General features: G+C 38.6%; 2 protein-coding genes across 2 annotated transcripts; one reads left to right on the top strand and one right to left on the bottom strand.

Moving 5' to 3' along the window:
• The first annotated feature begins 4,817 nt into the window (after positions 1–4,817).
• On the top strand, positions 4,818–26,491 carry bfsp1 (beaded filament structural protein 1). The gene is made up of 8 exons (XM_089117333.1): positions 4,818–5,185; positions 11,339–11,399; positions 13,404–13,499; positions 14,597–14,683; positions 20,005–20,112; positions 21,847–22,067; positions 23,875–23,966; positions 25,592–26,491. Exons 1-8 carry the CDS (start codon positions 4,818–4,820, stop codon positions 26,455–26,457), a joined length of 1,899 nt encoding a protein of 632 aa, XP_088973459.1. The 3' UTR covers positions 26,458–26,491.
• A 2,309-nt stretch (positions 26,492–28,800) lies between these two features.
• On the bottom strand, positions 28,801–98,526 carry pcsk2 (proprotein convertase subtilisin/kexin type 2). Its single transcript, XM_039690619.2, has 12 exons — positions 98,200–98,526; positions 89,025–89,129; positions 75,326–75,439; positions 74,858–74,966; positions 73,168–73,205; positions 64,425–64,501; positions 59,940–60,028; positions 55,170–55,345; positions 48,154–48,369; positions 42,840–42,940; positions 37,937–38,164; positions 28,801–29,996 (listed from the first exon to the last, which is right to left on the bottom strand). Exons 1-12 carry the CDS (start codon positions 98,371–98,373, stop codon positions 29,507–29,509), a joined length of 1,917 nt encoding a protein of 638 aa, XP_039546553.1. The 5' UTR covers positions 98,374–98,526; the 3' UTR covers positions 28,801–29,506.
• Positions 98,527–106,506: the final 7,980 nt, after the last annotated feature.

Genomic DNA, 106,506 nt, shown 5'->3' with positions numbered 1-106,506 from the left:
CTCACGTCCAAGACAATTGTCTCAGCGGGATCTGACGGTTAAAAATAATCCATTTCAAGCTGGCATTTCAAACTAACGTGGTCCCATCCTTCAATGACGAACCCTAGGATTCCTGACTGAGAAAGAACGCTTTAAGCCAAAATGGTTCTATAAGGAGAAATGTCTTAAATGATTGCATAATACTTTCACGTTTAATGTGTTATTTCAATATTTAATGTTTAAAAGCTGTTTAATTCATATTGCGTTGCTGATTTGTTCCTAGTTATCCACCAATGACTGAACAGTGTTCTGAAGTGTCTTCTTATCACTTTGTGAGTGTGTGCTCTACTGTGTAAAGCCATGCAGATTGTGGTTTACATGTGCAGTCTTGAGGATTGAGGTAGACTACATGACCCAAATGGCTGCGCTGTAACCCAGTGGGTGAGTGCTAGAATGTCAGCAGGCATTACGCTCACAGGGTCAGATCACAGATCACATCTTCAGAGGCTAACGTGAGCTACAGTACGCGGAGCAAATGGTAACCGAGAATGAAAGACGCAAAAAAGAGTTGCAGTTGTTGCTGGAATAACATTTTGGAATGAGTTTTGGATTTTACTGCCGTTGACACTAATGCTTTAAATATCAGGCCATTTAGGCACAGAATTTCAGTTTCATGGACTTTGTTTTTCACTTGTCATGCGTCTTTTCTTCTGATCAACCTCACTCATCAGCATCCATGGTGACCGTCATTATTAGTTTATCCGTGTCAGCTGTGTTAGATCAAAGGGGGGGTTGACTGCTTTTTTTCTTTGCATGATTGTGTTTATGGGGTGCAATATAACATGTATTCGTGGTTTTTCTTTTAAAAAAGTCTTATTTTTCATAAACTTCACCTTTATTGTCAGCCGCGCACTCTATCTGTCCTCGAACGAGCGGTTCACTTCCTGAGTCTATGAAACCGCTCCCTCAGAAACAGGCAGTGGGCTCAGATTGGTTCGTTTGGGCCGTGGGTGGTGATTGGCTAAACTGTCACGTTGTCCGGAAAGTTAACGCCCATTACCTTTACGGGCGAAACGTGCATGTCATGAGCTCCGGTCCAGATGCAAATAATGGTGTCGAACTGCAGTATCAGTGAGGCAGAAGCAGACCGAGAAGAGAGTCAAGCAAACTCACCACACACGGCTCTTACTAAACGCTTCTGAATGATAATTCGCTACATTTTTTTAACTTTATACACGTTTGTTTAACACAATAGCATCTGACTGGCAACAATAACTGACTGGCTACTAATGTTAAACACAAACAGAGTCGGCATTAGTTTACGTTCTTAATCAAATCGAAAATAACGTCATAAAGCATATATACATGAAAAATACGTTTAAAACATTAGTACTTATACAAAATTCAGGTCCATAATGATTGTACGCGTTTGTCGTAGACCCAAAATAGCATAACTAGTAGCCTAGTGGCTATAAAGCCAGCGCTGACATATGAAAAAACCTCTTGGGCTAATTCTGGCACGTTTACACTTGTTTGTTAATGTGCATTGACCCTGTAAAAAAATAAAATAAAATAAAATAAACACAAGGCTACATCTGGAATTACAATATACATGCAAATACATTTAAAATGATGAAGTCTTAGCCTACTTACAGGTTGTGGCCCAACAACTGCTGCCTGTGGTTTTAAAGTCGGAACTGCTTCATGTTTTAGTAACAGTTTCTTGTTGAATCCGGTGTTGAACTCGTGGAGATTCTGGAAGCTGTCAACCCCCCCTTTAATCATCTTGTTTGAGTTTGTGTATATATTGGTCACCTCATCCAGCACTCTTTTTCCGGTATCGTAAACAATTTAGTGTGTGTTTGAATTCTTTGTATGGATCGCTACCTGTTGGATAATTATAAGTAAAGTTACCCGTTTGAATCTTCATCTTCTGTGTCGTCTTCTGCATGCACCCGTTACAGCTTTAAGGTCCTTGCACACTGAGTCCGAAATGTTTTGTATTTGTCATTCGGTGGCTTTGAATTGTCAAAACACCTCTTAAAATGCTTGCTGCGTATACGAAAAACACCGAAAATGGAACCGATCCCAATTTTTTCCCAATATTTTGAATGGGACTCAAGCGGACTCAGGAATAAGTCCGAGGCCTAATATGTTCGAGTACGAGTCAATGACAAGGCCGAGACCATTAAAATATGGTCTCGAGACCGAGTCCGAGTCTCGAGTACACAACACTGGATCCTTCAAATGTTTGATAAATTGTAAATAATGGCTATGTCTGTATGTTAAGTTAATCATTCATTACTAGTGTGTTTGTGCTTTACTAATGCATTAAAACGAAGAGTTACCCTGAAGGCGACTGAGCTGTAGATATGTCCCCTCAATTATTCTTGTGGAGCTTTTAACAAAGTTGAAACTTTTTCGTTTTTAATTCCACTCTTGGAAACTACTGGGGGAAACGCATTTACTGTATATGGATTTTGTACATGAAGAGATGTATGTGCTATTCAGGCATTTAATGTTGCTCTGTGTGAATGCTCTGAATGTGTTTATTTACTCTTTGGAAAATGCTCTGTTCAGCTGTCTTTGCAAAGTTCTGCTCATCATTGTGAAAGCTAAATGCAGCAGACACAAGAATATTCCACATTGAGAAATATCAATTCCAAATGACAAAAAACCCAGTGAAGATTCTATAGCCAGGCACACACAACACACAAGAGAACGTACACAACTCTGTTCATTCGACACACTCATATCATACGTCATCCTCCCAGTTGCTTCTAGCCAGTCACGTCCCTCACAAAGTCAAAGGACAGTGTGTTCATTTAGAAAGAAGACTGCAAAGTGAAGGAGAGGGGAGCTCTGCCAGCTTCTGCTTTGAGCAATCACTTGAGGATGCTTTAGTGTGATAATAATCTATTATGACAGAGAGAAGCTTCATCTCCAATCAGAGCATGGCAGAGACCCCCAAAGCCCTGATGTGGATGACTCACCTTCACCTGAGCGGGGCCACAGACAGATCGCAGTGACCAGCTGATTACCTCCGAACGCTGGGTGAACAAGAAACTCTTAAAAAACACTTACACTAGTGGTCAAAAGTTTGGAATAATTATAATTTTTTTTCATAAATCCCGACCCGACAAGACCCATCCCACTAAATTTTAGATCTCGTTTCCAGAATCTCACATTTAAAGGGTTAGTTCACCCAAAAATTAAGTCATTAATTACTCACCCCCATGCTGTACCAACCCCGTAAGACCTTCGTTCGTCTTCGGAACACAAATGAAGATATTTTTGATTAAATTTGAGAGCTGTATAACTACCACATTGGCTCCTAAGGGACTGCCTCTTGATGGCCCAGAAAGTCAATGAGGAAAATGTTTAAATATCCCAAGTGACTACCGTGGCTCAACTATATGTTTATCAAGCGACGCGAATACTTTTTGTGCGAAAAAACAAACAAAAATAACGAGTTTATTCGACTATTTCTTTTCTTCCTTGTAGGCCAGAAACGAGACTTCCTTAGATTTCCACGACGCATGCGAGAATTGCGATCTGCTTACACCAGCTTACACTACTTCAGATCGCAATTCTCGCGCATGCGTCGTGGAAATCTAAGGAAGTCTCGTTTCTGGCCTACAAGGAAGAAAAGAAATAGTCGAATAAAGTCGTTATTTTTGTTTGTTTTTTCGCACAAAAAGTATTCGCGTCGCTTGATAAACATATAGTTGAGCCACGGTAGTCACTTGGGATATTTAAACATTTTCTTCATTGACTTTCAGGGCCGTCAAGAGGCAGTCCCTTAGGAGCCAATGTGGTAGTTATACAGCTCTCAAATTTAATCAAAAATATATTCATTTGTGCTCCGAAGACGAACGAAGGTCTTACGGGGTTGGTACAGCATGGGGGTGAGTAATTAATGACTTAATTTTCATTTTTGGGTGAACCTTTAAATTTCCCCTAAAGAAAGATAGCGATTACCAAATAAAAAATGTTTGCTTAGAAGAATTTTATTTGTTATTTTGGTCTTATCATGTTTATAAAAATATATAAATATTAAAAAAAATGTCACAGAGAAAAAAAAAAGTTAATTAAATGCGACATTTGTCACTTAAAATTATAAGCTAAAAATAGGAATAAACCAAAACTGTTGGCTTACTAGCAATACTGCAAAATAAATGTTCCTGCTGTAAAAGTTTGACATTTACATTTGAAGTGGTTCAAAACCTATCATTAAAGCTATACATGAATTTTGAACAATACCCATTCTTGCTTTGGGACAACTTTGATGTACTTTTTTGATCCACACACTTTAAATGTTGACTACTGTATAAAGTGTAGGCCACTGGGTCTTCTTGTTTCCATGCAATAAGACATCAATTTCATGAGGTTAATCAGCAGGTACACCAATGGACGTATTGACATGCTGGGTAATAAAGTATGCACCATTACCAGACTGTAGTTGAAATGTTTAGTTGTTTCGTGTGCCCTAAAACAGCAGGCCCTGCAGTTTTTCATTGTCAAACAGAGGGCTGTGGAATCATATCATTGTGATCACAGACTTCTGGAAACAAAAGCAGAGCTCAAAAGATCATTCAACACAGCAAAGCCCTCAACAATGATGGTGCTTTTGCTGGCCTTGTGCACACAGGACTCTTCTGGAAGAATCCATACGGCACACCATGTGAAACACCGGGATGAAAAGTCTTTTGGCTATTTGTCCCCGTGGCCCGAACGGGCAGAGTTTAGTCTAGCATGAGGCAGCAGAGGGTGAGCACCCTAGTTTTCACACACTAAAGGTGCTGAGGGGTAAAGCACTTAGGTGACGATCGCAAACGATGTTGAAGTCCAGCTACCGGCACGAGGTACGCAAGGAGAAGTACGAGCGCTCCGATGTGTACGACGAGCCCAGCAGCCCAGAGACGGAGTCGGCTCCGGCCGTCCCGGGATGGCAGAACCTGCAGGAGCTGAACAGCCGTTTCGCGCGTTACATCAACCGCGCGCGCATCCTGGAGCAACGCAACGCCGTGTTTCGCAAACAGCTGGAGACTCTGCAGCGCATGGAGGAGACGCCGGGGGTGGAGGAGACCTTCAGCGAGCAGATCAGCGTCAACAGGCAACGCATCCGAGAACTGCGGTCCGACCGAGCCAAGCTGGAGAGAGAGCTGAAAGATGCAGAGCGCACGCTGGACGAGTACAACAACAGGTTAGACAAACTCATGGAGGAAGATTGTGGTTGAAGACTTTTGATGACTGAGGCGAGGCGAGAATAATGCGAATACTGGATTTAAGATAAGAAAATTACGTTTTGTTCTTAATGTGAACAGGCCTTAACTCTGGTTTGTGTTGGTTTCAAATGCAATGTAGTGGTCAATGAAGAGATTCTCCCCCAACACACATAAGAAAAGTTGCACCAATCTCATTAGAGTGTTAGTAGAGTATTAGTAGACTGGTAGGGTTAGGGTTACAATAAGTTTGCATGTAGTTGCAAAGGTTCTTATAGTCAAGAGAATGTCCACTGGTCATTGACTACTACATTGTGAAAAATAAAACCGTAATTTTTACGGTAAAAAAACGGCAGCTGTGGTTGCCAGAACTTTACAGTTAAAAATAAGGTAGGAACGTTAATGGCTTTACAAACTTAACTTAAAATTTACAGTAACAAACCGTATTTTATTTTCTGATAAAATGTTGATTTAGCAACTTAATGACGTATTGATATCTGTTTTAGACAATTGTAATACATTGTAAACATTAAACACCATCATGGTAACACACCTGAAATAAAAATGCAATAAACATTAATTTAACAACATTAAATGTAACATAAACCCTAATGTGCATAACTGATTAGACGAAAAACAATAAAACTATGAGGAACTATAGTTATTTCAACAAAAACTCATATAATTGTGGAAATTTACGGAAATCAATTTACGGTTTTTCACTGTAAATTATACAATGATTTATTCTTTTTCACTTTCAAACCTGTAAATTTAACGGTATTTTACTGTAAAATTATATCACAGTTATTTACCGTGTATAGTACGGAAATTTCTGTTAACCAATTAACAGTTTTGCACTGCAGCATTTTTACAGTATTTTACCGTTAAAATCACGTTTTTTTTTACAGTGTACAGTACATTGCATTTGAAACCAACACAACCAAGATCGATAACTATAAAAGATAACTTTATTAGCGTGCACACCAACGCCCGATTTCGTGTTGTACATTGTAAGCGCATGCTGCAGTTTCGTCGTCTCTCTCTTTAAATGCTGGAGCTCTGATTGGCTGTCAATGTTTTTATCATTCATCAGCTGGACAAAAATCATTGTTAAAGTGATTCCAGTGATATCGTTCCTCTGTATCCTGGACTGTAGATTTTTAGATCTGTTTCTTTTTCGATATTGCTAACGTTTTTTTTTTCCTTTGTGTGAATGGGCCTTTATCGTGATTATTGACCAATGCAGATAATATCAAAATGACCAAATATCGAGATGCTGTTTAAGGGATATAAAAAATCAAAAACTATAGTCTATTCATGAAACTGATGCCAGAATACACTAAATGAGAAGTGTGTTATCAAATGACGTATACATGTGGTTACATCTAAATAAACTGATTTACTCAACTTTGCATGTTAAATAACTCTCATTAGAGTATCAGTAGACTGTCTGCTTAATATCTGCTAACTTTTTATTGTGATGCTCCAACAGACAATTCACTGACTCTAACATTGCAAATACATGACAACTTATTCTATCCCTAACCCTACCAGTCTACTAATACTCTACTAATACTCTAGTGAGAGTTAGTAGACCTGTAAGTGCAACGTTATTTGTAGTCAACTGAATGTGTTAAAGGGACCATCAAATTAAAGTGAAACCTAAATCTTAAATTGATTGTGTTTTCAGACCTTTGACTAAACAGTGTAATTCCACAACAATAGCCTACAGTAGATTATCAGTGTTGGGAGTAACGCATTACGAAAGTAATACATTACAGTAACATATTACTTTTTGCTAATATTACTAATCAATTACTCGTTACATGTTCAGTGAGGCTTGTATTACAGTTGTATTACAGTGTTTTGTCTGCTTTTAGTTCTTAAAGGCAACAGACTGTGTGAAAGTTTTAAAGCAGTCTTTTAGTGCCAGTTCAGAGCGGTCGCGTCTGGAACATTGTTTTTTCCTCATAAATGCGAACACGAAAACTAAAATAAAATGAATATTTTAAGTTCTATGGAGACTGGAGAGCCAACCCCTCCTCATCCGATTTGCGCAGTGTAATTAACAGAATTACAAAAAATCGATTTTGCCTCCTATTTTTTTGTCACGCATGAATGTGTCTTTTCCCTAATATTAAAAATAAAACATAGACTGATATTTGTCTGAGTCCTTTAAGGAAGTAGCCTATATACGTTTCAAAACATGTATTTTCTGAGAATTTTTATTTCAAGTTTTGACTGCAAATGTCATCATGTCCATAATGCTAGACTTCCCCAATTTTAAATAATTTATCCTCAACTAGTTTTGTGGTGTAGGTCTACGTATTTTATAATGTTAACTTCAAATAATACTAATAGCCTAATTTAAAGATAAGGCAGCAGTGGATCTGGACGGTAAGGAGAATAACGCTGGAGTTGGAAGAGGTTTGTCGCGATTCTGTAGGTTCGTGGATCTGAGTCGTGTGGCGAATCGCGATTTCGGTTTCATATTGCATATCGTTAAAGCCCCAAAGTTAAGTTCTACTTAGTTATTTTGGTGAAAGTAACTCAAAAGTAATACATGAGTAATGTAACGCATTACAATTCTGGGACAGTAATATTGTAAGGTAATGAATTACTTTTAAAAAACAGTAACAAGTAATACCTAATGTATTACAGTTTGGAAGTAACTTGCACAACACTGTAGATTATACAATATTAACAGAGAAGAGAAGAAAAGCTATTTAATCAAAAGAGCAGAAAACAGAGACTTAAATAATGATGCAGAAAAACAGATTTATTAAACGACTTTAACTCGAATGTTAAGTTCTGATTTCCAGCTTGTTAGTTTACTTGCTACTAAGTGCCCACTTTATATCAAGTATCTTTAACTACTATGTAGTAACATTTTAGTTGCACTTATTGGGCACATACATGTTTTTACATTGTACTTGCATTTAAAATACCTAATTAATTACATCTATAATTACTGTTGACTAGGGGTGTAACGGTACATGTATTCGTATTGAACCGTTTCGTTTCGAGGCTTCCGGTTCGGTACGCATACAAACCGAACGATTGCTTGGACCATTTTTCCTGCCGGCAAAATTCGTGCTGACGCGGCCAACACAACGTTGCGCAACATCAATGGCAAGCGTAATGAAAGCAGAACGAAACTGCGCTACTCATTATGTGCTTCACGGATCGTTTATCAGTTCGGACCAGAGTATGTGAGCGGAGTGGAGTGGGAGCGGAGCGAGGAGTGGAGCGGCATGATTTTGAATGGAGCGCGGAGCGGATTTTTTAAAAGTCGGAGCGTCGTGGTTTTCACTCGCTCCGAGCGCGCTCCACTACCGCTCTATCACGAGGACAATTCATGCCAGCGGCTCATTATAGAACTGCATTTTTAGTAAGGATTCACGTGTTAAACACATTACGCTAGCATGATACAGATGGATCACTCAAATCAGAAAAAAATGTGAGGGTTTGTTATGATGACGCCGATGGACATGAGTGGCTGCGGGAGGTTATAGTTATCAAGCCTGTACTGAATATGAGCGGGCACCACGATCTCATGAAAGTGCGAATCTATAGCACACATTTTATTTCTCGTGCCTATTATTATATGCCAAAAAATTGTTTGTGCGTGCAAATGACGCACACTAAACCCCTTGGTTAGGATGGGTGTGAAGTGCGTTCTTGCCATTAAGTGCGTATCGTAGGCTATGCCCACGAGAAATAAAATATAGATAGCCTACGCACTTTCATGAGATGGGGCGCTGGATCGGGCGGGGTGAAAGCACATTTTAAACAGGTAACACTTATTCACCAACGCAATCGCTTTCTCACTAATGCATTGCATTCAAACAAATGTAATCATACAGTCGGCTATCTGTCAGTATTTGATTTTAAATGAGCATGAATCTGTGAGAAATGTAGCGACCCGTAGGCCTAGATAAATAACTGATGAAAACGTAGTTATTTTCTTCTTTCCAAACAAAATGTGCTCTGCAAAAAGCAGCAATGATATTTAATTTATAATGCTGATAACCTGTAATAAGCATAGCATGTCATAGGAAAAGTTTGCACACTATCCAAATCCAATAAACAACATTGCAACTATTCTCCTAACGTTGTTTTTTTTATTTATTTACTATGCCTATGTATCTATTATGATGAGGAGACATTTTGTGAGATTTTAAAGCATACTTAAATACTTTATTCGGAATTTCCTTGGGGAGCGAACACGAAGCGGTGTTTCTGATATCAGTGAGCGAGGAGTGGAGCGGGAGCGGTAAATGGTGAACCCGGAGTGGAGCTGGAGCGGAGTGATTATATAATGCTTGGAGCGTGGAGGGGAAATTGTTGCCGCTCCACTCCGCTCACATACTCTGGTTCGGACCAGCAACATCTGTGCAGCGCGAGCCGATCTCGATCAAGTGACACTGTTACTACACAGCGCTAAGAGATCCGGTAAAGAAAACATTTGAATTCGCCACTGAGGTAATAACATCGCTGCGAGATCTAGTGAGAAGCGTTCACATTTCTCCGTTATTAACCGTAGATCTCTATTAGATCAAACAGCGCTGTCATGGAAACCAGGAGAAACATTGTGCCGTGAATGAACTAGTTTCGTCCACAGACCAGCAACATTCACCATGGATTTAATATAGTAACACTAACTGGAACCAGTTTGGCTGGAATGGTGAAATGCTTTCAAGTACTTCACACATCTTTTTCCAGCACTTCAAAATTAAAATATTATATAAATAAATATATATTTAAATGTTATTTTTAATGCACTCTCAGAAAAAAAAGGTACAAAAGCTGTCACTGGGGCTGTACCTTTTCAAAAGGTACACTTTTGTACCCAAAGGCTGCATATTGGTACCTTAGTGGTACATATTAGCACCTAAAATGGACATATTACCACCTGAAAAGGACATATTAGCTCATGACATTGACATATTAACACTTAAAATGTACATATTAGTACACTCTAAAAAATGCTGGGTTGTTTTAACCCAATTTTGGGTCAAATATGGACAAACCCGAAATGTTGGGTTAAAAATGTAATGTAAAAATTTAACCCAACGGCTGGGTTAGTCCATATTTGACCCAAAGTTGGGTTAAAACAACCCAGCATTTTTTAGAGTGTACCTTAAATGTACATATTACCACCTAAAATGGACATATTAGCTCATGAAATTGACATATTACCTCCTGAAATGGACATATTAGCACCTAAAATGTACATATTAACACTTAAATGTACATATTAACACTTAAATGTACATATTAACACTTAAAATGTACATATTAGCACCCAAAATGTACATATTAACACCTAAATGTACTTATTAGCTCATGAAATGGACAAAAGTTTACCTTTTGAAAAGGTACAGCCCCAGTGACAACTTTTGTTCCTTTTTTTTCTGAGTCTGTGATGACCAAAACATTATTTGTTCATCCTTCAAAGATGACCCCCATTTATAAACCTGAAAGTTTCAAGATCTAGGAAAACTCACACTCATTTAAAAATATTTTTTCTTTAAACAAATAGGAAATTTCTCTGGCATTTCTTTCTTTTTGCTGTATCGAAAACGTACCGAACCGTGACTTTAAAACCGAGGTACGTACCGAACCGTGATTTTTGTGTACCGTTACACCCCTACTGTTGACACCGTATCCCACCCATAAACCAACTTTCTTATCCCACCCACTTTCCGGCGGGAAAGTGACGTCAATGCATTCTCTCTATAGTGTTTTGTGATATAACAGCAACACAAGTACATTGCACATCTTTTTTTAATGTAAGAACATCATAAGACGCTTATAAATTATATTCTTCCTCAAAGGTGCTCAATGATTCAATAAGAAAACGTTCTTTCCTTACAGATCTATTAAAAAACCTGAAGTTTATTAATGAACTTTTTCACAGGTCAAGGGCGTAGTAAAGGATAATCAGTCATGTTTGAATGCTTCATAACACCCAAGAAACCTCTGAATTATTACCAAATGAAATGATATCAGGGTGCACAGGTCAAAGCAGATCAATAACTCTCTGCTTGGAGAGGGCCTTGACATGAAAACCGAGAACATGCACGACTGCCGGGATGAACTGTACTTGACACACTCTCTGTTGTCCACAGATACAGAAATGAATGTGAATACCAAGAGCAGCTGCGACACACACTGGAACAGCTCAGCAAGGTACAAACATACTGTGACCTGCAGTTTCTCTGGCCATTGTGTGAGGAATAATGTACATCCAGCCGATCGTTCTCTCAGAATAACCCCCGACAGGATGGGTAAGGGGCTTATTTTGAGATAACACACACACACACCTGAAGGGGGTTATTCTGAGATAACAACCGACTGGATGTACATATCCTGCTTGTTACACAAGTACTTGTAACTTGGTTTGTCCAATTATTTACTTGTAAATAATTGGACAAAAAAATATTTAACTAAGTTGAAATATTTTTTTAGGGGTTTAAACCAATGCTATCTCACGTCCAATTCATACGAATTCGTAAGAGTAGGTAAAATGAGACTGATTCATATGAATTTAGTATGAATTTACCCAGTGACGAGTTTTTAGCAAAAATCGAGTGTGGTCACACGAATTCATACGAATTAGCCACCTCGTAAAATTTGTACGAATTGCCGTGAGATCAGGTTGGTTTAAACGCAAAGCCTCCGCGGAGAGCAGCAAGTTCAAACTAGACAGACGTTTAAGAGATACGGTACACGCAGTCATAATACGTAAAGATATAATACGCATGATGCGGTGAATTCATAAGCAATAATCCACGAGAGATCATGCATCTCCACAGGCGAGGGCTGTCCGAAGGCTCGAGGTGAAGCGCAGTAAAATCTATCAAACACACACTTAAGTGACTTTATCTTTTTATGCAATGCTGTAAGTTTCACGACGCGCTTCGCTCAAGGCCAGAAACATATACGAGTTTTTGCAAATGTAAAGGCTTTTAGTTGTCTAAACTCAAATTTTTACAGTTTTTTTTGTAACACAATGCATTCTCAGCTGTAACAAATGTGCTATAGGAAACATTAGTTTCAGGTCAACTGACTGGAAGTTAATTAAAGTTAGTTAAACTGGAAGTTTTCCAAATATTTAACAGGATCTATTATGTCTTTTCCCATGTTCATCTTTCACTGTAAAAAAAAATATTTTCAAGGTTTGTTATCACAACATATTTTCTTTTGTCAAATCAACTTTATAATAATTTATTTAGTTGAGATAACTTATTATTTTGAGTTTCTGATGATTAAATTAATCGCCGTCATTTATTAACTCACTTTTTCCAGTTCAATCGACTTAAAATTTTAAGGCAACCCAGGTTACTTACTTTTTTTACGTTAAACCAACAATATTTTTTTAAAGTGTAGTAATCACAACATTTTTTCTTTTGTCAAATCAACTTAAATAATTTATTTAGTTCAGATAACATATAATTTTGAGTTTCTGATGATTAAATCATTCTCCTTCATTGTATTAAGTCACTTTTTCCAGTTCAATGAACTTAAAATTTTAAGGCAACCAGGTTACTTACTTTTGTAAGTTAAACCAACAATATTTTTTACAGTGTGTGTAATGTTGCTACTTGAAGCATGAACAATCTCTGAGTTCTTCTCTATGTCAGTGTTTCTGAACTCCTGAAACGCCTCCATTGTAGTCTTGAGTTTCTTCCGTGAGCGAACACGTCACAATATTCCTCATTATAATAATTCATGCGCATAATAAAGGGGCGGGGCCTGGTTGAGTTGGTAGTGTGTTAAACTGGCGCTTATGGAAAGGGGCGGGACATTTCCCAAACACACTCGAAGAGCTCGACCAATCACAACACACTGATCCAGCCGACCAATCAGAGCACATTGTGCTTTTCAGAAGGAGGGGCTTCAAAAAGACAGGAAGTAAACAGAGCGTTACTGACAGACTAGGAAGAGAGGAGCCGCAACAATGGATAATATGAGGAGAATAAACAACATTCGAGCGGGAAAACCTGTTCTAGTAGAGCCTGAAACACATCAAGACTTTGTAAAACAGTACAATATGGCCTCAATTTAACACACTGTTGAAAATCGGGGAGTGAGATGTCTTATGTTGTGAAGTGTTTCTGAGTAACTCCACCACTGAACAATGTTTTCCAGAGAAAGTCTCAATTATGAGTCCATTTTCTCTTGTGTTTGCAGGAAGCCGACACAGTGCTATTGAGGAACCTTGAGTATCAAATCCAGCTGCAGTTTCTGCAGGACGACGTCAACGCTACCAGAGAGAGGCACAAGAAGGTGGGAGGAAATAAAAGCCCTATTTCCACTTCTGTCTTTCAAGGAGCTTCTGGAAAGTTCTTCTGCGAAAGTTGAAAGTTGTTGAAAGAGTGTGTGTGCTGAGCTTACATTTGTTCTCTCAGAGAGCAGAATTTGCCATCTTTCAAATGTGATGTCAGCAGTGTTTTGCCGAGCCGTGGACTGACAGTCCATTGTGTGGCTGTGCTTTATGTTTAATCAGTCAGCGTCTGAACGCAAGAATATTCTCACCAACATTTGCATTATTTCAGAAACTATGACAGAACCCTATGACAGAATCACATGAACAGACGTATGACACAGCAGCCAGAATGCTGCGTTTAGTGATTGAATCAAGTCTCACTCATTATTGTTTAATATAAAAGCATTATTATGTAATAATACATACTTAATGCATGTCAATAAGCTGTCCAGTGACCCAAAATACACTCAAATCTCCACTGTCTTAACTAACAGTTCCGCAATTTTCATTGATACGTGAGAGGTATTTTGCCCAATAATTAGAAACTCTGTTTTTTCAGAATGAGGTAGTAGAAAATTACTAGTCGTCTAAATTTTTATTTCAGCTATGCATTCCCTTAATTTTGTGAATTGTTGCGTTTCATTGGGGCGTGAAGAAATATAGAGCTGATTATCGTCAGCTTCTCTTCTCTGATGATGTGGGCGGGGCAACCTGTCACTCACATGAGATCCACCAATAGCATTTAACCATCCAATCAATTCCCCACAGACAAAATCAAGCTCCGCCCACATTTTTTCTTGTTCGCACGGATATACGACACAATAGGGGAGGAAAAACTACCTCAGCTTCCTATTCAAGCCGACTAAACGTAGTTTTAAGTGAGAGATCCAGCGTAGTGTCATTGGAACCACTGAAGAATCATTTCTTTGCAGTTTTACAATCAAATCTAATTTGTACAGTAATCTACATATAATCATCAATTTTCTTTTTATAATTAAAGGGAAGCATTCTTTGCATCCTCTAATGCCCGTTTCTCTGTAATTAGTTTGACCTTTCACCAGTCTCACTCCTGATGTCCCCCTCCATTGATCCCTGTCCCGTGTGTCTTCCTCCACAGAACCTCGCTGAGATCCAAACGTATATGAACATCCTGCAGCAGATCAACCAGACGATCCCCCTGATGCCAGGCTCGTCAGTCTCAGAGGTGGGTGAGCTTGTGTCTCTCAGCGCCTCGGGCCTGTTCTGACTCTCGGGGGTCACAGAGCTGTGTGTCTGAGGGATCAGGATCCTGAGCGATCTTCCTTTATCACTGTTCTTCTGCGGGCGAGAGCATCTGAAGCACGCGATGACTGCTGAGGAAAGTCATTGTGTTCATTTTAGAGCCCACACTCGAAAAATGCTGGGTTGTTTGAACCCAACTTTGGGTCAAATATGGACAAACCCAAACAATGGGTTGAAAATATAATTAAAAAATGTAACCCAACGGCTGGGTTTGTCCATATTTGACAAACAGCTCCAGCTCTGTTTGTCCACAGCTCTGACAATTCAATGACTTGTGGTTGCTGAGCTGTTTTGCTTGTTTATAGTCTGACAGGTCAAAGTTTGATTGCAAAGTTGCACCGGCTCTTACTAATGGCAATAATAATGTCATAGCTTGCCGTAGCAAACATAAAGAATCAGCATTTAAGTGTTGAGCTAATGTCTTGTTCATTGTGGTAATGAGTGCTTGTGTGCAAATGTCATATTTCCTCGCTTTTTAAATGACGGACACAAGCATAAAAACTAATGGCTTTATAAGGACAAGTAAATCTGGATTCTGCAGGTTTATTGCTTAGGATTTAAAAAAATGTATAGTTATAAAAAGTGGACGTCGTTTACATGACAACTATCCACATCTATGTTCCTTCACATTTTTCGTTTAGAGACGACAGCTTTGTTCAAACGATCCCCGTTCACACGGATTCGAGAAAACGACTAACACTGTATTCTGCTGTCAGGCCAGGAGATGGCGACGTCTCTATCTAAACAAACACGTATACGCATGCTCATGATGCCACAGTTTTCAAAAATTCACGTTTTCGTGGATTATGCAGAGATGATCACGAGCTGCGTCTGAAAACGCGTACTGTGTGAGTAGGTACTATATTTAAATAAGAACGTACTTCACAACCGTTAGAAACGTACGTTCTATATAGTATGAATACGGGTAGTATGAATAAGTCTGGACGTACTACAAACGCCATGTTGTTGTCGTGTGACATACGCTGTCACAACAGTGCGAAAATTTAAAGAGCCCATTCCAGTGACTGCACCAACTTCGCGCTGTTTTTAGTTTTTATCTGCATTTTTACGTTGTCCGAGCCGACAATCAAGAGGAGGCGTCGGTCAGCTGCTCGCAGATCACCCCTTTTGGGGAATTTCTCAAATAACATTTATGTACCTAATAAATTTTACCTCATAAAACACACACACAACCCCTATGAACAGTGACAGATGATGATTTTTGGCAAGGAAAAAGCCATTTATTAATTTGCTTGCGATATTACCATTGATAAATAAACATGAATTAACCAATAGAGATACACATGTATCTCCTAGTTACAGCCATAGATATCTATATAAAGGCTAAATATCTCGTCCACGCTGCTTCCCAATGGAGGTCGACGTCTGCACCTGGCGGCCATCTTGTCACAGGCAGCTCGCTCACTCGTAACATTTTGTTAATGGTATATGTACTATTTAAATGACCATAACTTGCTCAATTTTCTACCGATTTTCAAAGGTTTGGTTTGTTATAATCGTCAGAGATGTAATTATGACACAGCATACTTATGAATAATAAGTGTGCAACACCCTACTCAGACAAAAGTTTCTTCTTTCCGGAGATATTTAGAGTGATCACACAGGTTCTTTTATTTTTGTGACCCTCGACTAATTTTGGGAACTTGTTTTAAACTCAACTAACATTAGTCGAACCTCTTACTGATTTGAAGCACAGAATTAAAACCCTCAATATGAGTATGTAACAACACTACTACCATGATTTAAATCACAAACCCAAAATAATGAAATTACTCTGTTCTTTCACTATAAACAACTACAAAGTTTATTAAAGGTCTGTTGAATATAGAATAAAAATAAAAAATATGCAAATACGAAGAATTTCAACTTCCCTAGAGTATCAAAACACTCTCCAAAATGTCACAAATTAAATCACTTCAATATTCCAAATGGCAAGTTGCCTATGTAGTTTGATTTTAATTACATAAATTAACCCTTCGAATCAACAAATGACAACGGGATCATCTTACTCAGATAAACCAAAATAGTCGTGGGCCCACACACACACACATTTTCACACAGTCTCGCGTGCACGTTTTCCCCCACATTGCAGGCCTGTAGCGTTGCTTGTGTGCGTTGTGGCCTTTAAAGCAAACTCAAAATTGGCCCCTTCATTCTAAAAGAGCAAACAATAAAATAAATAATACCTGTAAGTCCCAAAGCTGTCCGTTTTTGGCTCGGCAAACGATAGTCTCGCTCTCTGGGCTGCTCTCATGAAATGGTCTGTGGCTCCGCGTGTCCCAGGTAGCCAGAGGAACTCTGAAACTCACGGTGATTCAGAGCACTATAGTCATCATGCTTTAAAACGACTGTCTTTATAACGAGTTGCCTCAGAAACGCAGCGCTAAACTGCCGTCTCGTCCCAAGAGATCATATTTCATCACTCTCTCTCACCCATCGCGGCAAAATTGAAAGATGCTGTCTTCGTTTTGAAATCAACAAAACATTAGTTTTTTCACACCTTACTCCTAAACAGTAAAATAAATTAGTCACAAATCACTTACTAACGGTTAGTTAGTAAAACAAACACCATTTTGGCGAATCAATGAGTAGTATGAAGCTGCAGACTCGGAGACCTGCATCTACAGTCCCCCTGCACCCAGAGTCCCTCATTCTCAGACCCCTCGTTTTTCGAGACAGCGCCTCCTATCAAATTGTATCGGATAAACATGTGAAGAACATGTGAAGAACTTAAGCCAAAACATGAGTAGGCTATCTTCAATTTTATTTAGCGAATCGTAGCCTACTCGTTTGATTTATTTTTTAATAAAACTAATTTAGCTCATCGATACAACATATGAATAGTCCATTTAATATTTGTAAAGTTAGTTTGTAACAAGATTTGAGCCGTTAATGTATGTTTTTTCGCCCTCTTCCCCCTGAAAATATTTAGACAGCTTATTAGCCTTTAACCTTGGACTTTTTGTAGAAATGTCATATGCTGCAGTTTTTTTCACTGCCCATTCTGTGCCCCCATATATTTCAAACCCACAAAGTTGTCCAAAGATCAAAAACATCTCAAGGGACACTTCAACAGAGCAGTGCAACATGGTAACTATTTGCAAACATCTTTTTCTTTTTTTTCTTTTCTTTTTGAAACATCATAAGACATGTGCTATCGGTCATGTTGTAGGCTATTCCAGGGTAGCCTTCACCATACATCGATGGAGTTGCCCCTGCCGAATCCAGCAACATATCATTTTATGATTATGCAAAGCGACTAGTTATAAATGAGTTTTTTAATGCAATTGAAGACAAAAAGTAAAGTCACGAACACTGTTTTTTCTTCCTTTGTTCTTTACAGCAAGATAATGTTTAGGTGATCATTAAATAAAGTAGGAATTGTTTATTATTGGTGTTTTGTCTATTCTGATTTGTTTTGCTTCACATTCAAAATATCAAAAAAATAGATAGGCTATTGTAATGTTAGCATGGAAATATTAATTAGACCATTATAGGTTGAACTGAAAGAAAAATTGGAATTTGAATTAAAAAAAAATTGTAGCAATATAATATCACATACAATTTTTCAGAAGATAGTTCAATCTGTAATTGTATCCCTTTCATCAGTAAAAATGAGTTTTTTGGCACCTGCATTAGGGAACGCAAATATTTATTGGATAATTTATTTGGAGACCGTAATATTGCATCCTATTGTTTTTAATTGCATTTGGATAATCGTGCTCTGTACTGTGTGTGCGGGTGTTATTCGATCTTTTGAACAGCAGGAGGCGCTGTGTTCGAAAAACGAGGGGTCTGAGAATGCGGGACTCTCGGTGGGGGACTGTAGATGCAGGCTCCGAGTCTGCAGCTTCATAATATTGGAATCAATCCGATCTGGATTTTTTTTCTTTTTACCTCCTCACTCAGCCTGTCATTTTTTTTCTCGCAACCACCAATCACCATCACGAATAGCTCTCTAGGAGGTGGGCTTTAGAAATCCCTTATCCAATAACCAAAAGAAATGATCAAACATGCTTGTAAAAGCCACATTGTCCAGCAAGTACATTTCAACCAAACAAAATAACAAAACTGAATTTTAAAGAAACAGTCCACATATATTGATATCTGTGAATTACATCAACATAACATAAATAGTATGTACCATATTTAAACTACATTCAAATGCTCAACTTCACCTAGGTTAAATAAATAATCATCCAGATAATTATAGCCACGTTAATAACGTTTGTAAGAAACCAAAGCGTTTGTAAATCCGTCAAGATTTCAACGAGGTAAGAGTATTTGTGTTCGTGCTGACCACTCATCTTACATCAGCTTGCCTGTGACAAGATGGCCGCCGGTGATGACGATAGAAACTCCGCCTTAAGACATCTAGCCTTTATATAGATATCTGGTTACAACTGTTGAATAAACCAGTGTCAAGCATGTCAAGTCGCGCTTTGTTTACTTCCAACCGGAAGTCGCTTTTGACGCAAGGCCTCATGGGGCGTCGAAAACTTGTGGATAACAACAACTCCTCTCCCGTGGCATCATGGGATAGTAAAGTGTCCATCCTTTGCACACCTCAGAATAGTAGGTCATCCGTGTACTTTCGCCTACTGTTTTTCAAATTCTATGATTTCGGACATACTACTATGCTCGCGTACTGTTTTTCGCATACTATAGGGAAGTATTCGATTTCGGACGCAGCTACGGTCTCGTCTTCAAAAACCTGCTCTTTCAAAAAGTTTGCGTCTTCAGGCCACCGAAATGCCATTGTCGTGTAAATGTAAAGCTTAAAAAGCGTCCGTTTTTAGTTAGTTTAGTTTTAGTAAATAAACCCTAAGTTGACAGTTCAGACAGTTTTAAGAGCTGTTTAATAAGTTTTTTTAGCTGGTGGTACAGCCATTAATTAAACATGTTTAGGGAAAAAAATCTACCATTCCTTTAATACTGACTACATTTGTAAATAATTCAACTGTTTAAAATTTAGTATTACTAGTCAGTTTGTAAACCTTATTGATTTACCTTTTTCTTTTTAATGAATAATTGAATCCTCGTGTGGCAATTCTAGCGTTCTTCTCCCAGTAAAGACCTTCAGCGTCTCTTTTAGAAAAGTTTGTGTTGGGATTTGAAAGGTGTTCAGAGAGACACGAGTCGAAGTGAAAAATGCTGGATCAGATGACAGCACATTTTGATGATAAGTACAGTGTGTGAGCTGCTGTTTTCCCACAGGATCAGGAGCGTGTGATGGCTCAGAGGCGAGTGCCGGGTCTGAGGACTCAGATGGAGGAGTACAAGAGCGCCATCTGTCGACTGAAGGCCCAGAAGCAGCAGCTGCACACTGAGGTACCCGAGACTCTCCATCACACACAGGGGGAAACAGGACCTGGAAACACTTAAACAAAACTAAAAATTGCCTTAAATTTTAAGTTAAGAAATTCTAAGTTCAAACAAGCAGATTTTTATTTTGTACTCAATACATTTTATTTGTATGAGTATTTTATTTGTGCTGTAAAGTACACTACAGTTTCTGGAAATCGAAATACAGTAACTTGCTGGCAACCGTGCTGCCAGCTATGTACTGTAAAAATACAAGAACACCATTAACAGAAATTGTTTCAAAGATGCACACAGGAAATGACTCTAACGTGAATGATTGATTGATTCCTAGGTTTATTTTGTTATGAATAAACAAATGTGCTATCTATGAAGCAAAAACCTTACAATTAAAGTTAAAATGTAATAATGTTCAAGTTTTTGATCTAAAAAAAAGAAAAATGCACTCAGAAAAATGACTCTAATATGACCATGTTGGTTGATTAAAGTTGAAATGGTATACTGCTGAAAAGTTTTTGACCATGAGAAAAAGCTTATAGTGTAGACCAACACTTTGATAATTTGTTTCATGTTGGTACATCTTTGGGAAGTACACCGGTTTTGACCTGACGTCCATTGAAATGGACAAACAAAAACAAAAAAAATTACAATTAAAGTCAAACTTTTTTTTTAAAATATTATTTTCATTTGGTCTCATTTATACTTTCATATTTTTCAGAAATTTGAACATAACTCAGGTCTGAAATGTTTGCACTAAATCAACCACTTAACTTCACATTTTCATGTAATCTCAATGTTAATTGTTTATTAGTTTCAAATTTGTTAATATATTAACATTAGCATGGTATAGCATTTGCTGTAAGAGTGCAGTATTACATAACTTTTAACTAACTTCTCTCAAACCAAGCTCACACACCACTCGTCAATATGAACTCTCCTAAAACCAACATTAACAGAAATTATTGTACATTTTATAAACTATATACAAAATAAACTAGTACAAAAAATACATTATATTACACTTAGCATTTACTCTCCCTTTCGAGTGCCATGGGCAAAGCATGCTGGGAAACAGAAATCCAAGCCCAGTTTTAGTTAAACTTAAGTTTGTCTAAATTAAAATAATTTCATAAAACTCAAAACAATGAAACAGTTCAGTTTACTTAAAATACATCAGTTCGGTGAACTTAAAAGAAAAGGAAATTGTTCAAGTTTGTCCTACTCAAACCAATTCATTATTTGAGTGTTTACAGGGGGTTTACAATACTTACATTAGACAAAAATTATCAAATTAATGATGGACGGGATTTTAAACCCTTAAATTATTTATTTACTCAAACACGGGAGACTCTTTAAAGGGTTAGTTCAGCCAAAACATGGATAAATAAATTTGTCGTTGCAAACCCGTAAGACTTTGATTCATCTTCAAAACACAAATGAAGATATTTTAAAGAAATTTGATGAATCTCCATTAACAGCTGTGCAACTATCACTTTGACGCTTAAAAAAACTTAAATAGATCATAAACTAATCCATATGAAGGAAGAGTTTTAGTAAAAATATTCTGGAGAGACTCGATCTCGATCGCTTTATATGATGAACAGATTCAGTTTCATCACCTGTCGATCAATGCTATTAGTACTAAATATTAGTAAACTAGACAGTGTAACATTGAGCAGAAGTGTTTTTTCTGTTCATGAAAATGTTGTAAAGTGAGTGTTTTTCTATAATGTGTTTGCCTAGACCTCTGTGTTGGAGCAAACCATCAAGACGACCCAAGCGAGCTACGATGACGAGATCCAGCAGTACAACGATCGAATCGAGAGTCTCCGGAAGGAGATCGACGAGGCCGAGAGATCTCTGGAGAGCTACACCAGCCAGTGTTGGCAGCTGGCCATGTACCAGAGCTCTCTGGAGAACGAGCTCGAGCGCTACAAGAGAATCATCGAGAACGAGGACAGTCGGTGAGATGCGTCGTACACTACTCCAACCACATATCACACCAGATGCTGTCACATTCTTTTATTACGACAATCGCACTCTAAAAAATGCCGGGATAAAGGGATATTTCACCTCTGGAAAGATCAATGTGTATTTAAAATGGGTCATTTACTGTATGTAGAAGAAATGTTAATTTTTATTTTTTAAGTGGACCTTTCTAGACTGAGAAAAGCCATAAAAAGTATTTTTGACTTATGTGGATGAAAGACAACAACTCCCAGAATGCACTTGCTTAACTGCCCTAGGAGGCCACGCCTACCGGTAACAGAGCGCAGTAGTTAAACAACAAGTCTAGGCTACTAGTGAGTCTCCGTGATGAGTCTGCCCGAAAATATGTGTCGAGATCGCCCAAAATGTTCGGGATTGGGGTTTTGCGTTCTACCGTCGCCATTCATTATGTTTACTGTGGCGAGCGAGGGAACGGCGTGATTACCGATGAGCGACACATGCTGTGAGACGCACCCGTCTCGTATCTCTCACGGAAGAGCGGGGATTTTCTTAGCAATGTTAAAACGCACATCAACCGATCACTTGTTTTAGCGTTCATGTAAACACTACATTCAGATTCACCAATCAGAATGATTTGAACAATGAATGGCGACTGCAAAAAGCAAAATCTGAATCCCGGACATCGACGGCCGGACATGTTCGGGAAAAAGAGGATGGTAACCCCTACTACTCGGCTTTCTCCACAGAACAAGAGCCTGCTAGCTTAGCTTCCATGTGTTCATTCTGTGAGTGAGATCGCCCTCTATGGGCGGGTTGAGAACATGCGGGACAGACCCGACTACTGACTGTAGTCTTCAGCCTCTGGACACAAAATCTTTCCAGACAAAAAAATACATGAATCTCTCGTCTCAGGGGGATATGAAGGTAATTCGAAAATACTACAGGTTTTCTACTAATACAAAGCTTAATGCTAAATCCTGAAGTATCCCTTTAAAAACAACCCAAGTTGGGTTGAAAATGGACAAACCCAGCGAATGGGTTGTTTTATCTCAGCGGTTGGGTTTAACGTTTGTCCAAACTGATGGGTAGTTTTATTTAACTCAACTATTGTTTAAAAATGACTGTTTTGTTTTTTGTTTTTTTTCCAAATGAACCCGAAGTATGTTGAAAATTACAGTTTATTAATAGGTTTAATAAATGAACATTTATTAATACGTTTGATGATTAATAATTAAACAATAAACATGGATTTAAATGCTTATTAATAAATGTTCACCTTTTGATTATTATTTTTGCCTCTAATCTACTTTTGGTTCATTTTAAGCTAGTCATTTTTAAACAATTAGTTGGGTTAAAAAATTTACCTCAACCGCTGGGTTAAAACAACCAAATCACTAAGTTTGTCCATTTTTAACCCAACTTGGGTTGTTTTTGACGCAGCATTTTTCAGAGTGTAAGCACCAGTTTTTTTCATTACTGAACTGGCCAAAAAAAGTCACCATCATTGCATTTGTTGTACAAAAGAATGCAGCAAATAATGTGATTTTTATTTGGATCAGGGCCGTCTAGCTTCCACACAGTGGCAGTGTAACTACATCATCTTTTTACCCAATAATCACAGTGAGATTTTTTGTTGGGCAATTTCTTCATCTCTAATTAAAGCCTTCACAGACGTTTTAGCATAAATGTATTCCAGCATCATTCCTGAACACTCATGTTTGATGAGCTTTGCATATTTGTAATATCTGACAATGCTTTCTCTTGGAATCGTTCCTACAGTCAGTCTATACGGATGCTTAATTTTCTTTCTCCCTCTCGCAGATTGAATTCGGCAATCATCGGGACACCTATAACTCTGCTCACATCCAGAAATGAATACAGCCACAGTCCTAGCGTGAGCAGACAGGGAAGAGGTGAGAGTCTGCCGGGTGGTTATGTAACATGACTGCATCACTGTGATAGTCTTTGTGAACAGGCAGCAAATCAAGAGCTAGCAGCTGCTGGCCTGAAGGAAGGGTTACGCCCACTCAGCTGTCAATCAAACCCACTCTGTCTCCTCAGGCTCGTTGAGTACAGAAGCGTAATACAATTGCCTTCAAGATTCTTTGCATTGGCCCCGTTAACAATGATAAATGACAAGGACCTTTATGTTTGGGCACGAGTAACGGCTGTTTGTTAAGAGCCACAAGACGTTTATTAAGAAGAAAGGGAATGGTTTAGGTTACACTTTGCCCATGTGTTTGAACGTGTGATGTGTGTGTTTTGGGGCGAATCTTACTATGCAGTACATTTGTCGGCATTACGTCTTTTTATAGTTTAGAAAAGAGTACAATTTTTGATATTTAAAATCAAAATTTTATTTATTTTCATATTTAAAATTGTGATATTTTAAATGGAACTAACTTCACCCGTATTTACACTCAGATTTTTTTTGTAAAATTGTAGTGAGTGATTTTATATATATATGTGTGTGTGTGTATATATACTTTTTTTCACTCACTACAACTTTACAAATAATAAAAATAAAAGTGTAAATAGAGGTGGTTACCAGTGCCAGTTGTAAAATTCTATAATATAGTGTTCAATCAATTTTTAAAAAAATAGTCTAAAATGTTTTCTTTCTCTAATGACATTTTTCAAACATAAGACATTTTCATGTAAATATTGATAATAATCAATTCTAGGTTTTCCCTCGGTCCTCAAAATGACTTTCCATGCAGTAAGTTCCCTTTAGCTAGTCTTAGCCAGAGCTTCTCCGGCGGACGTGCGGTCTGGCCTCTACAGCTAAGTGAAGTGACCAATCACAGTTCAGTTGTGTTCAGCGTCATGTTTAGGGCTGGGTAAATGTCTGTACAGTAACACACTGGCGTTCTGTAACAGACTCAGGGTACTTTCGTGTTTACCTGCATATGCCGCAGATCAGCGAGGAACTTCACCCGATCTTCCATTATACAGTAGATGTGGGATGACTCAACTAATAAATTAAGATCACTTGTAAATCCAAAGGGTTAACCATGATATTAGCAGGGCTAAATGCATGTCTTAAGAAAAAATTGCTTTTCACTACTCCCATATTGTATGACTGCAGAAAAAAAAAGATATATGTTTTTGTTGAACATTGATGGAGCAACAGAATTGTGTGAAAATAAATCATAAAAGTGTTTAATTTTGGTTAAAAATCTTATAAATGTATAAGGTGGAAAGGTGGGCCTTTAAGCCCACAGACACACGGGGTAGAAGCATTGAAGGGGCAAAAGACCCAATTTGATATATGATATTTCCCATCTGAATCTAACCATGTCATGTCAACAAATGGAAAATTCAGCTGACTGTTTATTATCATGCAGCAGGGGCGTCTTTAACCCCAACTACCATACTTTTACATTATTGTTATTGAGCGTAAATTGCTTCAATTACCTTGGACAAAATTGAAAGTCATGCAAGACTATGAACAATCGTTCGAGAGTGTTTCATGCCTCAGCTTGGCCAGAGCTTATAAGACTGACCCTCAGATTGCACCAAAATCTGCTTTTTTCAGATATCAACCAAGCCATCCAAGTCATCACCAACGTAAAGCCTCGTCAGAAGTACTTGCCCAAAAAAGTGTTTAAAATGAAAGAGATCTCTTCCAAACAAGCTAGTGGACTTGAGAAGGCAGCAGGAGAAATTGTGGACGAAGAGAAAGAACAAGTGATGGAGGGGGCGAGAAGAGATGGGGAAGATGTGCCTGATGGCGCTCAGATCAGCAAGGCCTTCGACACGCTCTGCAACATCATTCGTGGTCGCATGAGACGGGGAAGGAGACCGGAGCCCATCGCGGACTTCTTCACCAAGGGACGCTACGTACTAGTGACCGGCGACTCCAACTACCTGGACCCGTGCTTCTGTTCGACCACCCCTTCTGCCAGTCACGTCTTTGTTACAATCGATGACGACAGGATGCCTTATTATCCTCACTGGAAAGGTGAACCTTCCCCTAGACCAGGCCCCCTTCCCGGACCAACACCCCTAAACCCTTCCACACCTTCGGACCCAGGAAAGGGAAAAGGCGACGGAGATAGGACGAAGGTTGGAAATGGTGAGCCTCATCCAAAGGAGAAGGAACCAGAACCGAGCCCCAGTGAGAAGAAAACCCCCAGCCCTTCTCCTCCAGGCCCAAGGCATCCCTCACCCCATCGTGGAGGCAAGCCCAAGATCCCGGCGGAGCCCTGCATCTTCCCACCCGTGCCATCGCACACCTCCATCCCCCCGGACTCTGTGAGTTATGAGAAGCTCGAGGTCATTGAGTCAGTGGAGAAGCTCTCGCCTGACAAGAAAGTCAAGGGCTATGAGGAGACAACCACGGTGGTGGAGACCATGATCGAGAAGACCAGTAGAAAGAAACATGCTGATAAATCTTCTTGAGCCACAGAAACATTTCCATTAAATCATTCTTGCCTCTGACCCTCTCCGGTATTGCCGTTGACGAGATTCCCAGTGCTGCTGTTAACTTCCTGAACCATTGCCTTTGGCCTTTACTGTCTGAAAACTTGGGAAGCTAAAACTGAATTGCCCCATCTCCCCCCTCACAAAAAAAATGATGAATAAAAGAAGCAGAGTTCACTTCAGAATTAAAATATACTGATAATTTACTCTTCCCACGTCATGTCTGTCTTTCTTCAGTCGAAAAGAAATGAAGGTTTTTGAGGAAAGCATTGCAGGATGTTTCTCCATATAATGTCTTCAATGGGGTCCAACAGGTCGAAGGGCTATTATTTGAAGTTTTACGGTATTCGTTTTGTTCATTTTACATTTTTATTGTAATATGAACAAAATATGAATTGGAAAGCATCCCAGGACTTATCCAAGTTAGCGTCGGTAAATTACGGAGTGCCACAAGGCTTTGTTTTAGGCCCTCTTCTATTTTCAATATACATGCCATACCTTGATAATATTATTAGAAAAAATGTTAGATAGAAAGATTTTGAGGAAAACATTGCAGGATGTTTCTTCATGTAGTGACTTCAATGGGGTCCAACGGGTCGAAGGTCCAGATGTGAGTTTCACTGCAGCTTCAAAGTTTCGACTCGATCCAGCCGAGGAATAAGAGTCTAATCAAGCCAAACATCGTCATTAAAAAAATTATATATACTTTTTAACCACAAATGCTGGTTTTGCACTAGCTCTGCGAAGCGCCACGCATGACGTATTCACGCGTGACATACGTAGGTGGAAGTACCGACCTAGTGTTTTCAAATCAAACTCGCAAAGACAAAGTCAAGAGCCCAAACTGCAATTTGGACTTTCAAAACGTTGATTCCCATCCCAGTCCACTATATGGAGAATGTTTTCCTCAAAAACACTTCATTTATTTTTGACTGAAGAAAGAAAAACATTAATATCTTGGATGACGTGGGGGTGAGTAAATTATCAGGAAATTTTAATGATGAAGTTAATACTTTAAGAAACATGACATGGAGAACCTTACTTGCCCGTTTCAATTGGATTCAAAGGCTCTATTCCAAAACGTTGTGAGCTGCCTTCTTACAGTATGCACCGCCTGGTATTGAACTTCACAAGTGACTGACTTGAACGCTCAACCTGCTGCGTTACTTTGTGCACAGAGGAATCTGTACTTACAAATTACGATACCTTAAAATGCAGCCTAGGCAGGTAGTTCCCCAAGTTCTGGACCAGAGCCGTAGAGCGACCCAATGAACATGTACTGTATCACCCTCTTTTACCCTTACTTGAATTCAAACTACAGCAAAGAGATTTATTTGCTATTATTCTGTTCAATTTAAGATGCTAGCATTGCCCATCGCAGTCTTGATGTGTATTAACTGCCCCAAAAAATAAACATTGAAACCAAAACTCTCAACATGTGTTGTCTATCAGTTGTCTAGGGTCTTTACATGGCACTTTCCCCGCCAGCTGTAGAAACCATTGGATTTTAAAGTGCAGTTTTACACAGAAAAGAATGAAATGTTTTGAGTGATCTCTGAGTGAGTAAGTGAGTGGAGGCGGGGCTCATTTGCATATTTATAGAACCGCTTATACTAAATGAGGCAAGGGTGTCGAGTTACATTCAAGAAATTTTAAGGCATGACGTAACCGGGTTCAGTTAGTTCTGCAGTCTATCTCTTTCACTCCTCTGCGTGAGCCAGTTGCAAAACGAAACTCATCCATTTTTCATTAAACTGACCTTGCGGGATACAGACGTGACCTCTGCATAATCTACTATCCAAGGTCCAGAGAGCAAGAGATGGAGAGAGAAAATACTGAAGTATCACATTCAGGATTCAAAAGAAAGCCACAATGCACCTTATTTTTTTAAAGTTGACATAATGCGTAGTGTTTTTCTGCGACTACAAATACATTGAAATAGCTACTGGCAACCAAAAACAGCCAACAGTTAGGATACTGAAATATATCACCTAGCAGAAGAATTGTTTATTCTGATTATTAACAATAACTTTATCTATTTATTTCACATTGCTTGAAATGGATACGCCATGTTTAAAGATTCGTTGTCAAACCACAAACCATAGTTTGGGAGACTCTTGCACCCCAGATCAACCAACCCAATGGGGAAATGATTGTCTTAATCACTCAGGTGCTTTAACAAACAGCTAAATAGATTTATTATATATAGACAATGCTATGAAATAAGCAGTATAATGACTCACATTCCATCTCTTCATAATAAAAACTAATCTTCTCCTCTCAAAATATATTTATATATTACAGAAAGAAATATCACTGCTCTGTTTGCAAGATACTAAACTTTAAGGAGAACCACACAAAATGATTTACAGTCACAAACTGTACAGCAGAGGTGTGGGACAGCGGGGTAAGCAAGAACATAATAAAGTGTACATATATTTGGTGTATATACATTTCTGGAAAGAGTTTAAAAAAAGTAAGTGGAATGTAATATTTTTTTTTCGGTGGGACGTACAGTGGTGGCAAAACACACATTTGGACACTCGAGTCACACTTTTTGAATGTCTTTGAGTTTGAATGTCACTTAAAACTTAAATATTAAACGAAATGATGCTGGAGGTTTTCTGAGATATTTTATTAAATGACTTTTAGGGTGTTGGGTTCGCTTGGTCTGGACCAAAAAGTTCACAAATGAACTACACTAACAGAGCAATCGCTCTGGAATTTGGTTTAATACAACCAAACATATGCCAATTCCCTACTATGAACTTTACGATTATCATTAGAAGCCTTAAAAATGTCTTTTTGTTAAGCGTTTTGCTTTTAAAATGTGCTTGTGGTGTCTTTCGTTGGTGTCAAATTTGGATTTTTCTAAGTGTGTCTTAAGTGTCCGAATAGTTTCCAGGGCCACTGTATCATTCAGAGAATACACTGTTAATATGAGAGACATTCATTGAATAATCACAAGAAAAAAGAGAAAGCCGAGAGAGGAATATATGCTAACACAGAGAGGACGTCATGCACATGGCTAGTTATTTTTACTCAAAAGGCTTTTCAAGCTTCTCTCCACAGCTTCGTCTAATTCCTCCTCCAGCTCTTCTTTTTTGGACATGGCCAGTTTGGACTGGTAGTCCCTCACCACTTGGTCTATGTAAGGAGCACTTTGTGTGCCGTGCAGCATGACGGTCCACTCTTTCAGCAGGCCGTTCTGCGGGGTTTCTCCCTGGAAGCCCACCTCCAGCCGCCAGGTTCCCCGGGGGTCCTCGCCCCACGTGTGTGTGGTCATGAAGGGCCACTTGTCGAAGCCCACCTTGGCGTCGTCGTCCCGGGGCCGGCGGCTCAGCAGGATGGACTTGGTGCCCATGGGTGAAGTCATGTTGACGTTGAGATCTCCGCGGCGGCTGGCGTTGACGGTGATGACGGCCTGAACGTGCTCCAGATAGCGGACGAAGTTGTCCTTTCCCTGGCAGGCATCGGTTGTGATGCTCAGCACCAGTTTGTTTCCCGACTGGATTTTACTGCACAAAGAAAGAGAGCGAGATGTTGTAAATAAAACTGACATTTAATACTGCTAGCAAGCCAGAGGCAAAAGGTTAAACAATTGTAAGCTATGATTAGGGTTGGGTATCGTTTGAATTTGAACGATTCTGATTCCGATTCCGATTCCTTGTTTCGATTCCGGTTCCCAACGATTCTCGATTCCGATTCTTTTAAGAGGCAGGGTCAAAAAAGTTTAGCTAACCTTGCTAACCAACGGTCTTTCTGAAGGAAATACTCCTTTTGTCACAAATTTTGCATTTTGCCGAGATTTCGTTATTTTTAGAAAAGTGAAGCCACACTTTGAATCGCTGACGTAAGCTACTCATGTTCGACTCGCGCGGTTATACCAACACTTCCGGTAGACGCTTCTTCGTTGGTGTTGTTCAGCGGTTTCTTCTTCCGCTCGGCGGACTGTGAATATCGAAACTAGGAATCGAAATTTGAACTTTTGAACGATTCCGGGAAAAACGAAAAGTTAGTCCCGGTTCCAATCGATACTCGATTCTCGATGCCCAACCCTAGCTATGATTGACGATGGGAGATACTGTCTAACTGGCTTGTTTACTGACAACAGATGATATTTTTTCAGGTGCACTATACGCTAATCACTTCTCTGGAACAATGGAGACACTCAGTACACATCATCCTTACTGATGAATATGTTTTGGGAGGAAAGGCCATGTGGAGAAGTTCTGCATAGAAGTAAGAGAGAAGTAAACGAATAGTTGAAATAAAGTCATTATTTTTGTTGTTTTCTGCGCACAAAAAGTGCTCTCGTCGTTTGATAAAGTTACGATTGAGCCACTGTAGTCTCTTGGACTATTTTAACAATGTCTTTAATAACTTTTCGAGGCCGGCAAGTTTCAACTCCTCAAGAAGCCTATGGACTAGTATGCAGGATTGATCCAGCTCTCAGATTTCATCAAAAATATCTTAAAGGGGACATACCATGCAAAATCCACTTTTGTAGCCCTTAAATGCATTTTGTTGTATATTTGGAGTGTTTATAAGTACAGAAAAGATGAAATTATTCTCTTCAGGTGCTTCGTTTATATCTTTATATTCTGTTTTGGTCATATTTTTCAACCTGTTCAGATTTTTCTGTTTTCTAAGACGTTTTTTGAACTACAACGTCACCGTATTTGCAGCGGAACTGACGAATAAGGACATCGACTACCGGCCCAACACTTTTATTATTTCTCGCTCCGATTTTGTAGTCCGAGCTCAATGATGCAGAAGTTACGAGAGGGCAAGTCAAAATGTTCGGTTGTTGGATGTACGTTAGTGACCTGAAGCACTTCAAGGATTCCCACTTCAACAACCTCCGCCAGTATACAGAAGGGTTTGCCGATTGACTTCGTCTGAACGAGAGGTAAATTCCTTCTATCTTTGGAGACGACGAACAGAGCATTTCGATAAGCTGTAAATATCGTTAATAAAAATAAAGTACTTTACTTTCTTAAAACACATGGTGGTCATGGTTTAGCAGTACATTTATCTTTCTTTGTTTTTGTTTTGAAGTAACGTTACACGTCTGCAGTATTATTGTTCTTGAGTTTCATCAATGCTCATTTATCTGCTTTTCTAAACGTATCATATTATCAATACAGATTGTTTGTGGTAAGATTAGACCGTAGTCATTTATCTTGTCTGTGTGCTCGTTTTAACAAGAGAAATAGTCGACTTTCACTAATAACACAAAACAGTTAACTCACATACCAATCTATCCATATGAAGAGGTTGTTCTGCAGGTTCGTCGTCGTCTTTATCAACTCGCTCGCTCTGGCTGGAATATGTAAGGCTTGATGGACAAGTCTTCTGTTGTTGACATTTTATCAACGTGTGAATAAAAATGTTCTTTGAAGGTATCGTATATAATCGTATATCTCTAATCAAACTACAATAATGGCCGAACGGGGGGAGTTGAACTGACCGTGAACTCATCGACCTGGAGAGCGGGCGGGGTGTGACGCATCTCCTTTTTATTTAAAGGGGCCGCTTTGAAACGGGTCGCTCACAGACGCACATCAGAAAAGGGGCTTGTGGAGCTATAATAATGAGGAATTCAGACCCAAGCATTGCAGTTATGTTTTATATAGACCACAACGGTATGATTTATATGTAAAAATGAATGATTTAAAAGCATGATATGTACCCTTTAATTTGTGCTCCGAAGATGAACGAAGGTCTTACGGGCTTGAACAACATGAGGGTGAGTAAATACTGACAGAATTTTCATTTTTGGGTGAAGTAACCCTTTAAGCAGAGTAAAAAATACTTCAGTCTAAATGAGTATTTAATGAAAAATGTAGGACTTGCTTTTCTTGCTATTATACAATAGAACTAATTATGCAATTACGTATGTGCTACATATTAGTTTAACTAATTGTGTTTTAAACATTTAAACTAAAACATTTTTCATTCATTAAGTGTCCAAAAACATTCATTCATCTCACATTGATTTTAAACCCTTCTGCAGACTTTCCCAATAAATCAGCGTAGAAGAAAAAGTCAGTAGATTTGCTGTTAGGTCACATTAATGTTCCCAGTGACATTTACAGAGTTCATACTCATTCAGCGACATTACCTAATAAACAAGAATGAATGTAAAGACGTCTCTGGCCATAATGGATAGGCATCAGGTTCAGACAACTGTGTTTTGCTCCAACTACAGAAATAATCACGATGTCTCGATTCGATACACGATACTGAACTAACGATACAATATTAACGTGATACTCCAAGATATATGATAAAAGGTTAACAAAAACATTCCTGTTGATTAAAATGCTAAATTATATTACATTGGTGCTGAAACCCAAAGCACACGACAATAGAGACACCAGAATAACAATATTCATGATTCTGAAGATGAAAATACACAATTATTGTAGACGAATATGCTTTCACTGTCACTGACTAGATATATTTATAATAATATTGGACACTTTTTACTGGTAACATCACACATCTGGCGTTATCAGGACATTATTATCCATTATCAGTGGTGGAATGTAACGAAGTACAAATACTTTGTTACTTTACTTAAGTAAATTTTTCATGTATCTTTACTTTACTTAAGTAGAATAAATAGTGCATACTTTTTACTTTTACTTCGTTACATTTTGCAGCAATTTTCTACTCCACTACATTTCTACAACTTCTGTTACATTTTCATTACATTTTCTGATCAGTTTTTCCCCTGCCAAAACGTACGTTTGTTGCACGTTTGTCTCACCAGTGACGTTTGGTTGCCATAGATACATCAACTAAATGCGTCTCGCACGCAGTGTGTTTATCGTGCAATTTATACGCGAAAATTTGATTTTACGTGCATAGGAAACACACCGTGTGTAATATATGTTTGGTTTGGTTAGGATTATGGCAAGCCAAGAGGTTCAGAATTACACCATAAATTAATCTCGTTTACTGCCAAAAATAGTTATTAATATATAGTAAGTATAAGCATGGTTTATATTGCCTAATTGCAAGCTTGTTTCAGCTTTTCCCATCATTATTGAACATCATTATAGGAGTATTAGGTTGAATGAGTTACAATTAAATGTTTTATTAATCATTAGAAAATAGTCATTAAGAGAATCAATTGTTATGCAAGTACTTTTACTTTTAATACTTAAAGTATATTTAAAATCAGGTACTTTTTACTTTTCCCTTAAGTGTGTTACTTCTATTTTTACTAAAGTAAATATTTATCTGGATATTTATACTTTTACTTAAGTACTGAGATTCAGTACTTCCTCCACCACTGTCCATTATAGTTTACTGTAATACTGCTGACACTAAAACTACATTTTTATTTTGGTATAGTGTCACTACACCACGATACTGATGCATTTTTGTATTGTGATATATTGTGACATGATGTGTTGTTACACCCCTAGTCTATTTAACGCACAGCTTCAGTTTTCATTTCATAAATGTACAGTTGTACCATCCTGAACTTCTGCCATTTCAAAACAAGCCGCAGAACTGGGCGCTGGAAAACAGTGATTATGTGTTCCTCTATTTTCAATGGCACAGCCTCATGATGCCAACAATTGGTTTGTCCAGATGATGTGTTTTCCCCTTTGTCGAGGCGCGAGCACAAAGGCCCGGCGCTGCCGACCGGCTGTGCTGATGATAACAGCGGAGGACTCGAGCGAGTGGCAGTAAAGTGGATGTAATGGCATTATCAGAGCCAGGTCTCCCAGTCTGGCCATTAGAGCGCTCAGATTAGTGGGAGTGTTTGTGTGCGCGTCAGTCTTTGAGAGGCTAGTGTTTCCCGGGAAACTAGTTGATAGAAATATCCAGAGGCCACACAAGGGTGCGGGTGTGTTCGGTGCATAAAGACGAGACAGCGCTTATTAAAGGAAACATGTAAGGAGATGTTAGCTCTGTGTGTTTGCGAAGACCTCTTTAGCACATCAGTCTCACACAGCTAACATCCAACGTGAAAACTTTCTTGTTAAAGGAGTTGTTGACTTTTAAAAACAACTTTTGCTGATAATTTACTCACCCCCATGTCATCCAAGATGTCCATGTCTTTCTTTCTTCAGTCGAAAAGAAATGAAGGTTTTTGATGAAAACATTCCAGGATTTTTCTCCATATAATGGACTTCAATGGGAACCAAACGGTTCAAGGTCCAAAAGTGCAAACTGTTCAAAGGGCTTTAAATGATTTCAGACGACGAATAAGAGTCTTATCAAGCGAAACGATCGCTCATTAAAAATAAATAACAAAGTTTAAGTTTTAATAAGCTCAAATGGTCGCCTTGCTCTGTTCTGTGATGCGCGTTCGTGACTCTCCTGTTCGAACTCGTTCATCAAAATGAATGAATCTTTTCCCGAGTCAACTCGTTCATTTAGTTCGTTGGATGAACCAAATGACACTCACACACACACACACACACACACACAAATCCCTCATGCCAGTGGAGCTCAGGGTAATTGTGTCTGTTACCATAGCATGCAACATCCAGCAATGAGTGTGAGAGGAGTGTGTGTGGAGTCAGGAGGGCTGACACATCCAATATGTTTTAACACATACACACACAGACATAAATATGAAGAACAGGATATGATGTCACAGGCTCACTCTAATTTTTGGAGTCCATAACTTTCCCTACGAAACTATCAGGCACAAGCTTTGAAGTTTGTATTCAAGGTCAATCTGATCGGTCAAACATCGTTTTGCAATATTCACATTTATTTACAGGTATGCATTTAAAAACACTTTTATCCAAAGCGAAAAAAATAGGGGGGGGGGGTGTATTAGTCAGAGAGCTAACATTATTTGTGATAAACTATCCTAGGTTTATTAGATAACTGCATTAAGGAGGAACGCCAGTGACAAGGAGACACTAAACTAAACTTGTTACTTCACTAAACTGGCTAAAGTGTGTTCTGATATTATTATGAAATGTTTGTCCTCAGGGTTTGAGATTAACACCACATAACTGCGGGTAACGATCAGCTCGCGGGTCAAATCACGAGCCAGTTTGGCATTACTTATTATCTTTACTCACTTTGCTTGAGTAAGACAAAACATCATGATAAGAGTCATTGTGGTATATTAAATACAGCGTATTGCGCAAAATCTGCTCATATCTGGCTTACTTAAACCCACGTCACTACACAACAAATAACGGCGCGCTTGTTAATTTGCATTGAAGCAACAGCGAAGATTACATTTTTTTGATGTTCTTTGTCCACAAACACATTTGTGGTGTAAAGGAAGAAAGAGGAAGAGAGAAGATGATGGATGACAGGATTTTGTTTGAATAAGAAAGGAATTTTTGAAATCGAAATGTTATAATATATATAAGCTGTGGCTTAAGCCTAGTTCACACTACATGATTTTAAAACGTCGGGCTGAACTGTGCGGTTCACACTACATCACTTGCTCTCAGTGAAATCAGGAGTGTTCAAGTTGTTAACTGTTCACACCACACAACACAACGTGATTGATCCACAACAGGAGGTAACTCACTACACGAGTTGACAACGCACTGCATAGAGATACAACCACGATCGGATGATAAGAGCAGATCATTTGTGACTCAATGAGAGCTGTTTCAGTACTATGCTACGGTCTGAATCATGAAAATAATCAAATAAATAACGAGTTGACAACTTTATCTTGTCTATAAACCACGTTTTGTCACGAAAAAACACGCAGTAAATAAATAAATATTGCGCCAATTATACCCAGCGAAGAAGAGAACACAACACGTGAATATGGACGTCAGTATAGTGCTGCACACTGTTTGCACGACGATCTTCTCTGAGGAAAAAAATGCAAAAAAAAAAAAAAAGAGAATATTTACCTGGTGTCCTCAACCCATGCGTTGCTATGATTGGCTGTACTCATGACATCACTGAGATTGAGTCGCGCGACTGCTCTGGATATCTAGCAGGCTAGATATTTTTCTGGGCTCGGCGAGGCGTCTGCGAGCGTTTTCGCTGCGTTGTTGGCTCTTTCATACTAACAGATTGGCAAGCGTTCTTTGTCCGCTAATCCCCCGCGATTTGCACGCGATAACACCCTGACCTGTCGGCGACTCAACGATTTGCAAATCGGGCTTAAAATCCTGTAGTGTGAACTTGGCATTAGGTAATAGATTTATTTCTTCTTTTTTCTCTCTCTTTTTTTTTTTTTTGGCTAGTAGACGTTCTGAATGGCTGGTAACGTAATGGTGCATTCACACCGGACGCGAATGCAAAGACACGTTACATGCGTAAAAAATACCTGTGGCGTGAATGAGGAGTAGAGGGCGGCACAGTAGACGCGAATACGCCTCGCGAATCGCGCGAATGGTGCGAATTGAGCGTCTGGCGTGTTACGCGCAAATGATTTAGTTAGTGCTATTTGTGCATTCACGCGTTTGACGCAAATTCGCGCCTGACGCCCGAGTTGAAAAAATCTGAACTTTGGCGAGGAGCCAATCAGGAGCCTAGCTGTTTGCTGCTGTCACGTGGTGAAGTGTCTGGATGCTTCAATAAATGATTTTGTAATATGAATAAATGCCTGGTGTGGTTCTAATGCACAACAAAGCAAATATTTTATCACTTAAAATTTTATTTCAATATACGAGACAAATGGTGAAACTCGCCAAACGGTTCGCCGGTTGACACAAATACGGCAACGATGATCCCCACGCCGCTGTTCTGCTCTCCAGAGCAAATACAGAGCGGTGACTCTCTCGATGAATGCTCGATCGACATAAAAAAGATGGCCGCCAACGGGTTTTGATTCTGACGCGCATTACGCGTAAATTTCGCTTCAAACTTTTGTTTTTACGCGCATCACGCAAATTAACACAAAGTGGTCAAGCATCAAACAAGACACGGTAGACGTGAATTTTATGCACTATTCACCATTCAATTTTATGCACTAAACTTTAATAGTCAAATTGTGAGTAAGTTCATTTCCTGTTTGTCCTTACAATCTTTTATCAAAATGTAGTAACTTGAGCCAACTTTGTGGCCTTTCGTTTTCGTCTGACGTCACAAGTCCCTTTAATTTTTCAACCATTTGGCTCAGTTCTGGTAATAAACGCATACCGATCACAATCCAGCCAATCCCCACCCTTCATTCTCCCGATCACTCGGAAATATCACTGTCCGCGCCCAGCAAACACAGAACGTTCCCCTAACGTTCCCGAATGGTCTGATGAGGATATTTTTTTGGGAACCAAACAAGAACGTTATAGGAACGTTCCATGTAGGTTATTTTTAGGTTCCATTTTTATAACGTAAGGAGAATGTTCCGGGAACGTTCCCTTAACCTTAAGGGAAAGTTCTAGGAACGTTCTGGGAACCAAAAGCTAACGTTCCCAGAACCTAAATTTGTTTGCTGGGCGATTGCTGGAGAACAATGTTTGCATGTCGTAGTTTCTGGTGTGTTTTCTGTACTCACTGTATCTCCTGCACGGATCCAGCCACGCAGTGAAATCGTTCGGGGACCGCCTTCCACTCGCGGGCGAGTTTGACCATTCCTCCGGCGTCTAACACACCGTATCCGAACAGATGGTTGAACTCCAGGCCCACGCCGTTCCTCCTCCACTGGTGCACCTCGTCATGCAGTTTATTCCTCTTAGACGTGAGCACTGTCAGATGCTGCAAGTCCCGCCAGGTCAAGTTCGGACTGCAGGAAAACACACACACACAAGAAGAAGAAGAAGTTTTATTTATACAGCACCTTTCTGCAACTCAAGGTCGCTTTCCATTGTATATTACAACACACCCAAGCACACATTGCAAACAAGTATATTTTATTACAACAGGAATACATTTTCTCATCCCTGCTGGATAATCTAACAAAACCTTCTCTGGTTGTAGTAAACATGGACTTGGAGGTCTTATAGTAGTCTTATATGTGCATCGGTTGCTGATTGGATGAGGAGGTGTGGGCGTGGCACTCATAAGTGTATGCAGATGAGCTTGCAGGGGCGGAGTTTAAGTGCACTAAATGATTGGAGAGAAGACTGATGTTTCATCACATCCAAGTATTACACTTTGATTGAACATTACTAAGTAAAAAAAGACGACCTTTAACACATGCATCGATGATGGTTCGGAATAAGATCTATAACATGCATTTAGAAATTATTAGTGTGAATTTTCATTTTAATGCTGATGTTAAAATAGAGGAAAACAAGTAACTTAGATCGAATTTTAACAATAATGCACGCATTAATGTTGTAATATTGTTGCAGTCTGGTCTGCATCTAGTTCCTGTGGCAATGGACTACTTTTTCTTAGCTGAACTCTTTTTTTTTATACCTGTGCATCCTGGTTAAAAAAACAACAACACCAAAATGTATTATTTCATATTAAGTATATACTTTAAATCCACTAAGATATTTATGGACTTACGGATATAAAATTATAATTAAACTTTATTTAGAGTGTTTCTTTATTGCACAATGCACATGTCCTAATATTACGGCAAAATGTGTTTTAATATCAGTATTAATAAGGATGGTTCTTTAAATACATAGTATTTAAAGTGTAGCATAAGTTTATTTGCAATAGTCCCACTTCAGCACAATCGAGTATACTTAAGTATATCTTTATTTGGACTTTGCATTACTTCTGCACAATTAAAGTGTATTTAAGTACGAAATGAGTTGTTCCAATTTAGCAGACTTCAAGCTTACGAGTTTAGTATACCAAAAGTACAATTGCAGGGAATTTTTATTAAGCACATAAATATGTAAATGTAGTATTCTTAGCACAAAATAAATGCATTGCAAATACACTTTAGTATTTTTTTTTTTTTTTTTTACTAAATACTAAAGTAGTAGCCTACTTAAAGTGTGTATTGTGAAACCTTGAAGCCTGACTGTATAAAACCCTTCAGCCATACTTCTTCAGGTTCGGCTCAGGTAAACAAACACATGCAAATGACCCTGCAGTTTACAATGCGTATTTGCCTCTGGCTGAACAAAGAGCCCTGCTCTTCTGCCGCCTACATCATTATTTAGCACTGAGCAAACACAAAGACTTTACACAGGGAAGGCCGTGTCAACAGTTATTAACACCAGTCCTACTGACATGTGTGAATGGAAGCAGAAATGATGTGGCGAAACTGACAAAGCTTTCTTAACCCAGTGTAATGAACCGGCCTTTATCACAATTGGTGTCCAAACTGAGTTCCCCTGTCGTGTGTGTTCCTGGACTTTTGTGTTATTTCATGTCTTGCTTTGCAGTTCTTGTAGGTTTAATGTTGATTACTCTCCCCAGGTGTGTCTCATTAGCCACGCCCTCTTGTTATTTTGTATGCTTGTCTGCCTGTGTGTGTATAGCCCTTTGTTTCCCCAGACAGCAAACTGACATTGAATCAACGTGGAAACGACGTCTCTCATGACATTGAAACAACGTTGATTTTGCTCATCGAATTAACGTCGAACCAACGTCAGACGCGGCATTCTTCAAAGCTAAATGAAAATCGAAAATTGGTTTGCTTTCATAACGTTGAAACAACGCGTTGATTTTCCGTTAGTTTTGAAAGAATGACGCGTCTGACGTTGGTTCAACGTTAATTCGATGAGCAAAACATTGTCAGATCAACGTTGTTTCGATGTCATATTTCCACGTTGATTCAATGTCAGTTTGCTATCTGGGTCACTTGTTCTCTATCAGTCATTGAATGGACATTCCCTGGTTGGTGTGTTTCACCTGGTTCTGTTTTCATGGGGATTTTAATAAATCGGCATTTGGATCCTCCTGCTTCTTTGCTTGTCTCAAATGTTAATGTCAAATATCTGTTTGGTTCCTAAAAAAAAATCACGCTCCTACTTTCCACAACTGGCCTTGACTCGGGCAAAAATCTGGGCAAAATGAGCTACATGCAGTATTAGTACCAAGCAAGGTATTTGATCTCTATAATTGTTGCAGTATGAGCCTAAGTTCCTTAGAGAGCCTAAGTTCGACCACCATGGGACCTTATTTCGGAAAAATATTGAATGGTAGTCAATGGCGAGAGACAACAAATATTTTGATCTGGTTTGAATTGTGCCCTGAGTTACAAACATGATGTTTGTCAATTTAAAAAATACATTTTAAAGTAAAGAAAGTCGCAGTTTGATGTAAAACTGTTGAGGTATAAGACTGTGAAAATACGTAATTACAAAGACTACAAACCCCAAAGGCGCACATTTTCTCTCAATGAATGAAGCTAACTTTACTGAGGCTGATGTCTGTCATTGTTTCTATAGTCTTACGTTATAATCGTAACGTTATGCCGTCATACCTGAGTGTTTTGTACCAGACTGCACACACACGAGCAGCGGATCTCGTTTCTCTTCCCGGGAGATGTAGTTCATAGAGCGATTTTCACATAAAACTAAATGTTACTCTTCTGTTTTATGACAAACTGCGTCGTTTTTGACTCTCAGAATTATATTTTAAATTGACAAACATCATATGTGTAATTGAGGGCACAGTTCAGACCGAATAAAAAGATAAGTTGTCTCTCGCCATTGACCACCATTCATATTTTTTCCGAAATAAGGTCCCATGAGCTGGAAGCGGAGGGGCGGGACTTAGGCTCTCTATATTCATTTTCGCAGCTCTATCTGTTCCTCCTGATCACTGAAGCTGCAGTTCCCTTTCTCTCTGATGGAAAAGAGCGAAGGGGCGTCGTCCATCTTTTTTTACAGTCTATGGTTAATACCTGTTCATGAGTGAGAGAAGACAGCCAACCCAGTGATACAAAAGCCAAGTCCTAAACCCTTCGAATGAGCCTGAAGCACCAGATACAGTCCAAATATGATGTGTTTCCTGGCATTCATTGAAAAATAGGGTAATTATTGGCTTGAACCAAAAGAGACTTTTCATTTCTTTTTGATGAGGCGATCAGCAATATTCATGCCAGCTCTTCATCAGGGTTAAGGGTTAAGAAATGAACAGTGATACTGGTGCCAGAGCCCAATCTCACACTGTACCACACATTTACGCTAAAGAAAAGCGGGGAGTATCTATGTCACGTTGCTCCGGCTACTTTATTTATTCTGTTTATTTCAAGTACATTTAACTTATAACAGCTTATTCTGACTAGGGTTGGCTATCGAGAATCGAGTATCGATTGGAACCGGGACTAACTTTTCATTTTTCCCGGAATCGTTCAAAAGTTAAAATTTCGATTCGATTCGAAAAAAAAAAAAAATTTCGATTCCTAGTTTCGATATTCACAGTCCGCCGAGCGGAAGAAGAAACCGCTGAACAACACCAACAAAGAAGCGTCTACCGGAAGTGTTGGCATAACCGCGCGAGTCGAACATGAGTAGCTTACGTCGGCGATCCAAAGTGTAGCTTCACTTTTCCAAAAATAACGAAATCTCGGCAAAATGCAAAATTTGTGACAAAAGGAGTATTTGTGACAGAAGGAGTATTTCCTTCAGAAAGACCGTTGGTTAGCAAGGTTAGCTAAACTTTTTTGACCCTGCCTCTTAAAAGAATCGGAATCGAGAATCGTTGGGAACCGGAATCGAAACAAGGAATCGGAATCGGAATCGTTCAAATTCGAACGATACCCAACCCTAATTCTGACTATCCATGTTTTCACTGTTTTACACATCTACTGAAAGAGTACACAATGTTCAGATCCAAAAAACAATTGAAGAAGAAGCAGAAACAAGCAATAGAAGCATTGCATATGCTCATGTAAGCTGACGTGAACGTCAAACACTCAAAAGCATATAAATCAAAACTCACCAACAATACTGAATGAGCAAACGACTGTGAAGCTGTTGATGGACTCGATCTACTCCAGAATCGCTCTGAATCAGTTTCAGATTTGGTTGTTTTTTAAAATAAAAATGACTCACATTCAAGTATTGATAAAAAGAATGAATGAAGCTAGAATACATCTTTTTTGTTTTTCGTTTAAAGTCTGTCAATTTTTTAAAACATCACCGGTGTGGAAAGAGTTCAAAATCCAATTTCTTTAGATGCAATACGTTTTCAAAATGAGTAGCAAGAGCCAACAAATAAACATTCTGCATCATGTTGCTTTACAGGCAGGTTATGCAATAACTCTCAATTTACTGGGAATGCAGGTTTAGCTATATGGCATCAGCACCATTTTGGCGTCGAAAGGGTATCAATCATGCATGAGGCGAGGCTTTCTAAACCCAGAGTTGTGCTTGTGTTGCCGCTCTGACACAAACCTTGTCAGCAGTAATCTACGATCTCAGCCGGAGTCCGCCAGCGCCGTGTGTACGTAAGCTGCCTTATTGTTTCATAAATCTTTCATAGGGGCTCACTAATCTCACTACTCATCAGAGCTGTATGCTGGAAAACAGAAGTGTACATACTTGGCCTCCAACGCCAAGGCAAACACTCCGGCAGCCTCAGGGGCGGCGGCAGATGTGCCCGAATGACGCAGTGTGCAGTTTCCGTACAGATCCGTGGTGGCCTGGAGACACACAGACAAAGAGAACGTCTTAATTAAACATTAGTGCCAAAGATATGCTAATTACACTTTAAAAAATGCTTTTGATATTCTAATTCAGTTGAATTTGAGGTTGCAAACAGGATGCACATTTGCAACATTTTTTTTTTTAATTATTATACTTTTTATAGAGGCTAAAGGACTCATTACGCAATTAATCGCAACAAATCGCGATTAATCGCATCCAAAATAAAAGTTTGTGTTAACATAATATATGTGTCCTGTGTATAATCATTTTTATATATAAATACACACACATGCATGTATAGGTATATGCATGAAAAATGTATGTTGTAAATAACATATAAAATATTCGTATTTAAATATAATGCTCTTATAGTCTTTTCAAGGTTCCTCTTCCCCCGCTGTACCTTTCACCCACCTAGATAAGGCCCTTACTGCTGTTTTAGTCTCTACTTAAAGGGATAGTTCACTTTGAAATTAATTTTTGGTATGTTTTATCTTACCTCAAGGGCATCCAAGATGTAGGCGTCTTTGTTTCCACAGTATTTTCAATTTTGACATTTTTCAGTCAAACCGTTGTTGTCTATCAGTCATACACTGGAGGCTAAGGGGGTCCACCAAAAAGCATGCACAGAGAAGTCAAAATTAAACATGATTTAATGACTCGTAAATGTCCTAAGACACGAAACGAACGTTTTTTGTGAGAAAACGAACAGTATTTATTTCGTTTTTACCTCGTGTAATCCAAGTGATCTGAATCAGTTGTGCAATGTCCAACTGAACCGAACTGAATCAGTTCAATGTTACGCCGGAAGTGATCGCTTGCGTGTGACGTCACTCAATATTTACACGGAGATTTCGGAAGTTTTACCTTTTACTAAACATATTTAGATATACCGAAATCGTCTTCCATTGCGGTTTCCCGTATATCTAAATATGTTTAGTGAAAGGTAAAACTTCCGAAATCTCTGTATAAACAAAGAGTGACGTAGACGCACAAGCGATCACTTCCAGACCGAAGCGCCCGTGCCGTCAGATCATTTTGTCATGGCTATGATTACAAAAGGTAAAACGATATAAATACTGTTTGTTTTCTTACACAAACCGCTCGTTTCGTGTCTTAGGCCATCAATGTGTACTTACATTTACGAGTCATTAAATCATGTTTAATTTTGACTTCTCTCTGCATGCTTTTTGGTGGACCCCCTTATTATCCTCCAGTGTATGACTGATAGACAACAACGGTTTGACTGAAAAATGTCAAAATTGAAAATACTGTGGAAACAAAGACACCTACATCTTGGATGCCCTTGAGGTAAGATAAAACATATCAAAAATTAATTTCAAAGTGAACTATCCCTTTAAGGACACAAACTGGTACTGAAATAAACTGGCCAAAACTGGCCGCACCGAAGGTCAGAGGTCCTGTCCCAAATGTTCCTGAAACATCACCCACAACCACAACCACGTACACATCTATATTTTACTCATTTAATGGGTTCAAAGGAAACACATGGTTCAGACTACCTAGTAATCTTCACTAATGATTAAAATTCCCACAACACTAAATAAAACAGGACCCAAAACTGACCCCTGAGGGACACCCTGACATTGAGGCTCTGTTAGAACACAAGTAGACAAATTGGGAACGATTTGAGAGATAAGATTGAAACCAGTTGAACACAGTTCCACAAATGTCCAATAATATGCTGTGACATATGGTATCAAATGCAGCGTTAAGCTCTAACAAAACCAAAATGCCACAAGCCCCAGAGTCAGACTAGACCCTGACTAGAGCGGTCTCTGTACTGTGTCCAGGTCTAAACCCGGATTGAAAAGATTCTAGTAGGCTATACGTACAAAGATGAGTACAGAGTTGGCCAACAACCACACGCTCAAGCACTTTTGCCAGGAAAGGTAAATTGGAGATGGGTCGAAAATTTGACATATCGGCGATATCACTCCCAGGCTTTTTAAGACCTGGTGTAATTTTTAAAGCAGAAGAGACATTCCCTGCATCGAGTGAAGCATTGACAATAGCAGTGATGTGGGGCGCGACGACAGGCAGACAGTTTTTCAAAACAGACCAAGTATTCAAGTAGTAGAATTCATTGACAAAACAAGTTTAGAAATAAAGTCCAAATCAACAGTACTGAAACTTGGGAGATTAGGTGGATGCACCTCAACAAACTCAACCTCACAGGCAATGGCGTTATAAATATTCTCAATTTTAGTTGAAAAATAATTGAGAAATGCATTACACTGCTCTGTGGTAGCACAGTTATATTACTCAGAGATTTAATTATTGACTGTTCGAAACAAAACTCTGGGATTTGAGATGAAACAGTTATTAGTTACTATCAAACATTAATCTATGAACTGCTACGCCTGATTTTTTATATTTCCGTTCCATCTGCCTGCCTAACGCCTTCATCCCAAACGGATAGCTGGAGCTGAAGGAAGGAGGACTACAGGGAACAGGAGGAAGTTGATGAAGGATCAGACATGGCAATGAAGATACTTTAGAGAATATTCAGGAAACAGGTACTGTAGGTAGCGTCTTTAAAACTAGACCAGACATTGAACTGGAGAACTCAATGTGCTTATATGTGGGTGTCGATGGAGGACTAATGACGTGCAGAGAATTCAGCTGACGGCCATCCTGGTTGGTTCCTGACATTGAGGTAATACACAGGAGGAAACAACCGTATTTGATGGATGGAAGTTTGTCCTTGTGACCAAGCAAACTATGAGCAAGCCTTAATAAAAGCAATGACATGAAAGGGTTTTCATGAAGGGAATTATTTTGTGCTTTGTTCTAGTTGACGTGGGTCTTATCTGTGTAAATATATTTGAATAAATACCATATTGTCTACGAAAAATGATTTTTCCTTTTTTAAGGAAAGTCGGGTATAACCTGAGATCACTGACATTGGAGGGACCAGCCACGAGGAAATGGATTAATAAACATAGCAAATTATGTTTTTTTTTTTAATGTAAAAATACAAAAAAGGGTCCAGGGGTAGGGTTAGTGTGTGTGTGTGTGTGTGTGATGGGTAGGTTTAGGGGTAGGGTTAATGTGAGGGGACCAAAAATACTGTTTGTACCCACAAAGAAACAGAGTTTTTAACATTTTAAACGCCTTTAACGGTTGCTGTCTGCCGCTTAGTTACACGCATCCCGTCACGGAAACTGATCTGTCAATCATCTTGTCAAATATAAAATCAAATAAAAAATATACATATTTAAAACTTTATAAATGAAAATATCTGACTTCCGGCAACGATCGACGTACGTTCGGTACGTTCACAGTCGATAGAAGTCGGCGTACGAGGTAGGACGTTAGCGTAATAAAACGTTGCGACGTCACAACGGATCCTACGCTACGTATGCCGACTTCCATCACACGTGAAGTTCGTGAACGTACCGAACGTACGTCGATCGTTGCTGGAAGTCAGATATTTTCATTTATAAAGTTTTAAATATGTATATTTTTACGACAATACCGCACGGATTACCCTCAGAAGGCCTTCGTTTATCCCACTGGAGCCGGATGGATTACTTTTGTGAATGTTGTATGCACATTTTTGGGACTCGAAGGAGCTGGACCCCATTTCTACACATTATATCCACTGAAGGGTCTAAGACATTTTCTAAAATAACTGAAAATGTGTTCATCTGAAACATGCATCTCGAACGGCTTGAGGGTGAGTAATACATGGGTTAAATATCATTTTTGGCCGAACTATCCCTTTAATGCTTTCCTGGTTGCGACGTCGCCAGCCCGTGACGTTCCGTCTCGCCATTGGACTAGTTGACACAGACGCAATGACGCAGAGGCGTTCCCAAAGCATCACAAGCCATGTTTCCATCGACACGTTTTTATCCGAATTAAGTGATATCGAATGAAAAATGCCTTATGGAAACAGTAAAATTCGATGAAATTTCATGAAAATCGACTCAAATGAAATACGTTCGGTCTCATCGGATTTTCTCTCGATCGATATACGGCTAATGCGATAAAAGCTGATGGAAACGTTATTTGCCGAATAAATAATGAATTGCGATTAAGTTTTATGCCCTTTTATGGTTGCAACACGTCAGAAGACGAGTTCATTTCCGGCCAGTCTGTTTGCGCACACATGGCGGATGTCAACAAAGACAGATGTAAGTGGACCAAGCAAAAAGATGCTTCAACCAAAGGGTTTCCGTGAACCACGATCTCCCAGAACGTTGTCGTTCCCACACCACAGTCGCCTCCGCTGTCGTCGGGCATACGTGCATCGGCATCATCATAGCGTCGCTGTTTTCTCAGGTTAGTTTTGCTTGTTTTTACGTGGCTTGGTTGAATTGTAATGTATAATGTGGTCTGTTATTTCTTGTTAACAGACTGCGGCGCTGCTAGTATAACACACCGTTGCCATATGGACGCAGTTCAGAGACGGAACAGACTATTTTCTTTAGCAGAAGCAATACTCGTTTTTAAATCAATAAACTCGTTTTTAAGTCAATATTTTGTGTCAATTTATTTATTTATTTATTTGGTTGATTTAAATGTAGGCTAATAAGCAGGATAATATATATAGCGAGCCGGTTGTTATAGCGAATACAACCCGTTCAACAACCGCCTCGCATACATTATCCCATACATATGTCGCTATCAGCTGGCACATAAGCATTATTAGCCTTCAACTTGTGAAATATTGATCATTTGTTGGTAGATGGCGCGATCCGTTTTGTCTAACAAAACTTTGTTCGCAAAAGTTTGCTTGAATGTTGTTCGATTCAGTGCGAAAATAAATGGAAACACCTTAAAATGTCTCAAATCAATTCGATATACCAATTTGATCGCAAAACAGCATGTGACGTCATTACGTACAGGTTTTTATTCGCTTTAAAGCCGTTGGATGGAAACGCACTTTCACCAGCTTTATCCGCATGAGTTTTTTAACCGAATTTCAGATAATTCGATTGACAAGTGGATGGAAACATGGCTACTGATGCAATTATGGTTACAGTCATAACCTGTTTCCATGTTTTATAGGGACTTTTCATAGACATAATGAATTTTATGCTGTTCAAACTGTATGTTCTTTCCACAAACCCCTAAACCTACCCATCACAGAAATAGTTTTTTGCCCTCATAATATAGGGTTTACCAGGACCACACACACACTCACAGACAAGTACTGTATACACGCACACACACTCACCACGCCAGCTTCAGGGTTTCGTTTACGGCCATTGCTGAAGGTGGAGGCTAGGGTGGAGGAGCAGCTTTCATCATAGAGTGCAGTGCGTCCATCGTTGATGGCCGAGTTAATGGAGATGGTCCACATGCTGGAGGCGTACCCATCGCAGTTACAGTCGTCATAGCTACCACCGTCTCCGGAGGCCCACACATAGATGCTGCCTTTCCCACCTCGGCCCTGTCGGACACGCAAAGCGGCACGATTAGCACTCGTACTCACGCCTGCTACTTCTCAATGAGGAGCGGTCGACTCTTTGATATTTTTCTGTAAGGGCCTTTGAGATTTACTCCGTTTATCATACAAATTACACTCACATAACCAAAAGTAATTCAACAGAGACATCAGAGAGGCGTTTCAAGACCTTTTAAAGACTACAAGCTCTGCTTTGAGTGTTGATGATTCAAGCAGAGGCATTGTGTTTACGCTTCTTGTCTGAACATATAATTTTAAATGCTTTTAGCTGAATGCAAGAGCGCTCTTTTCTGTAGGCTTTGGGTTTTATAGTGGCATGCACCTGACAGGAGGAAATTTGTACAGTGCAATTGTGATCTTAAAAGGTTGCTTGATTATTGTTATTTGGTTATTTTATCATGCCAGCACATTGATGACCGATTATGGTCCTTCGAGACATCTGGGCACGAGCCTCTTTGGAGTAAACAAATAAGAAAATAAGACGGTGTCTTTACATTCTGCAATCGCTACAGAATATTTCTGAATTATGACTTTATTTATTTTTTTTGATAATTGAGACTTTTGAAAAGGAATAATTTAGCTTCTGATAAGCCCAACTCTCTAGAGACTCATGCAATTGAGCCATTTCTCACACTCTCACGACACACCCCCGATTTCAACCTTGTCAACCCGGTCGTTCAAATGCCAGAAAGATGAGATTAACTATAGATCTAGCTGTTGAGCCACTCGTGATTGACTTGTTTTACCGCAAATTAGTTAAAATATCCAGTAATCTAGAGCAGTCATTCCCAAAGTCGGGGTCCCGACCCCCACGTGGGTCGCGGGAGATTTTGTCTGGGTCGCCAAGTCGAGCACTATTTTTCAGTGTGTTGTAGGCTACTCTCTAGATATGGGCTATTCAATTGGCGGCCCGCGGGCCAAGTGCGGCCCGCCAATCATCTCCATACGGCCGAGGGCACCCCAACCTCCCTCTCCTCCTATTTTCTGGTGGTGCCGCGCGGCTAAATTTGGTTAGATATGCGCGTGGACGCAGTGGCGCGTGCAGCTGGATGACTATACGCACGCACTGTGTGTGTACCATGAGCACTCCGACTGACCTGAGAGAAAAGTTTACAGTCCGAATATTTCAGCAGTTTTTATGTGTGTCCCGTATTTCTGTCGACTGAACCAGCGATAATAATCATTCGTTGGTTTGATTATTTCCTTTCCATGAATTGGCCATTGGCCAAACGCGCGTGCAAAACGGTCTGAAACGATTCGGATTTGTTCACCTGAAGCGGTTTCTCGGTAAGTAACAACAAATAGAGAACAAAATAGCGCTGGTTTCAGTCGTTTCACTAGTTTACTTTGAACTAGGCAGCACGGCCCAGTGGATAACGGAACGCAAAGCTTAAAGGAGTTGCGTTTACTCCCGGTCCCGGACACTATTATTAAACAACGTTGCGCGACATCCTTTAAGAAGCGTCGGACACGTACTCCTCTCTCTTACAAACCACACATCACTCAATGATTTTAACTAGTTTTAAATCGGATGAAACAGTCTTAACATTCCCAACACTACTGATGAGAAAAATAGAAGAAACATGAATAAAGTTAGAAGACTAAATGCCCTAATCACCCCCCTTACAAACATTTACCATGTAATAGCCTGAATGTAATAATTTACCATGGTTTGGGCATACATGTGGAATATTTATATTGAATGCTATGTTATAGTCATTTATATTGCCTTAGATTTATTAGGGGGGTAGAGGAATATGTATTTAATCGTGTGTGTAGTTTTTTTTTTTTTTTTTTTTGTGCCTGTTTAGGCATTTTTATGCAGTGGTAGTGAGCCATGCATGGTTACAAAGTCTCAGTGTCAGAATATTTTAATTTAAGCCTATAATAATTATTATAGTAAATTATGTACACTGTAACTATGAGAATATGAAAACAATGAGATGCCCTGTCAACTTTTCCTTTCTCATTTCACCTCTGCATATTGTCAACAACAGGTTAAACAAAAAAAGTGCTTTGTCAAATATCTGTATCTCTTTTAAATAGTTAACTGGAAGCTTAAAAAATGACCTTAAAAAATGGTCATACATATTTTGTTAATGCATAAATTCTCTTCGTGATATATGAACTATATGGGCCTAATGTTTTTTGGGTCACAAGGATTTATCGACTTTAAAATGTGGGTCGCCAGAAAAAAGTTTGGGAAACACTGATCTAGAGCTTGCGTGTATGCGAGACAGATGTTGAGGTCCTAACCGCGCACGGCGGCAGAGAGATAAGCGATCGAGAGACCTTGCGCGTGCAATCGACCCCCTCTCACACGCCAAGCTAAACTCAAAAGTTGGTAGCTCTGAGCCCAACGTGAAATGTGACTAATAAACATGTACTTTGCCGTATCTGCTAATATGAGAAATAAAGTCTCAACAGTGTAATACAATAAAGTCACAATTACACACCATACTTTTAATACATTGCAAGGGTGAAATCAATTTAGACATTTAGCATACTGCTTAGACGTTGATGAAGTCTAATTTGTTTTCACCTTTGCAATGAATTAAAATGTGGTGCGTAATTGTGGAGAGAAGCCGTTTTTAGAGCTGAGTAAGTGCTTCAGACCAATAACACGTGATTTCTTCAAAAACGTGCTTGGAATGACATTTCTGCAAAAGTTTCGTGACCTTTTGAAAGCTAAATGTTTAGTGAGTTCAGTTTTACCCAAAACAGATTAACTGGTTTTCTACAACGTTGGTTATTGTACATATCGCTGCAGTTTGGAAATGAAATGTCCGGTTTGCAATTGTAAAGAAAGTATCACCTATATTACTGTAAACCCTACCCTAAACTTAAAGGGTTAGTTCACCCAAAAATGAAAATTAAGTCATTATTTACTCACCCCCATGCTGTACCAACCCCGTAAGACCTTCGTTCGTCTTCGGAGCACAAATGAAGATATTTTTGATTAAATTTGAGAGCTGTATAACTACCACATTGACTCCTAAGGGACTGCCTCTTGACGGCCCAGAAAGTCAATGAAGAAAATGTTTAAATATCCCAAGTGACTACCGTGGCTCAACTATATGTTTATCAAGCGACGCGAATACTTTTTGTGCGAAAAAACAAACAAAAATAACGCGTTTATTCGACTATTTCTTTTCTTCCTTGTAGGCCAGAAACGAGATTTCCTTAGATTTCCACGACGCATGCGCGAGAATTGCGATCTGAAGTAGTGTAAAGCAGATCGCAATTCTCGCGCATGCGTCGTGGAAATCTTGTTTCTGGCCTACAAGGAAGAAAAGAAATAGTCGAATAAACGCGTTATTTTTGTTTGTTTTTTCGCACAAAAAGTATTCGCGTCGCTTGATAAACATATAGTTGAGCCACGGTAGTCACTTGGGATATTTAAACATTTTCTTCATTGACTTTCTGGGCCGTCAAGAGGCAGTCCTTTAGGAGCCAATGTGGTAGTTATACAGCTCTCAAATTTAATCAAAAATATCTTCATTTGTGTTCCGAAGACGAACGAAGGTCTTACGGGGTTGGTACAGCATGGGGGTGAGTAATTAATGACTTAATTTTCATTTTTGGGTGAACTAACCCTTTAACCGCTAGTGTTAACAAAAGCAAACATGAGATTAAAAAAAAAGCATTTTCTAAAGCAACCTTCTAACCAATAAGCCACACTGTAAAAAATATTTTCAAGATTTGTTATCACAACATATTTTCTTTTGTCAAATCAACTTTAGAATAATTTATTTAGTTGAGATAACTTATTATTTTGAGTTTCTGATGATTTAAATCAATCTCCTTCATTGTATTAACTCACTTTTTCCAGCTCAATCAACTTAAAATTTTAAGGCAACCCAGGTTACGTACTTTTTTTAAGTTAAACCAACAATATTTTTTTACAGTGTAGTAATCACAACATTTTTTCTTAATAATTTATTTAGTTCAGATAACATATAATTTTGAGCTTCTGATGATTAAATCATTCTCCTTCATTGTATTAACTCACTTTTTCCAGCTCAATGAACTTAAAATTTTAAGGCAACCAGGTTACTTACTTTTTTAAGTTAAACCAACAATATTTTTTGTAAATCTTAATACATTATATATAACACATAGCCTAATCAGCACCCAAGTGCATGCATAAAGCTTGTCACAGCGCACCTGCAAAGTAATGATTATGAATGTGTCGTGCAAAAACAGCAAGGAGACTCTCTGAACATTTTGATCATTTATTGATAATGTTTTCTGTGTTTTCAGCAGCAGAGATCAAGTGAATAATGGATTGCATCATCTGAGAATAGTTGTTTCCGGTACTAACCACAATTTTTGACCGTCAATCTGAAATGATTTTGTGGTAATCAAAATGCAGTTACTGATATTAAACCAGAGCATTACAACACCAGCATCAAAACCACAATGCTGAACAGTCTCTGGCATTTCATTAGCACTCTCTGTGCTATCCTACATAGAAATGAATGAAGTGTTTGCCGTCTGACCCTTAAAATGATTAAACGGTGTTCAATATTACTCCGGGGCTCAACCTCGGCCCTCTCTAACTGCACCGAGAACGCCTGCGGGACAGACCGAGTCTTCACCCATCACTGCTATTCTTGTCCAATCTGATTTCAATTGCAAAGGGCTGTTAAAAAACACAGGGAGATTACTCTGTGCGATGGCTCGTCTTGACAGATGGGTCACCCTCATAAATCCTGCTCAGCAGAGGAACGCTCAGCGACATTTATACCCATTAGCCGAGGCAATTTGTGAAGGCTCCAGTCACGGACAGGGGACACGCAGCTAAATGACATGTAGTGTGAAGCAACGAGACTCTGCAAGGCTGACAACTGACATACGGTGGGCCCTATATTAAGGATCTAAGCTCATGGTCTAAAGCAGTGTTGTAGTCGAGACCACCTCACTCGAGTCCGAGTCGAGACCGAGACCAGTGAGGGTTGATTACCTAATTTACTTTTATTTACTTAGAGAAATCCTTTTTTTTACTGAATTTACTTAGAGTTTAAAAAATATGACCAGTTTAGGGTAAAAAGGCCACATAGTAGGTGGTGTTAAAAGTAATTTTATTACAATTTGTCATGCGCAGTTGCGCACTAGAAAATCACCAATCACTGGGCGTGTCAATCAATTTAAAGAAATATTTTATTAACATACATTAATAATCATGAAAAATATTTTGAATTGAACACGAGTGGACTCAGGAATAAGTCCGAGTCCTAAAAAAAAATTTTTTCGAGTATGCACACGAGTCCATGACAAGACCAAGCCCATTAAAATATGGTCTCGAGACCGAGTCCGAGTACTACAACACTGGTCTAAAGCACACGGCGCAAGTGCACTTAGATCAGTCCGAATCCACTTTTGCTAGTTTAACAACGGGGAAAATGGTCGGCGTTCCCGGCGCATGATCTAAAGGGGTCCCTAATCTCTTAATGAGCAATGGGTGTGTGTTGTCTATATTCTCATAATGAGTAATGGGTGTGTTTTGTCTAATTTTACAAATTCTATTAGTTCGAGTTCTACAAGTTAATCTGGTTTTATATTGAAGCTAAATCTGAAAAATACACTAATATTTTCAGAACTATGCAATTATTTGCCATCTGGAAATGCCAAATGTTTAGTTATGTTAGTTAATCTGGTTTTATATTGAAGCAGAACCTCTAAATACACTGATATTTTCAGAAGTGTGCAATAATTGGTGTTGCAGTTGATCTGAAGTGGCAGAGCGACCAGATGACTCTGAACTCCAGGTTTTTATCTGATTGGACCAGATGTTACAATTCTGTTCCTGTCTAGCTTTTCTTCACTCGTTTCTCTCCACAGCGGCGGGCGATTCATGAGGGAATCCCGTTTGCTATGCTGCAAGAAAACTCAGTTACACTTTATTTTAAGGTGTCACTGTTACAATGTAATTATACACTAAATTACTGAGTAATATTAATTAACTGCACGTGATACTATAGGGTTAACGTAGGATTAGGATTAGGTTGAGGGTTAGTTGCATGTAATTAGGCATAATTTACTGTTATTACTGTAATTAATGTAACAAGGACACTGTAAAATAAAGTGTTACTGAAAGCTCTGGCTTTTAAAGCGATAGTTCACTTTGAAATTATTTTTCGTATGTTTTATCTTACCTCAAGGGCATCCAAGATGTAGGTGTCTTTGTTTCCACAAAAGTTTCAATTTTGATATTTTTAGGTCAAACCGTTCTTGTCTGTCAGTCATATAATGGAGGTCTATGGTCACCACCTCATAGAGCATGCACTGAGAAGTCCAGATTAAACATGATTTAATGACTCGTAAATGTAAGTACACATTGATGGCCTGAGACACGAAACGAGTGGTTTGTGTGAGAAAACTAACAGTATTTATATCGTTTTACCTCTTGTAAACACATCGGAGGGTGTGGATGCTTTGTGGCTGTGGTAATAAGAGGTAAAAGCAAGGTAAAAATAAATACTGTTCGTTTTCTCACACAAACCGCTCGTTTCATGTCTTAGGCCATCAATGTGTACTTACATTTACGAGTCATTAAATCATGTTTAATTTGGACTTCTCAGTGCATGCTCTTTGAGGTGGTGACCATAGACCTCCATTATATGACTGACAGACAACGGTTTGACCTAAAAATATCAAAATTGAAAATACTGCGGAAACAAAGGCACCTACATCTTGGATGCCCTTGAGTTAAGATAAAACACACCAAAAATGTATTTCAAAGTGAACTATCCCTTTAAACAGGCCTGCGTTTGCTCCGGTACCTTATTGACTCCGTCTGCCATGGCCTGCAGGGTGAGCTCGCGAGGACCGTCCACTGTTTTCCCATCATCCGTGGGACCCCAGCTGGCACTGTAGATGTCAATGACCTGAGGCATGTGGCTGATGGAAGACGCCTCAATGATGTCCGTCATGAAGGGCTGGTCCAGCATACGAATGCCTGCAAAAAATGGCAAGACTGAGAACATGGGAGCAGTAGGACGCTCTATTCATCATGATCATCATGGAGAGATAACTGGAGGGGGAGAGAGAGGGAGATTCACTGGTGAGATATGGAAGAAGAAGCGGAGGATAATAGCTTTGGTACTGCGTCAAGCACTTCATAAGTTTTAATCTTAACTTTGCCCCCCCTCTCTCTCTCTCTCTCTCTCTCTTCTGACAAACTTGCAGTAAAGAAGAAAATAAACTTCCCTGCTGCTCTAGCTGGTGAAATATCATGCAATGCTTGGCAAGTAAACGCCCTGATATACTCAAAGCAAAGTTCTTTTCATTCTTTACTAAAATGGTTAATTAGAAGTTTGTAAGGTGTTTGTGAACATCCCGAAGCATTCACAATGCGGAGAGTGATGTTGAGATGAATATGTAAAAATGTGTTGTGCTCTTTCCTCTCAATAATAGAATAAACACACAACAATAAGAAACCAGCGGTTCAGAAAGCATCTGATCATAGTGATGTGGAGTCACCTCACATTTAGATTTAAAGGGATACTGCACCTTTTTTTTTTTTTTTTTTTTTTGGAAATAGGCTCATTTTACCACTCCCCCAGAGTTAAACAGTCGGGTTTTACCGTTTTCAAATCCATTCAGCCGATTTTCTGATATTTAGAAGAATATCCGAATCAGTTTCTGGTCTCATTGACTTCCATAGTAGGAAAAAAATATACTATGGAAGTCAATGAGACCAGAGATGTATAGTAACAAAGAAGAACTACTTAAGTACTGTACTTAAGTACTAAAATGCTGTACCTGTACTCTACTAGAGTATTGTTTTTTTCTCATACTTCTACTTTTACTTCAGTGGATATTTTCGATGAATTTAATACTTTTACTTCGATATTTTTTGAATGTTCTGCTAGTTACTCGTTACAATTATAAACATTGTACGAATCATTCGTTGCAAGTTGGCTTTCATGCTGCCTAAATCACACCAGTTTTATAGGGTACTGGTATTGCTTGACACACACATTGACAACTAATGCAGGGGTTGTCCTAAAATGGCCGCCAAAGCAAATTTGTATTCCGCCAAAGCGCCTTATTTGATTGCTAGTTCAAACTTTTGACTGCTTTCTTTAATAATTGCATGACACAATACTTGTACTACTACTTTTAGTACTTAAGTAGTGAATTTTAAAATAAACTATTTGCAATACTTAAATACAAAAAATGTTGAATACTTTAGTACTTCTACTTAAGTGTGGAGCTTAAAGAGCACTTCAACCTTCTACTTAAGTCACTTTTTTAAAAGAGCACTTGTACTTTTACTCAAGTCCGGGTTTCTAGTACTTTATACATCTCTGAATGAGACCAGAAACAGTCTGGTTACTGATATTCTTCTAAATATCGAAAAATTGGCTGAATACATTTGAAAACGGTAAAACCCAACTGTTTAACTCTGGGGGAGTGGTAAAATGAGCCTATTTCCAAAAAAAGTGGAGTATCCCAGTTTAAAGCAGCAGCTTTACAGTATTAAACATAACAAACTGTGTCTCTGTCTCTTTGAGTTAGAATCACAGCTTCAGTTTGTGCTATAAAGCGGCTCTCCAGTGCGTTTGTGTTTTTACTCGCGTCTGACCTCGACGAAACAAATGAATCGGAGATTTTGTTAAAGAAGGCGGGGCCTCAGGGCCACACCCACCTATTATGTAAACGCCACGGTCTAATGGGAGTTCAAATGAGATTAGCAGCTGGACCAAACTTCTATGGAAAGTTCATTGAGGCAAACTGTTTCGAACTCCAAACGAACTTTGTTTTGTTCTGATTTTGTTCAAAATGACGTCACACCAGTTTAAAGTATATATCGGGACCTTAACGCTGGCCACCAGCATGATCTCTCTGGTGAATCTGCTTGACCGAGGCTAGTTAACTCTTTACACATCTCCTGAAAGAGGACAGAATCTCCTGATCAAAACACAGGAGAAGAAGCAGAAACAAGCGATACCATATGTAATCACATGCATGTGTAAATCATCAACATTAAACAGCATATGAATCAAAACTGCCTAAATGTGGACCCAAGACGAGCTGTAGGAGTGTGAAGCTTTGAGGTGTCGATGGACTTGATCTTCTCCATCTGTGTTTGATTAACACAGTCTCATCCCAAATCGTCATATAACTAACGTTTTGGGACGTATTTTGACCATACGTCAATATCCGCCTTTTTAGGGCCCCCTTAAACGTCGGTAGATGGCGATCCCGGGCCGTCATACAACTGACGCTTTACCTTTAACGTCAGTTAGGTGACGGGTTAGGTTTAGGGTTAAGTTTAGGTATGGGGTAGAGTTAGGATCCCATAACCTCATCTACCGACGTTTAAGGGGGCCCTAAAAAGGCGAATATTGACGTATGGTCAAAAGACGTCCCAAAACGTCAGTTATATGACGATTTGGGATGAGACCGGGTTGGTTTGATCATCGCTCTAAATCCCATCCGGATGCCAAAACCCCATTTTCTCAGCGTTTTGCTCAAAGTGTTGCCTTTTTTATGAAACTTATCAAGTGTTGATTAAAAAGGAATGCATGAAGCTTGAATAAAATGGGGTTTTGTTTAAAAACAGAGGCTCTGTTCTTTATTTTGATATATTGTATATTTCTAAAAATCCGAAATATTCTGGGGGTCATAAAAACTTTTGTGTTGAACAAACCTGGCAGTGGCTGGCAACTTTTGCCAAAACGCTGGTGGGGAAAGAGTTAAACAGTCTGAGATGGAGACCAACACTGCTGGCCAACTTATGCTGGTAACCAGCAGATCTTCAACAGGCCACACGAACAGCACCAAATCAAGCTTGTTACTGTACGTTTAAATATGCCTTTTCCTGTATATCCGCACAGGTTTAAGCCTGAAGCTCTGTATGAATACACTCTAAAAATACCACTACTGTGTATCATAAGACATCGAACACGTGAAACCTTTAATACTGACCTTTTCCTAAAAGGTGATTATAAAACATAGCAAGTGGTGAGACTAGAGACACTCGATGTGTGTGTGTGTCCTTTGTAAGGGACAAAAGCTAGACAAGATATTCACTGGCAATTAGTGACTCTCCTTTACTTTTGTGGCCTTTTGAAAAGAAAAAACGAATCAATGTGCTGCAGTGCGTAAATTATGTTTTTATTGATGCTGATGTTTGTGCCGAGGGGAAGGGTAAAAGTTATCGATACGATAAAGATGATTTTCCCGAAACAAAGGGATCATTCATCATAGTTATTCAAAGCCATTCATTATATTTATCGACTACACAGAACAAACCTGATAAGGAAAAAATGCGTAGAAATTATTTACATTGTCTTGAATCTTGATAGTATCCAAACATATTAATACGAATATTTTATCTGAATTTAATTGGCTTCTTGATTGTAATTTGAAACTCTATACACTTTAGCTCTATACAAATAAATGTCAATTGAATTGGGATGAATGTTCTTGGTACTTCAGTAGGGGTTTGACGAGACACTTAGCTCATGAGACGAGACAAGAGATTGGGTTCATGCACTCTCAGAAAAAAAGGTACAAAAGCTGTCACTGGGGCTGTACCTTTTCAAAAGGTACACTTTTGTACCCAAAGGCTGCATATTGGTACCTTAGTGGTACATATTAGGACCTAAAATGTACATATTAGCACCTAAAATATACATATTAGGACCTAAAATAGACATATTAGCTCCTGAAATGTACATATTAACACCTAAAATGTACATATTAGCACCTAAAATGGCGATTGGCATGGTTTTACTTCAGTTAGCCTAATAGCTGGTTTGATTTGCATTGAAAGATGATCTTATGGAAAGTACCCCATGCCAATCTCTCGGTGTGGTGGAAGGTGTGTGATGATGTGGGGATATTTTAATTTCAAAGGCCAAGGGAACTTTATCAGGATGCATATTATCCTGGATCCATCAAATAACTGGCTTTTAAAAATAAAAATCTGCCTGACTCTATGGGAATTTAACATAGGGGTGCCATGACTTATGCACCCTGTATTTTAAGGAAAAACATTTATTTATTTATTTATTTATGATACATTATTCATTCACAAAGAAAATTTGTGTCCTTAAAGGTTGGAGTTTTCCTCATTTTTCTAATTAAGGCATTAAGATCAATATCTAAAAGATGATTTTTTATTCCTCTTTTTAAGCAACTTTAGCATGGGGGTCAAAACTTATTCACACCACTGTAGTTGCATATTAATAAGAGTTAGTTGACATGTAATTGCAAAGTTACTTATAGTTACTCAGATAGAAAAAAAACTGACATTGAATCAACGTGGAAACATGACATCGAAACAACGTTGATCTGACACTGTTTTGCTTATTGAATTAACGTTGAACCAACGTCAGACGCGTCATTCTTCAAAACTAACGGAAAATCAACTTGAAATGCCAGATCAATGTTGTTTCGATGTCATGATTTCCACATTGATTCAATGTCAGTTTGCTGAATGGGTAGGAGAATGTCTTCTAAAGTGGAACTGTCTAAAGTAACCAGAGCTTTACATTTATTACGAGGTCATCACTGTAAACAACCTATCAGAAACGTACCTGCTACCTTGGAGTTGTAGGCCACGCCCACCCCACAGATGTTGTTGTTTGAAACCGCAGACACCTCACCAGCACACCTGGTTCCATGACTGAAAAAAACAACATTCAGAGATGTCTAGAGTTACATATTTTACAATGATTTATGTGATTTAACAATGAATCCAACATTTATTAAGTTATTCGCTAAAATTCGCTTATTTAGTTCAGCACACATTCAAATGTGTTGAATACGTATCTGGTACTAAACAACAATGTGTCAAGTTTGAATCTATGAATGAAAATTGAAAGAGCAGTCCAATAAATAACCATAATGCAATTCTGTTCATCACCCAAATAAACTGTATATTAAGATAAATTTAAGCCATTATTGACAGGATCTGTGGCTCTATAGTGAGCGCACGGCGATAGAGAATTAAAGAAAAACAATTTATTAGCAATAACACTGAACTGAACTGAACTGGTGGCGCATTGGATAAGACACATGCCTTTGGTGTGAGAGACCCGGGTTCGAATCCACTGTGAGACACCAATGTGTCCCTGAGCAAGGCACTTAACCCCTAGTTGCTCCAGAGGCGTTGGACCTCTGACATATATCGCAATTGTAAGTCTAGTAAGTATAGATTTCCTACTTGTTTAACGCTCTGGTGATGAGATAAACATGGACTATGTAGAGCTCACAGAGGGCGGAGTCTATGCTAATAGGGCGGAGTCTGTTAGTGCTCTTGGGCGGGGCCTAAGTATATGTGATGTCACTGCTAGAATCTGCAGCTTATTCTGAGACACTGCTTTGATTTATGGGATTTTTATCATTATAGGGTGGTTGTGTACACACACTGTGGCACATATTTATGTTCAAACACCAAGTGAATTTTGCATAATTGGTCCCTTTAAGTAAATGGAGTCATTGATGTTGAACCTTGCTCTACTTCAATATCAACCCATAAATGTACAAGACAAGCTTCTAGAACGGCGAATCCTCAGGAAGAGCCCGGCATGAGGCACAGCGATGGTTCCCTCCTCTCCTCCACTCAGACATCAGTGCTGCTATTTATATATATACGCGTCTGATGGTGATGCTGTGAGTCTGCAGCGCAGATGATATTACTCTGCTCTCACCGCACGCTGAACAACACAAGAGGATCTTCTCGACATCTATTAGATTGTGTCTGTCCTTGATGCGTACTGTAAAAAACATCAATTATGCCAAGGTTTAACTACTATCTTTCTGCAAAATATCCTATTCAGATTTGTACTATGAAATCAATGCAGGATATGACATTTTCTGTGTTAACTATGGACACCTAAATACTTTTGAAAACCGGCTAATCTGCGGATGGATCGGTTAGAAGAAAGCCTGTATAAGCTAGTTTTTACAAACGTGTTTATCAAGTCTTGCATCTTAAGTCTGGTCATAATTCAAGCAATGTTTTGGGTTTCAACACAGAAAATGAATAATGTTTTATAATCAACGATTATATTAGTATGGGTTCTCAATCAGAAAACCACATTTACTGTATATTAAAGTCCCACTGAAGTGTCAGCTTTGAATGATGCGTTGACATTATTTCCACTGAAACATGAAGCTAAGGCGGGACTTATTGAATGGCCCCGCCCCCTTTTCAAATAGCCAATAGCGTTTAGTTTCCCTCACAGACTGACAGCGCCATGGAAGTGAATCAAAGCACGGATGGATTCGATAATAGAAATGTGAATAAATTCTAGCCATTTCATTCTTAACCAACAAAGAGTTGGAACACACACTCCAACACATGTTGCTTCGGCCAGATGGTGTTTATAGCAGAGGGGGCGGGGCTTATAACCTTATAATAAGGTTTAATCAGTGTGTTGAAAATATCACATGGGTCTCTACAAGAGCAGAAGAGCTTGTGTTCGGGTGAATTAAAAAAAAAAGAGTAATTGTGACTCTTTTTCTTGGAATTGCAAGTTTCCATCTCACAGATCAGAGGATAAAAAGCAGCAATTGGGAAAAATAAATTCGTAATTGCAATGAAAAAAAGACAAAATTGCTAGTCTATGTTTTCCAATTTGAACTTTATTACTTGCAATTATGTATTTATATAGGCTACACCTTTCTGCAACTGCAACTTATAAAGTATGAATTGTGAAATTAAAAAGTCGCAATTATTATTTAGTTTTATTCCCTGGTGTAAACAAGCTTCCATATTTCCAGAAATCTGTTTCATAACCGTTTTGTCTTTCGCAAGAAGTGCAGAAATGACATGCAATATATCTGAGCCTCAATCTTTTGAGAAATTGAATCAATTAAGAAACTAATGAACAAAGAAAAAAATCATCTTTTGTGAATAAAGTGAGTCGACGAGTGCATTTTACTGCTAATGTAATGAAGTGTCATTAAATTAGGCTTTTTTAAAACATAAATGCTTGGAAGTTTAAGTGCTTTCTTAACGTTTGTGAACGCAAATGCTTTTAGCCGCCAGCTCACGTGTGTGTGTCGCTGCGTTGTGTGTGTGAGTGCACACAATTATGTTACACTGGACCGTATTGAATGGTGAGATTTGTGTTTCGTTCTTGTCCACTCACAACACCCTTCCTCACTTATTTGTTCTGGTTCATAATGCTCAGCAGAGAAGACGATCCAATGATTTACTCATACATTGATTGGAGTATTAAAACTACATTAATGATTGTTTATTGTAATGTAAAATCTATTGAGTGCCGAGTCATTGATCAGCCCCACTGGAGGTGGTTTTCCTCGTAATCTTCAGCTCAGGCATTGCTCGGAGAGGAGAAGGAAAGGCTCATCGCGTGTGTTAATGCAGCTGGGCTGAGAGCCGGTGAGAGATGGCTTAATGCGGTTACGTGTCAGGAAAATCAATACAGAGAGGCAAGGAGTCCTTCATCCAAACACTGCTAACAAACACAGTTGCAGGGCAATGCACTGCGGCATCAGCGAGTCCTCTATGTTGTGTAGTGTAGGCCACACGTCATTTGCTCTAAAGCAAAATTGACGGTAAAGGCATTTATAATGTTACGAAATTGATATATTTCAAATAAATCCTGATCTTTGAACTTTTATTCATCAAAGAATCCTGAGAAAAATTATCAATGTTTCCACAGAAATATAAAACTGTTTTCAACGTTGATAATAATCATAAAAATTTCTTGATCAGCAAATCATCTTAAGCCGTGTGTCCACCAAAGCGTTTTTCCACGCGCCTGGCGTATGTTTTCAATTGTTTTCAATGGGAGCGCCGCGTTTTTTAAACGGCATGAGCGTACCGAGGGGGCGCCCTGAGTGTTTTTTTAAATTTTTCGTTTTTTACTGGTCGCTGGGAGTTGAAAAATGTTCAACTTTGGATAAAACGTCACTTTTTACCCAGCCGTCCAATCACAGTGGAGGAGGGGCGGGGCTAAACCACACTGACCAACTGACACAACATTCAAACTGCTGCGGATATTCTGTATCATAGCAACGAAACGTCTCAACGGAAAAAACGCTGCGCTGCCAAAACGCTCTCAAGCGCCCAAAGCACGGCGTCTTCAGCAGAGCGTCTAGCGTTTTCAGCTGGCTAAAAACGCTTTGGTGGACACACGGCCTTAATAGAGTGATTACTGGAGGATCATGTCACACTGAAGACTGGAATAATGATGCTGAAAATTTGGACCAAAACAAACAGTATTGATGATGTAGAAATTAAAAAAAATATATCAGTGCAAAAAAGCTTCATATGTGACACATGAGTAAAAACACAAGACAGATAAAGATAACGTTATCCAACAGATGAGATTGGATGAGCCATACGCGTTTATATTTTGGGCGAACGTGAACTGAACGTACTGTCTGATGAACGTTACTGTGAACGCGTTCATTCTGGTGTCTGTGAACGCACGCTCTCTCAGTTTAACTTCGTACAATAGGGTGCCAGATTTCTATAGAGGCCTCCAGGCTAAAACACACGTAAACAGGCCCTATGTAGCGAAAAAACACCCAATCTGGCAACACCAGCTAGCAGTTGTCGCGCCGCGGCTGCCATCGACAAAGCAGCGCGCGAGGAGGTGTCGTATGATCATTTAAATGGATTTTATGCCGAGGTCGGTGAGGATGGGAAAAATCGTACATTTCTGTGCAGACTTTGCCCGTCGATAAAATAATTGTTGTCTGTGTTTGTATATGGGCTGTGGCAATAATAATAATAAAAAAAGAGCTCGCAACATATGGAAAAAAGAACTATAAATGAACTAGTTCATTTTAAAATGTGTGAACTGAAGTTTGAACTAGAAAGTGAACTTTCCCAACACTGAGCCACAATTTAAGCTAAAAAAATGATAAAAGAGATATTAAAATATAGACATGTAACATTAGATATTAATTAACACGACATTGCATTGATAAGCTTTGCATTGTGTCCAATCAGTATTTTCACATTTCTCCGGATCCACATCCGGCACATGTGGATTCTGACTCATTTAAACAAGACGTACACGTGAAAATATGCTCATTACCTGTTAAACCAGTCGTCCGTGTAGCGAGGGTAAGGGAATGGGTCGTTGCTACTGAAGTCAAAGCTGGCTTCTGCATTCTGAAACATCAACAAGAAATAGAGAATCTGTCATCAAGCTTTACAGACTTATGAATTGGTACCAATTATGTCAAAATAAACAATGAGCTTCATTTCAGTAATTAGTCATTCATTATTTAGAAACCATCTCTGGAATTGCCATTGCGCTCATCCCTGAGTGTGTCATGAGCTGCCCCTCATTAAGCGTTCCTCTAGCTGTTCCTTAATTAACCATCCAGCCAATCTCAGAGGTAATGTATTCGAACACTGCGGGAAACACGACCCAGACACCGGAATTATGTGAGGAACTTCATTCTGGTCTGACAAAAACTTGCAGGGACATGAGGAAGAAAGGGTCGGTGTGGGTGGCATGACCAAAATCTCAGATCGCTCATTTTGGTCAAAAAATGGTGTATATACACTCACCTGAAGGATTATTAGGAACACCATACTAATGCTGTGTTTGACCCCCTTTCGCCTTCAGAACTGCCTTATTTCTACGTGGCGCTGATTCAACAAGGTGCTGAAAGCATTCTTTAGAAATGTTGGCCCATATTGATAGGATAGCATCTTGCAGTTGATGGAGATTTGTGGGATGAAGCTCCCGTTCCACCACATCCCAAAGATGCTCTATTGGGTTGAGATCTGGGGACTGTGGCGGCCATTTTACTACAGTCAACTCATTGTAATGTTCAAGAAACCAATTTGAAATGATTTGAGCTTTGTGACACGGTGCATTATCCTGCTGGAAGAAGCCATCAGAGGATGGGGACATGGTGGGGATGGACATGGTCAGAAACAATGCTCAGGTAGGCCGTGGCATTTAAACGATGCCCAATTGGCACTAAGGGGCCTAAAGTGTGCCAAGAAAACATCCCGCACACCATTACACCACCACCACCAGCCTGCACAGTGGGAACAAGGCATGATGATCCATGTTCTCATTCTGTTTACGCCAAATTCTGACTCTACCATCTGAATGTCTCAACAGAAATCCAGACTCATCAGACCAGGCGACATTTTCCAGTCTTCAACTGTCCAATTTTGGTGAGCTCTTGCAAATTGTGGCCTCTTTTTCCTATTTGTAGTGGAGATGAGTGGTACCCGGTGGGGTCTTCTGCTGTTGTAGCCCATCCGCCTCAAGGTTGTGCGTGTTGTGGCTTCACAAATGCTTTGCTGCATACCTCGGTTGTAACGAGTGGTTATTTCAGTCAAAGTTGCTCTTCTATCAGCTTGAATCAGTCGGCCCATTCTCCTCTGACCTCTTGCATCAACAAGGCATTTTGGCCCACAGGACTGCCGAATACTGGATGTTTTTCCCTTTTCACACCATTCTTTGTAAACCCTAGAAATGTTTTTGTGTGAAAATCCCACTAACTGAGCAGATTGTGAAATACTCAGACCCAATATATACCCCAATATAAGCAATATATTTAAGCAATATCCCAAAATTCATTTAAAATATGTGGATGGAAAAATATCTAGTGTTACTGCCACTAAAGAACAAAAAGTCCAGTTTCTCGGAGTCTGCGCTCAGAGAAAGTAGAGCATGATAATGGACTCAGTCGACCCAGCACACACTGAGGGAACAACTGACACACCAGCCCTGTGCTTTACAGCAGTGTGTCTGTCCCATAATCCATCAGTGCAATCATGGAGATTCAGATTCTGACGTTCATGTCGGCCTTCACTTTAGCTCTCTCTTCTCTGCCCAGAGACTTCATTAATAGAGAGCAAGAGCAAAGCATCCAATCGCATCAGTGCTTCAAAACATCATCAGTAATAGTGATATTCTGAATGGCAATGTATTTATAATGTACATATACAGTATATCAGGGATGCACCATTCAAAAGGCAATAAAAAAATGGCTGTTACGGATAACCGATAATTCTTTATATTTTAAAGCCGATAACCGATATATTGGCCGGTAAATCTAAATTCAAATTTATTTTAATAATTTTTGAGAGCTTGAATACAAAAACAAAAGTCTCAACATTAAAAGCCCTGTCCCAAGCACACAATTTTAATGTTCTCATTATAATGTTATGTAGCCGATATGAAAGACTATTTTTTTAAGTAATTCCAATCATATTTCAAGCTATTCAAAACCATCATGATGAGCAGTGCGCATCTGAGTGTGTCAGCTGAAGGATATAATACATTATTTATGGTTTTAATATATCGACCAAATGTACTTATCGGGCCGATAATGATAACATAAAAAAATATATCGGCCACCATATCTGTATCGGCCGATATATTTTTTTATGTTATTTTATGTTAATCATGTTTTTATGTTTTTTTATGTTAAACTTGTGCATCCCTAATATATATATATATATATATATATATATATATGAAGAGTTCAGATGCAAAAGCCTCTAAATGCCATTTGAAATTTTCTTCTTTAATGATGATTTTTATCAAGCTTGTATATTTAAGTTCAGTAATTTCACTTAAATGGCAATGATAATTAACCTATTAATTGTTATTTAAGTGAAATTACTGAACTTAAAAATACAAGTTTGATAAAAATCATCATGAAAGAAGAAAATTTCAAATGGCATTTAGAGGCTTTTGCATCTGAACTCTTCATATATATATATATATATATATATATATATACAGTATATATATATATATATATATATATACATAATGTGTATAGGGCCAATCATGTATACGGCACTCAGTCGATCATTACTGCAAAATTATCCACGAAAAAGAAAGTCTTGCATCACTTTATAAAAGCTTTAAACCATGATAGACTATAGGCCCTGTTTCACAGACAGTTGTTTAGATTAAGCCAAGATTAGATTCAATTAGGACATTTAACTAGCTTTAATAAACATGCCTTAGAAAAAAAAAACATTACTGGCATGAATTTCGAGACAAAACATTAAGGGAATTAAGTGAAATCGAGGGTCTGTACAATAGGCCTCATGTTGCTTTGACATTGCTTATAGAGTTTATATTAAGTTTAGATTAAGATATTAAAGATTAAAATATTAAGTTTTGTTTTCAAAATATCTGCCAATGAGCTATTAACATAATTTTTGCATTGTACATAATTACATTAATGTTCACTAAATAGTTCCACTCATGCAATATCTGTGAGGTCAAAGTTTAGAAACGGCTCTGAAACCCCTGTGTGTGTATGACATCATTTTAATCACCATGGAAACCGAACACCATAGAGGAAAAGCGCGCTGAAAGATCCACATAAAGCGCAGCGAGTTGAGCCGCAGCTGAGCGTGATTCGCTCTGTTCTTTGGCAAGTCTCCATTTGGCTGCCGCCTGGAGACCGCAGTTAGCAAGCGATGAATTAAATCCAGTCCCCTGTCGGAAAAAATCCTTCAAACGATTATGCTAATTCACTCCTCATCCCACATTAGTCCTTATTAGGAAAATTATTCTCAATCTATTTTTAACCTCGTACCCTTCAGGCACACACACACACACACACACAAACAAACGTTTACATTCTGTATAGTTGTGTTGCTAATGGTGAGTAACAGGAAGGTCTGGGAGGAATTGATGCTAAATAAAACAGTGGCAGGGGAGGACATGGTGGATTACGCTTCAGCTGGGCCCGGTTGGAGACATCATCCTCCTCCGCAGTCAAAGCCAGGCTATTTTTGGGTTAAACTCATCTGTGGTGCACATCCACGGCTCCTGCGGCTCTCAGAGCTCAGCGGGTCTCAAAACAATAACGCCAGAGAAGCATTTGTGAAATATTCTGGTTCCCATTTAGACTCCATTAAAATGTCATTGATAGTTATTTCAGTGGTTTGGAAGAAGAACTCCGCCGAGCCACAGACCAGTCTCTTCGAGGTACCAAACATATGCCATTTAAAGAGTAACTAAACACTTAACCTACTTTTTTTAGTTAATGATCTGTAAGAATGGATCTTTATTAATACCAGTCATTGATTCGAGTAACTTTTTTGACATTTGTTTATAAAGTGTTTTATTTCTACAATAAATGGTGTAAAAACGTCTTAGTGCTGCCCTCTTCAGGTTGAACGGTGGCTACTGCAGTTGAATTTTCCTATTGGATGTTCCGCACTTCGTGACGTACGCAGGTTTCAGCTCACCACGCGAGCTACGCCCTTGGCAGTATAAAAACCATCTTGTGTCGTCAAAACCACTGTAGGGAGAATTGGGATTGTGAGTATTGAAAACGATCAGGATAGAGTGTTTTAGCATCTATTTCGTCCCCTCTATCTCTGCTGGGGTCTGCCCACTTTTTCAGCATTTTCAAATATTGCCAGTGGGTGGAGTCAGGCTCTGACCAGGGGTTTAGTTACCATTTAACGGCAGCTACAGAGAGGCACCTGTGGCCAAACCTGTAAGGGATCAGGGAAAAGGAGAAAGTTTTTCCTAATTGAAAAAGTTTTTCCTAAGTTTTTCCTGGCCTAATTGACAACACGGTCAACACCGCTGTTAATTGGTTTCAAGTGGCAGCGAAGCAATCTGATGCATTCCAGCAATTCGTCCCCCACCAGGTCGTCCAACTCACAGATACCTCTTCTGCCGAACTTCTCTCCTGTCCCTCCAGAAAAACGCGATTATGCGATCGCTGAATTCAATGCAAAATCAGCCAAAGTCCGCATATTTATGCGGGGGCCGCATTTATTCAAATATGCCGCACTTTCGTTCACATACTGTAAATTGCCGATTTCCGTGCAAAATATGCGGGGTTTGCATAATTTCATAATCCTCGCATTTTCATTGCAAAAAAACATGTATCTTAGGAGAAAGTTGAAAAATGTTGCGTTTGCTTCACACAAGAGCAGCCATTTCCCCCTGTTTCCATGGGAACGTTCCCAGACAGCAAACTGACATTGAATCAACGTGGAAACATGACATCGAAACAACGTTGATCTGACATTGTTTTGCTCATCGAATTAACGTTGAACCAACGTCACGCGGCATTCTTCAAAGCTAAATGAAAATCGAAAATTGGTTTGCTTTCATAGCATTGAAACAACGTTGATTTCAAGTTGATTTTCCGTTGACGCGTCTGACGTTGGTTCAATGTTAATTCGATGAGCAAAACAATGTCAGAACCACGTTGTTTCGATGTCATGTTTCCACGTTGATTCAATGTCAGTTTGCTATCTGGGTTATGAAGTGACGCAATTACGTGACGCCAGACAGACTCACGGAGGCGATTGACATCTCACAAATCGAACTCGTATAACTGTCTGTCACACGTTCTACCGTTCCTTAATAAACAACATAATATAAAAGAAGTAGCATCAAACAGAAATTACCCGCACACATGGGGTGTTCGAGGCGCACATATAACACTGCAGAGAGTTCAACAGGAGCGCGCAGCTCTTAAAGGGGCCACACCATATTTACACTCGTTACAGTCTGAAATAAAACAAGATGAGAAATTTGAAAAAGATGAGAATATTCCCAGCACTTTCTATGATGTAGTATGCTTGCTTATCAAAGGAGGTAATAAGAAATGACTCTTACATTAGCCTAGTGAGAACAGGATGTTGGGGAATCACCTGTTTTCTCTTTTTCATCAAACCGCAATTTTTGCAAGTTTCCTCAATCTTTGCAAATTCCTGCAATTTCATCGCATAAAATTGCATAAATATCCCGCATATTCCATCGCATTTTTAAAGAAAACGGGCTACGTAATCAATCAATTTTTGCCCGCAACAATCACAAAAAAAATTCTGCGTTTTTCTGGAAGGACTGAATACTAAAATTTTTCACAAATTTTTGGAAATTACCACCACAAAATCAGTAATTTTGATCGCAAAAATCACCAAAAAAAAAATCGTGAAATCCTGGAGGGACTGAATAGAATACGCCTACAGGATTCAGTTTAAATCTTATCCTCCTCATTTCCATGGCATGTTCCCCTCCAGGTGAAGCCAAAGCATATTCCATTGCCAGTGTTGTGTCTGAACGCGTTCATTGAACGATAGTCCATGAACTCGTTCATATTTTAGGCGAACGTGAACTGAACGTACTGTATTACCACCTGATGAACGTTACTGTGAACGTGTTCTGGTGTCTGTGAACGCACGCTCTCTCAGTTTAAAGGGATACTCCACCGTTTTTTCATATTAAACTATGTTATTCCCTTAACTAAGATGAGTTGATGCATAAATGTCAATCACTCTGGTGTGCGAGACACTTTGATCGCACGTAACTAGCCCAGTTCATTTAATATGGGCCAAGCAGAGAAGCGACCAAACACCTCCACGTTTTCCCTATTTAAAGGTGGAATGCCTAAGATTTTTGCATTAAAATATCCCAAAATCACAAGGCCAGTGTTATATATTTAGTTAAGATGATAACTTACAATATTCCAAATGTTTCAAACAATGTTTAAATCGCGAGAAAATTGAAATTTTAACCAAGGAAACGGGGCGTGTGAGCAGGGGTGAGCTGGGAGTCGCCAGTCAATCACGTCATATCCACGTTACCTCGGTTTCCGCTCGTACTGCGTGTAGTCCTGGACAAATGTGGAAGTTGTAGTTGTGCGTTAGCGTCTATCAAGCAACAAACGTCACCTTGTTTTGCGCATTTGTTATAGAATGGAGCACAATTACTCTTTAGTGATTGCACCTGGTTCTGTCGACAAAGACAAGTCTCATAAACGCAAACGTCAACGAACGGGTCAACCAAGCGACACAAGAAGAATTTGGGACAAGAGAAATAAAACCAGCTCAATATCGGTGTGGCATTTCCTAAATGGAGAGAACTTCGTGATCTTGCATGTGTTTTACTTGACAGGTGAGTAACACCTTGTTCTGTATTCAAATTTCATGTCAGTAAACGATACAAAACAATTAGTACTATTGTTAGAATGTCTTGTTGTCTATGCTTATGATGTGAAAAATCGTAAGTTCATATTCACCGCAAATACTTTTCGGAATGTGAACTGTTGGCTGTATCTTAGAAAACAACGTTTTTCTGAAAAGTGTTTCAACCGTCCCGGCTCTCCCCTAACATCTGTGATAACTAATTTACTTTTAAACCTTACTTTCTTGCGGTTATTTCAGTTTAATGAAAAACAACCATGTCATTAAACGCAACAGTTATAGAAATCGAACTTTACCTCATCCATGACAACTAATTTTCGATTCCCGTCTGACTGATTTATCCACGATGGAGTTGAAAACAACAGTTCCCATCATTCCGCGTTCCTCCGCGGCGTCATCAAACAAAGCCGTTGTTGTTGTTTTGAATGTAGCGCCCTCTAGCGGCGTAAAATCTTAGGTATTGTAGCTTTAAATGCAGTTACTCGAGCAGTGTAACTCGACCTAGGACGTATCGACTCCGGAGAGGGAGAGGGGGAAGAGTGAGGATATTACTACGCCGAGTCGAAGTGCTTCCAAGCACTTGCTGTGGTATTATGCCATACAATATAGTTATTTATTTATTTAACAGGGACCATACATTCAGACATAGTCACAATACAAAGCCTGTAACTGATGCGCAGCATATAGAGTTTATAGCTAATGCTAATTTACAACTCCTGTCCCTGGTTGGGCATTTCTAAATACATTATAAATAAATAAAAATAAATAAATAAATCCACTTTACCCACTTTAATCCACTTTATCCACTTTACACACTTAGAAAAGCGCAACCCCTTCAAGTAAAGTGTTACCAAAAGATCTAAAGTAAACTATCAATCAGACGACGATTCAGTGCAAAGGTTCTCATTGATCATTTAGAGGCCTTCAAAATGTGCTTATCAATTATGGCTTTTACAGGGTTAAGAATCGTTAAAGTCGAGTAATTCGTTCATGAATGCGTTTGTTGCTGCGTGCAACTAGTAAAGACAACACAAAAGGAAAATGCATTAACTATTTATAGACGTTGTTCTGTTTGATGGCACCGAATCATCGCATTCAATTCAAACCTGTAAACATGATAACTAGAACAGCCTTGACACTGCCGCTCACTGTAAGTGCAGGAAACACTGTGAGAGTATTTTAGCATGACTTCCTCCAGCCTTTTTTATCCACAGTCGTGCAGAAAACAGTGCTGAGATCTGCTGTGTGTATGCGAGTAAGGCACTGATGTATGATGTGCGGCAGCATTTCGTAATTGCCGAGGTGCAGCAAATCCCGTCTCAGCGGGGAAGAACTCGCCATTATCTGCATATTTAATTGCACACAGGATGCAAATGTGTCATCTGTCTGAAGAGAAGCAAGCCTTTCTTTGCAAACCTTTACACTGGGATCATTGCCATGCATTGGGTTTAGTCCACTGTCTACATGCTGTAGAGCTTCATATGCCGCATGAACATTAAACATTAATTAGGTTGAGAAATGGAAAACAACACAGAGGAGTTTGCGACCAAAGCTGCATATCAGCTAATAACATAATGTTTGTTGAGCATTCAATTAAAATGGTTTTCTATTGAATAACCAGTTCAGCGAAAGTACTTTAACGGTCATTAGTTAACATGAACTAACAATGAAAAATATTTCTTTAAAGCATTTATTAATCTTAATTTCAACATTAACTACTACATTGAAATCATAAGTTGTATCTTTTATTATGGACATGTCAAGCTGACATGAACTAACAATGTAAAGTAAAATTGAGGCATACTCTATATAGTAATGCAGTAAGTCTTTCAAGTATTTGCTATTTACTTAAAATGTTACATAAATATTAAATGGAAAAAGGTACTTACATAATTTGAGGCGAGATCTGGATGTAGATAATCAATACCTGCAAGGTGACGTCAAAATAATACTTTATTGGGCATTCAATCTTTACATGATGAAATTAGCTAACAATACTAAACATTATCAAGCCTCTATTGTGCTATTTTAAAGGTCCCTAATGTTGTAAACAGGTTTAAACACATCTAAGGTCAAAAACACTTTATTTAACTCATAATCTCCACTGCAGCTTCAGCTCTTTGTCTGAAACGCTTCGTTTGGAGATTCAGTCTCTCTAAGCCCCGCCTCTCTGAGAGCTGCTCTGCTCTGATTGGTCAGAGAGCAAACGCTCATTATCATATCTGAACCTCAGATCTTGATCACAGTGATACGAACAGTAACGATGGCGAGGGTTTTACCGTATCAATCTCATCAAAGTGGATTTGCTTCGTCAGCAGAAAACAGCGTCTTCTCGACACGAACCGAACTCTTCAGTCTCAGATACACTACAGTGTTTGAGGGCGGAGCTAAGAGATGCTGATCAGCCAATTAAGACCAGAGGCTGGCATTATGCAAATTAGTTACAAACCTACATAGGTTCATTCCGAAGTGATACTATGGCAAGCCGTTTTAGCTTTTATTCATTTCCAGGATATGAATTCTTGATATCACCAATTACATTTTTTGATATCAACAATTTAATTGCTGATATCTGTAATTGTATTTTCACTGTCCATAGGCTGCCATTCAAAATAAATAGTTGATATCAATAATTGATTTTTTACTAGTAGAAATATCATTTTTGATATCAATAATTGCATTGTTACTAATAAAAATGTGAATTCCTGATATCAACAATTAAATTGTCACTAGTTGAAATGTCTATTCTTGATATCAACAAATCAATTGGTACTAGTAAAAATGATAATTTTTGATATCGGAAAATATATTTCTGATATCAATTTTATTTCAGATATCTAAAATGACTTTCTTACTAGTAACAATCACATTCATGATATCATAAATTAACATTGTCACTAGTGAAAATTGAATTATTGATATCAAAAATTACCATTGTTAGTAGCAATTCAATTGTGGATATCAAGAATAGACATTTCAACTAGTAACAATTGAATTCTTGATATTAAAATACTAGTAATAATTGTATTTCTGATATGTGAAATTGAAGTAGTAAGAAATCAATTCTTGACATCAACAATTGGTTTTTAATGGCAGCCTATGGTGAAAATACAATTGTTGATATCAAGAATTCATATCCTGGAAATGAATAAAAGTTAAAACGGCTTGCCATAGTGAGACTGAATTACTGACGACTCGTTTGAGTTCAGAATCACTTCTTTCTTTTGGGAGACAAAAACTTTGATCTTAACTTAGCCCTTTTACACTCTCAAACTGCTTTATTACACACTGCATGAAAGGAAATATCCAATCAAGCATAATAGTGGCACTTTAATTCATAACTGGTCTATGTGAAGTCCAGTCAAATCACCGTAATTTATACAGCGCTTTTAACAATTTAGATTGTTTCACAGCAGCTTTACAGTGGAGATTACAGTAACAGCCGCTCTAGAATAAAGTTATTGTCCAGATAAAGTTAGTTTTGATTAGTTATGAACTTTAACTGAAAACAGAAAGCTTTTAATGCGTTCTGGCCACTGATTTGCACACAACAGTGTTTGCTGGACAGGCTTGGCTCACCGTCGTCCATGATGGCGATGGTCACTCCTTTGCCGGTGAAGCCCATGTTCCAGGCTTCTGCCACGTTCAGGTCCAGCCCCGGGGTCCCGTCCGCTTGGCCCGTGTTTATCTGATCAAACAATAGCGAAAGCGTCACGAGCCGAGCATCCAACGCACTGAACATTAGATGTCATGAGGAAGGAGACGTGGAAGGGAAAGTAAATGTCACACAGATATTACACTTGGCTGAAACCCTGCTGTGGACTGTTTATAACTGACAAACTTAATTAAAGAATGGGCAAAACCGACAGGGATGCCTGTCACGATAAGCCCTGGAGAAATAAAGAAGATGACGACGGCTCATGTTTACGGTGACGGCTAATGAGGAAAAGCGTTTAAATGAAGAGCAATTCCCGACTAATGCAATACAATCAGTTCCAATGCTGAAGGTCAAATAAAACGAAGACATTATGAACAATAATTACTTACAAGATACCACTGCTTGGTGAAAAGCGGGTCCGTCATGTTGACGTCAGAGTTGCTGATTTCTCTGTAGCCCCTCTTTTGACGGCCAAATCCCTCCTGAGGAAACACATTCTTCACCTGGAAGAGAAAAAAGCAACTTACATTGGATTTCAAGCTTCAGACTCACACTTCTATGCTTGATTATCGTATTACATCCAACAAATACTGTAGTTACATTCAACGTATTTTAAGGCAGGAAAACAAAACATTTAAAGTCCCTGTAAATCAAAATTAAGTTTGTCACACCACAGAAAACATTTGTTATCAGCCACCCAGCCAAATTTGAATGATAAAAAAGCCAGCAAATACATAAGCTACCAAAATCTTGAAAAAACGCTCTCAAACACGGTGACGCTGCCGACGGTGATATTAGGTGATACCAAGCGGGTAATCCATCAGCCGGAAGTTGAAGCCTCGCGGGAGCCGCCATTGTAGCCACCTGCTATAAGCATCCCACTGACTCCCATTCATTTTTGCGTCACTTTGACAGCGAATAACTTTACCTCTGAGGCGTCCAAAGACTTAATTTGTCCAGTATTTATTTGTAAAGAAACACGACAATGTATAACTTTGTATCTTACACTGTAAAAAATAACCGTGATTTTAACGGTAAAATACTGTAAAAATGCTACAGTGCAAAACTGTTAATTGGTAAACAGAAAGTTTCCGTACTATACTGTGATATAATTTTACAGTAAAATACTGTTAAATTTACAGTTTTTGAAAGTGAAAAAGAACAAATCATTGTATAATTTACAGTGAAAAACCGTAAATTGACATTCCCACAATTCCCTGTGTAACACTTCACATTTTATGCATTTTTGTTGAAATAACTATAGTTCCTCATACTGTAGTTTTATTGTTTTTTTCTAATCAGTTATGTACATTAGGGTTATATGTTACATTTAATGTTGTTAAATTAATGTTTATTGCATTTTTTTTTTATTTCATGTGTGTTACCATGATGGTGCTTAATGTTTGTGTGAATGACATTGATTGTGCAGCTTCTTTAATTAAGTATTGCTTTATACAAGTGTTCACTTGTGATGAGCTGTGATTGCTCATGTAACTCTCATCACTGCTGTGATGATTGTTGGTTGTCAGTGTATTACAATGGTCTAAAACAGATATCAATACATCAATAAGTTGGTAAATCCACATTTTATCAGAAAATAAATTACGGTTCATTACTGTAAATTTTAAGTTAAGTCTGTGAAACCATTAACTTTCCTACCGTATTTTTAACGGTAAAGTTCTGGCAACCACAGCTGCCGTTTTTTTACCGTAAAATTTACAGTTTATTTTTTACAGTGTACGTTATGGCCCCGTAGATGCCGTTTTTGTGAAAAATAGGCTAACGATTGCGTCATCACTTCGCAACTTTCTGTCGCACAATAGAAACATTACCGTATAGACAGGAGGCGAAACTCGCAGGCAATCTTTTACTGTTTATGAGGCAATCGGGGGGACATGGAGGCATAAAGTCGAGGGGAGAAGACTTTTACTGTCTGTGGGAGAGTCCATAAAAGCAACGGGAAAAAATATTTCAACAACGTTTTAACTTGGCACAGCTACTAGAAGATTTACAACTGTCAGACCGTAGTCACGCAGTCGCTCAGACATCAGACAGGAAGTGCAAAAAGCGGGCTTCAGTCTTCTCCGTTGAAATCAATGGGGTCGCTCCGTCCATTTCTTTTACTGTCAATGGGTGAAACTGCTTTCGGGACGGGAGGATGAAGGCTGAGGCGGGAGATAGTCGGTTCGGCTCCATTCACCAGTAACAGCGGATTATCAGTGAATCCCAGTTGTCTCTGACAACTATCCCGCGTAAAATGATCACTACAGAGGCGGTGATCCTCAGCTCTCCATCAAGGTTGGCTTTTCACAAAATGAATCCACCTTTTGTTGATGTGATCGTTTTTAGGAAATTTGAATAAATTTTTGTACATCCAGGTAGTAGCTTACGCATTTAGCTAGCTAGCAAACTGTAGGCTATAGTAACTAATAGTACTGTCTCGTGATTGAGCGGCGAACTGATGCGAATGTGCTCTATTGTTAGGGGAGGGGCCAGGTCATGAAGTAGGGGCGTGTCCACAAGCTCAGGGGCACCAGTGCATCATCAAGCCCTGTTTTAGCCCCAATGGTGAAAAACTGTTTGAAGGGATAATTAATTTTTGATGTTTTAGCTTACCTCAAGTGCATCCAAGATGTAGGTGATTTAATGACTCGTGAATGTAAGTACACACTGATGGCCTAAGACACGAAACGAGCGGTTTGTGTGAGAAAACGAACAGTATTGATATAGTTTTTACCTCTTGTTAACAGCTACATGCACTGATCTGAATCAGATGTCCAACTGAACCAAACTAAACCATGTCCAAACGTTACGCCGGAAGTGATCTCATGCACGTCACGCATTGTTTACACAGAGATTTCGAAATTTTACCTTTCACTAAACATATTTAGATATATCAAAATCGTCTTCCATTGCGATTTCCCGTATATCTAAATATGTTTAGTGAAAGGTAAAACTTCCGGAATCTCTGTGTAAACAATTTGTGACGTAGACGCGCATGAGATCACTTCCGGCGTAATGTCTGGAGACGGTTCAGTTCGGTTCAGTTGGACATCTGATTCAGATCAGTGCACGTAGCTGTTAACAAGAGGTTAAAACGAGTCATTAAATCATGTTTAATTTGGATTTCTCTGTGCATGCTCTTTGAGGTGGACCCCCTAAACCTGCATTATATGACTGACAGACAACAACGGTTTGACCGAAAAATGTCAAAATTGAAAATATTGTGGAAACAAAGACACCTAAATCTTGGATGCCCTTGAGGTAAGATAAAACATATCAAAAATTAATTTCAAAGTGAACTATCCCTTTAACGGTCTAACTCCACAATTCAGTACTTCACATTTCACAGTCTTTGAATATGTTTTAGCAATTACTAACATTTATAATGTGTTTAGAATTTTTTTTTTTTTGTGAATTGCCGGTTACACTTTATTTCGATAGTCACTTTAGACATTCTACTAACTATAAGTAACTTTTCAACTACATGACAACTTACTGTCATTAGAGTATTAGTAGACTGTAGTAGACTGTCAGTAGAGTGTTAGGTTAGGGTTAGGTGTTAGGGTTCAGGTTAGGAGAACAAGTTGACTTGTAGTTGCTAAGTTACTTATAGTCAGTAGAATATCTGTTGGGGGACCAACAAAATACTGTGTTAGAAGATATTAAGCAGACAGTCTACTAATAATGATTAGTTGAAATGTAGCGGCAAAGTTGAATGTCTAAAGTGGACTATCAAAATAAAGTGTTATCGAATTGCCTTTAAACATGTAATTTAGCTGAGTTTTAAGGGATAAAATTAGTGACAACTTTCAGCAAATTCGTTAAGTTGTATCTAAAGCTTCCCACATCCGAAACACAACATATGCTGGTGATCAGTCTTATCAGACATCAGAGCACAATATTCACAGCTCGAAGAGTTTCAAAGTGCAGGATTACTCATGGTCGGATCGCTGTCCTTTAAAGCATCACGCAGCAGAAACTTCACAGCGAGACCCTTCACCTCGACACAGCAGTACCCCCGAAGCCCATCGCTAGCAGAGCATGACGTCAGCCGGACCTCGCAGACAAAGAAACCCCCAATTACACCCTCACGTCTGCATGTGGAATAAAGACTGAACAGATGAAAGTCTGCGCTCGGCCTCAGAGAGCGCTTTGATGGCGGCTCACACAACACACACACACATACACCAGCATCAGATCAGCATTTCCCATTTCATGGTGAATTCTTAATTTGATCTCGGTTGTATCACCAAGTGTGAAAGCACACAGATTCGAGAACATTTGTGTGCTTAAAACACTGCATGACATATGACTTGTTTTCATGAGCAACTGAGATTCCCAATCTTATACAGCATAAGAGTCTATTATGAAATAGTTCTGGCAAATTGTGACTTTGCACCTTTACATCCATACATTTTTTATACCGAGACTAAAACGCAAATATTTAAAATAGGGATGCACCGATATTAAAATGTTGGCCGATAACCGATAATTCTTGAAATCCGATAACCGCTATACCATGTCGCAAACGTACAATTATAATGTTCTCATTACAATTTTATGTAACCGATATCACTGATATCTGCGGTGCACACGAACTGTTTTTTTCCAAAAGTGATTCCAATCATATTTCATGCAATTCCAACAGTGCACATCTTAAGTGCTTCAGATGAAGGAAATAATGCATTATTTATCGGCTTTAATATTTCGGCCAAATTTTCTTATCGGGCCGAAAATGTTAAACTTTTTGAATTATAATATATCGTCTGATATCGATACGGTGGCCGATATATCGCGCATCACTAATCAGTGGTGGAGGAAGTACTGAATCTCAGTACTTAAGTAAAAGTACAAATACCCAGATAAATATTTACTTTAGTAAAAGTAGAAGTAACACAATGACAACCATACTTAAGTAAAAAGTACTTTATTTTAAATGTACTTTAAGTATTAAAAGTAAAAGTACTTGCATAACAATTTATTCTCTTAATGTCTATTTTCTAATGATTAATAAAACATTTAATTGTAACTCATTCAACCTAATACTCCTATAATGATGTTCAATAATGATGGAAAAAATGTCACCATTTCTGAAACAAGCTTGCAATTAGGCAATATACACATCATGCTTATCCTTACTATATGTTAATAACTATGTTTGGCAGTAAACTAGATTAATTTATGGTGTAATTCTGAACCTCTTGGCTTGCCATAATCCTAACCAAACCAAACATATATTACACACGGTGTGTTTCCTATGCACGTAAAAACAAATTTTCGCATATGAGTTGCACGATAAACACACTGCGCGTGAGACGCATTTAGTGTGACCAGGTTGATATACTGTATCTATGGCAACCAAACGTCACTGGTGAGACAAACGTGCAACGAACGGACGGTCAGATTACGTTTTGGCAGGGGAAAAACTGATCAGAAAATGTAACGAAAATGTAACAGAAGTTGTAGAAATGTAGTGGAGTAGAAAGTATAATAATTGCTGCAAAATGTAACAAAGTAAAAGTAAAAAGTATGTACTATTTATTCTACTTAAGTAAAGTAAAGATACGTGAAAAATGTACTTAAGTAAAGTAACGAAGTATTTGTACTTCGTTACATTCCACCACTGTCACTAATTCAAAAGCACAAAGCTGTCTGCAAGGGTGTGAATATCTCACAGCATCGCTCATATTGATGGAGACCCATGAGAGGTCAGAGCTCTTTGACCCCACTGATCCACTGAGGCAGAAAATCAACACACACACTTCCCATTCAGAGTCCTTCAAATAAATTAAATCAGACAACATATGACCCGTATTTGGTGCTTTGGTGCAAATAAGGGCCACGCTGTGATGCACAGGGCGTATTGGGCAATACAGTCCAGCATTTTGTTTAATTGTGAACCTTCACAGATACTGAACCATGTGGTTGTTACACGCCGGCAGGAATGAAGCAGAGAGTGAATCCAAACGCAAGCACTTTAATGAAATAAACTCAGAACAGGAAACACAAAAACTGGAAAAGCAACCATAACAACAACAAGATTTCACACCGACTGGACTAAAACATAGGGCTGAGGCTATGTTTACACGGAAACGATTCTGAATAGAAAACGCAAAAGCGACATTGCGTCATCACTTTTTATTCTGCGCATTTTGGGTGGGAAATCCGTGTGCATATGGTGATGCAAAAGTGTGTGAAATTTGATGTAGTATGCACTCCAGGCGGCTAGGTGGCGATGTGAAGCACTGCCACACAACAACACCAAGTCTGCGTACAACCTTCACTGTCTAGCAGACTTTTGCGTTTTTACCCTTTACACGGGAACGCGGCGGTGGAGCGTTTTTAAGATCTCCACTCTGGAGGGTGGTTTCACTTTTTTGCGTTTTTAAGCCCCCAAAACGTTAAAATCCGATATTACGATATAGTATCAGCCGATATTATTATTATTTTTTTTATTTCAGAAACGCACAACAAAACATTAACAGATTTCCCTAACATTAGTTATTTGTAGTTATTTATGAGTTTGAACTAAAATAATATGATAATGCATTTGCACAATGATAGTCACACATTTTTTCATGCTTATTTGAGTTAAGAGAACTGATGGGGATGTTCTTTTAATTGTTTTTCAAGCAATGTATGTCTCGTGACCAACTCACCAAGAACACACTCACTCGCAGATAACTGGTTCTCTCTGCCTGACTCTGGCTGGATCAGCAGGTTGTAGGATGTGTGGCGCGTTATACACGAGTGTTGCTAACAGGGACGGTGTAGAGTGCCCTCTGGTGGACAAACTACACAACTCCAACACTCATGACATGGTTGAAGCATGATTCGTCCGTTTTTATTTTATTTTTGAAATATTCATTCATCGGCCATTATAACTGCCGATACCGATATTTTAGAAAATGCCTAATATTGGCCGATAATATGGGTCTGGCTCTAAAACGAAAGCCACATCCAATAAAATATATTTTTACGTTTTCACCCGCGAGCGTTCTCATGTAAACAGGGCCTTAAATGCAAAGTAACAGATCAATGAAACAAGACACAGCTGGGGCAACTCAACTAAGAAAACAGGTGGAATACATGAACACAAACGAGGAGCGGGAAACCTGGACCAGGACTGAACCAAATATAAAATAAAGGGGGAAACACAAGACATGAACCCACACCGTGACAGTGGTAGTACAAGTATGACAATTATGAACAACATAAACTTATTTCTAATGCATTATACTGTAGGTAAATATGACTTAAAATTGTGCTTAATCTCTGTAATAGCTTAATAGAGATGATTAAAAGTAATAATGCAGACTACAAAAAAACAATACAGACTTAGTCTGATCGATATGACATTTAAGAGGAATGTAGAACTTTAGTGGCCCTATCAAGTAACTTGTTCATTTTTATAAAGAATAAAACTGATGTGCTGTTGTTACATTTTGTCTGAGACCCTGTTTACACGAGAAAGCTTGCAGGTGAAAACGTAATAATATTTTATCGATTGTGGCTTTCGTTTACACGGTGACGGCGTGAAACCACCCTCCAGAGTGGAGATCTTAAAAACGCTCCACCGCCGCGTTCCCGTGTAAAGGGTAAAACGCAAAAGTCTGCTAGACAGTGAAGGTTGTATGCCGACTTGGTGTTGTTGTGTGGCAGTGCCGCCTGGAGTGCATACTACATCGAATTTCACACACTTTTGCGTCACCATATGCACGCGGATTTCCCACCCATAACGCTCGTCTAAACGCAGAATAAAAAGTGATAACTCAACGCCACTTTTGCGTTTTGCCTTCAGATCGTTTCCATGTAAACATAGCCTGAGTTAGGCCCCGTTTACACGAAGGAAAAATGCAGATATTTCCCTGCGGTTTGGCCTGTCATTTACACGAAAACCCAGTTTTTATCACAACAAACAAACAATTTTTTCTAAAAACTCCGGCCAAAGTGGATATTACTGAAAACGCCGGTTATGTGTTGTCGTGTGAACTGGGAGAAACTGGGTTTTAAGTTCTCTCTTGTCGATTCTGAGGATTCTGATTGACTTGCATGGCTTTATCCTTAACCCCTACACTGCCACCCATAGGTTTGGCATAGTTATGATGGCGCTCAACGGCGTATTTATGCGGGTGTGTGCACAATGTTATTATTGAAAACAAGGCGGGGGAAACACCCGTTTCTCTAATTACCCGGCTTTGTGTAAACGATATGAATACTGTTGGTTTTCTCACACAAACCGCTCGTTTCGTGTCTTAGGCCATCAATGTGTACTTACATTTACGAGTCATTAAATCATGTTTAATTTTGACTTCTCTGTGCTGCTCTTTGGTGGACCCCCTTAGCCTCCAGTGTATGACTGATAGACAACAACGGTTTGACTGAAAAATGTCAAAATTGAAAATACTGTGGAAACAAAGACACCTACATCTTGGATGCCCTTGAGGTAAGATAAAACATATCAAAAATAAATTTCAAAGTGAACTATCCCTTTAAAATTTTAGTCATAGTACAAAACGCAGTATTCTATCAATGTGTTTCTTTCTGCAAAAGATGAGAAGAAAATCTCTCTCTACCAGCGAGGACATGATAATTGAGTCGAACGAATCTGAGCTGAAAGGTGGGAAAGTGACAGGTAGAAGAAATAAAGTGACAGACAGAAGGAATAAATTGGCTTCAGGGGTTTATGGGTCGGTTCGGTCTAATGTAAAATCTCACTACACTGCAGTATATGGGTTTTGAAGGGCACATTACCTCTCATTTACCAATTTGGCAATCAGCTGCATTGTGTTTTACCATCAATGATCCTTAAAACCCCAGAACTCGTGATGTTTCCTGATTAATGGACATTCGGGATGTGTTCTTAACCCTCTGCTGTGTTTCCGGTGGGATCAGCCTGTCTTATCTCCTCACATCTGACAAACCCATGACTCAGATGTTGCTGCTTCTCAAAATGGCACCGTACGCTTCATACGCGCGTCGCCCTGAACACTGTCCTTTCCCTTTACACACACATCTTCATATGCAATCATATTTTAATGCATTATTCATTTGGAAGACTGCTTTATCCAAAGTGATTTTGAAATTAGAAAAACACTGGTTGAAATGATTGATCCAGGAGAGAGCACAAGCAGTGCAGATTTGCATTAAAGAAAATACAAGTGTTTCTGAAGTAGCGAATGCAAGTGGGTCTTTGCGTAAATCTCCTTCTTAATTTCGTCCCTAAAGTTCAGAGCACATGGTAATTTAAATTTGTCTTTAAAGGTGAAGTGTGTAATAATTGCTCCACAAGCATAGTTGAGTTAAAACCCAAAACCCAGAGCGATACGAAGAGCCACAGAACAAATACGTACTTAAAATACTAATAAATAACAAATACTAGCCACAGAAAAATATATTAAAAGAGTAGTTTACTTTTAAAAAAAAATTTTTTTACTCACCCCCATGTCATCCAAGATATCCATGTCTTTCTTTCTTCAGTCGAAAAGAAATTAAGGTTTTTGATGAAAACATTCCAGGATTTTCTCCATATAATGGACTTCAATGGGAACCAAACGGTTCAAGGTCTAAAAGACAGTTTCAGTGCAAACTGTTCAAAGGGCTTTAAACGACACCAGACGATGAATAAGGGTCTTATCAAGCAAAACGATCGCTCATTAAAAAAAAAATAACAAAGTTTAAGTTTTATAAGCTCAAATGGTCGCCTTGCTCTGTTCTGTAATGCGCGTTCGTGACTCTCCTGTTCGAACTCGTTCTTCAAAATGAACAAATCTTTTCCCGAGTCAGTTCGTTCATTCAGCAAGGCAAGCATTTGTGCTTATAAAACTTAAACTTTTTTATTTATTTTTTAAATGAGCGATCGTTTCGCTAGATGAGACCCTTATTCATCGTCTGGAATCGTTTAAAAACCTTTAAACAGTTTGCACTGAAACTGTCTTTTGGATTTCGAACCGTTTGGTTCCCATTGAAGTCCATTATATGGAGAAAAATCCTGGAATGTTTTCATCAAAAACCTTAAACTTATTTTCGACTGAAGAAAGAAAGACATGGACATCTTGGATGACATGGGGGCGAGTAAATTATCAGCAAAAGTTTCTTTAAAAGTGAACTACTCCTTTAAGTATTGGGATAAATGTGTGGATACGGATAAGTGTGTTATTGTAATTCAAAGAATGTATGGAAATTGTATTGTCTGGGCAATGCTTATGATGACCCCTTGTTCCTTATTTTCAATTAAAAAAGTTTAAAAAAAATCAAAGCTTCCAAACGGGGGTTTTCGCAGCGATCCCATAGACAAACCATTTCATATTTTTCTTTTTTCTACTTTTTGCGCACTGAAAAGTTCCATAGGCACTACATAAGAACTACAAATGCCTTATTTTAAGAGTGTAGCTAGTCTATGCAGTCGTTTATTTGAACGTAACTTGCTTTGTAAATATGTCCGAACACAGTGTGTTGCTGTTTAAGAGTGTGACTGTCCAAATGAAGAGCAAAGCAAATATGAGAGGAGTGTGTGAATGAGCGGAGCACAAAAACAGGACACAGATCAATACACAGCGCTCTGAGAATACACACAACACTTGAGCTGGAAATGATGTCGATGGAGAAACCTCTCCTTCATTCTCCTGCATCGCTTCTCCTAAATCCAGCACAAACCGGGATGCTTTCGCTCCTCAGATTTACTTCCTGGACATTAGTCATGTCCTTAAAATCAAACATTGATATTTCATTATTTCACAACAAACTGCAAAGGCCCAATCAATGCAACAAAGCTGTACGTTTGGGTTTCTAAACGTCTTTTTCATGCGTTTCGCGTCCCAAAACACACTCAAAGCAACGCAATGTGTATTCCCATTGCAATAAACCTGCTTTTAATGTAGTATGGGTCATATTTTCCTTTACTTTGTGTAGTTTTGTTCACGGTTGTACACAAAGAAAGTCAAAAATATGATTTAATATCAGTGAATACGTCTAAATTTACCAACAATAATGTTTTATGCATTGCATGTAATAGCTAATTTAGATAAAAATTGCAAGTTACCATTGTTTTTACAATGCATTTGTGCTAAATTCAATCAAGTGGCAGATCATTTTCACCAAAATACAGCAGAGTTTGATTGATGCCAACAACAAAAGATGTGGCTTCTCCTTAGCAAAAGCTTCTTTCTTTTTGTAATTGCATGCTTTTATATTTATTTTTATTATTAGCATTCGCATTGTTTCCCCCCGCTGTCCGTGACCGGATGACCCATTTGTAGCTTGTGTCCATCGGTAAAGCCCGGCTGAGCTAATGCACATCAGTCTGTTAATGAGACGTGTGTCATTTATCAAGATGATGAATGGATGAAATATGATGGGACTGTCATTTCTGAATTGATTACCCTGGTCAGTGGAACAGACTCTAATTGAATCAAAACTGTACGTGGGGAAGTTTTCAGCGATATCTCCGTGTGATAGATGGAAACAGACATAGAAAAATAGAGGCATTATTGATCGGTCAGCTTTTTTTTTAAAGTGAATTGAATTAAACATAAAACACTGGCTGCATCTGAAATCACATATATAGTACAGTATGTGACAAAAGAAGTGCGTCTGAATTCACAGTGCTCATAAAAGAGAAGGGAAAAGTCCCACTTTGGGACAATGGACGCTTTGCTATCCCATGAGGCCACGGGAGAGGGTTTATGAATGACAGTGACGCTGGAAGGTCACATGATATTGACATCATGGCGGATTTAGTGTAGTCCGCCCGTATTACATTCATACTGCACATTTTAGTGGCCGTGAAGTAATTTCTTATTTAAAAGTACCTACTCGTTCGATTTTGGACGCAACCGAAATCAAAAGTGATTATGATTTCACTTTTCTAACTTTAGTTACTGTGTAAAGCAACATCTGTAAAGTTACAACGCTCAAATTTCAAAGCAAAGAGAGATATTTTGATATTTTCTTTTACTGAAATTGCTTTTTAAGGACTACAACAAACGTCTGGAAGGAACTACACAAGCGTCCTCCTGGGTTAGTGACATCATCACTAACCCTAAAATTTACATAAACCCCGCCCCCGGAACAGGATTTGTAGATTGTCATGACAGAATATGCTAATCAATGATTAGAAGATCGTTAACTCCACATCGGACACATAAATTCATCAACTAACCCTTCAGAAATGTGCTGTTGCTTCTACATGTTGTCACTTCTTGAGTCTCGCCATCATTGTGCGACTCTGGTTTGAACATAAAAAGCTAAAAGTTTTTGAAATGTTCAGTGTGTGAGAGGTAATCGGAGCTGCAAACACACACAATCACAAACTCTTGAAGCTCCGCCCTCTGTGCCGGGAGCAGCAACTCATTTGCATTTAAAGGGACATGCGCATTTTTGGTGACGATTTTAACATGATTTAAAAAATATCTGTGGGGTATTATGAGCTAAAACTTCACACACACACACCCTGGGGACATATTTCACATCTTGTGAGAAAGGCATTATATCACCACTTTAAAACATTTCACTTCCATAATGTGATGTATTTCGGGAACATGATCAATGAGGGGAAAATGCTTGGTTTTATTAATCTGGAAATGTTTGGATGGTGAAGAGTGGAAGACATGAAATACACCAGATTAAGCCGGAAAAAATGGCTAAGTTTACGTGAATCGGGTTGAAATGGTTTGCCTGATGTCTAGAGAAGATTTCACCAGCAATGACTTTATATAACGCATCTTCATGCTTTGAGGATCTTTGCAACCAATGACTGAAGCTCAATATGCTGATGGCGGATGAGTTAACACACTTTAGCCGGAGCAATGCTGATGAACAGACTAATAAATAATTCAACTCCTCAAACCCACAATTGAACATTAATAGCTGTTCAGTTATTAAAGCGCAGAAACTGAACAGGTCCTGTCACGCGAGTGCCGATCACTGCTGTCACAGGATTACGGAGGATGATTACAGGATTAAATCTTACAGATTGAAATCTTTACATTTTCTGTCTCAAAAAAAAAACCCCATCTATGGTTCATTTATGATTAGTTTTTTTTTATGAAAAAGCTGTCTCAGCTCCAAACAGAAAGTTTTAAGACTGTGAAATAACTGGTATTTACTGTCGCATCAAAACACACATGTCTCCTGTCTGAGCGGCCAGTTAATCAATCAACTTGCTCAACTTTAGAAAGAGCAGTTCATCTTATGCGAACATTAAAACATTGAGAGATTGTGCTACATGCGATACACTGTTAAAATGAATATGCTTTATCTAATCAAAAAAATTGTGGCAACAGATTACAAGCAATATTTTTAATTAAATTTAACAAAATAGTATTGAGTAACAATTACTCAAATTAATTCCTTAAAAGTTAACCATTTAAAATGAGTAAAACTTACAACAACAACCAAAAAAACATACATTTAAGTCACCATTATGGTGATCGGTGTTTGTTTTAAAATGCCGGTTTTCTCCTTCAGTGATTCTGCTTGTTAACATCAGGTGTCTTCAATATTGGCAATATAAAATAAAGAGTTCTTTGACGTGAGATATTTTTGTAAAAAAAAAATTTGGTGTAAACTTTACTCAATTTAAATGGTTAACTTTTAAGGAATAATTTGATTAATTATTACTCTATTCTAATTTGTTAAATTTAATTAATAATATTGCTTGCAATCTGTTGCCACAATTCTATTGATTAGATAAAGCATATTCATTTTTACAGTGTATATATACAGATATTGTCATGAACGAGTACAGCATGACCTTGACACAAACTTGCCATTAGCCATAATGGATGACAGCCATGTAAACCATGTAATGTTAGTGTGTTTCACATCAGAGCTGTGACTATATTGTGCATTTTAGCACTGCATTAACCAATCAGCATCCAGAATCAGAACAAAGCATCACTCAAACTGCATAATGTCATAATAGCTAATAACATAGCATTCAAACTTCAAGCCAAAAACTCGATTTACATGTTAGTCTTTAACTCATACAAGCAATCTGGCAACAGATTAGCTGTTGTTTCCCAGTGGCTGGGTTCGTCTCTATGGGAACACACACACACACACACTGTGAGATGCTGGTCTTACCCGATGATCGTTCGCCAGGCGGTGGAGGTGGTCAACGCTGCGTTTCCTGCGAGTTTTGGGCATTTCCCGTGGGTAGAAGTGAAATAACCCCTCGCCAAAGGGAAGCTGGAATACACACACACACACACACACGCGTCTGTTAGAAGAGTTTGACCTCTGAGAAGTGTGGAATACACCAAACCCAGAAGATTTAATGTAATGTTTTCAAAGGCCAAACAGAGTGTCTGCATGGTTAAACATGAATGTTTCATCCCATTAATGTCAATTTATAAACTGACACTCATCAGCATGAAAATGTGTACAAATTGGGCATAAAAAAGATGCTGAGATTGTTTGTGCATGCAAATATTCACTGCAAAAATGCTTTTCTTTCTTATTTTTGTCTGGTTTCCATCTAACATTTATTAAATCAGGTTTATAATATCCAATAATACAGATCTTATGATCATTTCTGCGGGCAGCTTTAGTGCCATAAACATCTTACACTGCAAAAAAAAATGCTTTTTTGTTATTTTATTTTAAAATAATCATTATTTATTTATTTATATTTATTTTTGTCATGTTTTTGGTGCAAATATCTAACAATTCTTAACCAAGAAGCTTAACCAAGAAAACCAAGTTTTCTGGGGGGAAAAAAATCTAAATTAAGTGAGTGAAGTTTTGCTTGATTTTCATTTGAATCAAAATACTTTTTCTCACTCCATTGGCAGTAAATGTGCTTGTTTTAAACAAAAACTCACTTTTCTTTCAGAAAACAAGATTTCAATTCTTATGCCATTTACTTATCTAGTATATGCTTCTTGATCTAAGAATTGTTAGATATTTGTACCGAAAACAACATAAGAACTAGAAAAAAAAGTTTGATGACAAACTTTAAGTTGGCTTGAGAAAGCCGGACCAGAGCGTTTGAAGTTTTGAAGTTTGAATGAAGTTTTAAAGATAGATTAGAAAGAAAGAAAGAAAGATGGATAGATTAGTTAGAAAGAAATATAGATAGATAGATAGATAGATAGATAGATAGATAGATAGATAGATAGATAGATAGATAGATAGATAGATAGATAGATGTTTTCGGCAAGAATCTAACATGATTAGCATGTAGCTAGCTTAATGCTAATTTGATTAGCATGTAGTTAAGATGATTAGCATGTTGTTAGCATGATTAGCATGTAGCTAGCATCATAATAGCATGATTAGCATGTTGCTAGCATCATACTAACGTGTTTTTATCAAGAAGCTAGCATGACTAGCATGTAGCTAGCATCATGCTAACCTGATTAGCATGTTGCTAGCATCATGCTAGCATGTTTTAGCAAGAAGCTAGAATGATTAGCATGTAGCTAGCATCATGCTAGCATGATTAGCATGTTGCTAGCATCATGTTAGCATGTTTTTAGCAAGAAGCTAGCATGATTAGCATGTAGCTAGCATCATGCTACCATGATTAGCATGTAGCTAGCATCATAATAACATTATTAGCATGTTGTTAGCATCATGCTAACATGTTTTTAGCAAGAAGCTAACATCATTAGCATGTAGCTAGCATCAAGCTAGCATGATAAGCATGTTTTTAGCAAGAAGCTAGCATGACTAGCATGTAGCTAACATTATAATAGCATGATTAGCATGTTGCTAGCATCATGCTAGCATGTTTTTAGCAAGAAGCTAGCATGATTAGCATGTAGCTAACATCATAATAGCATGATTAGCATGTTGCTAGCATTATGCTAGCATGTTTTTAGCAAGAAGCTAACATGATTAGCATGTAGCTAGCATCAAGCTAGCATGATTAGCATGTTTTTAGCAAGAAGCTAGCATGACTAGCATGTAGCTAACATCATAATAGCATGATTAGCATGTTGCTAGCATCATGCTAACATGTTTTTAGGAAGAAGCTAGCATGATTAGCATGTAGCTAGCATCATGCTAGCATGATTAGCATGTTGCTAGCAAGAAGCTAGCATGATTAACATGTAGCTAGCATCATGCTAGCATGATTAGCATGTAGCTAGCATCATAATAACATGATTAGCATGTTGCTAGCATCATGCTAGCATGTTTTTAGCAAGAAGCTAGCAGGATTAGCATGTAGCTAGCATCATGCTAGCATGATTAGCATGTAGCTAGCATCATAATAACATGATTAGCATGTTGCTAGCATCATGCTAGCATGTTTTTAGCAAGAAGCTAGCATGATTAGCATGTAGCTAGCATCATGCTAGCATGATTAGCATGTAGCTAGCATCATGCTAGCATGTTTTTAGCAAGAAGCTAGCATGATTAGCATGTAGCTAGCATCATGCTAGCATGATTAGCATGTAGCTAGCATCATGCTAGCATGTTTTTAACAAGAAGCTAACATGATTAGCAGAAAGCTAGCATGATTAGCATGTTATTAGCATCAAGAAAGAAAGAAAGAACGAAAGAGAAAGAAAGAATTTTTAGAAAGAAAGATGCATAGATTAGTTAGAAAGAAAGATGGATAGATTTGTTAGAAAGAAAGCTGGATAGATTAGTTAGAAAGAAACATGGATAGATTTGTTAGAAAGAAAGAAAGAAAGAAAGAAAGAAAGAAAGAAAGAAAGAAAGAAAGAAAGAAAGAAAGAAAGAAAGAAAGAAAGAAAGAAAGAGAAAGAAAGTATTGTTAGAAAGAAAGATGGATAGATTACTTGGGTAGAAATAAAGAACGATAGATTTGTTAGAAAGAAAGATGGATAGATTAGTTAGAAAGAAAGATGTATAGATTTGTTAGAAAGAAAGATGGATAGAATTGTTAGAAAGAAAGATGGATAGATTAGTTAGGTAGAAAGAAAGAACGATAGATTTGTTAGAAAGAAAGAACGATAGATTATTTAGAAAGAAAGATGGATAGATTAGTTAGAAAGAAAGATGGATAGATTAGTAAGAAAGAAAGATGGATAGATTAGTTAGAAAGAAAGATGGATAGATTTGCTAGAAAGAAAGATGGATAGATTTGTTAGAAAGAAAGATGGATAGATTTGTTAGAAAGAAAGATGGATAGAATTGTTAGAAAGAAAGATGGATAGATTAGTTAGGTAGAAAGAAAGAACGATAGATTTGTTAGAAAGAAAGAACGATAGATTATTTAGAAAGAAAGATGGATAGATTAGTTAGAAAGAAAGATGGATAGATTAGTAAGAAAGAAAGATGGATAGATTAGTTAGAAAGAAAGATGGATAGATTAGTTAGAAAAAAAGATGGATAGATTTGCTAGAAAGAAAGATGGATAGATTTGTTAGAAAGAAAGATGGATAGATTTGTTAGAAAGAAAGATGGATAGATTAGTTAGGTAGAAAGAAAGATGGATAGATTAGGTAGAAAGAAAGATGGATAGATTTGTTAGAAAGAAAGATGGATAGATTAGTTAGAAAGAAAAATGGATAGATTAGTTAGGTAGAAAGAAAGATGGATAGATTAGGTAGAAAGAAAGATGGATAGATTTGTTAGAAAGAAAGATGGATAGATTAGGTAGAAAGAAAGATGGATAGATTTGTTAGAAAGAAAGATGGATAGATTAGTTAGAAAGAAAAATGGATAGATTAGTTAGGTAGAAAGAAAGATGGATAGATTAGGTAGAAAGAAAGATGGATAGATTTGTTAGAAAGAAAGATGGATAGATTAGGTAGAAAGAAAGATGGATAGATTTGTTAGAAAGAAAGATGGATAGATTAGGTAGAAAGAAAGATGGATAGATTAGGTAGAAAGAAAGATGGATAGATTAGGTAGAAAGAAAGATGGATAGATTAGGTAGAAAGAAAGATGGATAGATTAGGTAGAAAGAAAGATGGATAGATTTGTTAGAAAGAAAGATGGATAGATTTGTTAGAAAGAAAGATGGATAGATTAGTTAGGTAGAAAGAAAGATGGATAGATTAGGTAGAAAGAAAGATGGATAGATTAGGTAGAAAGAAAGATGGATAGATTAGGTAGAAAGAAAGATGGATAGATTTGTTAGAAAGAAAGATGGATAGATTAGGTAGAAAGAAAGATGGATAGATTAGTTAGAAAGAAAGATGGATAGATTTGTTAGAAAGAAAGATGGATAGATTTGTTAGAAAGAAAGATGGATAGATAGATAGATAGATAGATAGATAGATAGATAGATAGATAGATAGATAGATAGATAGATAGATAGATAGATAGATAGATAGATAGATAGATAGATAGTTCATTAGTACATATAGAATGGTAGTTTAATTGAGTCTAGGGCTTCAGGGAATTTAGATTTGAGTTTTTGTTGTACGCTATTGGGCCACCGTAGTCTTGGCTCAATTTGACCATGCTGCAATGAAAGTCAATGGGATTTTTATGATTTTTAATATTAATTTTTAAGAAATCTGAAAGTCGAATCAGTCTAAAAAGATATAGCACACTAAGTCAGAACAGTCTGAAGGTCTGACCCGAGTTTGGAGTTTGTAGAGTCAAAGCTCTAGGAGGAGTTAGAGTCAGAAAATTTTGAGTAAGAAGAATAATAATAACTAGAAAAAAAAGTTTGATGACAAACTTTAAGTTGGCTTGAGAAAACCAGGACCAGAGCGTTTGAAGTTTTGAAGTTTGAATGAAGTTTTAAAGATAGATTAGAAAGAAAGTAAGAAAGAAAGAAAGAAAGATGGATAGATTAGTTAGAAAGATAGATTAGTTAGAAAGAAATATAGATAGATAGATAGATAGATAGATAGATAGATAGATAGATAGATAGATAGATAGATAGATAGATAGATAGATAGATAGATAGATAGATGTTTTTGGCAAGAAGCTAACATGATTAGCATGTAGCTAGCTTGATGCTAATTTGATTAGCATGTAGTTAAGATGATTAGCATGTTGTTAGCATGATTAGCATGTAGCTAGCATCATAATAGCATGATTAGCATGTTGCTAGCATCATGCTAACGTGTTTTTATCAAGAAGCTAGCATGACTAGCATGTAGCTAGCATCTTGTTAACATGATTAGCATGTTGCTAGCATCATGCTAGCATGTTTTAGCAAGAAGCTAGAATGATTAGCATGTAGCTAGCATCATGCTAGCATGATTAGCATGTTGCTAGCATCATGTTAGCATGTTTTTAGCAAGAAGCTAGCATGATTAGCATGTAGCTAGCATCATAATAACATTATTAGCATGTTGTTAGCATCATGCTAACATGTTTTTAGCAAGAAGCTAACATCATTAGCATGTAGCTAGCATCAAGCTAGCATGATTAGCATGTTTTTAGCAAGAAGCTAGCATGACTAGCATGTAGCTAACATCATAATAGCATGATTAGCATGTTGCTAGCATCATGCTAACATGTTTTTAGCAAGAAGCTAGCATGATTAGCATGTAGCTAACATCATAATAGCATGATTAGCATGTTGCTAGCATTATGCTAACATGTTTTTAGCAAGAAGCTAACATGATTAGCATGTAGCTAGCATCAAGCTAGCATGATTAACATGTTTTTAGCAAGAAGCTAGCATGACTAGCATGTAGCTAACATCATAATAGCATGATTAGCATGTTGCTAGCATCATGCTAACATGTTTTAGGAAGAAGCTAGCATGATTAGCATGTAGCTAGCATCATGCTAGCATGATTAGCATGTTGCTAACAAGAAGCTAGCATGATTAACATGTAGCTAGCATCATGCTAGCATGATTAGCATGTAGCTAGCATCATAATAACATGATTAGCATGTTGCTAGCATCATGCTAGCATGTTTTTAGCAAGAAGCTAGCAGGATTAGCATGTAGCTAGCATCATGCTAGCATGATTAGCATGTAGCTAGCATCATAATAACATGATTAGCATGTTGCTAGCATCATGCTAGCATGTTTTTAGCAAGAAGCTAGCATGATTAGCATGTAGCTAGCATCATGCTAGCATGATTAGCATGTAGCTAGCATCATACTAGCATGTTTTTAGCAAGAAGCTAACATGATTAGCATGTAGCTAGCATGATTAGCATGTAGCTAGCATCATGCTAGCATGTTTTTAACAAGAAGCTAACATGATTAGCGGAAAGCTAGCATGATTAGCATGTTATTAGCATCAAGAAAGAACGAAAGAGAAAGAAAGAATTTTTAGAAAGAAAGATGCATAGATTAGTTAGAAAGAAAGATGGATAGATTTGTTAGAAAGAAAGAAAGAAAGAAAGAAAGAAAGAAAGAGAAAGAAAGTATTGTTAGAAAGAAAGATGGATAGATTACTTGGGTAGAAAGAAAGAACGATAGATTTGTTAGAAAGAAAGATGGATAGATTAGTTAGAAAGAAAGATGGATAGATTTGTTAGAAAGAAAGATGGATAGAATTGTTAGAAAGAAAGATGGATAGATTAGTAAGAAAGAAAGATGGATAGATTAGTTAGAAAGAAAGATGGATAGATTTGTTAGAAAGAAAGATGGATAGATTAGTTAGAAAGAAAGATGGATAGATTTGTTAGAAAGAAAGATGGATAGATTAGTTAGAAAGAAAGATGGATAGATTAGTTAGGTAGAAAGAAAGATGGATAGATTTGTTAGAAAGAAAGATGGATAGATTAGTTAGAAAGAAAGATGGATAGATTTGTTAGAAAGAAAGATGGATAGATTAGTTAGAAAGAAAGATGGATAGAATTGTTAGAAAGAAAGATGGATAGATTAGTTAGAAAGAAAGATGGATAGATTTGTTAGAAAGAAAGATGGATAGATTAGTTAGAAAGAAAGATGGATAGATTTGTTAGAAAGAAAGATGGATAGATTAGTTAGAAAGAAAGATGGATAGATTAGGTAGAAAGAAAGATGGATAGATTAGTTAGAAAGAAAGATGGATAGATTTGTTAGAAAGAAAGATGGATAGATTAGTTGGAAAGAAAGATGGATAGATTTGTTAGAAAGAAAGATGGATAGATTAGTTAGAAAGAAAGATGGATAGATTAGGTAGAAAGAAAGATGGATAGATTTGTTAGAAAGAAAGATGCATAGATTTGTTAGAAAGAAAGATGGATAGATTAGTTAGGTAGAAAGAAAGATGGATAGATTTGTTAGAAAGAAAGATGGATAGATTTGTTAGAAAGAAAGATGGATAGATTTGTTAGAAAGAAAGATGGATAGATTAGTTAGAAAGAAAGATGGATAGATTAGGTAGAAAGAAAGATGGATAGATTAGGTAGAAAGAAAGATGGATAGATTTGTTAGAAAGAAAGATGGATAGATTTGTTAGAAAGAAAGATGGATAGATTAGTTAGGTAGAAATAAAGATGGATAGATTAGGTAGAAAGAAAGATGGATAGATTTGTTAGAAAGAAAGATAGATAGATAGATAGATAGATAGATAGATAGATAGATAGATAGATAGATAGATAGATAGATAGATAGATAGATAGATAGATAGATAGATAGATAGATAGACAGACAGACAGACAGACAGACAGACAGACAGACAGACAGACAGACAGACAGACAGACAGACAGACAGACAGATAGATAGATAGATAGATAGATAGATAGATAGATAGATAGATAGATAGATAGATAGATAGTTCATTAGTTCATATAGAATGGTAGTTTAATTGAGTCTAGGGCTTCAGGGAATTTACATTTGAGTTTTTGTTGTACGCTATTGGGCCACCGTAGTCTTGGCTCAATTTGACCATGCTGCAATGAAAGTCAATGGGATTTTTATGATTTTTAATATTAATTTTTAAGAAATCTGAAAGTCGAATCAGTCTAAAAAGATATAGCACACTAAGTCAGAACAGTCTGAAGGTCTGACCCGAGTTTGGAGTTTGTAGAGTTAAAGCTCTAGGAGGAGTTAGAGTCAGAAAATTTTGAGTAAGAAGAATAATAATAATAATAATAATAATAAGTTTAAATAGGATTTCAGTAAGTTGGCTTTCTCAAGCCAACTTAATAAGTTTAAATAGGATTTCAGTAAGTTGGCTTTCTCAAGCCAACTTAATAAGAAAGAAAAGCATTTATTTGCAGTGTAGATAACCAAAAATTACAGTAAGATGTTTATGGCACTAATACTCCCTGCAGAAATAATCATATGATCTGTATTACTGGATATTATAAACTAGCACTTTTTGAACATTAGCCAAGAACTTCATTGGCTTGCATTGATCTAAAACCTGGTCTGAGTGACACCAACTAATATTCACTGCCAATGCTAATAAGTTAACATTGAGAATATTATTTGTCATGATAATAAAGCATTTTCATTGCTTGGAATATTAAGAACATGAATCTGCTACAAATCAGATCCTATGGCTCTGAAAACGTCAAATTTAATATATTTTGGCATCTGTATTGTATTTTTTATTGTATTGTAACACTGTTTATCAGGAGCAAAGAAGCAGTGAATCGCAAATTCAAAGGGATCGTAAATTGGTTCAGACAAAGAGTGCATGAATTAGAAGAATAAAATCTCTCTCTCTCTCTCACTCTCCAATGCATGGTCACACGTGAAGCTCTGTTCCACACCAGTGATGTTTTGACATTTGACAAGGCTGATTTGTCAAGCTATCAAGTCCCTGTTGTGTGATAAATGGCTCTTTATGGAGATGGAATAAATAAACATTGCGATGTCAGATGAAAGATATGTTTACTATTTACACTAGAGTAATTCTCAGTCATTTTCTTACCGCTCCTGTTGACATTACACAACCAAAAAGACTAACATTAGCATAATCAACATGACAAGCCGTGCTATTTCATTCAATTCCAGGGGATGTTTTGTTTTTATGTGTACAGCAAATAAGAAATGATGTGATTCAGTTTGTTTTCATAATCAGCTGCATAATTATATCTCTATAATAAGATCAAAGAATTAAATCCCATCCTGGATTAATTGAAATTCCTGTTTTCAAGTTATATTATTTTAAGTGTTCTTCTTTTATCCCGTGGCAGTTCCAGTATATCAGGAAAAACAATTCCGACTATATGACCATTAAAAAAACAATAAACTATGACTTTGTAAATTGATGTACTACCTCTCATCTGAGTTTATATTCTGCAGAATGAATGTAGATCTTAATTCAGTTGATTTGTTTGTGATGTAAACAAGAACACGGTGTACTCATATTTGCACGAGTGGTGCACATATGCTTCTATATGATAAAACCCTGACTTTGAGCCTTATTTGAGCATGCATGCATCAACATGACAGGTTTGCAGGCGTTCTGGTGCGCGTACCTTCCTCGCGCTCCCGAAGCCGTTCTCCAGTGCAAGAGTGTGCGCATCTTCATCCGTGCCCTCGTGCAACTGGACCAGAGCATGATTGGTGAAGATGAGCTCCTCTCCAGCTGCAGATATCAGCACCAGAGCATTGAGCAGGAGGAGAACCACATCTCTGAAGAATAAACGCATCGTGTGTGTTTCTCTTCTCCGTGCTGTGTGTGAGTGAACGCTGTCAAACGGAGATCGCTTCAGCAAGGCTCGTCAGGACGCATCTCTCTCCTCAGTCATCGGTGCATGAGTGTGTGAGTGTGTGTGTGTGTCCCAATCTGCATGTTCAGCCTCCCTTTAATCTATAATTCAACGGCATAAACGTGTGGCTGTTTTGCATGTGACGTTCCTCGGAAAGATGCCCAATAAGCAGAAGCGGGTGTGGCTGATGTCTCTCTCACTCCCTCACTAGTGTGGATGAAGTGATGCTGTACTTTCAGCACCCTGGAGAATTCCTCCATCCGATAGGGTTAGTTTACCAGGCTCGGATATTCATGAAGAATAACAAAAGACGGAGAATTAAGACGCGTTCCTCAGTTGGTAAAGAACACATGAAAATCAACCCGTTCTCATTAGATGCGTCTCTATAGCACGCATTGTGTTTATCGTGCCATTTATAGGCTACGCGAAAATTAGTTTTTGGGTAGTGTATGTGGTGTAAGGGTACACGCAGTAAAGTACGTGTCATATGCACGTAAAACTCAATTTATCATATAAATTGCACGATAAACTGTACATTTTATATTGTAGCCCTTTTGGGGTCATGAACTTGCTTTTTAAATGTTATTATATTGTTGTCTGAGGTCAACTTATAACGTTCGCTTGGTTTTTGCATTCAAAAACATCGAAATGAACAAGTAATAGGCTATTTTGTACACTGGTTGTGAGCCTACCTAAAAAACAGTCGGTTTTTATGGGCGTGTCGCACTGAAGACTTGGAAGTAAACACCCACTGCTGCGAGTGGAGAACAGTTTTGCATATTATAATGAGTTTAACTCACCCGTCGGTGTACGTGGGGGAAAACGTCCTATGTTGTCAAATGGCAACCGGATTCGCCCATACATGTTCAACCCAGAGTCCGTGTGTTGCACAATATTCCTGTCATAGGCCTATAGACGACACAGCACCGTTCTTTACTCTTAATCGGTCTGCAAATCCAGTCTTGTTGACAAAACAATCCTCAGTGAAATGAAGCGAACAGACGACGATGTTTTACCCTCATCAGCTGGAACGTCATTAAAAATAAATTTTATCCATGCAGTCCTATTGGAATCCACAGGAAGCTTATGCAGCGACTGTCTTGCACAACCAGGCACTGCACAATATTCTGTATTGCTCGGTAGCGATCCAGTTTGTCATCACGAGGTAAGCATGCACATGTATGATACTTATGTGTGTAATGCGCGAATCGGTGGGCGGGGCTAAACCTGCCGTGGTGAAGTAGGTGTTGATCATCTTCTGTGGGGGTGGTGTTTTATCCTCTTTGTCGTCATAGTTCCCCACTTTTAAAAACGAGTCGTTTTTAGATGCTGTGTCAATAAAAGCTTTTATTGGACTAACAAGGACGTTTTCAGTTCTGAAACTTACAGGATATTCTTATAATATGATGACCTCTTAGATGTCAAAAGCTCAAGGAAAATTTGATTTCTCAGTTCATCACCCCTTTAAAGTCTGTGATGAAAATCCAGCTTTTAATGTTGTTTATGTCTTTGTGGTGTTTTTAATATGCTGTAACACAGTGTAAGTTCATAAGTCGACGGCATTGCTGAGTTCCTCCTTAAAACTGCAGTGAACCAAAGACAGTCTCAAAAACACGAAATCGCTGGTGTTTCTGACGTCACAAACAAGCTTGTAACCAATCAGACCAACGTGTGATCGTCAACCAGTTGATCTCTGAACTGAGTGAATGGAGGCGGGGCTCATTTGCATATTCATAGAACCTTGCATAGGCTACTAAATGAGTCAAGGGTGTCCAGGTAGCCTACATGCAAGATGTTTTAAGGCTTTGAAGACATGATTTTCAAAGATTTCATTTACTCACCCTTCCAAACCAGTAAAGGCGGGCGTACACGGTGCGATTTTTTGCTGTTTTACGAGCTCGCCGATGATTTTTTTCACTCGGGGGAAATCGCGTGTAAATCGGTTATGCTCGCATGTCGCGGCTCGTATCGTGTGCGAGGAAGATACGAGCTGAGCCGAGCACCTCTCGACCTTCCGATAATTTTTAAGCATGTCGAAAAAGTTCGGGAGCTGTCGGCTTGCATTCGTGAGGTGTATGCGGTTGAATGAGCCGATTTGTCAATCTATCTGAATTTGACCAATCAGCAGCTTAGGAAATCCAGAGAAGAAAGACGAAAATGGTGTGGACTACTAGAAACACTGCTTTAATTAATGTTTTCATGATGACTTTGTGAAAGGTTAACTAAACAGCATCTGCTGTGTTCCTACTGGCCAGTATTTGGCATATTTCATTCTGAAACAACTGTAGGCTATGATATTGTTTTTGATAGTGCTATACATTTCTTACAGATTCTCACATTACGATGATCATTACGTTTGCATGTTCCTAAAAGCAATTACAGTTTGTCTGCAGCCTAAGCTTTTTTTATTAATGCCGACAGAACAATGTTGCCAGATATTGCTACGAAAAACAAGCAAAAACTAACAAAAACAAAGAAATTATATAAATATCCAAAATAAGTTCAAAGCTTGTGTTTTGAAAATAAGATAAATATATTAGGAACCACTTTAATAACTTCCTAAAGTGTGACATTAATCCAAAAAACGAGTCCAGATACTGTCACCTTTCCATTATGTGGATCTGACAACACGGGATCTGGCACCCGCGCCCTCACTCACAACGCGCTCAAGCTCACTCAATCCCCGTTCACGGCGATAGCTTCTCGCAGCAAAATGAATTGCAAACTCTCACACATGAGGTGGATTAAACGGCTAATTAAAGAGAGCTTGAAATTTTATTTATGAATGTGTAGCCAACCGTAACTACGTTTTTTAACTCATTCACACACACACACACACACACACACACACACACACACACAAGGGTGACCGGACGTCCTTTTCCCGGTGCTGAAAACGAGCATATAGAAAAATAATCACGGCTTGAATCAATATTTTATATGCAGTTATTCGAGTTTTTAGGGCGGAACTTCGTGCGATTTCTTCGGAATTTAGCAGGTCGTAAAATCGTGCCGTATATCACTGCCTCCGTACGATTTTTGGATAAACTCACTCGTAACGTGTGCCTGGACATACGATCTTCCGACCATCAGAATTCGTACCGTGTACGCCCGCCTTAAGACTTTGGATCATCTTAGAAACACATATGAAGATTGTTTTAAAGAAATCTAAGAGCTTTCTGTCTAATTTTCTGAAGAGACACGATCGCTTTATATGATAAATCTAGGCTATTAGTAATTAATTTCTTTCTTTTTTTTCTTTTTTTTTTCTTTTTGTTGGTGAACGAAACGTTAAGGTCTATAAGTGAATTCCGTTATGATGTGTATACCAATAAACATTTTGAGATCATGCTCTCCAGGCAAATATCTTTTCAGGTATTGCATATACATATGAACGTATTTCTTATCTATATATTTTCTCTAAACACTTTAAATAAACTTTAAGTGTGTCCACATTTTTTTCTTTTTATACTCTTCTTTTACAGTCTTCCTTTCTTCCATTTCTGACCTAAATTTTCTGATGGACACGCTTTTCTGTTTCTAAAAAAGTAAATTATACTGTACGTCATCCCACTGGTCCACTTTATCTTATACATTCAGAGAAAGTGGGCCAGCAATACTTAAACACATTTGTAAACATTTCATTCTTTGCATTTTATTCAACTGTAATAACAAACAACATGTGGAGCACCACAATAATATTTGTCTAATTTTTGTCGACATTAAAATTAAATTTCAATGTCCATTCTTTGACTGATTTGATGTGTGGCCACACCCACGAGTGTCATATTGCATCAGCTAAAACTTTTCTATAATTTAAAGAAATAGTGTCCCTACAATTAAAGATCATTGCTATGCTCTGAAACTGTGATCCCACTGAGCACAGTACAAGCTGATCAAGCTGAAACGGCCCAATGTACCTGCTGAAATTCACACAGAACATGAGCCTGATGTGAGCCCTCAGATGAGCCCAATTACTGAGTTTGATGGAGTGACTCACAAACCTCTTTCTAAAGGGACTCTTGGGACCCACGAAACTGTTGCTAATCAGGAACCCAACAGAAATTAAACAAGAAATTCTCAATCATTAGGAATGGGGAGAGTTTTACCTCCTGCTATTGATTCAATTTGCAATACTTATTTGGAGGTTTTCGTGGACGCAAATTAATTGAAACACTAAGGAAAAAGTGGGGTAGAAATGTAAAATTACACTCTTCCTTTTACAAAGATATCAGTTTTATCTAAAGAAGCACCGATATTAACATTTTGGCCGATACTGATAACCAAAATATTGGTCCACCACCATCACCATCCACCATCTTCTTCTGCTTATCCGGGGCAGGGTCGTGGGGGCAGAGACGTGCAAACTTCCTTCTCCCTAGACACTTCCTCCAGCTCTTCCAGGGGGATACCGAGGCGTTCCCAGGCCAGCTGGGAGACATAATCCCTCCAGCATGTCCCAGGTCTTCCCTGAGGACGCATCCGGAACAGATGCTGAGCCACCTCAGCTGACCCCTCTCGATGTGGAGGAGCAGCGGCTCTACTCTGAGCTCCTCCTGATTGACCGAGCTCCTCACCCTATCTCTAAGGGATCGCCCAGCCACCCTGCGGAGGAAGCTCATTTCAGCAGCCTGTATCCGGGATCTTGTCCTTTCTTTCAATACCCAAAGCTCATGACTATAGGTGAGAGTAGGAACGTAGATTGACCAGAAAATCAAGAGCTTTGCCTTGCAGCTTAGCTCCTTCTTCACCACGACAGACCGGTACATTGACCGCGTTACTGCAGAAGCTGCACCGATCCGTCTATCAATCTCCCGTTCCACTCGTGAACAAAACTTGAACTTGGCCAACTCGGCCAAACGTTCTCAACAGACCCTCACAGTACGTTTGGGTCTGCCGAGTCTGTCCAGCTTCCTCCCGCGCCATCGGATCCAACTCACCACCAGGTGGTGATCCGTTGACAGCTCCGCCCCTCTCTTCAACCGAGCAGACTGATCTCATGAAGTAGCGTGTGTATGACACGCTAATTCGTATTTTCATTTTTGGCGTGCTATCAAGACGCATAATCGCCTTTCAGCGTGTTTATGAACGCAGTTGACTTAACGTTATATAAATATATGGCTTACCTCAACCCCGTCCCTACACCTAACCGTCACTGGAGTTAATGGCATTTATGACTGTTCCCTTACCATCCTAGGTAAAAAAAAAGATATGACTTACCTTAACCCCATCCCTAAACTTAACCGTCACTGGGGTTAATGGCATTTATGACTGTTCCCTTACAATCCTAGGTAAAAAAAAAGATATGACTTACCTCAACCCCATCCCTAAACTTAACCGTCACTGGGGTTAATGGCATTTATGACTGGAGATTTGACTGCGTGTTCAGACACGCGGAATGACGCGGACGTTAATGGCGTAGACATATACGCATACACGCGGATACACGCGGATAGCACAAAATGCGTGGAGATAACACGCCACCTGACTCGAAAGTGGCGTATATGTTTACGCAAAAGTCATGATGTCAATTTGAACCGAGTGTCCAAGACATACGGCCACAAGTCAGATGAAATGACCACAAAGTCGATCATTGACCGATTGTTGGCCTATGGTGTCCTGGTGCCCCGTGCACTGATGGACACCCTTATACTTGAACATGGTGTTCATTATGGACAAGTTGTTACTAGCGCAGAAGTCCAATAACTGAACCCCACTTAGGTTCAGGTCAGGGAGGCCGTTCCTCCTGTCGTGGCGCCCCCGTGTGCGTTGAAGTCCCCCAGTAGAATGACTGGGAGTCCCCAGTCGGAGCACTTTCAAGCACCCCTTCCAGAGACCCCAAGAAGGTACTCTTCACAGCTGTTTGGCCCATACGCGCACATGACAGCCTATCCCAGACACGTAGGCACAGGAAAACGACCCCCTCGTTCACCGGGGTAAACTCCAACACATGGCGGCTGAGCTGGGGGGCTATAAGCAAACCCACACCAGCCCGCCGCCTCTCACCATGGGCAACTCCAGAGTGGTGAAGAGTCAATCCTCTCTCAAGGAGTGTGGTTCCAGAGCCCAAGCCATGCGTAGAGGTGATCCCGACTATCTCTAGTCGGAACCTCTCAACCTCACATACAATCTCAGGCTCCTTCCCCGCCAAGCGAGGTGACGTTCCACATCCCTAGAGCAAGTTTCCATGTCCAGGGATCGGGTTGTCAAGGCCCTCGCCTTCGCAAGATCTTCTCAGCACCGGCCCATTACGGTTCTTCCTATAGGTGGTGAGCACACGTGGGCTGACCCCCAACCCTCGGCCTGACTCCAGGGTGGGGCCCCGGCTGCGCCATACCGGGCGACATCACGGTCCTCGATTTAATTTTACTCAAAGGGTTTTTTGAACAGCTCTAAGTCTGACCCGTCGCCTAGGACCTGTTTGCCTTGGGAGAACCTACCAGGGGCATATAGCCCCTGACAACACCATTCAAACACCTCCACCACAGTAAGGTGGCAGTTCAAGGAGAGGCCATGGTGACTGATATGCAACGCATCATTAGAAGGTTTGATGTTGAAAATGTCATTGTCAATCTAATTTTGTCACGATTTGGTCCACGAAGAAGATGATGCAGAGTTTAGGAAGTAAAGTAACTGTTTTAAACAAAACAATATAATCAAACAACCCAAATTCACGTAAACAACGAAACAAAGACAACAGACTGATCTCATGAAGTAGCATGTGTTTGACACGCCAATTCGTATTTCCATTTTTGGTGTGCTATCAAGACACATAATCGCTTTTCAGCGTGTTTATGAACGCTGCTGAGTTAACGTTATCACTGTATATATAAAAATATGACTTACCTCAACCCTGTCACTGGGGTTAATGGCATTTGTGACTGTTCCCTTACCATTAGGGGTGCAACGGTACAGATAGCCCACGGTACGGTCCGTACCTCGGTTTTTGGGCCACGGTCTCGGTTCGGTTTCGGTACGTTTTGTGCAGAAAGAGACTGCTATTTCATCCCAAAAATATGTTTTATTTTTCTTATGAGCATAAACAGAATGTCACAGTAGTAAGAACATCAATGTGTATGGAATAAATTAACACTCTAGTCTGTACTGAACCTCTTCAACTACCACTTATGAAATACAAATTGTAAACAAGCAAACTTTAAAATATTCAAGTGGATCCCAAATCCAAACCTTGATAACTGGTAAATGAAGTGATCAATGTGAAAGAAAAAGTGCACTTTTACCTTTAACATAAATTAGCTTGTGGTTTGAATAAAAAGAGCAGAGCAAAATAATATAATTTTAAAAAAAATACTGCATTCAGGATACAAAGTGCAATGTTATTTACTCATCCACTTTTGAGAGATTCTTGTGCAAAAATATACTGCAGTCAAAGTTTGACTGGGTTTGCGTTATGCATCTGTGCTGGGAATGTAGCGAGTGCGTGGAGCCGAGGTGAGGCGTTTATTTAGTAAGCGTGAGCGCGCTGGGGCGGGCACTTACCTTACATTCGCAGCCTGACTCATATGAGTATTCAATGTGCGGCGGCTCGCTAACAACAGTGGGTTGTTTTGAATGAGACGACCCGTGTGAACGGGGAGCGCTTTATGAACGTCTATGACGCGCGAGCAGCGCCGGTCTGTTCGTGTGTCTGTTAGAGTGAGCGCTCGTGAGCGACACACACATTACCTGATTTATGTGGTTGAACTGGCCGTGTGACAAACAAAGCGGGAATAAGCTGGACACGAGCGCAAGTTCGCGGGCGAATTTAATAATGCGGAGCGTTGTTAACTAATTGATCCATATAGTAAGGCGCTCCCGAATAAGGCACACACTGTCGTTTTTTGAGAAGATTAAAGGCTTTTAAGTGCGCCTTTTATAGTGCGGAAAATACGGTAAAAGGATCAGCACGAACTCTATGGCAGAACCGAAGTCCCGCGGGACACGAGGTTAGATTGTCCCGTGCAGGGCTGACCGAACGGTCCGGGATTGTACCGTGTACCGTTGCATCCCTACTTACCATCCTAGGAAAAAAAAACATAGCTCCCCAGATGTAGATCTACATTTTGCTTCATT

The sequence above is a fragment of the Pimephales promelas genome, chromosome 11 (assembly GCF_988280905.1).
Source record: "Pimephales promelas chromosome 11, fPimPro1.hap1.1, whole genome shotgun sequence".
NCBI lineage: Eukaryota > Metazoa > Chordata > Actinopteri > Cypriniformes > Leuciscidae > Pimephales > Pimephales promelas.
This window is presented reverse-complemented; position numbering and strand designations above follow the sequence as displayed.

Coding starts and splice junctions, on each gene's coding strand:
- bfsp1 (XM_089117333.1), top strand. CDS start 4,818: ATGTTGAAGTCCAGCTACCGGCACGAGGTACGCAAGGAGAAGTACGAG. Junction 5,186..11,338: donor CTGGACGAGTACAACAACAG/GTTAGACAAACT, acceptor TGTTGTCCACAG/ATACAGAAATGAATGTGAAT. Junction 23,967..25,591: donor CGTGAGCAGACAGGGAAGAG/GTGAGAGTCTGC, acceptor TGCTTTTTTCAG/ATATCAACCAAGCCATCCAA.
- pcsk2 (XM_039690619.2), bottom strand. CDS start 98,373: ATGCGTTTATTCTTCAGAGATGTGGTTCTCCTCCTGCTCAATGCTCTG. Junction 75,440..89,024: donor GCCTGGCGAACGATCATCGG/GTAAGACCAGCA, acceptor TTTCTCTTCCAG/GTGAAGAATGTGTTTCCTCA. Junction 73,206..74,857: donor CATCGCCATCATGGACGACG/GTGAGCCAAGCC, acceptor GTCACCTTGCAG/GTATTGATTATCTACATCCA.